Here is a 133,266-nt window from a genome sequence, read left to right as displayed (position 1 = left end):
AGACCCCTGATTCCTCCTTCCCCTCCACTTTCCAGGCTCCTGTTTCCATCAGCTTTTCCTCAGGCCTCTCCCTGGCCTCCTCCTCCTGGTGTCCTTTCTGACGGGCAACCTCCTCTGCTGACAGAAAGAAGAGGCCCCCCAATGTGCCCCATGCTTCCCAGGGGTCAGGAGGGGGCTGCTAAAAGATGATTTCATGACTTGACATCAGAAAGATGTGTTCCCTGTTTGAAAGAGCTCGGTGAGGGGAGCCTGGGTGGCATGGTCGGTTGTGCATTGGACTCTTGGCTCTGGCTCAGGTGGTGATCTTGGGGTCATGGAATCAAGCCCCGCATTGGGCTCTGTGTTCGGCTCGGAGTCTGCTTGGGATTCTCTCTCTCCCTCTCTTGCTCTCTGCCCCTCTCTCTGGTTCTCTCTCTCTCTCGTAAATGAAGAAAGAAAGACAAAGAGGAAGAAAGAAAGAAAGAAAGAAAGAACGAACTCAGTGAAAAAGCACATGGCTGAGCTAGAATAAAGATGTGTGACCAGGGAAAGCGACACTAAGCTCTATTGGCCTTTTGTCCACCCAGCGGACTGTGGCCTGATGACCCTCCCTCGGGACTTATCCCTGCAGACAGCACTATTTCCTCTGTCTTGGGCAACCTCCCTGTTGTCAGCCTGGAGAGTTTCTCCATTTTGTCTTCAAGGGCTCAGCTCCAGAATGTCTCTCCTCAGGAAGCCAAGGGGAGGAGTCCCCCACCACCCATCGCAGCTTGCAGGGCAATCACACAGTAGCCCTGTGACGTCACCTGGGTCGGTGGGCCCAGGTGGAGCAGCAGGGGCACAGGCAGGGCTGGCAGGTGAGTCAGCCAAGGTCCCTGGAGACTAGGACAGGTGGCTTCAGAGGTCCAGTCCTCAGGAAGGGTGGGAAGGGTCACTGAGCGCTGCGAGGCAAAGGCAAGAGATTGGAAGCACCTGGGTTCCAGCTATACCCGGGCCTGGTAGGGAGATGTGGTGAGAACAGGGAAATTAAAGCACCCAATGCAGACCACTGGCCTAAGGCTGGGTCCAAACCCCATCCTCTGACAAAGATGGGTCTGCCTTAGGGAACAGGACTGAGGCTCTGTGCTCTGTAACTGTCAGCAGCCCCCTGGGAATTCCGCCAGAGGCCCAGTCTCTCTGTTCCTTGTATGCGGGGCCCTCTTGTCCGAGCCTGACAGCGTGCCCTGTCCTGGATTCAGATTTCCTATTGCTGTCTTCTGCCGGCCACCCCCACCACCCCACAAGACACCCTGGAAACCCAGACCGAGAATGGCAGGACCATGCGTGGAAAGCCCACCTTTCCCTCTGAGCGTTCCCTGGCCGCCAAGGCTGTTGCCCTTTGCTCTTCCTCGCCACCCCACCATGTTGCCTCTGCCCGAGGAGACGACGTTACACCGCGCATGGACTCTTTTCTGCTCTGTTCATCCACATAGCACTGTTGTCTACAGAGTGCTTGAAAGCACTTACCTCATGCTAAACAGCCCTCATAACGTCTCAATGCTGTCTTCTTTCTTTACCCAACCAGAAATATCTACCGTGGGTAGCTTCACGTGTGTCACTGGGAGTGGGGGTCGGGGGGTGGGGGCAGGGGAGAATGTTGGCTTAACTTGGAGGAACCAGGGGCGCCCTTCCTGGGTATGCCCAGTGTCAGTCCCAGCCCTCGAAGCAAGCGGGGGCGAGATTGGATTTGTTCCTTTCTGTGCTTGTTAATTTTAATTTGTTAATTTTGTATTTCAGCCGGATACCCAGCTTCCCCTCAGGACTGGACATGTCATAAATGATCGAGGGAAATAAATAATGAATAAATGCTTCGCTCTTAGATTCCAATTTAAATCCAAGGAGCCCTGGTGAGATCTGAGGCCTGCTCCTGTCAATTATTTCTTCCAGACTGACCTCCGGATACTAATTGGCTCATTTAAATTCCTTCTTTTGAGGGCTTGTTGCAATGGAAGTGAAATAATTAAAGAGCAGCAAACTTGAGTTTGTGGCTGGATACGTTTGAAGCTATGTCATTACCATGAAGATGCCAGGAACCATATGAAACTGTGGTCCAGGGAAATGACAGTGGGTTTTAATTTTTCTCCTGCAAGTGATGTTGCTTAGGATAAAAATGTGAATATTAATGATGATTCTTGATCCTTGCTTGCTTGTATCTTGATGTGTGCCAAAAATACTGGCTTAAGCCAGTGCTTTTCACAAATGACATGGTTGTGGGTGGGGGGAGGAATGATTGCACATGTGTGGCATACTGGGTAAATGGCTAAGGTCACTCCATGCCTGGAAGTGAACAGCTTGGGGGCTCTGGCCACCCAAGACCCCGTCTCTCTGCCCAGAGGGTTGATGGCCCCCAGGTCCTTGCACACATATACCCCATTTGTGGTGGGACCTATCAATGGGGGAGAGACTAAACATCACTTAAACACATGTGTGATTTCAAAGCTTTAGGTAGGGAAAGACAATGATGAGAGATTATGCTGAAGAATGATTTGTGACAAAGGGATTGTCAGGAAAGGCATCATTGAGGAAATGATACATCATCAGTGATCCAAAGGATTTAGCCAAGTGAAGAGTGCATCAAAGAACTTTCTAGAGAGAAGTTGCTGAGACAGAAAAGGACTGGATATATCTGAGGATTTACAAGCAAAGCTAGATGGCTGGAAGTTTCTAAGGGACAGAAGAGTGCCTTGAGGCATGGAAGCAGGCAGGGAGGGAAGAGAGCAGAAAGAGCCTTCTGTGCCGCCATATGTGGTCTTATCCAAAGTGCAACCAGCAGCTATTAGAGGGACTTGAGTCCCACTGACAGGACCAGACTTGCATTTTTGAAAAGACCACTCGGGCTACTCAAATGGTATGATAAAAGAGACACATGCACTTTTGGGCAGGAAATAACCAGAGAGATGGTAGTTGAGGAATAAAGTAATTCAAGGTGTATTTTTGAAGTCGGAGTCCTCATAGACTACAAACTGTGATGTCGAATCTTCTTTTTCTTCTTAAGGTTACCATGTAACGTTACTAACAGCTTTCACCCACATTATCCTAATGAATGCTTCGAACCACTGAAGAGCTCCATGGAGCAGGTGAGAAAAAGCATCCTCAGGTACCAAGATTCAAACCCAGTTGACCCCAGAGACCCAGCTCTTAACACGCATGCTCGTCTGCAAAGGAGGATGACTTTACAAGGAATCAGTTCCTTTTTTTAAAAGATTTTATTTATTTATTTGACAGACAGAGATCACAAGTAGTCAGAGAGGCCGGCAAAGAGAGAGAGATGGGGAAGCAGGCTCCCTGCTGAGCAGAATGCAGGATTTGGGGCTCGACCCCAGGACCCCGAGATCATGACCTGAGCTGAAGGCAGAGGCTTTAACCCACAGAGCCACGCAGGTGCTACCAAGGAATCAGTTTCTAAAGACAGTTCTCAAGGCCAAGAAATCAACATGTGCGTGTCGCAATCCTAAGTATGCTCAGTGCTGCATTGCATCTAAGAACTGAAACCAACAAGCTTTCCTGGCCCAGAGCTGAACGATACAAGAACCAGTCAAAACAACTTGGCATCTTGTCCCAGGAAAGACTTGTTCCTGGAATACAAAACTTTGAACTGCCAGCAATAGCCTATATCTCCAGACTAACAGCTTGCTTGTCAAGACTCATTTCAAAGACACGGACCTCACTGTGCCTAGCCATTTTAAACTATGATGTCATAGATTGCCAATCCCAACAAGACTTCTTTAAAAAAATATATATATACGTATATATATATATATGTATATATATATTTTTTTTATTTATTGGAGAGTGAGAGAGCCAGAGAGAGGACATGAGCCTGGAGGAAAGGAAGAAGCCGGCTTCCTGCTAAGCAGGGAACCCGACGTGGGGCTTGATCCCAAGACTCCGGGATCATGACCTGAGCCCAAGGCAGACGCTTGATGGACTGAGCCACCCAGTTGTCCCTCCCAACCAGTCTTTCACCTTGCAAGATCAGCCTTAAGAATCACCCAGAAGCCTATAAACCCTGCCCTAATCTCTTCGCTTTGAGGACACTGCTAACACTGCTGATATGATGTCCTTCTTCACCGCAGCAAGTTTAATAAACTTAGCTTTGCTCGATCGGCACATTGCCTCGTCTTTTGGGAGGTGACAGGTTGACAGGCGCCTGGTAGGTTACTTTTACTTTGAGGTCCTACTACCTGAAAGGAGGACCATCAAGGTTTCTATAAGAGCCCAGTACTCAGTCATGTGACGAGTCTGAAGGAACTTGGCTTAGAAGAATTTCTCTTCTGTCGTTCATGGAAGGGGCAACACTGGGGCCTGGTTTTGTGCTTATCTGAGACAAATACCTTTGCTTCTGAGGATCACAGTTTCCAGCCTTTTTGTACCTAAAGGACAAAACCAAGATATGGCTCTCCTCAGATGTGTGTGTGGTGGAGTGGGGCAGGGGGGTGGGGGACGGCATTCGTGGAAGCAGGAGAGAGCTCATTTGTTTTTAAATCATTCAACATTCTACTTGCTACTCCAGATTTAGGCCCCCAAAAGAGCAGGAATCTGAGGACTGAGCAATGCTGGGATTTAATTCTTGGTTTTCAAGAGCATTATCGTCCATGCTGTAGACTGAACAATGACCCTAACAAAGACGTTCGTGTCCTACCCCCGGAACAAGGAATATATTACCTTCCATGGCAAAAGGGACCCTGCAGATATGATTAAGTTAAGGATTGTAAAATGGGGAGACTACCCAGGACCCAATTATTTATTTATTTGTTTGTTTGTTTTGTTTATTCATTAAATTTAAATTTTTTTTCAGTGTTCCAAGATTCACTGTTTATGCACCACACCCAGTGTTCCATGCAATACGTGCTCTCCTTAATACCCACCACCAGGCTCACCCAACCCCTTCCCCCCTCCCCTCCAGAACCCTCAGTTTGTTTCTCAGAGTCCAGAGTCTCTCATGGTTCCTCTCCCGCTCCAATTTCCCCCAACTCCCTTCTCCTCTCCATCTCCCAATGTCCTCCATGCTATTTGTTATGCTCCACAAATAAGTGAAACCATATGATAATTGACTCTCTCTGCTTGACTTATTTCACGCAGCATAATCTCTTCCAGTCCTGTCCATGTCGATACAAAAGTTGGGTAATCGTCCTTTCTGATGGAGGCAGAATATTCCATTGTATGTATGGACCATATCTTCTTTATCCGTTCGTCTGTTGAAGGGCATCTTGGCTCTTTCCACAGTTTGGTGATTGTGGCCACAGCTGCTGTGAACATTGGGGTACAGATGAAGTGTGCTCAATTATTAACACAAGTATCCTCCTTAAGAGGGAGTCGAGGGCGCCTGGATGGCTCAGTTGGTTGAGCGACTGCCTTCGGCTCCGGTCATGATCCCAGAGTCTCGGGATTGAGTCCCGCATCTGGCTTCCTGCTCAGTAGGGAGTCTGCTTGTCCCTCTGACCTTCTCCCCTCTCATGCTCTCTCTCTGTCTCTCTGTCAAATGAATAAGTGAAATCATAAAAAAAAGAAAGAGGGAGTCGGGAGGACGAAAGTTGAGGAGGAGGTGATGGGTCCGTGGTAGCAAGAGACCAGAGTGGTCTGGCACCAGCCAAACATGCCAGCAACCTCTAGATGCTGCAAGAGGCAAGGAATAGATTCTCCCCTAGAGCTTCCAGAAGGAAATCAGCTCTATTGACATTTTCATTTTAACCCTGTAAGACTCATTTCAGACTTTTGACCTCTGGAGCTGTAAGATCTTGAGTTCATGTTGTTTTAAGCCATTGAATTTGTGTTCATTTGGGATACGAAGGATAGGAAACTAATACAGCTGGCAGGATTAAAAGGGCAGGCATAACCAAGATGGTTGGTTTGTCAGAGAAGCTGATCCTGCCTTTAGCCTGTCTCCATGGACCCCACCCCTGCCACCTCCCAGTGATCTTGGCTTAAGGAGGCACACTCCAGCCTGCTCTGAAAAATATAAAGGCCATCTAACATTAGCCTCTTTGGGCCCACCTAAGGGCCTCACATCCACACCTCCCATGTTCCCTGGTTGATGCTGACACAATGGTCCGTGGTAGTCAGGTGAGGGCACAGGATGCATAAGCAGACCTCTCTTTCTCAATATAAATCGAATTCCCCGTGAGGCCTATTTAGTGTATATCCAGCCTGGGGTACACAGTTTACCAGCTTCGATGTGGTTTTCCCAGGGCACGGTTGCTGAGGTCCTTGTCTTCAGTTTGTCTGAGATCCCATGAACTAAAACCACAGCATTCAGGCACAGTTCAGGATGCCAGGCACTATTAGCCATATGTTCTCTGAATTTATATAGCCCCGAATAATATAGGCTGTTTGGAGGACTTCTAAGGTGGTCCCAGTACAATATAGTATCTGAAAGAAACACAGTTTAGCCCCCCAAAGTACTCACTGCACCACACGACTCTTAGCCAGACTTCCTAAAGACCCTCCTCACCTTCTGCATTCCTAGGTAGTCAAGGCAGCTTTTGCAAACCGTTTCTCTCCAGCTACACTCCAGAGCCCCAAGTTGACTTTCTAGAACTTTTTCTCTTCCACCCCCTCCCCCAAGCCGCTCTCTCCTGCTTTTCCTGGATGAGGTCCCTGCTCTAACTAAGGTAAAAGTAATTCCTTCCACCTCTTTCTTGGCTCCCACACATTTTCCTCACCCAGTACCCAGACAGACACAGTAGAAGCCAAGCAACCAACATAACAAAACAATCTTTCTGGGGCATTTGGGCAGAAGAAAGGCTGTGGATATTAAATACTAAATATTTCTGATCCAGGTAGCAACTGGGAAGTAAGAGAGCACAGACAAGTAAGTGTGTCTGGAGGTGACACTTAGTCCCCAAGAACGAAACTCTTGAATACTTTAGGCTTTCCGTTGAAACAGCAGTATTTGGCCAGAAGATGGCACTCTTTTAAAACAAATTTAGGCGGCCCCTGCGCACAGCGGGCTGGAAGAGAGTCCTAGTTAATACAGATCTCTGGGGGAGGGGGGTGGCAGAGAAGGGCTGGGTAGTGAACAGTGGTCCATGGGGCAAATGGGACTTAACATTCAGCATTTATCGAGGTTGCTGGTTGTGATTTTCTTTACCCTTTCGCCATGCTGTCTGCCAGGGACTGGATGCTTGTCCCCATAAAATTCTTGTTGAAATTCTAACCCTTATGTTGATGACATTAGGAGGCGGGGCCTTTGGGAGGTGCGTGGGTCAGGAGGGTGGAGCCCTCAGGAATGGGATTAGTATTCTTACAAAGGAAGCCTCAGAGACTCCCTCCTACCATAAAGGGACACAGTGAAAAGGCATCGTCTGTGTACCAGAAAGTGGGCTCTTACCGGACACCAAATCTGCTGGAGACTTGATCTTGGACTTCCAGCCTCCAGAACTGTGAGAAATAAATTTCTGCTGTAGACAAGCCACCCAGTTTACGGTGTTTTGTTGACAGCCCAAATGGACTAGGACTCCATCTTGTTATTTTGTACTTTCTTTCTCGGCCTGATGCAGTGTTCTCACTCAGTTGCCACACAGTGACGCTTATGGAGGCTTAAGGCAGATCCTAGAAACTTCCCCTTAAATCTCATGTCCCCCCAGAACACTTCCCCTGCAGTCATATATCTTCTTTTTCTGTCACAGCATAGACCAGATTCACAGTGAACAAGTTCCTTGGCTTCTACACTAGACTTTGTGCTCTACAAGGTGGGTTCTGTCTCATTCACTGCTGAATCCCAGCTCGGTGCCTACCAACACATAGTAGGTGCCCAGTAAGCGTGTGTTGAGTGACTGTCTGTTCCTCCGATGTCTCAGCCGGCCCCTTCAGGTTAACAGACATACTTGACACTTTCCCCACCACCTTGGTATAAAGCAGACAGCAGCTTCATAGTTTAAAAAATCCATCCAATGTTGATGTCCTGTTTACTAAAATTACACTGTAGTCAGCGCAGATGGAATGCTGACGGAAGAGCTGAGTTCTATCTCACTGCGAGGATGTGATTTTTCCAATAAAGTTTGGCACTGTTCTTGTCAATCACAGCATTGACAGGGCTGGAGATAAGCATTGCCCTGGGTGGGCTGAGGGAAGGGTTAGCTCTTGAGGGAGATTTTTGGTCTAAGAGGGACTCGGGAGGAGTTCTTTTCCCCCTTGTCTTTTTGCTCTTCCAAACCCAGCCTCTCTTCCCTGTTCTAAATAGTTTTAGAGAATGTTGCTGGTCTTGGTACCATTTCGCAGAAAATCAAAGGCATCCTAAAACAATCTGTCATTTCAGTGAAGTAAAACCGACCCTTGTCTTACTTATCAGAGACTTCAGAAAAATTTTGACAATTGTGAGCAAAGCCTCAACATGTTTTCATCAGTTAACAATCTTTTAAGGCACTTTGAATATAGATACTTCTGAGAGAGGCAGGTATTGCCCAGGTCAGCCACAATCCCCACTGTTCCCTAAGGCATCATACCTACTGCTGTTCATTTTCAGCTGCCTCACTCCTGAGAACATTCGATTTGGGACTCCTGCTCATAAGTTCACATCCCCCCACCTTGATCTGTTAGCAACATGTTGAAGGGGCTTCTTCATTGAGATAGAGATCGAAGCATTTCTGGAGTTTCTTCCAATTTTAGTTTTTTCTTCCACCTAACTAGTACAGAAGTACAACCTTCTAAAAGCAGTTCCCTTATCTAACAGGGATAGGCTCATGGAGATAGCTCCATTCTATCTATAAAACCAAAGCTCAAGTTCAAGTTTCATACATGACAAAGGGCAACTGTATTCTCCTGGGGAGTAAGTGGATACTGTGGGTGCCTCTCCCTGGATCCCGCTGCTACTGGGAATACAGGCTGATCTCAGTTCACTGCAGTTCCTCACTAGGAATGGTCCTTGGACCTGCCTCACTCAACCCAAGGCAACACCAGCTCTCAGAGGGCAGCTAAGGAAGGGATAGAGGCCCGATCCCTTGTTTCAGTGGGAATCAATTCTGAAGGGCCATCCCAGCTCCCCCCTTAGGATCTGCTGAGGCCTCAGCTGCAATTGCTTAGTAGGTCAACTCCTGCCCACTCTTGCCTTGCTCACCCCCCTGAGCTGTATTTCCTGAGAGCTGTCCCCAATAGTTTCTGCCCCTATTCTCCAATCTTGTTTGTTTCCAGGGAATCCAGTCTAAGAAAAGGAATGAACCAAGACAGAGGGTGACTTTGCCTCTGCCATACCAGTAGAGGCCGAAATGTTACCAGAGCGCTGGCGACAAATGTATAAATCCCATAATGATGCCCTGAAACAAATCTTAGAAGTCATCGGGTGCAACCCACCCTCTTCCAGATGGGGAGACTGAAACAGAGAGCCACAGTGATCGGCTCAAGGCATCAGAAGCTCCTTAGGTGAGAAAGCTGCTATTAGACTCCACACTGATTGTGACCCTGGCAGGAACACAGTATTCTAGCATTTGATCAGCTCCCAGGAAACCCTGACAGAACGTGAAAGTCAAAGGGAACTGTGAGAGTTTGGGAGTCAGTACGAGGTAGCCTCATAAGCCCATCCCTCGCTGACTAAAAAAAGGAGCCAGGTCTGTGTCAGGGATGGTAGTGCACTTTATTAACAAACAAAACAGTATCATATGGGCAAAACCATTACTTCAACGGCAAAACACACACATATGCATACTCCCACATGTAGCACTGGGGCACATTTCAGACAGAACATTAGGCACCAAGTTCACAATCAAACGAAATAGAGTTCACAATCCTTCTCTATTTTCTCTTCAGTGCGGTTCAAGAACTTCTTTAACAGTTGTCACAAAAAGGTTACCTTTTTAAGTTTAATTCTCGACCTTACTGTGGAGTGAGGCCCACGCAGCCTTCAGGACTTTGAAGCAGATGCCAGGCTCTATCACCTGCTTAATCTGCCTCTAGTTTCTTGGGGTGGGAAGAAAGACCTATAGGATCTTGGTGGTGGACAAATAAAATGGTAGGAGTTCTCAGCTCTGATTTCGCATCTCAGCACACCTGGAATCGCATTCATTTTTAAACTCGATCTACAGTTTAATCAACAGTTTAATGGGGCTGATCTCATTTGAAAGGAGGGTAAATTACGTACTCAGGAGTCCTTCAGCATTAAACACAGATAATGTTAACAACCTCCTTACTGTTAAAACTGCTACCAGTTAAGAAGTTGAAGTCAGCATTTCCCAAAAGGTGTGTCAGAACAAAGTTAATCAGTAAGTGAACAGAAACAACTACAAAGGATCAGGGCTGTGATTTCTCCGAGCAGTTTGATATAAGATGCACCAAATCCTTATGGACTGGAGCATATCCAAGATATTACCCAAAGTCCTAGTTAGCCAAAACACTTTTCAATTACAAAGTAGAGTGGCGGAAAAATCCTGCTCTTTGCTCTTAGGATAGGCAAAACTGGAAACCTTAAGCCCTCATTATCAGGGTCCAGAGACTTGTGAATTAATAAGGTTAATTATGTAATAAACTTGGGTTGATTTTCCCTGGCAATCTTTAATTCTCATTCAGTAGAAGATAGGAGATTAGGTTAAGAGGTATTAGGAGATAATAAGGGTAGGAAAATCCTGAAAATGGGAAGAGCAGTATGAGAGAAGAAGCAGTAGATTCATCAGCTATAAAACAATCATGTGACATTCAGTAGAGGAGCAAACACAATGGTATCACTCTCTTATAAAAGTATAAAATGATCAAGACACATAAGGATTGGCCTGATTAATTTAAAAAGGTAAACTGGAATGAAGCTTATTGAATAATGTGTGGAAGTATACCCAGCAACATTTTTATGTAAAATTTTTGGTCCACAAAAGAGTAAACTTTGGCTATCTAGAAACTTCTTCTAAAATGAAATGCCTCATTCATCAATGATATGGGATAAGGTGAACTCTGTATCCACCTGTGGACCCAAGTCCACTGAGCCTTGTCAACTGCTTTCTTTGATCACATTGGTGTTGACTTTTTCCCCTAGATGCTTATATGTAGAACAGTAGTCTTTTATGGCTGAAACCTCTGGAGGGGGCTTTAAGAAATCTGAGTTTTTTAAATGGTGAAGGCCAGAAAGAGGTGGGCACTGTTCTGGGTGCACATTACTCCTAAAATAGAGAACTCAGTCTTCATATTAAAACCACTCAATTTCATGTCTGTTATAAACTTAATAACTAAAGTCGGTGAGATTATAATGTAAAGCCCCAGTTTCCTTTCTCTATTTGATAGTCTCAACAAATAGCAATCAGAATTTATCATGTGTATTTCCGTTCCTGTTTGAGAGAGATCAGCATGTTAATATTTACTCAAAGGTAACTCCGTCATTCAAGTTAACGGATCTGCTTAATTCTACTGTGGTCCTAGGAAAAAAGAAAAAAAAATACACCACTAGGGGCCTTCAGACAGCCAGGGTCTACCTGAAAAAACGAAAATACTTTTTTGTAATCGGCAGAGGAGGTTATCGTGCTGTCTAGCCATCTTCCAAGAGGAAGAGAAAATGCCTACTGCAGTCAGTCTCCTGCAGCGCTCACCAGGAGGCCTCCTGGGGGACAGTCCCACCAGTAGTCTGCTCTGCTCTCCTGGGGAGCTACACACAAGTCACAGCAAGTCACCTGAAACATCAGACTAGATGTCTAGAAACTTCACAGGAAGAAGTGGCCAGGACAACCCATACGATGTCCCTCAATGGTCTACACCTCCATTGTTTTCATTTCTCTTTCACTGCCTCCTCCAAAGGGGGAGCTGCTCAACCCCAGGCTCAGCCCCACCTCTTGGCTCTGGACCCACGCTTCCCCATTTCCCAAGGAGTGAAAAGGATGGTCACAGGCTGGGTCGCCTCCTATTCAACCTCTACAAAGAGAAAGCGAACCGCTTCATTTCTGCAATTATTCAGCGTTTCATGTTATAAAAGAACAAAACAGGACACAGAAATTGTTTCTCATCAGCATTTCAATCACATATCTTGAAATTAGGGAGCTGGTCACAAGGTTTTATTCTACCAGCCAACACAAGTTAGTTGACACAAGGCAAAGAATGTGATGGAGCTCTGATCTTACTGAAATTAACGAGGTGATTCTTTGGGTGGTTTTTACGTTGACACCAACTGAGACTAAACTTATGGGTGAAAACCAGTGCATTTAAAGATGGTCCAATGATACGGCCTTTGCCAACATTTTGCTTTTGATGATGCTGGGAAAAGAGTAAGCAGAAAGTGTGAGGCCGAAACCTCAAGATCGTGTCAGCAGCCTGAATTTGTACGCCACAATCCATAGGGCGGTGACTGATGTGGAGAAGCCAATGATCTTCAGCAGGCCTGCCACGGAAGGGAGATTCCTCTCCCAGAAGGTGTGGGTGATCTCCATAGCTGGAACATCCTAGATGGATGAGTAGACAGCGTTAGCAGAGCGATTCTCGTTCGCCTGGACAAGGGCAGGCAGAACATATCCACCAGGCCAGCACGCGGACATACGCCCGACAGCGGCATCTACAATGACCTTAAGAGCTAGAAGATGAGAGTCAAGAGCTTTACATTCGATCACTGGCCCATGGAGAGGAAGCCGCGAAACTCACCTTTGATTCAGGTTCCTGGACTCTTATGTCTTTTTTGGCCACCTTCCCCAAAGCATTCAAGACCTACAAGAAAGTGACCATGGTGTTATGAAGTGAGCTTCTAAAGTCCCCACGGACTTGGCCGCACGCGCTATCAAGGAGCACCCCCAGGAGCGGAGGGAGTGGCAGAGAAGTGGATGTGCACACTTATCTGTGTCAAGAGCTGGAAAGGCCCGATGCCAAAACCACCACCGGCCTCAGGCAAGACAGTGACGTCCCCCCTGCCTTACCTCTCTAGCTGCCCGTTCACCGGCCTCTACTGCCCCTTCCATGTAACCGCTCCAGTGTGTGGCTGTCTCTGTGCCAGCAAAGTAAATCCTGCCAACCGGTTGGCGAATGACCCTATGAGAGAACAAAGAGGTCATGTACAGTTACCTGGGAAGGCACAGAAGGTCACTGAGCCCACTGCTGCCCTCATTTACCCCAGATAAGACCGCGCAACTCAGATCATTTCCAAAACTCCTGTGTGGCTCAGCCAAAGGTGAAAGGCCCCTCCCTGTTCCCTGGGCCTGTGCCCAGGGATGTGAACTTTCAAGCCAGAGAGAATCGGGCTGTCAGATCATTAGTCACTAACGGTGACACTGGCCTTTTCCTAGCCAGCTAGGATCAGAAGACAAGAACACACATGAAATCTATAATCAGATTTCTTGGCTGTAGGTTTCCTGTTCGCGGTCCATTCTACTCCCGACACCATCTTTCCAAAGGAGTGCAGTCTTCACGAGAGGGGATCTGGCAGCAGACCCGAGCCAAGCGGGCACTCCCAGGGTATCAGGAGGAACCACAGTGGTGAATGGGAAGACAGGGAGAGGAACTGATTTCCAGCAAAGGACAGACCCGAGGGATTAGATGTCTGTCTGTCTCAAAATAACCACGTCTATACAGTTAGCTTTTGTGAATTTATGTGGAGACTGGCTGAGGACAGGGAAATGGGCCCTCCCTTCCAAAGAGGTCTTGGAAAAGAAAGCCACAGAAGGACTGGGCTGAATGGGCAAGTGTCTACTCCTAGCTCATCAGCTTTGAAACCGACCACGTCCGCAACCATTCTCATCCACTCTCCCTAGTGGCACGCCCTGTACCCCGCAAGGCCTTCTCGCCTTTTTCCAATTCAGAAATCTCTGGTTTCATCTGTCCTTGATTCTAGTTTCCACTTCTGGGCTTCTACTCTGCCTTCCGAACTATTCCAGTTCATCAATCCCATTATCACTAACAAAAAGACTATTTGATTCAATATATTAAAAACAAAGAAAAATCTTAGTGAACAAGTCCCTCTTTCTCTGTGGATACACGTGAGCTGGAGGTAACGTTCTAGCTCAGCTCCCCTGGGAACCTGATGGAAGGTAGCCTGCCACGGACGTTACCCAGTGACACGCTTATGCCCAAACTACTCTCCCCCTGCCCCTTACTTGGATAATGGCATGGGGGCTGGGAAGGCTGTCAGGAGTTGCAGACATCCAGCAGGAAGCTCTCTCTTTGGGCTTCCCCGAATCCGTGCAGAGATCCCCTCCTCACAGGTTAGCTGTCCACGGAAGGGACAGCTCTGCCAATGACGAGTGGCTGCAGTGAGATGTCCGCAGCCAACGTCCGTAGGCGGAGATGGGCACCCAGAAGCCTAGGGCAGTCGCATGAAACTTGATGTCTCATCAGGCTCAAGAAAGCCAATGGGAGGACATGACAGCTTGCAGAGTGCTCATATGGAGCACTAACAGTGGGAGCACTGACATCTGAAAACCTCACCAGCGCTCTGCTATTGTTCTGTGTGCTGATGGCTAAGCTCCTACGTACCAGCATCTTGATTCTCCTATGGACACCCAGAAATCTACACACTAACTACAGAGCATTTGAAATTGGAATGCTGACTACTATTTCTATAATTCCCCCCAAACTTTGCTTATGAATTTAGTGTGGTGCCTGACGGGGCGCCTGGGTGGCTCAGATGGTTAAGCATCTGCCTTTGGCTTGGGTCATGATCCCGAGGTCCTGGGATCGAGTCCCACATTGGGCTCCCTGCTCAGGAGGGAGCCTCCTTCTCCCTCTGCCTGGCGTTCCCCCTACTTGTGCACATGCGCGCACTCTCTCTCGGTGACAAATAAGTCTTTAAAAGAAAAAAAGGTTGGTGCATGTCTTGGAACAATCGGGATGGTGTCTGGGTCATACCTGCCATAATGCGTCATGATCCCGGGGGGGAAGTAGGCAGTGTAGCAGCCCCCGGAGTACTGTTCCTCGCACCAGTTCTTCTCTTCGTAATGCACCGGCTGCATTTAGTAGGGAGAGAATTCCAAAGGAAAGACAAAACCGAAACATTACCGGTCAACCATGAAGGCTCTTGTGTGTTTTACTTTAACAAAAGTTTACGTTAAAAAAAAAGATGGCCCTGTTTTTCTTTTTAAGGGGAAACAGGACCATACCAAGTAAATGGCCTTCAAGGAGGTATCAAGTGACAAAACATGTATACTTTGACTTTTTTGACCTCTTGATGAGGGAAGGCATGGAATATTCCAGCATCTAGGAGAGAGGGCACTGGCACACAGACTCTGAAATCTTTAGTCTAAGTCTACGGGAAGCCCCAGCAACAATCCAATTCTGGAAAGGCCTGCTCAAATCTCTGGATTCTCTAAACTAACAGACTTTACTTCCCCATCTGGATTCTCTAAACTAACAGACTTTACTTCCCCATCTACTACAGCTGAAAAAAAAAAGGTGGAGGGGAGGAGGCATAAGATAAGCACAACGCAGGAGTGCCGGGGAGGCTCAGTCAGTTGGGGGTCTGACTCTTGATTTCGGCTCAGGTCATGATCTTGGAGTGCTGGGATGGAGCCCCGCATCTGGTGCTGCACACAGTGCAGAGTCTGCTTGTCCTTCTCCCAATACTCCATCTATCTGCACAAACCCCTCTCTCACTATCTCTAGAATAAATAAACAAAATCTTAAAAAAAAAAAGATAAGTATAGTGTCTAAGAAAGGCTTTTTTAGGAGCCATTTCTCTGAGCTGGGAAAGTGAATGATGGGAATCCTGGTAAAACGGGGACAATTAGAGATGAATAATGGTTTCTAAGAGACAGGAGAAAACCTTCTCTGAGTTCTTCCCTAATGGAGTCTGCAAGTTTATTATTTGAACAGTTCAGAGGTAATCCCCTGAAAGAGCCCCCAGCTAGCTAATAGCAACTTCAGATAGAATTTCATTCCCATCATCCCTTTCGGTGGTGGACTGAAAGCACTGGAATCCCTACGTGAGCTGTGAATGAACTGTACAGATGGAGAAATCCATTAGTGTGGCTTTGATGTGAGACAGTCTAGATTCCGCCCATCCTGTCGAGCATACGCTGGAGTGCGCTCACCAACAAACAAGGATATATATGGGATTTTGCTTCAGAGCAGTCAGTTGGTTTTGATGGGAGGGCCGGACGTCTGTTCTGGGAACTGATCTCACCCACCCCGGAGATACCTGTAACTCCAGGCCCTGATTGCAATTGGCTGCCAGTTATCCAGGGAACACAAAAACAGCCCAAGGAACTGCTGCATCAGAAATTGCATGCACCTGTGACTAAAGTTAATCCTCCAGTAAGCATATCCTTTCATAAGATTCTCTTTGTAAGACTGTCAGGAAACCAGACTCTGCTTTGCTTCACCACGTAGAGCAAACAGAGCAGAACCTTCCAAGGATTAAAGCTGAGGGTTTCTTACTTGTAAAGCTTCTTGGGATCCTAATACTTTGGCATAGAGCTCACAGATCTTCTTCTTCCTGTAAAGAAGAATTAAAAAAATGTTAAGGAAGTAATAACTGAGTAGAGAATAAACACTGTGAGTTTACTCATTATCATTGGCTCTCGCCCATGAACCAGGTGTATTAAGGAAAACCTAAAATCAGTGGTAACTACACAACATGAACAGTTCCATGAATCTCTGCACTCGGGTCAACCCTCTATGCCTCAATACGGTCATCCGATTTGAAGATGCAACAGAATTTTCCTTCTACAGTTTTGCCTCTTTTACTACCCAATATCCTATCTATTCAAGATTCAAATGGGGAAAATAAGATTCAATGAAGTACACTCTGTATAGGAAATGATGCAAAGTCACTTTTCTGGAACACAAAGAATTCTAGAATAATCCCTTTTAGGAGTCCACAGTCCACATGACAGTGTCTTTTAACTATCCTCTACTTATGTTTTACCTGAAGCTCATTTAATCTTTTAAGTATAACATAAAATATGCCACACCATGAGAGGCCTACAGTCATTCTACTCTAGTCTTCAGGCACGTGACAGAATGGTCTACAGTACTTCCAAGGAATGTGCTACACGATGTTACCTCAGTCAGTCTTTGACTACCCTCATAATTCATTATGTAAATGACTGTCACAGCTCATGACATGTGGTAGAGCTTAAAAAAAAACCAGTAGCTCACTGATCTAAACGCTCCTTGAAACAGGTATTTTTAAACTCACAACCACTCTTGGGGAAATTAAAAAGTGCTAATTTACTAAAATCACCCCCTTTTCAAAATAAATGGTTCAGTTTCGGGATTTGTTTGAACAGGTTCACAGTGGGCCAGTTATATGCTTTGGTATTTACCTACTTTAATCCTTATATAGTTTCAGCATTGAAACTGTTCCAAAGTATTTGTTATGAGCTAATGAGCAACTGGGGGGAAAATGTGCTAAAAAATGTGGTGCAGGGTTTACCTCGAATCTGAAAGGCAAGTTCTGAAAGGTGAGGAGACAAATGGCCAAAAATGAGAAGAGGGGGCAAAGGAGGGGTGCTAAGGTTATATTTACTAGTAATAAAAGAAACAGAGGTTTTTAAAAATGACGATTTTACACTGCTGATTACATTAGAAAACATTTTTAAAACACGTTCTCCATTTCTCTGAATGATGTGAGACAAAATCTAACCTTCTAAATTTGTCCAGATGCTCACATTTAGGCCATTTATATAATTCCCACAACTTTCATTTCATGGAGATGCAGTGTTAAATCAGGAACAGGAAGTGAAATCATAAACATGGTGGCAATTAGCTAATTACAACTGTGTTCCCACGGAAGGTTTTCAGAGACAAAAGGCTACTGGTGAGGTGATGTCCTAGAACATTTAGGTAGCTCTATAAGTTTCAGTACAAACAAGAAAAGTTGGGTTTCCTTAAAGGAGCTGTTCCTACTGCAGATGAATAACCATAAAGGAAAGGCAGAACTGGAAGAAGTTTCCAGACTACTGTCCGCCTCTGTCTCTCTCTGTCCAATCCAAGCCCCTTATGTCAAAAATAAGGAGGCTGTGGCTCAATAAAAATGTACTGAATCAAAATCCATCCTCAGGATAGTATGGTAGCCTCTTTTCTACTCTATGATGAGAGGACAGATTCTTACCTACTTCAAGTGGGTGTTACAAGGGAATTCCAATATTTGAGAGTCCATCAGAAAAAAATATATGGACGATCATTATTCTAAAGGTTTAATGATGCTTAGAGCTTATTTTCGGGACATGTGATAAAATCTTTATTAAAACAGAATGAAATCTAAAATCCAGTCAACTTATCTTGCAGCTAATTTTTCATGCATGGACAACAAGCCACTTACAATAGAAATGGAAGTCATTATTTACTGTATTTTATAGTATTTTATAGTAAGTCAGGTAAGTCAAGGATGAGTTCATACAAATCCATTAGGAAGTCATCTTCCCCCCATCCCTTTGTCCCATTAAAATGTAAAAATATTTGGAAAAGTTAGGTAAATCAAAAATGTTAAGAGTGATGAAGTGATTGGTTAGTTGGGCTCTAAAAATAATAAAACATAGTTTAAATGATGGCCAAAAGAGGTCACTGTGGAAATCTCTTGTAGTTGTGTTTACTCACTGGTTTCTACATCTGGCTGCTCATCATAACCATTTAAAAAGCTTGTTAAAAGATAAAAATACTGGGGCGCCTGGGTGGCTCAGCGGGTTAAAGCCTCTGCCTTCAGCTCAGGTCATGATCTCAGGGTCCTGGGATTGGGCCCCGCATGGGGCTCTCTGCTCAAGCAGGGAGCCTGCTTCCTCCTCTTTCTCTCTGCCTGCCTCTCTGCCTACTTGTGATCTCTGTCATATAAATAAATACAAATCTTAAAAAAAAATACAAAATACTGAAGCCCCACCCTTAACCTACCAAATCATAATCTACTGGCCTCAGAAAAAAACATATTTCCCAAACATTCTCTGGCAGATGTCAACGCAGCCCGTTCTGGGAATCTTGCTCCAAAGAGTTCTAAGGGTTTTGCCTTATAAAAACTTTTGAAAAGTTCAGCCACCATGTGGAATCATAACCAAATGTCTACATCCAGGCTGGTATTTATTTTACTATTAATAAAGAGGGAAAGCAGGAAATCCAAAAGAAAATGTCAAGCTTAGTGTGGCATAATGAAAAAAAAGTTTGCGTTGGATACTATTCCTGACTTGTCACAAGCTAGCTGTGGAGACCTGGACAAACCATTCCCTGCCACTGGACCCCAAATTCTTCCTCTTTTGAGTGAGTAGATGGACAAACAGTTCCCTTCCCCAAATCAGACCGCATGGTAGCTCAAACAAATAAATTCATGCGCAAATGTGGAAACTTCGGCAGCCTGAATTCCAAAGTGATCAAAGTAACTCTCTGCTGCTTAATTGTTTAATTAAATGCAGAGAGAAGTGTACATCTGTGTGTGTCCTGGTCCTCTTCAAAAGCTAACAAAGAATTTAGGGCTACCCTCTGGGGCACACCTCCCCCGCTCCAGAAACAGCCAAATGACTGTTTCCAGGTTAAGAGTTCCTGGTAAGATTTTATCTGAACAAAGGAAAGGATTCCAAGGCAAAACAAAACAAATGCAACAAGGCAGAAAGAGAAAGGCAGAAAGGAAGAAAAAAAGCCACTGTCCTACAATGATTGTTTTATACTAGGAAGCTATCAGGAGAAGGGAACGTCAGAGCTGTGTCCTAGATAATCAAAAGGGGATACTTCTATGTACACAAGCAGCAACAGGTTGAAACCCACACGTATGGCTTTGCTCTTCGGAAAAAGTACAGGTCAAAGAACCTTGGAAAAGGGATAATGGGTCTCACAAAGCGATCAGGACTCAGCCTCTAAAGCTTTCTGCACCACTAATGTTTCCTATCGGTTTTCTCCATCTACCCTACAAGGAAACCCTACCTCTCAACCACTGTACAATAAACACAAGTATATAAACCTAAATTAATTTATGCATACAGGCAAGCCCTGAGTCAAGGGGACTTGTAACACAGAGGTTGCCATGGTGACCAAAGGTTGATTTTTGGGGATTTTTTAGACTACTTGTGAGTCGTGGAGTTTTTCAAGATGCCATTATACTGTTGTTAGTGCGACCAGTACAAGGTGAAGCTAAGCTTTCACAGGCGTTTCAGATGTCACTTCTTACCTGATTTCCTTATGGAGCTTGGCGAGTCGGTCAGCTTTTCGGGCAAGTATGAAACTGCAGAGAGAGGTTACATTTGAACAATTAGGTGACAGAAAGAGCTGCCTCCTGTTTTTTGAAATGTTCCTGTCTCCGCCCACTCAGCATTGATGAACTCTCCCACGCACTCCCATTATTTCCCTCTATGAGAGCAAATGTCAGTCTGCCTTCCACCTGCCTGTGTCCAAAATCCCTCTCGGCTGCGGGCTCCTAAGTAACTGGTCACCTCCTACTCAGTGTTTTACCCCCAGAGTTCAGCACGGCTCTTGGCATATAGTTGGAAATCAAATGTTAGTTGAATTCATGTTGCGTTAAATGATAGCTTGGTAAGTGAACTTTGCCTTCGGCCAAAAATTTGATAAAAGCTGGAAAACCAAATTGAAGTATGTAGTTGTAGTGGATGCCATCATGGGCCCCCCAGAGTCCTCTATGGGACCAAGCACTCATTACTCTGAGCTCAGCGCTGGACCCTTCCCCAGCCACTGCCTTCTGTAGAAGACGGCTGCCTGGCTCCAGGTCCCACCTCTCCCCAGAATGACCAGCTCTGGGGTGCGGTGGGTACCAAAGTCCACTCCCTCACCTCAGGTCATGATACCTATCAAGGACCATCCCAGTTCTAGAGTTCCCTGTGGGGTGGAGACCTCCGCTGGGACAACACTTGGAGCCCAACCTCTTGCTCTGCCCAATCCTGATTCCTTCTCTTCCTCACAGGCAGTGACCAGGGCACACACCCCAATGAACCCCTTGCACCCAAATCTCCATGTCCAACTTGGCTTCTGGGAAACTGGCCTAGCATCTCTCTCAAATTTAGCAACTCAGTAAAACTTGGTTATAATTAATCTTCAAATACTGATTATTACTAATTGGATGTATGTTTTAAAGAACTGAGTCATGACAAGAAGTCCTTACATACACTATTATTAGAAAGCATTCACAAATCCCAATGAGCTAAAGGACACTGAAATTATTTCTCCATTTAGAGAAAGTTTTACACTTATATTTCTTTGTTCTAGGCCAAAAAGACAAGTAGATCAGGACTGAGAATGCAAGAGCCGAACACAGATATTTCATCCTCTCCCTCACACCCAAATTAAACTGTTCCTCAGTTTGACCGGCAATTCCTTTAGAGCCGTCTGTTACTTGAGATCATTCTGGAGAGCAAGGATTACACAATGAATTTGCGTTAACCCAGAGAACAGTATTTCGGAGGAATCTGTGGACAACCTAAGGAATTTGAACTAATCAACTCTATGGGATAGAGTCATAATTTTGTTTAAGACTATTACGTAATGATTCTGGTTAAATTTTAAGTTTATGCAAGAATCTGTCATTTTGAGTCTTACACAGGACTTCAGTGAAAATCACCAATATCGGATAAAACATTAAATGATTTCGATCTTGGGTGCTTCTTACAGCTCCTTCTCTAAAGGGCAGTTCGTGGTGCCCATTCCTGCCAAATCTCAAAATGTTTTGAGATAACAACAACCCCTTTGACCCACCTCTAACTACACACAACTATTCTTCAACTTGCTCTGGGGTTTTATTGAGGAAATGAAACCTGCTGCTTTGGGTTGGGGACATTTCGTGACTCTAAAGTACACGGTCCTCTGTAGTTGCCAGTCATCACAATCACAGCCTGGACGATTACCACCCCTGTCCTCAAGGCTTTCCTTGCCCAGAGCAAAGAGTAGGGTGGAGACCAGGCAGTGCGCAGGCAAGAGCAGGGCGTAGGCAACGGTCCAGATAAAACAGATTAGAATATCACTTTTTAGGAACTGCCTAGATAACCCCATTCCCATCTGGAAAACTTGTGCCAAGCGTATCCTGGCTAATAAAGTAGAAGAAAGCCCAGAAAGGCAGATGCTACAACATCTAACTTCTGGGGCAAGAAGACCATCAGTGCCCTTCCAGCCACAGCTGGGTTGGTCTTGATGGTCTCCTGAGACCCCTATGTCCACTTTCTGTTTTCCTCTAGCACACAGAAGGTGATAGCAAACGGCCCCCACAATCTCTATCCTTTTTTGCCCAGTGGGGTTAGAGATGGAGAGGACGTGCTGGTCCTCAGTTCATTGTGCTGTGAGCACCGCCCTTCCCAGGGAGGCTGGGGCTCGTTCTGATGGTCTGCAGACACAGACATGCTTACAGAACGACTCGTGGGCAGTCCGGTAGAGCGGCCTGCTAAGTCCCGGGTCATGGGTTGGCCTCTGGTTTTGTAATTTCCCCTCGATGATGCAATGTGCATGAGCTCGACTCTCCCCAGGGGGAAGGGGAAAACCGCCGTTGTCTGGAAGCCACTTGGCTCTTACAGAACCCTGCTGTTCTGCTGTCCTGTGGGAGAATAAACAGCTCTTTTCTTTGTGGAGCTTTGAGAAAAGGTCCAAGGCAGGGCACTTGGGAAGGCAGAGGCGCTCCTTAGCCACTCCTTTGTGAAAGCACTGTTTGTTGTCTGGACCTCTAGGCCCCCAACAGCAGAGGAGCTGCGGGCGGTGGGGGCTGGGAGGACAAGGGGAGAGCTCTCCTCTTCCGGACACAGAACCAAATCCTGGACCATCTCTAGCGAAGGACAGCTGGGCAGGACCTATCACAATGAGGGACATCCACTCGAGGCCTGGCTATACCTCCAACTGCACCTCCTCACTGGTCATCGGTCTCATATCCCTGGGTAACAATTAATGTATTCACACTAGTGGTGTAGTGATGTCTGGAATGGAGAAGAGCCGACGGTCCAGAAACCCTAACTCTGAAAGGCTTTACAGAATAAAACAGTCAATTCTCATTCTAGATGAGTGTGGACATTCTGGCCCTGGGCAGGGTTGTCTACCCTACTGCCTGTCTCGCTGCTTCCTTCACTCTGTCCTCAAGAGTTGCATGGGGGAAAGAAAGAAAGAGGCACAAGTTTAAATAGTGTCAGTTTTTGTAAAGTTTTCCAGAGTTCCGTGCCACATACCAAACATTAATATTTTAAAGTAGGGAAAAAGATATATTCCTATAGGGTTATTTATAATTGCTGGAGCTCGAGTCCATAAGCTCTGCCAGCATCCACACCAAGACGCCCACACAATTTAGGAAATGCGAAGCACCCAGCTCTAACCTACCCCATGATAGCGGGCAGCGATCCATCTGGTTTGGTGTCGTCCAGGGTTATTGAAATTGGAGCTTCCTCATCCTCAATGATCATACAACCACAGTAATCTTAATAAGGAAAAAATCAAGAGAAGATTGACATGGACCTCATCGAAGATTTAGGGAAAAAATTATAGATATATAGAGAGATATATACACACACAGATAGACACACACACATACACTGTATAAAACTCTTTTGCTAAGAGGAAGGCAAATCTCAAATAGTCTTTGCCCCAACCCTAGAAGATATTTCCTTATTAAATACATTAACTACACAAAGATGTCTGCTAACGCAGACATGTGGAAAATGACCTATCTTGATGACCTCTACATAAATGTCATGTAGGACCAATGCATGGCTCACACCGTACTGAGGGCCCGGAGCCTTGCAGCACATAAGGAAAGAAGCTTGTGTCGGAGGGAATCACCCAGAGGAGCCCACGGAAGAAGCGGGGGAAGGAATCCTTTGAGGACCAGGTTTACCAACAAGAGCCGCCATATCCACTCAGGCCCTGCCTCAGCTAGTTGGTGCACACATCCTGACAGTAGGTCTCACTATCACTACTTGAGGTAAGGAGACTGATGCTGAGTGGTGAAGTGTCACAGCCAAGGCCACTCAGCTAGTAAGCAAGTGAAGCCCAGGATGGTGGGACTTCAAAGCAGGACTCTTCCCCCAGCACTCCTTTGCGTCACTCTCTCATTTAGAGAAAGGGGCAGGACGTATGCCAGGAACCAGGGCCATGGTGCCCCTGCCGCTTGGTGGAATCTCTTCTTTCCCTTTCATTGACAGCAAGGGCTCTTGGGGTCCTTCTGTGTCGCACCAGGGGTTGTAAAGTGATGGACAGACTGAGATTTCTGATCCTTTCTCTACCAATTTAAAAATACTTATCTCTGTCATCTTTTTTCCTGGTCAGGGTCTACCAGAACGTCCCTAAAGAGAGTGTGGTCCCTTCACTTAACACAATTTAAACATGAGCAGGTGCAGCCTACCCTTCTTCTTCCAAAAGGCCTCCTTGTAATACATCATGCACTTAATGATGGCTCCCATCGGAAGACGTTGGATTAATTGGTTTCTCTCCGATGGAAGTTCAGGTCTAAAGTGGATCTTGGCAGTCAAAGTTGGCGGGATGGCACTAATTACGTATCCACACTAAAAGACACAGACACAGAATACCACCTCAAACGTGTGAGCCTCAGTCTTTACAGAGGGGAAGAAACACCATATTTATCATTTAGAATGACACCGAGCGGTAACCACATATAGAATGAGGCCCCTGTGAGGCAGCACAACAGAACAAGGCAGGTCAACTAAAAATGGTAATTTAGAAGACAGAGTTGGGGTCATACCAGCATTAATTACACCACTGCTTGGATGGTATTTAGTTGGAAGCTGTGGAAGACACAAGGCCTATTTAATATATATTCCTTGGGACTAGGCTGAATTACCTCGTAAGTTTCATGATTCAGCGTCTCGATGATGATGTTGTCACCTGACTGGTCCACATAGGTGACAGGGCACCTCAGCTTCACTCTGTCCCCGAGGCGTTCCATTATCCGTTCACTCACTTGACCTGATCCACCCACAAATTTCCGTTCCTATAGAAGGCAGGCAGGCAATGAGGACTATAAACATCAAAATATTGATCACAATAGCTTAGAAAGTAAAATACAGGTCAAAAGAAGAAATGTGGAATTTCTAAGTATAAAGCTAATTCAAAGATGCAACTGTCCTACATTTGCTAAAGATAAGGGTCAAATGGCTAATATCTCTTAGGGTCACAAGAACAACTTAGGGTGTTCCAAAGATCTTCTGAGGAGAGAAAATACTCACTTGGTGGAGAAAGATACTACACCTTGCACTATGGAATAGAGCCTGTCTGGAACATAGATGACTTTAAGTACCAGTTCTAGAAGTTTCTGAAAATCAGTTGATCGTAGTAACTCAGCTTCTCCCACAAAGCTAGACTAATTTTACCCACCTCCCCCGCCCCCAAAAGGATGGACCCGAATTCCCAAAAACAAATTAGTTCAAAACAAAACATTCTTAAGCTGTGAATGCATCTCCAGGAACGAGAAAAGGAAAGGAGAACTTTTGGTTTTGGGCACTTTCATTGAAATGTTTTCAAAAATTCGTGTCTCAGATCCACTCACGTTTCCAGACACGGGAGCGGCTATTAAGATGGCGCACTGGGTGAGGGCAGAACCACAAATGAATTTACAGGCTGAGAACAGACACTCCGTACCTGGCCCCCGTTGGTGACTGAGAATATCCGAGTAGTGCCTCCGCACTGCTTCACGTACCACAAGAACCACAGCGCAGACACCTCGTAGGGCTCAGAGGTCACATTGATGTTCACAAAGAGCGATGCAAACTGCCTAGCAGTCCTGGTCACATGACAAAGGTGACAGTCAGGTGTAAATACATACATGCTTCATGGGATAGGAGCTTTTTTTTTTTTTAACGACTTTATTTGAGAGAGAGAGAGAGAGGACCCTGGGATCATGACCTGAGACGAAGGCAGATGCTTAACCTCCTGAGCCACCCGGGTGCCCCAAGAGAAGAGCAGCTTTTCAAAACACAATTCAGTATGGTTCAAAAGCATTTGCACTGTTTTAGGGAAAACAAAACAAAACACTTCAGGGTCTCAACTTCTGAAGGAATGCATATTTTAACTCCTGGTGAAAAATAACCTTTTCCTTTGTTTTGAGGGAGTTATGGGTTTGCTCCAAATATATTAATTCTGGTACTGTCTAAAAGGGTCAAGATGCTGGTGAGAGATCGTTAAGGATACAGTTCTCATTTATTCGAACAACCGTCCTCTCTTCACCTGAGCGGCTCCCACCTTACTCCAGTCCACCCACATCCCTCACCTGGGTCACAACAGTGGTGGCTTCCTCCTGGCCATCTCTACCTGGTTTATGACTACAGCCCCTTTTGGCCCTTTGCCACATTGAAGCCAATGAAGTCTTTTGACAGTGCAAAACAAAATGAAAAAACCCCACTCGCAGAAAACCCTTCAATGGCATTCATGGCAAAAGGCAAAAATCCTGAATGTGGCCACTCTATCTTCCACCACAAGCCCCCTCTCTGACCTCTAATTACACTGCTTTCTCGTGGCATCCTTAGTGTCTAGGCATACTGTCACAGCATGACAAAAACATGTCAATCTCCCCACCTTGGGGCCTTTAAAAGCTGTTTCCTGTTTTCTCTACATGGAAAATGGCATCCCCCACACCATCCACCCTTCATATTTCGCAGCATTCACGGTGGCTCATTCCTGGAACATACCGTGCTGTAACACCATGCTTATTCCTGTCTCCTATCTACTGTCGCTGTAGCTCATTGCCAGAAAAGACCACCACTACACTATGTATCCTTCCTATAGCTCCCCCTACCACCACATACCTGAGGCACTGTGGTTCCTTCCTGGAAGATACCATCCCACCAAACCACATATCCTTACTGTCTCCCCCCAGACACTGTGGTTCATTCCTGGAAGATACTATTCTCCTACACTGTCTGCCCTCCCCCATCTATCCTCACCTATGTAGCTCATTTGTGGAAGCAACCTTCCCCACATACCAACCACACCTCTAGTCTCCTCCCATTCCACTATGGTTCATTCCTGGAACATACCATCTTCTCATACCATCCAAATTTCCTGCCTCCCCCATCCATAGTGGCTCATTTCTAGAAGAAACCATCTCACCACACTATCCACTCATCCTCTTCCCTGCCATCCATTATTGTTTATTTCTGAAACATATCATCCCTCAACACCATCCACCCTTCCTGTCTCTCCTACCCACTGACGCTCATTTCTGGAAGATACCATGCTCCCACATGATCTACCCTTCTTGTCAACCCCCCAACCACGGTCACTGTAGCTCATTCCTGGGTGATTCCATTTCCTCTTCCTCTTCCTCTCTCCTCTCAATCCACCAAGGCTCATTCCTGGTAGATACCATTCTCCCATACCATCCAGCTTTCCCATCTTCCCCATTTACTGTGGCTCATTCCTGGAAGATATCACTGCCCCCCGCCGCCTGCCCGCACACATACATACCCCTTTCCTATCTACCTCTGTGGATTACGGCTCATTCCTGGAAGGTAACATGCCTCACCACATCCATCTTTGCTGACTTCCCCTGTTCATGTGGTTCATTCCTGATGGATAACATCCACCCTCACTACCCAGTTTTCCGGTCTCCACCCATCTATATGGTTCATTCTTAGAAGATACCAATCCAACCTCCATGTCTCCCCTATAACCTGTGGGAAAATATCATCCCCTCAGCCACCATCAACCATCCTGCCCTCCCCCATACACTGTGGCTCATTCCTGGAAGATACCATCCCCCAACCTCCATCTTCCCTCAGGTCTCCCACATCCACTGTGTTGTTTCCAGGTTGTCACCACATCATCCAGTCTCCCAGTGTCCCTCTCCCACCTCCTCCATCACTACTGTTCCTTCCTGGAAGATAAATTTCCCTTCCAGCCATCCACCCTTCCTCTGTCCTCCTACAGTGGTTCATTCCTAGAAGATACCATCCCCTCAACCCTCAACTATTTCTATCCTTCCTATATCCCCCCCACCAACTGTTGCATCCCTGGAAGATACTATCTACCTCATCAACCATCCTTTCAGTCTCACCAGTCAACTGGCTCATTTCTGGAAGATATCATTCCTCCCACACTATATATCCTTCCTGTCTCTCCTATATACTGAGGCTCATTCCTGGAAGATAACTTGCTTCCACTTCATTTACCCTTTCTGACTCCCCCCACCCATAGTCATTGTAGCTCATTCCTCGATGATACCATCTTTTCATACCATCCTCTCTTCCCTACCTCTCCCAATCCACTATGGTTCATTCCTGGAAAATACCACCCCCTTAACACCATCCACTCTTCCTGTTTACCTCCATAGACAATGGCTATTCCTGGAAGATGCTGTCCCACCATCCATCCATCCATCCATCCATCCTGTCTTCTTCCCCCACCGACCATTTGCCATGGCCTATTCCTGGAAGAATACCATCCTCCCACACCATCCTCTCTTCTTCCCCCACACCATCTATCCTTCCTTTCTTCCCCATCCATGTGGCTCTTTCCTAGAAGTTACCATTGCCTCACACCATCCAGCCTTCCTATTTCCCCATCCACTATGGTTCATCCTTAGGAAAGCCCATCCTCCGACACCATCCTTTCTTCCTTTGTCCCTATCCATTTGGCTCCTACCTGGAAGATACCATCACCCCACATGATTCAGCTTTCCTATCTCCCACCCCCCAATCCAAGTGGCTCATTCCTGGAAGATACCATCCTCTCACACATTCCACTCTTTTTGTCTCCCCCACCAAATGGCTCATTCCTGGAAGATACTATTCCCCCACACCATCAACCTTTCCTGTCTCCCTCCATGGATTAAACTCACTCATGGAAGATACCATCCCACCAAACATCCATTCTTGTCTCCCCAAGTCCATCATGTTTCATACCTAGAAGATACCATCCCCTCACATATTTCATTCTTATTCTTTCCCCCATCAATTGGGTCATTCTTGGAAGATACCCACCATAGCCACTGCCACCACCACCACCACCACCACCACCACCACCACCACCACCCCGCTGCCAACACAAACACCATCCAGCCTTTTTATCTACTGGCATACACTATAACTCATTCATGGATGATACCATCTGCATACACCAACCAATTGTCACTTCTTCCCCTTCCACTGGGGCTTATTCTTTGAAGATACCATTTCCCCACACCATCCACCCTTTGTCTCTCCTCATCTGCTATGGCTCACTCCTGAAACATGTCATCTCCATACTATCTACCCATCTGGTCTCCCCCCATCCACTGTGGCACATTCCTTGTAGATTTCATATTCCCACATCATCCTCCCTTCCTGTCTATCCCTAAATACTGTGCCTCATTTCTGGAAGACACTCCCTTCCACACCATCCATCTTTCCTCTCTCTCTCCCTCAACCACTTTGTGGCATTCCTGGAAGATGCCTTGTCCCTCACACCATCCACCCTTTCCTATCTCCTCCCATCCTCTGTCACTGATTTTTAGTGGATGCACTTAGCACCTAGTTTATGTTTAAAGATGGCTGCATCCAGAAATCTCTTCCTTAACCTCAGATCAAGATCCTTGTTTGTCACTCTAGTAGCATTATGGAATTATGTGCATAATGTCAGTCTTTCCTGCTAGAAAAATACTAACTCCATGAGTTTAGGGGCCATGCCTAACACATTCACCACAATTCCTCACTGATAGCTACAGTGCCTTCACATAGCAGCCCCTGAATGCTGACTAAACAGTCTGTAAGTAACTCAACTCATTACACATGTTTTCATTGAAAACATTATAAAACTTAGATTTTTTATTAATAAAGACTAGCTTGCCTTCCGTTCCATGTTTTTCTATATCTGTAGGGAACGACTTTAATATCTTTCCAAATTGCTTCTGCAGCTGACTACTGTATAATTTGAATACACAATTACTTGTTTTATTGCAAAATTACACAGCCCTTTCATTAAACGAATTCTACTTCATTTGCCTCCTCTTTTCTTTGTTTTAGATTCATTTTATGTTCAAACCCATTCAGCAGTGTCTAAAGTTCCTTCAAAGATGCCACTGACCGAAAGATCATTAGGTTTCCTCTTAACTTTTTTCCTACAACCTATTAAGAAAAACACTGCAGGGGCCCTGGCTGGTTCAGTCGGTGAAGCATGCGACTCTTGATCCTGGGATTGTGGGTTCAAGCCCCATTAGGGTGTAGAGATTACTTTAAAAATAAAATCTTAAAAAAAAAGAAAAGGAAAACAGTACAGTTCAAGATAGGACAAAAAGGATCCAAAGGAAAGATGAAAGGTAAACTTTAAATAGTCAAGGTTATTTTATCCAAACCATAAGAGACTCTTAATCTCACAAAACAAAACGAGGGTTGCTGGGGGGTAGAGGGGTAGTGATAGCGTGGCTGGGTTATGGACATTGGGGAGGGTATGTGCTATGGTGAGTGCTATGAAATGTGTAAGCCTGATGATTCATAGAACTGTACCCCTGGGGCAAATAATACATTATATGTTAATAAAAATAATTTTTTAAAAAAGATTACTTTGTCCAGCAGATTTTATCGATGAGATCTTTCATGGTCATCTTGTCCCACTCTTCAGCATGTGGGGCCTCCCACGGTGCATCCGCTGGAATCTGCAGAGGAAGGAGGGCCCACATTCAGGGGTGATGGTTACTGCCCACTGCCCTGCCAACAGGCCTTCAGGAGAACCTCTGAAAACCAGTCTCTGGGTGTGTGTTGGGATGTGTGATTGGCACAGATAGTGGTGGGGTTGGGATGGACAGGTCTCTGCATTCTACGCCTTAATGCTGTTGCCATAATAATGATGATGGTGATGCAAAAAGGGGGGATTACATATAAATGTATATATAAAAATGAATATGTAATTATGATAATGATCCTTATTATTGAATGCCAACACCCATTTTAAGTGTGAGAGAGTGATCTTATGGAGCCTAGGCCTAAGTAAAAAAAACTCGGGGGGGATAAATCCCTTTTTCCTTTACTATCTAAAGTGGAATCACACATGGATAAGGAAACTATGAATAGGGTAACAGGCAAACACAAGTGACACAAATTCTCAGTGCCATAGAGTTGAAAACACACAGGCATTACAGTCAGAGAGATGTGGGTTTGAATCCTGGTTCCCTTGCGGTGTGGTGTTGGGGAAATTACCATAGTCCCTCAGCACTCATTTTCCTTCCAAGTGGAAATACTACCAACTTGGCAGAGCAGTTGGGCGTGTTGGAAATGACATATATGAATGTCCGGAGCAACGTTCCCTGCACCACTGGAAGGATCTTAAGGTCCTGTGTAAGCCGAACACACATTTTACCTCCTTTCCCATGTTATCCATTGTCCTCCACAAATTGTTGTAATCCAAATAGGCAATGGGATTCCATACCGGTGGAAAGGCCCCCCGAAATGGATAAGTTCTCCCCTACAACATAAAAGCAAAGGATAATACGTTAAATTAGGATGGCATTCTAAATAACAAAAGCCAGCCAACATAAGAGGCATTTTCAAACAGTATGCTCTCCTATTGCAAAAGCATCACCTTTGATGGGAAGTAAATACATTTTATCTATATACGCCCCAAATTTCAATTAGATTAGCAAAATGCCCCAGGTGTTGTGCTACCTGCTTTTAATTTACAGGAAATAATAGCTGTGAACTTACTTGTACTTATATAGAGAATATAAATATAGGTAGCTCATCCTAATATCTAACGCTGATGCCACAATATTCTCAACCCTTGAGCTCCTAGCTAGCTAATCTTTTTGCAGGGATGCTCCCACTCAGATGAGAGCAGGACGGTGACACGGAAGACTGTTCTTGGACCACACAGAAGACTGGAACAAAAAAGCAGAATATCTCGGACTGAGTTTTAGGGTTCACATGGGCTAAATAAAGACTGGCTAAACTACTGGCTATGCCTGAAGTCAAGAATCAAAATATGGGGGGACCCTGGGTAGCTCAGTGGGTTGGGCCTCTGCCTTCAACTCGGGTCATGATCTCTGGGTTCTGGATCGAGCCTGCTTTGGGCTCTCTGCTCAGCGAGGAGCCTGCTGCTCTGCCTACTTGTGATCTTTCTCTCTCTGTCACATGAATAAATAAAGTCTTTAAAAAAAAAAAGAATCAAAAGACAGGAAACAGAATAATGGGCATTTGACATTTTTTTCGCTGCCCAGCATCCATGTTCCTCCCCGAGTATTATCCTGGTTCCTTTTTGGGAAACTATCTCTCCTCTGTGGGTAGATGTGTAGGGAGGATGATCCTGGATATCATCTCCCATTACAGCACGTGATGGGCTAGATCTTTCTCCACCCCCTCTGGCTACTGGTGCAGCTGGGGTGTGAGCCTGTCAGCTAAGCTTGGCCAATCACACACACTCTCTGACCCTGGAATGAGTCACCCAACAACAGATGAAAGCTAACTCTGGGTTCTCCTTCCCCAAGGCAGCATGCTGCACACATGCTTCCTGCTCTAAGGGCAGGAACCACCTTTAACTTGCCAGAACTCCCCTGTACTCTGCCTATTCCTAAATGTGGCCCTCCAGCCTCTTGTTGGTTCTGTAGGCTCTCTGATATCCTTTCACTAGATCCCCCTCTTGTTAGCCGGAAATGGCTTCCTTAAACAAGGAAATGGCTTTCTATTGGCTGGTACCAGAACATAAAGACAGCTAATTATTTGCCACCATTGACTTCATTTCCATTGTGTGACAAGTCCTGTGCTATGCAAACATCGGGGTGAGGTGAGAGTGAACCCTGGGGAAGAGATACCAGGTCTGGGTATTTTCTAAGGTTTCACTCCTAATTCATTTCCTCTAAAAATAAAACATTCATAAGATTTAAATATTTTCTACTAATTCAATTTTGCTTGAGATTTGTATTTTTTAATCAAAGAAAAACATAATACTGTCAGAAAGCCTACTGTGCGTATTGCACAGTATTAAAAACTGTTTTGAATTAAGAAGGTGGGGGAGGGGAACTAAAGCAAAACTCCTAACCATCATGACAGGGACACAAGACCCAAGAGCATTTGCATTCATGTGCACACACACACGCATGCGTGCACACACGCACTCTTCAACTGAGTAACGGTACACGGCAGCCATTAAGTGACAAGTAATTTTGCCTGCCACGGTAGCAACTTCAAATAACCCTGGCAGATTATGTGATCTGATTTCTTATCTGAAAAAATGCCATGTTTGTAATGCTGCAACACAACTCTCCGAGACTCCAAACCTTTATCATCACCACCACTATCGCCACCATTATTACTAACATTTATTGCAATCTTTCTCCACGCCTGGCCCTGGCTAAGCTCTTCATATGCATTATCTCACCCCAACCCTGTGGAGGCAAGCACGATTAATATTTCCATCTTATAAATGAGGAAACTAAAGCCCAGGGATATTAGCTGGAAAACAGTAGAATAGAAATTTCCTGTTCCCAAAGCCTTTGCTCGTAAACATTAAGCTTTCTGGCCTTCCTATAGGGTTGACAGAATGTGGGGATAGGTCTGTTCTAGAGACATATTAACCCTCCCAAGTGGATGAAGGAGTGTTTGGAAATGTGAAAACTTAGAAATTTCCCACACCATCTTTTATGTTTCTAAGGAATAAAAATGGAGACAAAGAAGCTCTGGGGTATAAGCTGACTGTTGAGGAGACAGCATCAAACCTGGGAAATGAGGAAGCACGTCTGGAGAAAAACAGGCAGACATTTTACCCAGAATGCTATGCTAGCTACAGAGAGGAGGCTGACGGTTAACAGCTCATGGGCAGCCTTCAGAACAGCGAGTTGTCATTACAGTTCTTTCCTTAGTTGAAATCGGGGAAAATCTACATTTTCCTCTGTAAAATGTATTTATACTCAAGGAATAGTCTCATAAAAAACTGATCTTTGCTTTGAAAAGAAATACTTTTTTTTTATAAAAACAAACATGCTCAATCATCTGGGGACATTAAGAAAAGTATAAATATAATTCAACAAAATGTGTCCCACATTCCTAATAAAGTTCTTCTCAGGATGATGCCAACCAGAGTCTCATTTCACACACGGCCTAAAGGCCCCATGATCTGAGCCTTGATTAAAAAAAAAAAAAAAGAGGTGGCAGGAGAAGTAAAGAATCCAAGAAGAGAGGAGAGTCCAGTCTGGCAATCTTTTTAGAAATGGGAGCCATGGAAACACTAAAAGAAGATCATAAAGGCCGGCCAACTACAACATTAATTTCTATCCCGTTGACAGAGGCACCAAGTTGAAAAAGGGATTTGACTTATTAGTTTCACTCTTCATGCCTGGCTTCTCTGCTCTTATTCCATAGAAAACCTAACAGTGGGACATCTGGGTGGTGCAGTCGGTTAAGTGTCTGAGCTTGGTTTCGGCTCAGGTTGTGATCTCAGGATTGTGAGATCGAATCAAATCGAGCTCTGCACTTGGCATGGGGTCTGCTTGAGATTCTCTCTCCCTCTGCACCTTTCGCTCATGCTCTCTCTCTCTCTAAAATGAATAAATAAATCTTTAAAAAAAAAAAAAGAAAAGAAAACCTGTTTGCTAAAGAAATGCATATATGTGGGAATAGACTCCTACACGTTACCTCTTCCTTTCTCTGAAACCCCTGAAAGGCTTATTTCCTCCACGGCCTGCTTCTAAACTAGACAACTCAAGACAACTTTTTCTCTTTGGAATCCCTAAAGCGGTTCAGTGGTAGGGCCTGGAGCTGTCTCTTGATGGAGTAAGAACAGCCTGCCAACCGGACCTTCTCAAGCTCGTAAATGTGACCATACCGTTTTCTCCCAAAGGCGCTCGTACTTTCTCAGTATTTCCAAATACTTCCAAATATTTCTAAGTGGTTACTGCTCTTAGAAAATAAAAGGAAAAAAAAATCTTGAGTAAAGGTCAAGTTCGTTTTGTACCTATACTCTGGAGCCTTCCAACCCTTCCAAAGTGGCCTTTAATCTCTAAAGCACAGTGTCTCCGAGTTGAGGTCAAGCAGAACACAATGTCCCTGGAACTGTGCCCTAAATACTTAAACCCCTTTGAGAAACCACATCCTCAATGTACCGATTTTCCTAATAAGAAGAGACTATTGCTAGGAGATGGCGATTTACGATTCCCACATAATTCTTTATTGTTGGTCTTACAAAATAAACCAAGTTTAGAGTAAGCGAGTAACATTTAGTGATTGGCGTGTTGGAGAGTTTCGGCTCTTTGTACTTTTAGTTAAACAAAAGGAAGTGGGTGTTATTAAAGAACATCACAGCCCCCGAGGAAGGCTTCCAAGCAGTTTTTTTAATTATCTTGAAAATAAACAGCTATGGGCTAGACTGGTTGAGGAACAAGTCTGCCCAACTCAAATGAATTCCTTGGCATTCTCCTTGTCCCACTGTTTTGACAAGCCTATAAAAGACATCTTTGGATGGTTTCTTTTCTACAGTATTTAATAATGCTTTAACTAAAGAAATCATCTAAAAAGGCATTAAATAGGATGGCAGTACTGCATTGTACTCATAGTTTAAAAAAATCGTTTTCTTCCTCTTTCCAAATGCAGGTAGCCAAGATCTCTTCAAACCTACATCAATCTACTCGACCAAAAACAAGCCATCCTAATATGGAAACATCTATCCCATGGTACTGCGCTGCTTGTTTCAAGTCTCCAACTAGTGTCCATCCTTCTTTGCAAAACCCTCCCATCCTCCATCCACTGCCTCCCGACGGTCTGATCCTCAGCCTTTTCCGCCCCCCCTTTCCCCGCAGAACTCAGCCAACGTCTGGGTTTGTCCTTTGATTTGCACAGTGTTACAGTGTACATCTTTCGAGCCTCTGCTCCCTCGATGTTGAAGAGAACTTCCAAACCGTAACGTACAACTTCTCACACAACTTCCAAGGGCTGGCAGCACATTCCCGGGTGTTTGCTCATAACCTGATACTTCATCTTATTCTCAGTCTCTCTCTCGGGACTTGGAATGGCTACGAGGCCGTGTGGCAGCCCATGAGTTGTGCGGTCCCGTCTTGGGGAACAAGACAACTGAAAAGCTCAGGTACAAATGATGGCACAGAATTAAGAACAAAAGGTTTCAAATGAAGCTATGCTGCCTTTCCCAAGGAACTCCAGTTCTATACAGAAATTACAAACAAAGCAATTAAGGGATGCCCGGGTGGCTCAGCCGGCTAAGCGTCTGCCTTCAGCTCAGGTCATGATCCCACAGTCCTGGGATCGAGCCCCGCATCCTGCTCCCTGCTCAGTGGTGGAGTCTGCTTTTCCCTCTGCCTGCTGCTTCCCCTGTTTGTGTGAGCACTTGTTCTCACTTTTACTCTCTCACAAATAAATAAAATCTAAAAAACAAAAACAGAACAATTAAGATAGCAACAATATGACCTCTTCTGGAGGCTCTTGGGTAAGTAAAGATAATTGATAGAGCTTTTTCCTCTTTCACAAATGCCATTAACTCTGGAGAAATGGGCAGTTGGGAAAAAAAGATGAAAATGTTACAGTATGAGGATGAGTGGCTGCTTTTCCAGAACAGCTTTATTAAGACATAGTTCACATACTTGAGGGGCGCCTGGGTGGCTTGGGTCATGATCCCAGGGTCCTGGAACTAAGCCCCACATCAGGCTTTCTGCTCAGTGGGGAGCCTGCTTCTCCCTCCCCCTCTGCCTGCCCCCCCCCAGCTCGTGCTCGCTCTTGCTCAAATAAATAAATAAAATCTTTAAAAAAAAATTAACATCCGGGCGCCTGGGTGGCTCAGTGGGTTAAGCCGCTGCCTTCGGCTCAGGTCGTGATCTCAGAGTCTGGGATCGAGTCCCGCATCGGGCTCTCTGCTCAGCAGGGAGCCTGCTTCCCTCTCTCTCTCTCTCTGCCTGCCTCTCCATCTACTTGTGATCTCTCTCTGTCAAATAAATAAATAAATAATCTTTAAAAAAAAAAGAATTGGTGTAAACCAATCATGAAAATATAATTAAAAAAAATTAACATCCTCAATAATCCACCCATTCAAAGTGTATAATTCAATGGGGTTTTGGTATATTCGCAGAGCTGGGCATCCATTATGGCATCTAACTTTAGAACATTTTTGTCACCAGAATAAGGAACCCTTAGTCATTAAGTCACTCTCCACCCTCCCCCCACCCCATTTTGCTATCTTGCAAAGCAGCTGCACCATTTTACTTTCCCACCAGTGACGTATGAGGGTTCCAATGGCTCTGCTTCTTCACCAACACTTGTTACTGACTTTCTGATTCTAGCTAGCCTGGCAGGGCCAAAGCAGTACTTCACTGTAGTTCTGACTCACATTTCCCTAATCATGGGTGATGGCCAAAGTCACATCGGGCTCTGTCCTGATCTCTTTCTCTCTCAAATAAATAAATAAATAAATAGTCAATCTTTTTAGGAAAATTGTTTACTTGCTTTTTTCTTATTCCTTACATCTTCCATATCACTATGCCTGGATTTCATGTCTGATTTCTCTTGGTTTTCATTGCTTCTAATTAAAATCCTGTGATCATCAAAAGTGAGATACATCACAGGATAATAAATTTGATGAATTTAGCAAGCTCACTACATCTTTGAAGATATTCAGAGGTTCACATTTCGTATGTATTAGATTTTTAACATATATGTGGGTTTGTATATGTGTGTGTACATGTATAATTAATCCCAGCTGGTGCCTTGGCAGAGGCAGGAGAGTTCATGACTCCACGCTCTTGGCTTAGTCCCTCCTGTGCCCCCAACCCGGGCCTCAGTCTCCATGTCAGGACGATGGGACCCGCAGTGCCCCTGAGCTGGATCCTCCATTGGGAGTCTATTAGGATGTGCTTTCTATATCTGGAGGTTGTCAGCATGAGTAAATACAGCTCCGAAACAAACATGGTCCCAAAGATCCTACCTAGTAGCGGAAGGTGGAAATGACTTCTGCTTCCTCTGGCAGACTAAAGCACTTTGTTGCCCATGGCACCTCACTATTTTTTATGCCATTAAACTGATTTATGTAAGAACTTTCCCGACTAGTTTCAACACACCCAAGAAGGGCGATGTCTCACACTTGTTTATATCTCCTACACTGCCTTGTATATACCAAGGTTCCAAGAAATGCTCGTTAAATGGAAGAATTGAAGGGATAAATAAATACAGGGGCTCCTGGGTGGCTCAGTCGGTTAAGCGTCTGCCTTTTGCTGTCACGATCTCAGGGTCCTGGGATCAAGCCCCAAGTCGGGCTCCCTGCTCAGCAGGGGTCAGCTTCTCCCTCTCCTCCTGCCCCTGCCCCTGTTTGTGCTCTCTCTCACTCTTGCTTTCCCTCTCTCAAATGGATAACTAAAATCTTTTAAAAAGTGGGCAGAATACAATTCTTGCATGTATAGCCCATCTGATCTCACATCTAGCTCTACCAGGCTCCAGAAATAGTCCAGCCTCTTTCTACACAAAACAACTCCCTCTTTTCCCACCTCAGACAAGATCTTCTAATGAATGCCAATTTAGCACTGGTTTTTAATGATCAACTCCACAAACACACCTTTTCTAAAAGAGCTGTAGTCAATACTACCAACAGATTTACTAGAACTCCCTACGTGTAAGGTATTGAAGGGAAGAGAAAAAGATGAAAATCTCTAAAACCATTTCCTATGTGAACCTTTCTCACTCTGCTCTTTCTGGATGCTATGTAAAAATGGGTTCCATGGTGATGAATCTGGGAAATCCTGGCTTACAGTTAAACAGCTTTTCTTTTTAATTAAAAAAAAATTTCTGCTCATCCTCATAGGAACCCTAATTTGCTAACAAACATCTTGGCATTCAATGATAGGGACGGAACATGGAGCATTCCCACATGTATATGACTAAGAAACTCCCTCTCTAGCAAAGCATTGCAAACAACAATTAGAAAATACTCCCTTACTTTCTTCCTCTTCTGGCTGGCGCTCTCAGGGGTCCAAGGGGACACGGGAGAAGAGGGGCTAGAAAGTGGAGCCCTGATAACCAGAGAATTTATTTTCCAAATGCTCCTCATGGGAATACAGTCTCCTGCGGACATCTCCTGAACAAGAACGCACGTCATCCCACAACACTGAGTCAACAGGAAAAATAAAATGAAATCACTTGTGCATCTAGCTGAAATTGCAAGAGCTCTGTGCTGAGTCTTGAGCCTGGGACTCTCTGCCCCTGGGAACCGGGCAGGACAAAGAGAAAGTACGTCAGAGCAGGTAGAGAAGGTCAAGGGTAAAGCAGAGCTTCTTGCCAGACTGGCTGTTAACCGAGTGCATTCACCTTGCGTATCCCAGTGGACGGGGTTGGATCTGCATGGAGTTACTTCGGCGATGGCTCCTGTGATCATGATGGTGCAGACGTGGGAGGGAGAGGGGACTGGGAGCCATCAGATCCTTAGTACCATCTTCCCCACATGTGACCATCAGAGAGGATTTTTTTTTTTTAGTCTACCAACTAGGAAGAGTCACAGATACTCAGGACTTCTTTGGCCCATATAATTATGTAGATTAGCGACGGTGCCCACATCTGTGCCTTGGAGGCATCTTTTATGACCCCTGCTGGGCAGCAAATGTGGGCCAGTGGTGATTTCTTCCCATTGTCTCTGAAGCCTGAGGTTTTTTTCAAAGACATTTATCTGCTGGAGATGGCTGTGGAAACTAGGCCACTGGATACTTTGGCAAACACACAAAATTAAATCTCAGCCTGAGGTTCCCAGTGTATCACTTGAGTCTGACAAATTACAGATGCACTATGAGAATGAAAGGAGTTCAAGAATTGATCCCTCTGTTTGAAAAACCTGACAGGAGAAAAGTCCTTCAAATGGAAAGGACTCATTTCCACAGTTTTCGGGATCAAAGTGTTCACTGCATTTAACTACAATTAACATTCACATTTTCTGTCATTCCACCTAGAATTTTCTTCTTCTGGTTGCATGAGACCCCAACACAAAGCAAACAACAAAATGAAGTGTTATGAAGACAGTACTGGGCTGCTCAAATAGAAGGTCTCCACATTAGGATCATTATTTGTCTCTTCAGTTTCAAGGTCTGTGTTTGCTAAGGTTAGTTATCAACTACGCTTTCACATATGTCTGTCTTTCTCTCTCACTCACTTCTGTAGGACCTTGAACCAAACACTTGCATTCTTACAACTTTCTCCCATCTCGAAAGTAAGGAAAATTGCTTACTAAAACTCACTTACTAAAACTCTGTGGTCCACCCGGTTTTCAAAAGGTATTCGTTCAAATGAGCTTGACACAGAAGTGAAAAAGCTTAGAGTCCAGGCCTGAAATAGAGGGCTACCTATGGCAGCATCGATCCCATTAAATGGCAGGACAGGGCAATGACCACAAAGACCTTCTGGTTGGGTTAGCATGTGCTCAAGGGACACGGGAACTTCTCTTCTTCAGGAAGTACCCAGAATGCATCAGGTATGGGATTTATAAGGACATTCAATGGTGTTTCAGTTTCAGCTGTTAGAAGGCTACTTTACAAAAGTTAGAAATTTCAGGACCAATGATTAACTCTTTGGGCTACGATAGTGGGTGCGTGCTCTTGGGTAAAGCAGGGCCTGCAGAGGGGAAAGCAGGAAGGAAGCAAAAATAGGGATGAAGAAAGTAGGGGGAGGAAAAAAGGAGTTTTTGACCTGAAAGCTCAGAACCTCTAGCAGTTGGGTTATCATGGAGACGAGAGCAATTTCTGTTGAGAAAGCTGCTTATGTGACGCTTCATTCCACTGACAAGGTTCTTTTTGCCATTAACCACAATGCCAAGGCCCCACTTAAGGAGGTGACTGCAAAGTTCCACAGCCTTAGAGAAATCCTTCGTGTCTGACTGAATCCCCGTTCTGCGCTGCCACCGAAAGCCAGTTCACTGAGTCACAGAGGTCAACTCTAGACCACTTCTCAGTGAATGCTGAGATAAGGATTGCCATAATGAACTGGCCTTATTAAAAATGACTAACAAGAAGATGAAAAGAGTTTTGTGAATGGTTGATGGGTGCACAATCATGTGAATGAACCTGACGTCACTGAATTGTACACCTAATGGTTAAGAAGATAAACTTTTGTTATGTGTATTTTACCACAATTTTTTTTTTTGAGAGAGAGCGAGCGCGCGAGCGCACATCCACGTGGGGTGGGGAGGGGCAGAGGGAAAAGGAGAGAGAGAATCTTTAGCAGGCTCTATGCTCCGCGTGGTGCATGAGGCAGGGCTCAATCCCACGACCCCAAGATCATGACCTGAGCCAAAATTAAGAGTCAGACGTTTAACCAAATGAGCCACCAAGGCACTTCCACAATTTTTTTTTTTAAGAAAAAAAAAGGAAGGAAAAAATTTTAACAATTCACTTGACTTTTCTATTTATTGGGCTGTCATTTCAACCAAGTAGAAGTTTTGTGCTCTACAAACTAAATGGGAGATTTCTCCCTGAAAGTTTATAGGGAAAAGAAAGGAGGCTTTGAGAGAATATGGTTAATGCTGACCTAGTTTTCTAAACAGTACAAGGCTTTAAAAGTAATTTCTGTCATTACGCTTTCCTGTAAACATAAGAAATAAATGAAAAAAAAAAGAGAAAGAAATGAAGTCTTTTTAAAATGGAGGGTGGAAAAGAATGGAAGTTACTAAAAACTATTTTTAATAAGCGACGTCCATATATCTTTGTACTAAATACTTGATAGATGAACATATTTAGTCTCTCTGCTTTTAAAGACCCAGGTATAACTGTAATTTAGAGAAAAAATCAAATAATCCTTCTTATATTACTTCATTTCTATGATCAAACAGAATTTCTTATCATGAGCACCTGCCCATTTACCATGTGCCTCTTCTTACCCAATTTATCTCTACCCTAAATAATTACCCTGAAATAATATACATAATAAATAATAAAATAATATACAAATTATTTTAAATCTCTCTTTCTTTTCCTTTAAAGCCTCATTTATTTTTAGAGGGCGGAGAAGGACAGAGGGAGAAGGAAACAGAATATCTTCAAGCAGACTCCCCACTGAGTACAGAGCCCAAGGTGGGGCTCGATCCCATGACCTATGAGATCATGCCTTGAGCCGAAATCAAGAGTCAGATGCTCAACCAACTGGGCCACCCAGTCTTTTTTATTCTTTTTAATCTTTTTTTTTCTCTTTTTAAGCCAGGGAGGATACAATGGCATAAAATAAGGTACTCTTATCTAGATCATACTTTGACTAATGAGTTCACATAAATCCCTTAACAAAACAAATATATACCCAACAATTACAAAGCATGTCCTAGACCTCTAGACTTAGTAGTCTAACACTGTAATAGAAACTATCTGTAGTCTTCAGCCTGCTGAGCCTAACTGGGGTTCTCTGGGGGTTCCTTGGGAGTCAGGTGCTCACTGAAGGCCCCAGAGGCTCCAGATTTATGGCTCAGGATGCAAGAGAAGCAGCCACCCTGGTAAATGGAACCACATATGGCTCCCAGTACCTGTGTCCACAGGAAGCCAGGTCCACAGGAGCCCCTACTGTCTGAGTAGCATGTCAGGAGTTCAGAACCCTTTGGGGTAAGGTGATTTTTGTCATACCTCACAGCTGTCTTTTACAGAGATTTACAAGTTGACCTTCTGCCTGTGGAATAAGGAACGATGTGACATAACCCACAGAACCCTGGGCTCAAGACATGGAAAGCCTGACTGTGGTGCCTAAGCTATCTGAGCCTCAGTTTTCTCATCTGTAAGATGGAGGGGATTCTTATTACGGCATAGGATCACTAGGCAACTCACATGAGGCAACACAAGTATAGGCACATTACAGATGGAAGGCAACACCTGTGCATGGAGTGAGGCGGGATGGATATAAGTGATTAAAAGAAAGGAGACAAAGACACAACAAGCAATACCCCTACAAGAGCCTTTGGTTCCTTGCCTTTCCTACTGAGCAGACTTGAAAGTGAAAGCATAACTTTCTTTGAACACAAAAGATATACCTTCTGTGAATTGATACGGAAAGGTGTTGAAAGCAGTTTAAAAATATATGTCCCTAATCCTAGAGAAACACTCTATTATAAAGCAAGGGGTCAAAGATACAGTTATTTCTGGCAAGCATATAGACAAACTAAGAAAAAATAAATCCCCTGCTTTCAACATGGCCTTCTGGTTAAAACAGAGTTCACCTCTTTGCAACAACAAAAAAATTTTTACTTAGTATTCCAGAGCACACACATTCTGAAAAGCCTTTGATTTCAGTCGTTGGCATAGAAACCTCAAGTAAACAGCTGTGGGAAGAACAGAACCCATACTAGAAAACTTGCTTGGTGAGCTGTTACTATCAGGAAAGCCTACATTGTTTTAAATAAATTTTTATCACACCATTCTCTAAAAAGAAATGTGTGGTATATATTTAGAGTTTCCATTTTTATTTAGGGAGAAAGTGGGAATGCATAAATGTGTCAATTTCTCCTTCAGAGCGGCGCCTGCCAAATGCCTTGCTTCATCTCTCGAGGCAGCGTTCTCCCTCTCTACAGCGTACCTGCATTATGAATATCTGGAAGAACCCATTAAAAGGAAAGAAGAAAAAAAAAAAAAACAGGAGCGCCTGAGTGGCTCAGTCAAAGTTTCTGCCTTTGGCTGAGGTCATGATATCTGGGTCCTGGGATCAAGCCCCACATCAGGCTCCCTTGCTCAGCCGGGAGCCTGCTTCTCCCTCTCCCTCTGCCTACTTGTGCACACACACACTCTCTCTCTCTAATAAATAAATTAAAAGAAGAAAAAAGAAAAAAGAAATCAAGCATTTCTTCCTCCTTCTTTAAGACTCAGCACTGCAAAATTTAACAAAAAGTCTCCACAACTCCATGAAACTTACTCATAAAATAATCGTAATGATGGTGCATCTAATTTACTAATGCAAGTAACCGATCAATCAATCCAAGAAGCACTCAAGTCCATCTACTTGTCTTAACACCATCCAGAGGAAAAGAAGTGATAGAGTGTTTTAGACACACCTAGCTGATGCCACTTCAAATCCACCTTTTAGGGTAAAGACAGCATGGTTAATTTAATTTCACAAATGAGATATAATCGCCTAAACAGAACTGTATCAAATTCACCACATTCATAAAATCTGTTCAAAAACCTATTCTATAAGAATCAGGATCCCCTAGGTGGCCTGGCCGGCTCAGTGGGTAGAGCATGGGATGCTTGATCTTGGGGTTGTGAGTTCAAGCCCCAGGTCGGGTGTAGAGATTATTTTAAAAATAAATAAAGAAAGAAACTGAAGAGAAAAGAATCAGGATCTACTAAACCAGAATTAGGATAGGTATTCTATTCACAAGATCCATGAAGAATACAGGCAGAAATGTTAGCTAATGGTAAGCTCCATGAAAGCAGGAACTTTGATCATGTGTCTACCATTTCCAGCCTAGAACAGTATCTTGTACAGAGAAGACTCTACAGTAACTATTTATTGAACTAATGAATAAATTTGCCAATAATGACATGAACTCTCTGTGATTAGATGGAGTCTCCCTGGGAAGGGAAAGAGTGTTCAGCTCAGAGGCGCAGGCTTGGAACTCCACACTGCTGTGTGGAAATTTGCACTGCCAACGCGATCTACCAAAGGTTACGAAAAATTCTTTGATGAATAATAAAAATCATACTAGAACACGTTGAAACTTGATGCACTACAGTCTGCTGCCAGAAGAAATAACTGAGCCATTCTTTACGGCTGCACACTGGGAAAATTTAACAGCTAAGGCAACCTGGACCATAACTAATACGGCTTAGTTTTAACTAGACAATGGCAATCTTCTGCTGATTCATCCACTACCATTTTGGTGGTATTTACTGAAAAGAAAACACTGTGGGAGATTATAGAAGCTCGGGTTGTCACAAGAGCCAATGCAGAGAGTGCCATGAAGAAAATTTGCATTATTAACCCTATGCACTACGGTGATGGGAAAAGATCAATTTCTTCCCCCCAGAAGTGGACGGAACAGTGAGGGTTGATATATTTTTAAATAAGTGGAATTATTTTTTTGCCGTATGGTTTATTAATAATCTTACATGGAATATAAGAGTCCCCTAATCTGGCCTCCTCGCTTTACAACTTCCTGGTCATTATAAAAACATCAACCCCACTGAATATTTCTCATTGCAGAAATGATACGATTTACTAGAACCCTAGCAGAAAGGTATTCATTCAGGTAAAGTAACTTAACCTCTAACTGACCCACTATAGTTTTACCTTAACATTGCTGTCTAACTTGGGGGAAAACACATGTTCTTTGGCAGGTTACGGTATGTGAGGGGATGGTCTGTTTAATCGAACTTCTAGGATCCGTCTTTACTTTAGATGAGATTAGGTCTTAGATGAAAAGAATGGTGTTTAGTTTCATCCCTTAAAAAGGTGCATATTTGTTAAGTCAGTCCTAAAATTGATGAAGAGTAGGAGCTCAGGGGATAGGCAGACCATTAATAGTTCCATAGCCTTGTCAAGTTGCTTTCCTTTGCCGAACCTCAGCTTTCTCCCCTGTAAAATGGGGACGATTATACCTGCCTAACACAGTGGATGTAAGGAGTTTGTGCATAAAAAGAGCACTTTGTTATTTACTGTGAGCCTCCAGGGAAAATAAAAATCTCTCAGCTCCTGAATGTTCAACAGGCAGAAGTTAGAAGCACAAGTCTGCTCAGGTTCCAGGACAATCACCAGACTCATTTGCCTCCCAGTTGGACTGGGGAGTGAATGGACGTGACTCTTTGTGTAATTAGTAGTTGAGTGCGAATATGTTATGTAGGCTAACACACGCAAATGTGCTCATCAAATGTTAGTCGCTACCATTCTTAGTGTTATTGCCTAGTCCGGGGAAACACCGTCCCACGCAGAAAAGAGAAAGTGGGGAAGCAAAGGGGTGTTTTCCCTTTGTGATCATGAAGCCTCTGGGAACCTGCGTTCATCAACAATTTGCGTCATTTTTTATACTTTCATACTTTCTTCATTCCTCCCTGGATTTCTGAACCCCATTTTGCCAGACTCTTCCCCCAAGCATCCCGAACCATCCCAAACCAGCTATAGGAATTTCCCCAGAGTTCCCTGATTGTGCATCAGTGTGCATACCCTCACAGGTTCTCTCGATCCCAAGCTTCAGAAGTCCCCGCAGGTGTGGAGCCTGCTTGCCTGGGGAGCTGGGGGAAGTTGTTGAGAAGTGATGTGGTTACTTGTGCGGGAATCCGGGCATTAGAATGAGTAAATGAGGGGCTCCTGGGTGGTGCAGTGGGTTAAGCCTCCGACTCTTCGTTTTGGCTCAGGTGGTGATCTCAGGGTCATGGGATCGAGCCCCATGTAAGGCTCTGTGCTCAGCCCCAAGCCTGCTTAAGACTCTACCACTAATTATGTACTATACAGTGGCTAACTGAATACAAAAAAGAAAAAAAAGGATTCTCTCCCTCTCCCTCTGCCCCCTCCCCGCTGTGCTCTGTCACTCTTTCTCCAATAAATACATAAATGTATATATAAAAAAATAAAGAATGAGTAAACTGCAATGGCAGGTCAGAGAACTTGTGACCTCTCAAGGCACATCTCCAGACTCCAGCTGCTCGATGCTGGGCTTCAGTAAGAAAGAATAACACTGGCAACAGCTGTCGTTTCCTGCATGGATGTCAGCAGAGTTTAAATAATCTCATTTCAACAGTACGAAACTGCACAACCCAGCTAGACTTCCCAAGAGTCAAGGCGTGACACAGAGGAAATTATCAAGGTGTGCAAAGACATGTCAGGTAAGAATGAGAATGAATAACCTGTTCAGTCTTAAGAAATGGCCTCAGACTACTGTGTTCCTTGGGGCCTTAGAATTGCCTCATAGGTGCCCGGGGGGCTGCCCAGGGCACTGTGTGTGTGTGTGTGCTCCCACCACAGATGAGTCCCGCTCCCCTCATCTCCCCATCCCCCACTCTCCATAAAGGGTGAAGAGGAAAAAAATGCTGAGAGCCTCCTACCCCTACTCCAGTTGGACTGGGGTGAGGGTGGAGAATTCAAGGTGTACTACAGTGGATGATGTGGAGGAGAGCCAAGCTGATGCGGGCAGTGATTCCCAGAGTTCACAAGGATTTTTTAAAAAGAAAAAAGAAAAGAAAACACGGAATACTACTGTAGAGCTGACAGCCTACTGGTAGAATGGCTTTGAGAAAAAAAACAACTAAAAACAAAAACAAATACTTTCCCAAATACAGTGCTCTCCCACTGGTCAGTTGAGTAAAATGTCAGACTTACCTTGACATATTGTACAAGACGTTCATTTACGTTCACTTTGTAAGTCTCTAGACCCAGCTCCTTGGATAAACGTAAGATTCTGTTCTGGGTTGGTCCCACATAAGCCCCGCCAACATCTACGTAATTGACATGTTCATTCTGTAGAAAGAAAAAGTGGCCAGAAGACTTCAGTTAAAACTCGGGGGGAAAAATAAAAGCTTCGATGTCTTATTTAAAGACAAAAACAATTATTATTTACAACTCACATGTGCGTTGCTTTGCTCTTAGAGAGTGCAACTGGAAACAGCAACCCTTTCTCCTCTGCCCAAGGACCAGGAACAACCCGGTATGACACTCATCACAAAGCAATCCCATTTGTATAGTTACTGGGGAGGCCGATTCAACAATGACACGTATCACAAATAAAAATTGCTGTAGTACATTCTGCTGATCTAGATCCTTTTCAAAGCATTTAGGTTTTTCTGTATGTTTTTCTTTGGGGCTGCTGCTGTAGGCCTAATTCTCTGATTTTCAACAGAAGAAGTTTTAAATCAGCCCACACTGATGACTCTTGATCTTATTTTAAAATACTAGCAGGGGGCAGGGGGCACCTGGGTGGCTCAGTTGGTTAAGTGTCTGCCTTCAGCTAGGTCATGATGCCAGGGTTCTAGGATCGAGCCCCGCATCAGAGAGCCTTCCTTTGCCTTTCCCCTGTACCCCGTTCATGCACTCTCTCTCTCTGTCAAATAAATAAATCTTTAAAAAAAATAAAAAATAAAATAAAATACTAGCTGGGAAGAATATATCACAAGAAAAGGTACACAAAGCTATAAAAAGATTCATATTAGACCTAACAAATTATTTTATAAATATACAAACCTTCCTTCATAAACCGAAATTTACTTTCCCCTCTTTTGTGCAGTTCTACATTTTCTCCAACTTTTTTATGAACACATTTCCCGGTAATTTAATCAATAGACTGAAAATTGGTGACTTACATCTCCTCCGTATTTTTGTAATAACTTCTTTTGGGTCTGCTTCTATTTTGTTGTCTATATCCGTTCTCATCCATGTTGCCTTTCATCCTTGTTTGCCTGATTATTCTCTTCTGAGTGCCACTCATTGAATTTGAAAAAAATACAAACTAACTCGAATCCTAGGAGGATATCTTTCTCAGAGAGGATTTCTGTCTGCTTCTGCCCAGCATCTGGGGGCCCTTATAATATGAGATAACTTTATTGCATTTCCTGGGCCTGATACGATTTGAAGCCAGGCTGAAATGCACACACACTCCGGTCTTCTTACAGCTCATCCCAAGGACACAGGCCAACCCAAAGCATTAGAGCTGTACCAATGCCTCCCTTCATTTGCACACAGTCTGGTGGGCTCTGGACTTGACACTCAGTTGCTCTAGCTTTGGATGATTTTTGCAAGTCCTTCTCAGCCTCTCGCTTCTTCGGTGATCAGTAAACTCCCCCTCCCCCTCCCCACCTTCCAGGGGAAAAGTAGGCCAAACCTTCCTGATGACGGCCCAGTGATTCTTCACTACATTCTTAAGCCCTCTGATGCTTTGAAGATTTGTGTGTATACAATGCAATTTGTCCAGTCTCTTTGCATTTAGTAGGAGGGTTGGGGTAATTCGCCTAAGTGTTATTTCAGAAAAGTGACTGTCTAGTATCATTCAACTTGCCTTCCTGGCAAAACACAACCTGATATTATCTTTCTATCACAGGATATGCTTTGCTAACATTTTGTTTAGGATTTTTGTAGCCAAGTTCATGAGTGAAATTGAGATTCTTATACAACCCTAGTCTCCCCTTTGTGTTAGAGTATTGCTAATCTCATAAATTAGTGATCATACTTTCTTCTAGTCTTTGGAAGTGTTTGTATATACATAGAATTATTTATTCTTTAAACATTGGGTAGAATATAATTCTAGAGCTATCTAGGCTTGCTGTTTCCATTGTTGAAAAATCTTAAACTACGAGATGCGATTTACTTTGAGGCTAAACCACGACCCATATTTTCTATTTCTTTTTAAATCAGTTAATTTTGGTAAACATATTTTTCCTTATACATTTTGTGTGTGTTTCAAAACTATTGGTTTAAAGTTAATAACATCCTTTTTTCATTTCTTTACTGAATCACTGGTTATATCTACATTTTCATCCCTTTTATTGTTTGAGATGTCCCTTTTTCCTTTTTCTTGAAAAATCTTACCAGACACTTCTCTATTTTTAGTTTCTTCAAAGAATCAACCTTTGTCTCATTGATCCTCTTCACTGAATATTTATTTTCTCTATCATGGATTTATGCTATTTCCCCCTTTTAGTTTTTTTTTTAAAGATTTTATTTATTTGAGAGACAGAAATCACAAGTAGGCAGAGAAGCAGGCAGAGAGAGGAGGAAGCAAGCCTCCCGCTGAGCATAGAGCCCGATGAGAGGCTCGATCCCAGGACCTTGAGATCATGACTCGAGCTGAAGGCAGAGGCTTTAACCCACTGAGCCACCCAGGTGCCCCTCCCCCTTCTAGATTTATTATATTCTTAATTTTCTAACTCCTCACATGCTTTGTTCATTCATACTGAGCCTTTTTTTTCCCCCAATGGAAGAATTTAGGCTATAAATCGTCCTCTAAATATTGCCTTAACTAAATATTACCCTAACACAACTTTATTTTGAGTATTTCCATGTGCAGTCTTAAGTATTTTCATGTTTCCATTACAATTTCTCTTTAGACTTGTGTTTCTAAAAACTGTTGGATTTTAACTTCTACAGCTGGGATTTTTTTTTTTTTTTTTTTAGTTATCTTTTTGTCATAAGTGCACTGTGGTCAAAAAATGTGGTTTCTATGACAATTTTTGAGGCTCATGTTATGACCTAGCACATGACCAATTTTCAAAGATTTTTATATTTGCTTGAAAAAAATATAGTCCATAAAATGATATGCATGGCTTATACATGTCCATCAGAATGAGCTTAATTGTGCTCAGACTTTTTCTGTTTGAAAATTATGTAAAAAATCCCCTACGCCATTGGGCATTTATCTTTGATTCCTGTTAATTTTTGCTTTATATTTTGAGGCCACATTATTCACTGTATAAAAGTTCAGAACCGTTTGATTTTCTGTCTTTTATCATTAGGTACCGATACTTATTTCAATGACTTTTTTTTGTTCAAAGTTTACTTCGTCTGATATTAATATAGCTATAACAGCTTAGATTAGTATTTGTCTATCTCTTTTTCTATCTTTCAGTTAGAGTTTGTAGTCTGACGATTGTTTTCCTTTGACAAACCTAGCATTACATATATTATTATTCCTTTTTAAGTGCTTTAGCTTACTTCTTATTTTATTATGCCTATTCAAATAGTTTTTCCCCAGATTTCTTTCCTTCTTTTGGAATGAGGGGTTTCTTCTTTTTTCTTTTTAAATTTTTTTCTTGTACTTGTTTGGAAGTTAGGCCTATTTCAGACTTTTTCCTAGCAATATTAACATGCACACTTAATATAGTCTAAAGTTTATGAGTGGATTATCTTCCTACTGAAAACTACGAAAACCTTCATGCTACAACTGTGATCACCCTTTTTCCAATCTATAAGCTATAAAAGTACTTTGGTTCAGATTTGTATCGAAACAAATCTGACACTACTTTGCTTTATTGTTTTGATGTTGCCGAATTATATTTAAATATTTACCAATATCTTTGCTCACTGTCCCCTCTTGAATCTCAGACCTTTTATTTATAATCTTTTTCCTTCTGCTTGAAATACATTTTTCTTTATCATCTCCTCCAGTCTGGGTCCTAAAGTCTTTGTTTTTGTCAGTCTGGGAAAAAGATTTTTTCAAGCAGGTAATGAATTCAGTTTAGTTCCTCTTTCTCACTGTCTCAGAACATTAAAGATATCTTCTGGAAGGGTGCCTGGGTGGCTCAGTGGGTTAAGCCTCTGTCTTCAGCTCAGGGTATGATCTCAGGGTCCTGGGATCAAGCCCCGCATCAGGCTCTCTGCTCAGCAGGGAGCCTGCTTCCCTGCCTCCTTCTCTGCCTACTTGTGATCTCTGTCTGTCAAATAAATAAATAAAATCTTAAAAAAAAAAAAGATATCTTCTGGCATCTGTTTTTGTTGTCCAAGGGTCGCTCATAAATTTAATTGTTGATTTTTTTAAGAGTATGTATGATTTGCCTTTTTTGCTCTTTAGAAAATAATTGCTTGTGAGATGTCTTTTCTTTGGTATACTGCAGCTTCTCTGTCCCTGGGTGAGAATTTCTTTTCCTTTATCATGCATTGAAACTGACAGGTTTCGTCTTGTCTTCCAACAATGCTGGGAATATCAGCTAGTATTTTTTTATACCATCATAACTCTGTCTTTCTTGTCTTAGCTGCCCACCACCCCTGAAAACATATTTTCTAATCTTCGCTTCAGAATTGCATGCTAGGCAGTTTTTCTAGATCTAGCAGTTCATTCGCTGTCTTTAGCTGTGTCTAATATACTGTTAAATCTGCCTGCTGAATTTTTTCATTTTAATTAGTATATTTTCATTTCTAGAATTTTTTAAAAATTTACTTGATAATTTTTTAGTTTCTTTACCCTGATCCTAGTTTTAAAACCACTTATTTTCTTTCAAACATGCTGAACAGAAAAACCAAAGATTAAAAAATAAATAATTAAAAAATTTAAAAATAAAACAAAAACATGCTTAACTATAATTTTTTACTCTTTGCATTATATGACTGTTACAAAATCTTTCTGGATCTTTTTCTTTTATGCTTGTCCTTTTTTGGTGCCTCTTTTCCTAGTGCGCTTTTTCATTTTTAACTATGAGTTACTTATTTTCTTTGGAACATTTCCTGTGTAAATGATTTGAGGCCTGGGTGGAAAGGATTTGAGTCTATTTTTGCTTTGGGGATTCATTTGTTTATTCAACAAACAGATTGTGCTTTCCTACAAGATGCCAGGTACTCTTCAAGGAGCTTCTGTTACATCAGTAAACAAAGCAAAGATCCCTGCTCTAAAGGAACTTACATTCAATGGGAAGAGACCCATTGGGAATAAACCCCAAACATAATAACTAAGTATCTCAGAAGTTGATAAGAACAATGAAAAACAAAAAAATTACAGTAGGACAAGGGGTCTAAAACAGCAGAGGAGAAAAGGAAAGACTGCAATTCAACATATGATGGATATGTCGGCCTCCTTGAAGAGGTAATATCTACATAAAGACTCGAAGGAAATGAAGGGATTGTCCACATGCCAGGAGAAAAGCATTCCCGGCAGAAATTAACAAGACGGGAAAAACAAGTGTTGGTGAGGATGTGGAGAAAGGGGAACCCTCTTACACTGTTGGTGGGAATGCAAGATGTTGCAGCCACTCTGGGAAACAGTACAGAGGTTCCATAGAGCTACCCTATGACCCCGCACTTGCACTACCAGGTATTTACCCCAAAGATATAGATGTAGTGAAAAGAAGGGGCACATGCACCCCAATGCTCATAGCAGCAAAGTCCACAATAGCCAAACTGTGGAAGGAACCAAGATGTCCTTCAACCGATGGATGGATAAAGATGATGTGGTCCATATATATAATGGAATATTACACAGCCATCAGAAAGGATGAATACCCAACTTTTGCACTGACATAAGTGGAACTGGAGGGGATTATGCTAAGTGAAATAAGTAAAGCAGAGAAAGACAATTATCATATGGTTTCACTCAAATGTGGAACATAAGGAGTAGCATGGAGGACCACAGGGAAGGGAGAGAAAACTGAAGGGGGAGAAATCAGAGAGGGAGATGAACCATGAGAAACTATGGACTCTGGGAAACAAACTGAGAGTTTCAGAGGGGAAGGGGGTCTAGGGATGGGGTAACCGGGTGATAGGTATTAAGGAAGGCACATGTTGGGATAAGTAAGCACTGGGTGTTATATGCAACTAATGAATTGCTGAACACTACCACAAAAAAGTTATGATGTACTATATGCTAACTGAACATAATAATTAAATAAAACCTACAGACCAATCAAATAACATGCAAACGCTTATTAAATGTCTACTCTGAAACAAACAAAGAAAATACAGCCAGTGCAAACTCTAAGGCAGAGGGAGTCTACTGTGTTCAAGAAATAGGAGACCAGTATGGCTCAAACAGAGTGAGCAAGGAAAAGAGAACTGAAGGGGCACCTGGGTGGCTTATTTGGTTAAGTGTCTGACTCTTGATTTCCGCTCAGGTCATGATCTCCGGGTTGTGAGAGCAAACCCCACGCTAGGCTCTGTACTGATGTGGAGCCTTCTTGGGATTATCTTTCTCTCTCTCTCCCTCTGTCCCTCCCTCCCTTAAAAAAAAAAGGAAAAGAGAACTGGGGATGAGGTTACACAGGTTATTGGGGGCAGGTCACAGAAAGCTTCACAGGGCATTGTAAGGACACCGGCTTCGCCTCTGAGAAGGAAAGCCTCTGGAAGCTTTTGAGCAGAGACGTGCCAAGATCTGAAAGGCTCACTCTGGCTGCTGTACTAAGAGTAGGTTCTAGGAGGCGAGGGTAAAGCAGGGAAGTCAGTTTCAGGAAGCCATCGCAGCAATCTGGCCAGAGATGATGGTGGCTCCCCCCAGGCGGTAGCCATGGAAGTGGTACAGAGTGTTGAATTCTGGTGGTATTTTGAAGGCTGAGCCAACAGAATGAATGTAGGGTCTGAGAGTATTGAGCATGATGCTTGAGGTCTTTGGAGTTGCTATCCTTTGATACTGGGAAGGCTGCTGGAATGGCAGTCTTGACGGAGAACATCAGAAATTCAGGTCGGGTACATGAAATCTGAGATGTCTGTTCAACCTCCAGGAGATCTGCAAATTTCTGATTTCCACGTCAAGGCAGCAGTGTATATTTCATTCAGCACTGGGCTTATTGCCAAGGGGAGCGTTAATCAGGGCTTCCCATTCTGCCCTAATATCAGAAATGAGGTGTGCCTTTCACTTCTTTCACCTGTCCCTTACATAATCCTCACCTTCTCTTTTACTAAGCCTTGGTACTGTTCTCTAAACCTTTTCCAGCACCCTTTTAAAATAAAAAACAGAACTGGCGTCAGGACTCCAATAAATTTCTAGGCTTTGACAAAGACAGCAAGAGGACTCATGGGAATTTCCACACATGATATCTTTAGAATACTGACACTATCTTTAAAGCAAATAACCGTAAGTACTAAAAAGTGTAAGGCATTTTACAGAATATTTCTTATTTTTACCACACGAATTATTATAACATTACCGACTATACTCCCTAGGCTGTACTTTCCTCTTTTTTTTTTTTTAAGATTTATTTATTTATTTATTTGACAGGAGGGAACACAAGCAGGGGGAGTGGGAGAGGGAGAAGCAGGCTTCCTGCTGAGCAGGGAGCTGGATGCGGGGCCCTGACCTGAGCCGCAGGCAGACGCCTAACGACTGAGCCACCCAGGCACCCCTAAGGGTATACTTTTCAACCCTTTCAAGTGACTTTTTATTTTATAACTGGAAATTTGTACCTCTTAATCCCCTTTATGTAATTTGTCCACCGCCCCCCCCCCACAAGTATCTCCCTCTTGGCAACCACCAGTTAATTCTCTGTACTTAGTCTGCTTCTGGTTTAGTTTGTTTTCTTTGTGTTTGTTTTCTTTTACAGGCTGTTTCTTTACAAAGGTGAAAGATTCTAAAGCAGGTGCGTCAGGTTCAGCATGAACATAGTGGAACTCTAATACCATATTCTGCTATATGTGCCTCCATCTTGAAGGTCTTGATTTTGATCTTATTTCTCAGCCTCTCAAGAGGCCACAAACATGCAACTATATTAGGAAACAAATACACCAGCACTGCAATAGCCCCACAGGCATTTGGACTTTGTAAAGTTGGTCCTGAAGAATGATAAATGAACCATACTAAGAAAAAATTGGCAAGTTTTTTTTTATAATTTACTTTAGGTAGGCTCCACACCGAACATGGGGCTTGAACTCATGACCCTGCGATCAAGCATCACATGCTCTATCAACTGAGCCAGCCAGGTGCCCTTAAAGATTTTATTTTTAAGCAATCTCTACACCCAAGGGGCTCGAGCCCACAACCCCGAGATCAAGAGTTGCACCCTCTACCAACTGAGCCAGCCAGGTGCCCCCCAAAATTGGGAAGTTCTGAACTCATAGGAGATCTCTCTGAACAGCTACCAAGTGAAATACCAAATTTAACATTTCAGTGCTTTAAGATCCAGAGTAACTCTTAGTGCATCTCCACCCCAAATTATCCTAATTGACTATGCTCTCAGAAGCAATTCTAACAATATGCGATTCAGTTTCTTACAGCATTTCTGTCCCTTTTTTGCAAAGTTCTTTTTTCTCCTTTTACTCAACTGAAATCTTATAAATGTCAAGTCCTAGTCTGTAAGCACTGCAAAGTGCATTTCAAAGTACCTTCCTCATATACCTAAGGAGTTACAATATCATGGTCAATACATAAGAGTTCCTGTATGGGGATGACATGTATAAATGATGCCGTGTGAAAAATCAGCCTGGGGCAATAAAGCAGCTGGGGAGAGGCATGTTGGAATTCTCATTTCCCTTCTATCAAGAAACCTATCCTTAACTGAGAATCTGCAACATGACTGATGCTCCTATTTAATAACCAAAAGGTTTTAGAGATAAGAAACGTGGGGCTAAGGAACAACTTAATAACTATCACCAAAGTGAAGGAATAATTTTCAGAAAATGACACGAGAATTGTATCCAACAAGGTCAGACACGCAGGATACGCAATCCTTCTTTTGCACTCTAACACACGTCTTCAACTAGAACTTGAAGCTGCAAAGGAGCTTCGAGTACATTTCGATTTTATCTTCACTGCTCAGATGGGCAAACAGATGTAAACGCTAACAGCACTTACCCAAGCTAAGACAGTATGTCAGGCAGTGCAGGGGCCTGAATCCCAGGGTCCTGGCTTCCAGACCACCAGGCTCCCAGTGGACTACGTCCGAGGAAGCACTCAGAAATTCTCCCAATACAATTAATCCAGATTTACATTAATTTCAAGCCAGCAAGCAAACATGGAAACACTTCCGTAGCAGCCCCCGGGGACCCTGTTGAAACGTAGATTTGGATTCAGTGGGTCTGGGACAGGGCCTGAGACTCTGCATTTCTATCATGCTCCGGGGGGACTCTGAGGCTGCTGGGCCATGGACCACACTTTGAGTAGCAATGCTGGGGAGCACTCTCAGAGCTGAGCCGAGTGAAAACAGACTCATGGTACATCCTTGTACATCTAAAAAGGTAGGAAGCAAATGACAGGGGGAACATGGTGTGGTATGACTAGAAGAGCTGGTACAGTATGCTAGTTCAGATGTTGGTTGGCCCTTCCATATCCATTCATATGGCCTTGCCCACCACGCCTGCTTCTATGATGCAGCCTAGAAATGTTAAACACTTGCTTTCTCAGGCTCCCTAGTGGCTAAGGGTAGCTATGTGCCCCAACTCTGGCCAAGGGGACTGGAGAATGCCCGCCAGGTTCTTCTTGTAAAGGAAAAGTTTGGTTGCAGATAAAACTGGGGCTACCTCACCAAGAACCAGACTCTTAACTCTAGAGAACAAACAGATGGTCACCAGAGGGGAGGGTGTGGGGGGATGGGTGGAGCAGGGGCTGGGAATGCAGGAGGGCTCTTGCCCAGATGAGCACTGGGTGTCTTATGGAAGGGTAGAATCACTGCATTGTGCACCGGAAACGAAGAGTACATGGCTTGTTAACTAACTGGAGGTTAAATACAAACTTAAACGGAAAACTGGGACTGCCTCTTCATGCTCCTTCCTGTCTTAAACGAGGGCTCGATGCCTAGAGTCGCAGCAGCCATCTGGTTACCATCAGGCAATAAGCCAACATACAAAGAACGGCTGAGCAGGAAAGACAAGAAGAGCGGAAAGCCTTGACAATGAAGCCCCACGCCTGCAGCAGCCCGGACTCCCTGCCTCCAGACTTCTTCTCACGCAAAGTAACTGAATGTTTGTATTGCTCAAGCCGTTGTAATGAGCACCGCCTAAGCCATTTTGCTATAAGTCTGATACCTCTTCTAATTAGATAAATCCTTCATCTCTTGCCAGTCATTGCAACTGTCTGGTTTTGTCCTGTCGGTCTCCCACCTGTAAAACAGTCTATTTGTGTGCTCTAGAAAAGGTTCTCATTCATGACCTAAATGCCAAACACAAGGGCCTCTCTTTGCAGCCCTCATCCTATGTCAAATACCCTTGGTGTCTGGTTCAGTGCAGCCTCCCTTCCTCTTTCCTCCACGGATTTGCATGGCACTGCTCGGACCCTGCCGCTTCTCTCTGGCTCCTCGACCGTGGCCCCCGTTAAAGCTGTGTGCTCCCCAAACTTCCAAGTTTGGCCCTCTCTTCCCCACCCCATGTCGGCCCCCTGCGCACTTTCATCGGCTCCCACTGCCACTGTGTCCTTGAATAACAGCAAACCATAGTTAGCAGGCATTTTCCTAGAATGGTGACATTAGCCCAAGTATGGAAAGAACTGAGCTTCCTCGTCATGTCTAGTGGGCCTTACCCGAGCGAAGAGTGTCTCTGGCAGCCGCTGTCCTTTTAGGGAACAAGGACCAAGGACAAAGTTGCACAAAAACATGCTATATTTGCTGTTGCTTCCTGCGGCACACATCTTTTAAGTTGCGCATCCTTGGATAAACAAACAAGGACCCTATACTCTGTGTGTGTGTGTGTGCACTCATGTACACGTGTTGTGGGCATACAGTCACTTCAAGTCCAGCCAAACTGTAACCCCATCTGAGACACTACATACTCGATTTAGGTCTCCAGTGTGGAAATTATGACAGTGCACTGAAGTTATTTGTTCACATTTGTTTTCATCCCGAGACTATAAGCTACTGAAGGTCAGAGGCTGTCACTCTCAGCGAGTGCTTGTTGAAAAGCGTGGACCCGTATTTGCTGGAGCAGTTTAGGGCTCTGGAGGATAAATGGCTTCACGACATGAACCCCTGAGATCACCTCGAGCTCTGGGACTTCCAGTGCCCCCCCTCTAGTGTGAGTGAGATATTACATGTAAGTGTAATCACTTACCCTCACGGTGTATGTTCTCCCTCCAACTCTGTCCCGTGCTTCTAAAACCAAAACGTTAATGTCATGTTCAGCTAAGAGTTTGGCAGCAGACAATCCTAAAAGGAAAAACAAAAACGAAATCAAGGAACATATTAAGACCCAAACGTGAGATAGCCAGGAGTTAGGCAGAACTACACATAAAATGAAAGCAGGGCATCATACGTAACCCTTCATTTTGCTATCTTTCTAATAAAGTCTGACCATACTGTGATTGATTGAGCCACCAATTTGATAATCTAGCCTATATTACATTATCATAATTTTATCATCTCTCATAAGGTTGGTTGACAAAACATAATTATTTTTTAAATATATGTATTTTTGGTGATAATGAAATCCTATTTAAGAGAAGGTGCTGAACCCCTAAATCAACCCTTATTGTGCCCTTCTTCCAGAAAACCTGATTGCATAAACAGAAGAGTTTGTTTTCCTGGAAACTTCCCCTGGCTACACCAGCCCTCAGTATATCTGTGCTTTTCTCAACTTAAAAACCCCTTGTAGGGCCTCCTGGGTGGCTCAGTCAGGTAAGTGTCTGACCCTTGACTTCAGCTCAGGTCTTGACTTCAAGGTTGTGGGTTCGAGTCCCACGTTGGACTCCACATTGAGTGTGGAGCCTACTTAACAAAACACTTATAATCACATCTTATGATTTCTATCTGAATTATATGCTTGCTAGGGCGTGTTTTTCCCACCAGAGTCAAAGTTACCTAAGGTAGGAACCATGCATCACACTATTCGTTGGCTCAAAGCTGAGAATGGGTTTTTCACATCTAAATAAAAACTGTCATAAAAGATGGGTTTAAAAGCTAATACAGTAATACCAGAAAAGGGAAATGTTGCAGATTAACATTATTATTGTGACAAAAAGGGTCAGGAACCTACCTATAGAGACTCCCAACTGGCCAAAGATGGAACAATCTAAGTATCAAATCAAATTAACAACTGAAGGAGGGAAATAGAGCAGGGGAAAAATACAAAATAACTGCGGTGGCTGAAATCCATGAATTCCTAATAATACTAAACCAATTAAAACAAAACTCTCCCTGGTTCTTTGGAGAAGGTTAAGGAAACACCTTACCAGTTTAGAAATGCCTAAAGGTAAAGAAAAGCATCTGGCATTCATCCTACCTCTCCTACTTGCAGTGAACTGCAAAGCAACCAAATAGCTAACAAAGGGAGGTTCTGCGTCTAAAAGCATGCTAGCTAATCAGTGAAGACAAATAAAATTAGAACATCAGCACCCTGCCATGCCTAATCAACCGATGGACCTAGTGTAATAAGCATCAACATCTGCTAACATCACATAAAAAAAGAGAGATAACCAGATGTTATCTGCCTCCTGATGGAACAACACACCAGCATCTAGGAAGTCATTAGGAAGGAAAGAAGGGGAGGGAGACAAGGGGCAAATACTAAATTCTAATGTGATCAAGCTTCTAGATCTACTTTAGGGCCAGAGGAACATGTTTAAATAGTACTACCAGGATGCAATCAAGAAAAGCCAGATTGTAGGAAATCCTACAGGACTGCCCTGGTTTTTGTTTTTGTTTTGTTTGTTTTTTATCGACTTGCCCGCTCCTGTTCTCTCCCCCTCTTTATCCGTTGCAGGCTTTTCCCATAATCAATCTCATACATGGTTAGTTCTGTCTTGACGTCTGCTCTCAGAGGACCCAGAACGACACAGCATTTTGTCCATATACAGAATCAAGGATGAATCTGGGTTTAGAAGATCTAGAATGTGGGGAGGCTAAACCATAATATCGAGCACTGCTATCTGCTAATACTTGTATGTAGTTTTGAGCCCTTCAAGTACAATGTAACATTACACTGCTGACATTCATGAAAGATTTAGGTATGCAACGAATCTTTGGAATCTGCTCATAAAGAAAGCATCCATCCTGTGACATTTAAATAAATTCAAACCAATGTCTGCAAACCTTGGTGCAATGTGTTCTCGGGGACAGAGCCAAAGGCTTCTTCTGCTGAGGGTGATTTAAAAAAAGGATGAAGTTGATATTAAAAGCCTACTGATGCACAGATCTTCTAATGTCAAAGTAGCACTCTATATTTAAAACCAGAGAAACTCAGATACAAAAAGGTTCCTTTCTTCCCTGTTCGTCTTAATCAAACTATAAACAAATTAGAAAAATAAAGCCAAAGGTTTACTAGAGTTCATCAGTTGGTAGCTCCTCCTCTAAAGGAGGAGAAAGTCGCCCTCTGCATGCTGCCTACAAAGAAGCTGAGATGGCTTTGACCTCCAGCAGCCGTGGGTCCCACAGCGTCCAGCTCCTGGCTCCTAAGGCAGCCTAGCAGCTGGTTAGGGGCTACATATACAGATCAGGTTCATGTGCCTTGCCTGTTACCATCCCTGGGAGTTGATTTCATTGCCCCCATATACCAGATGAGAAAGCCAAGCACCCAAAATGACCACAACAAAGTCTCCACAAAAGTCAATGGTTTTACTTCTCACATCCTCACTCGGAGCCGGAGAAAAATCATATTTAATGTGTAACACTAAACGAGTTTGGCAAGTGGCGTTCAGTGCCAATAAAGAATAAGCACCACTGGGGAATCTAGAGGGGATTGGGGGGAGCAGAACGAGCTGAGTTGGGACAATGACCACACCAGGGAAAAAGTCATTTTTGGATATAAACAAAATTAAAAAGCTGACCACAAGGGTTGTTTCTGCATTCCAAGAAAATGATTGGGCCTATCTCAGCAAGGAAAGATTCAACTCTTAGTTAAGAAATAAAGAAAATATTTAAAACATTTTAAAAGGATTTCAGAAAAAAAATGCTTTTAAAAAGGTCTTGGGGGGTGGCTGGGTGGCTCAGTTCATTGGGCATCCGACTCTTGATTTCAGCTTGGGTCACGATCTTGGGGTTGTGAGATGGCACCCGTATAGGACTCCATGCTCAGTGTCTCATGCGCGCGCTCTCTCTCTCTCTCTCTCTCTCTCTAATAAATAAAATCTTTAAAAACATCTAGGAATTTGAAGAGGGAAGATGTAAGTTATCTAGAAAAAATATTTCTTCTACAACACTGAATAAATGGGGTTCCGATGTTTCAGTTTGTGTGTTTATTGTGAACAAGATAAGGAACTTCCACAATAATTGAAAGATTAGAAAATACCGAATATGGAAATAAAAGCTAGGGCCATTTTTAAAAAAAAGTTATTTAAAGATTTATTTATTTGAGAGAGAAAGAGTGTGCATAAACATGAGGAGTTGGAGCAGAGGGAGAAAGAGAGAAAATCTCTCAAAAGCCTGAGATCATGACCTGAGCCAAAATCAAGAGTTAGATGCTTAACCGACTGAGCCACCCAGAGGCCCAAAAACTTGTTTCTGAATAATAATTAATAATTAATTTTGAATAGATAATTCAGTAAGTCGAAAATAAGGCACAGGCAAATACTTACAGTCCAGGAAGGTATTTCTACTATTATAACTGTGGCTGTTGATTTGAATAAAACTGACGCCTGCTTCAAGGTGAAAGTCTTGGATACTCCTTAACTCCTATTTTGTTCTTACTCGGTGTATCACTATGTATCACCTCCCCCATCACCACAAAACTCAATAATCATTCACAGAAAAAAGTCATATCTCAATTGTCAACTCCACAGATTAGCTTAAAGGCTTCTGCGTTTAACTTTCAAAATATTTACTTAGCTTTTTTTTTTTTTGTAAGTGGGATAAAATTTTTAGAAAAGAAAAGGCTTTTAAGTCTGAAGGCAAGTCACCAAATACAATGTAGCCATTGCAAAATGGATTTTATTATTTTTTTAATTGAAATATAGGGCTCCCCACAAGGGTAGCTACCATTTGTCACCATACAACGCTATTACAATACCATAGACTATATTCCTCATGCTGGACCTTTCCTCTCCGTGACTGATTCCTTTCATAAAAAGATTTTATACTCAAATTCTTTAATTTTCATATTTGTTATGAACAGAACAATAAATCTCATATAGATTTAATATTCATCTTTTTCCAAAGAAAAATAGATTAGCCAAAGCTAAGAGCACTGAATGCCATAGCTCCTCATTTCATTCATTTTCCATCATTTCATTGCCACATGGAATCCTGAGTGATAGAAAAGACCTGCCCCCCACCCAACCCTCCTGGTAGGCACCATCCCCCCCTCCCCTGCCAAAATAAGGAAAGGGTTTGTTACAGTGGTATGCTGCTAAATGGTTAACAACCATCTCTGGGCTGTGGGGAGGGAGAGGGCACCTGATTTGTACCACTGGGGTTTCTGTGGTGTATAGACATTCCCATGATGTCTGATTTCAAACTACTTATTTCAAGCTACCCACGTGGTATCACCAAATGTGGAATTGGAAAAAGGCCTCCCCACCAGCCAGTAGAAGCCCCCACACACTGTTAGAGGTATAAACTCTCGGCCTCAGATCTGTGAGGAGAGGGATAAAGTCAGGGAGGGGAGAGTGTGTATTAAATCGGCAGGTGTACGAGATACAAGTGTCCTTGTGCCTAAAGTCTCTGGTTCTCCCACGGAGAACCTCCATTTTGAGGGAAGAGGTCTAAGTGGGCCCTGGTAGAATCTACCATTCATTGCACGTGCACCTAGAGCTGTTCCTCTCCCAAATCATGGCAAAGCAAACTCCTTAGAAGGGAAAGAGCCCAGGACTCTCAAACGTCCTGTGGTTTTCTATGAGGGTTAAGAGCCCGGAGAAGTCATGTTCACAAAGAGTTTGATCGAGACTTACTGTGTAAATCAGGATCTGATCACTTTTAAAATGCAAAAAAAAGTCTGAAAAACAGGAAAATCAGAGGAGCAGGGCACAAATCTTGAATCACTCTGCAATTAAGTAGCTTAAATAGGAACGAGAAGTTTAAAACAATACAGTTCCTCTCCCGATATTTCTTCTATCATTTGGGTTTCACATAAACCAGAATAAAACAGGTGAAAGGATGTATTAGATAGGTTTAAAAAAAAAAAAAAGCCAGGCTGCTTTTAAAAACACACGCCAGGGCGCTTGGGTGGCTCAGTGGGTTAAAGCCTCTGCCTTCGGCTTGGGTTATGATCTCAGGGTCCTGGGATGGAACCCCGCATCAGACTCTCTGCTCAGCAGGGAGCCTGCTTCCTCCTTTCTCTCTCTGGCTGCCTCTCTGCCTACTTGTGATCTCTGCCTGTCAAATAAATAAATAAAATCTTTAAAAAAAATAAAAACACACATCGTCTGAGAGTTCAGGCAACTGTTTTTTGTTTTATACAATACTGAAAAATCGTGCTCGATCTGAGATACTATAGAGCAAAAAGAAGCAAAATACTTTCCTTAGTTTCTTTCTTTTTTATCTAATTAATTAATTAATTAATTACTGCTGGTTATTGGGCCAGGAGGGCCTGGAGGAGATGGAGGCAGGCAGGCAGCAGCGGTGCTGCTATGGCAACCTCAGACCAAGCTCCAGCTTCTTAAAGCCACTGCCCTTGGAAATGACGTTCCAGCAGATTCTGCACTGCCTCTCAACGTCCGGCCGTGCCTATCCTCCCCATAGAAACGGTACAGGCAATGATCTCACCCATGCGGTGCACCTGGTGATGGAATTAATCATACCTGCAATGAAGCCTTGGAAGAAATGGTCCTCTGCTTCCTGGGATAGAAATCTGTTACTGTGGAACCCAGCCTCACACTTAGCCCCACCTCCTCTAGCTCTCTGAGGGCCCTTCCCTTCACTGTCCTTCCACAAGGACCTGCATATTACTTTATTTGACAGAAAAGAAGCAATTCGTCCATTTGACTCGTGCTACCCTTTCCAGTTCAATTTCTGGTTTTGCTTCCACAACAGATGATCTGGTGTCTTTTCCACTCCTTCACTAGAACAAACCTTGAAACAGAGCCCATTCCTCGTGACAAGTGTCCGGGGAACACACTTTCAATACAGGCAGGTGTTTTCATCTTCTGTCACACTCTGTCCCTGTCAGCCTGTTTTATTTTTCTTCTTCCCGCCCAGTGCCACCTGGCACCAGACACGGAGCGTTTATGGCACCTGCACTAGAATGAAGTCCCCAAGCAAGGTGGGTCACAGAGGCATCTCCAGCTCAATACGTCTCAAGCAGGACACTTACTATCTCCCCAGAACTCAGTCCTCCCCCCTTGCCCTCTGCAACTCAGTAAATCATTTACTAAGACGCTCGGGTCAAAACTCTCGAAGCTATTCCTGATTCTTCTCCTTTTGTCACTTACCTCATCCATTCGAGGGGCAGGTCCTCTTGGTTGTGGCCTCAGACTATGTTCTGAATCTGCCTGCTTCCCATTGCGACTACAGACACTCTGGTCCAAGCCACATTGGCCTTTTGCCCTCGCCCAAGGCACCGTGATCTCTTGCCCAGAGATCTGACTCATAACTAGTGTGTTACGACTTTTTTGAGAACAGAAATGTGTTATACATCTTTGCATCCCTAGAACAGACCCTGCCATGGTGCAGGTGCTTAAATGCTTGTTGCAATGAATAGAATAATCTCATACTGAGAAAATGAAACCATGCTCACCTGGATGAGGGCAACAGGGAAGTTTCTAATGCTTAGATTGTATTCATCTCGAGCAGCTAAGGAGACTGACAAGGACAGGGCGCCACATCATTTTAACCTTTGTGTCGAAGCCAGCCAGCGGAGTCTATACTACTAGTACATTTTCTGGTCTCTGATCCAGTATTGTACTTTTTAGCAAAAGGGAACAGAGAGTATCAGTGTATACACGAACTTGTCCTGGACACATATAACCATTCCAGTCTATGTATCCATCCCTACGTCCAACAGCAATGTGTCTTTCCTTTCAGAGAAATAATTCTCTGCTTTTGAAAATGCCAAATCTTCTAATCCCTTTGATAAGCTAAAAAGGCAGTGCTGTCTCAAATGATAAATAGATGAAAACTAACAATTAACTTCAATTTGCCCGTAATTCGACAGACTGGTTGTCTAGACAGTCCTAATTTATTTGATTATTGTTCAGCATTCATCTTCACTCTAGATAAATGGATTTCATCCGAGTTTGGGAATGCAATTACCCCTTAATTCATGATCCACTCCATTCTTTTACTGAAACTTTAAAAATATACCAAGGGGTGGGGGATGGGTGCGCCTGGGTGGCTCAGTGGGTGAAGCGTCTGCCTTCGGCTCAGGTCACGATCTTGGGGTCCTGAGATCGAGCCCCGCATCGGGCTCCCTGCTCAGTGGGGAGCCTGCTTTTCCCTCTCCATCTGCCCCCACTCCCCACTCATGTTCTCTCTCTCCGTTATATAAATAAATTTTTAAAAAAATACACCAAGGGCCCTCCACACTGCCGTCCCTGATTCTGCACACTAAGATGCACTGTGGTTTAAAGTGAAAGTTTCAAAAATATTTTATGGGAACACTAGTCCTCAAGATGCTCAGGGGAGAAGTATCAATGTTCATGGATGTTGCAACATACGTCATTTCTCCTTCTGGGAAATGTGTGGCACATGCTGGCATAATAAAGGGCCCTAATAAGTCCTGCAGTGAAGAGACCCGTTCAATTCAGTATTTCTCCACCTTCTGCCTTTTTATTTATTTTTTTTAAATTGATCTTTTTTTTTTTTTTGAAGATTTTTATTTATTTATTTGACAGACCAAGATCACAAGTAGGCAGAGAGGCAGGCAGAGAGAGAGAGAGGAGGAAGCAGGCTCCCCGCTGAGCAGAGAGCCCAATGCAGGGCTCGATCCCAGGACCATGAAATCATGACCTGAGCCGAAGGCAGAGGCTTTAACCCACTGAGCCACCCAGGTGCTCCAACCTTCTGCCTTTTTAAAAAACACTACTCCTCGAAACACACTTTGGGAAAGCTGTTTTCATCTCTTAAAAGAGTGTCCAAATATTGATAGTTATAAACTCCCCTGGACAGGGACCCAGGTAAACGATGCCTAGAGCACAAGCTAAGAGTTCTGAAGCAAAACTTGAGGACAGCTACCGCTTATGCTCTGCTGGCTCTGCTAGTTCTTCCTCTTAATTCTTAGAAGTGACATTTTTCTTCAACGTTCACATTCATCACCACCTAGGAATATGTAGATTGTGTATCACATATTAAGCTTTTAAAGTTAACTTTCTATTATTCAGCAACGTGATCTCTGGCCAACAGAATTCTTATATAACTGCACGTTTGGACTCTTGGACTCCACACTCTGAGGACAATAAAAAGTATAGTCAAACATCACCTCTTACCAAAGGTTTAGAAGCAATGTTCCCAAAGCAGGAAAACAGAAATTTTGCTCCCGGTGTGCAGTGAGCACGTGATCAACAGATATTTATCAAATGAATGGATGAATGAGCAAACACGGACACGCGTGCAAGAAAAATTCTGGAATTTAAGCCACGGCTCAAAGAAAACCCATTTAACCTGGAAATGGTCACCTTAAATGTCATCTTGATGTGTCAACTATACTTCAATTAAAAAAAATATTTCTAATTTTAAAAACAAAATAAATGACTTACCGGTAAGAAAAAAGAAGACAAGAAAAAAAAAAGAAAAGAAAAAGTTGTTTTTGTTGCATTTCAGAATTCACCCAAAACCCACAACACTTCTGTCAAGTCTTACTTCCTCCGAGAAATCCTATCCTTGTCTGTCATTTCCTGCTTCCCTTGTCTGTCCCACCACTGACCTCCTGAACCAACCTCAGACGCCAACAGCATTTCAGATTTCTAGTTGGAATGGCACAGAAAGTTCCTGGGCATCACCTGGTCAGTGGAGAGACAAGTGGAGTCTCAGATAAACTAGAGAATTCACTCTTCTACTTGGGTCTGAATTTTGTCAAATGCTTCCAATGACCAAGGAGCATAGGCTATCACAAATGCATGTTAAAGGGATGTCTGGGTGGCTTTAGTGGGTTAAAGCCTCTGCCTTCCGCTCAGGTCATGATCCCAAAGTCCTGGGATCGAGCCCCACATCAGGCTCTCTGCTCAGCAGGGAGGCTGCTTCCTCCTCTCTCTCTCTGCCTGTCTCTCCACCTACTTGTGATCTCTGTCAAATAAATAAATAAAATCTTTAAAAAAAAAACTGCATGTTAAATAACAAATATATATTTAATATTAGTGGCTTAATTTCAATACCTAAAATCTGTAAATACCAATCTTGGAAAACTATTTTTTAAAAAAAATCACATCAACCACCACAGCCTTCCATTTTCTTCACCTGTGTTGTCTCCCCACATTCATTTTTTCCAAAACATGTCAGGTTCACTGCTTAACTTATCATGGACTTAATATAGGAGACACATATGCCTTATTTTTCAGCCTAGATGTCTTGACTGTTTTTAATCATTGTCTATCTACACAGTCATTACTTGTAACTGTCTAATGACTTAGTCAATCCTTTGAATTCTCATTTTTCCACCACTTCTGCGAACTCTCAGTCTCAGCCCCAAATAGTTACACTACAGGGACAGTGATGCTGAAGACGTTTCCATAACAACTGATGTTGGCCTGGGGCAGGAGGAAAAAGTCTATGAGTAAAAACTCATATTTTTTGGTGTAAAGTTTCTTTTTTTTAATTTTATTTATTTATTTGACAGAGATCACAAGCAGGCAGAGGCAGGCAGAGAGAGGTCGGGGGGAAGCAAGCTCCTCACTGAACAGAGAGCCCGATTTGGGGCTCGATCCCAGGACCCTGAGACCATGACCGGAGCTGAAGGCAGAGGCTCAACGTACCAAGCCACTCAGGCACCCCATGGTGGAAAGTTTCAATAGCTTTCATCAGATATTCAAAGGGAGACAGGATCCAAAAGGTTAAGAACCACTGATGGAAACTAGTCAAACAACTGCTCCACATGATCCTAAACACACCAGGTATGGACCTTTCAAAAAGGAAATAAATTCTTCATATGAAAGTCATTTGACCTTAATAGGGTGTCCCATCTTTTTAAGTAAAAATGTTCGTGCAGCAGTAACAGGCTATGTAACATATTCTAAAACATAAATTACTGTGCAACAATAGTTATCACTGTGTTTTAGAGCATCAAGCATCAAAGTAAAGCAAAAATAAAGTTTACTGCAGTTCTAGGGACGGGCCTACGGGGCAAGCCCAGCGAGGCAGGGTAAAGAAGCGGCACTGCCCTGATGGTCAATGTTTTAGGGGTCCAAAGTCAAGAATTTTTTGGCATTTGGTAATTTACTTGATCCCTCGGAGCCTCTGTGTTGGTCCCTGTAAGGGCTTACAGGCTCTAATTCTGTGACCTTTGAACATGGTTAATATGTAATAAACTCAACTCTCAAAGCTTATCATCTGATGTTTACGTTCTTATTGACACTTTTACCGAATCAATTGATTAATTATTGCTATAAAGTGGGGTTTTGTTTACTTTGGCTTAGCAACAACTACAAAAGGGCTTTGAAACTAAGGCTGAGAGAAGTCATGGAGAAGGTGTGAATGAGCACGTGTAAGAGAGCCCCAGACTCGGATTTAATTAAGTTAGTGTAGGATGTCAGTGTGAGAGATCATGCAAACTGTTTCCAGAATACAACATGGAGGGAAAAATGTGTAGAGGAGGATATTCAAAAGAGAAAGCTGAAGAGACAGACAGTAGGACGACTACTAATTACTAAAAGAGATGCTGGAAGATACATCACATATAACATAGTCCAACTTAATCCAACCTCTAATTGTATAGATGACAAAACCCACAGCTTAAAGATTTTACACTGCCCTGGGGGCACCTAGCTGGCTTAGTCGGTAGAGTGTGCAACTCTTGATCTTGGGACCGTGAGTTCGAGCTCCACACTGGGTATAGAGATGACTTAAAAAATTGTTTTAAAATGTGGAAGAAAAAGATTTTAAGCTGCCCTAATTCATAATGCCAAATGGCAACATAATAAGGAACAGATCATCCAGAAGAAAATACAAATTCCTGGCAAAACTATAAAATATTTTTCGCCATAAAGGCAAAGAACAGTCCTAACCATCAACTTGTCTCAAAGCTTACAGTAGTAAAAAATGTAACTAAACTTCTTTTGGCTCATTTTGTGCAGTTCTGATCACTCAAACCTAACATGAGAAGTTGTTGTCATTATGAAATCTACCCATCTCGTACACGCAAGCACAGTCTTCAAACAAGTGCCGCCTGGATGTCTGTGCTCTTGCAAACCCTTGTATGTGATATAAAATGACAACAGGGGCTGCCTGGGTGGCTCAGTCGGTTAAGCGTCTGTCTTTGGCTCAGGTCAGGGTCCCAGGGTCCTGGATGGAGCCCTGCATTGGGATCCTTGCTCAGCAGGAAGTCTGCTTCTCCCTCTGCCCTTCCCCCTGCTTGTGTAAATAAATAAAAATCTTAAAAAAAATTTTTTTTTAAAAACTACAACAGGGGGCGTCTGGGTGGCTCAGTGCGTTAAAGCCTCTGCCTTCGGCTCAGGTTGTGATCTTGGGGTCCTGGGATCTAGGGCTCTCTGTTCAGGGCGGGGGGAGCCTGCTTCCCCTCTCTCTCTGCCTGCCTCTGCCTGCTTGTGATCTCTGTCCGTCAAATAAATAAATAAAATCTTAAAAAAAAAAAACTACAACAGAACCTCAGTCTTTCTGGGTACACTTGAATCCAAAAACTGGTAAGATTGGTTATATATAGATTAATATGTGTATGTCACACCTGCACAAAGATTGTATGACCCATAGTTGCCAATAACAAACTCCCACCTTTCAACTTCTCAATCATGGGTCTCTGTGACGTAATTATGCTACAGTTGTACGATACTTATATAATTACACTGTACTTAAATCTATTGTTAAATGCATTTTTCACATTAGCTGAGGATTATGTGTCGGGTCAAGCCAATTAGTATTGGCTACATGTGAAAACGGCCTATTAAATGTTAGCTAAACCCCACATCTCATTCAACCATGAAGATTTCAAAAAAATCAGAACCCAAATATTCTAGCATTCTTTGTTCAACATCAAAAAAGTTCCTAAAGTGAAAGGATGCTAGTTTAAGAAAAAAACACAAAATAGAGGCAAAGACGTGTCCTAAAAGGCAGAACATTAGTGCCCCATCTGCACTGAACCTCAGAGTATCTGAATAACTATGGTGCCCCAAAAAAGCAGCATTTGTAAATGTTTTTCGTAATCACTACCAAACCACAACTGTCTGTTGCCAAGTTCTGAGTTAAAATGCCAAAAATGCTCTCAGCAAAAAGGATTCTTCAGGGTGATGTATTTCAGCAAAAAGGGAAATTGCGGTATGTTGTGGACTCAGTTGTCGGAATTCAGAGGATTAGTCAACCTTCTTGCAAAACAGCTTTTCTGTCTCAGAGGATGAAAAGGATTCAATCCCCACTGATTTTATACAGTCCCGACTTCTGGGTGGCTAGTGTGCTCAATTCTTTAAGCAGAATTCGGCTCATGGATAAAAATATGGGGGAGGTCCTCTACTTAAACACTAGTTGGAAATAATCTCTTTCCATGTGACACTTCAAAATTTCCAAAACCATGGAAAAACTCTTCCACTACCCAGGACTGCCCGGCATTAGGACTGAAGTGCTTTCACTTAGAAACTTAACTTTCAAGGTCCCAGCACTTGTTCATACTCATGACAATAATGTTTCTTCCACTGTTCTAATGTCGATTATTCTCTTATTTGATTCCTTCTTGCACGAGGATGGGGCACCTTATGGGCAGGGAAACTACTTACTCATCATCAGACCTTTTCCCCCAAGATCTAGCCACTGCCTGGCATAAGGTAGAGGCTCCCAAAGGGCTTCAATGAGTCCAGGCAGCAGAGCCATCTCTGCTCATAATAAGTTGGTCTGAGGAGCAGAGCTTTCCCCCTCCCTAGATGTGTTCAAAGCTACAGCCAGATCATCACCAAGGACATGCCGTGGAGAGGACTGAAATCTTAGGTGACTGGACCGGACTGCCTGGCAAAAACCCCTTGGGCCCAAAGACTCTGAAGTATACATTGACCCTTGGAGGTGGGCTTTTTTCCCCCCTTTTCTTTTCTTCTCTTTTTTTTTTCCCTCCCCCTACAGACAGCCAATTCAGAAATTCTCCATTTGGGGCAGATCTTAAAATCGTATGCCGCTGGGTTTCTGTCATTTGTTGTATCTGTGTCAGCTCCTGAGTAAGAACTAGCATCAGTGGTCAATGACTGAATTGCTATAGTTAAAATAACATCAAGAAATAGACACAGAAAATAAGTGTGCATTGTTAGACACAGATGACAAACACTAACAGGGAAAAATCAAGGGCAGCCAGAGTGATTAAGGAAAGGGTCATTAGGGGCACCTGGGTGGCTCAGATGGTGAGGCGTCTGCCTTTGGCTCAGGTTATGGTCTCCAGGTCCTGGGATTGAGCCCTGTGTTGGGCTCCCTGCTCAGCAGGGAGTCTGCTTCTCCCTCTACTTTCCTTCTCCCCCCACCCCCCATCCCGGCTTCTGTGTGTACGCTTACTCTCTCTCTCAAATGAATAAATAAAATCTTTTTTTTTTTAAAAAGGGTCATTAATCAGGTGTTGAAGAATGAATAAAATGTAAACAGTCAGAGAGAAGCACTCCCATGTTAAGAAAGACAAAAACAAGGAAGCGGTGAAGGGACAAAATAAACATGGTGTAGCACCGTTGACAAGACAGCAGCGTGCCTCCATGCTGGGGACAGTGGGGAATGTTAGTTGTCTAACTAAGTGGGGTTGACAACTGAGCGTATGGAGGGAAGCTTGAAGGGCTGGTAATAGACCACTGAAGGAAAGTCTTGAGCAGAAGAGCAAGGTGATGAAAGAAGTGTTTAAAAATTCAAGTCTGGGGGGCACCTGGCTGGCTCAGTGGGTTAAAGCCTCTGCCTTTGGCTCAGGTCATGGTCCCGGTGTCCTAGGATCGAGCCCCACATTGGGCTCTCTGCTCTGCAGGGAGCCTGCTTCCACCTCTCTCTCTATCTGTCTGCCTCTCTGCCTACTTGTGATCTCTGTCTGTCAAATAAATAAATAAAATCTTAAAAAAAAATTCAAGTCTGGTTATGGAATGAGTTAAGTCACAGGGACGAAAGGTACGGCATATATGAAAGGGAATATAATCAATAGTACTGTACTACAGTGTAATGGTACACATGGTAACTACGCTTCTGGTGAGCCTAGAATAACATATAGACTTAGCCAATCACTATGTTGTATATCTGAAACGAATGTAACATTGTGTGTCAACTATGCCCAAAATGAAAAAAAAAAAAATCAACTCTGGGAGAACACTGCAGGATGGACATGAAGGGAGAGCCCAAAGTAAAGGGTAGCCACTGGAAAGATGGTCATAACCTGATGAGCCAAAGGGGTCCAGAGTCTATCCTGGGGATGGGGGAGTCACTGGGAATGGAGAAGAGGAAAAGCCCAAACAAGGAATTAGAAGGATCTGTTGGCTGGGTGTAAAGGATTATGGTGCCAAGAACAGAGCCAAGGCAGTGAGGAAGAAAAGCTGGGTTGGAGGTCAAGGAGGCTTTTGGACATGGTGAATATGAAGCAAGAACAGGACATTAAAGGGTGAAATACCCAGGAGCAGATAAGCTATAAACAGGATCTCAGAGAAAGAAATGGATCCAAACTAGAGACTTAAGAGCTTTCTATAGATAAGGGAAATCTCAAGTCCTAGAATGAGTAAGAAAGGGGAAAAGTGCATAAGAACACAACGGGGATCAACAGCTGAACCTCAAGCTGTTTCAAAACTGGAAGTTCACAAAAATATGGGCGCAATGAAAGGAACAGTAAAGGGGCGATCAGTGTGGAATAAAAAATTCAGGATCCAAGTGTCACAGAATGAAAGGAGTTTCAAGAAGGACTTGATGATAGATGATGGATGACAAGTAAGGGCCAGAGCATATTAAAGATACCATTATATTACTTACAAATGAGCAGGGGGTCTCCCTTCTCCACTACTGACACAGTATATACAATTATGTAATTGATTAGCAGACAGTAAAAGGGGGCTTGTGGCTATAAGACGTGCTCTGTTTTATTTTTTTTAAAGATTTATTTATTTTGGAGAGAGCATGCATGCACATACATGATTGGAAGAGGGGAAGACAGAGAGACACTTCAAGCAGACTCCCCACTGAGCATGGAGTCCCCCACAGAACCTGATCTCAGGACCCATGAGATCATGACCTGTGCCACCAAGAGTCGGATGCTTAACCCACTGGGCTACCCAGGCATCCCTGTTTTAAGGTTTTTTTTTTTTAATGATGAGAGAGCTATATTAAGATGCTTCCACTCTTGGGGTGCCTGGGTGGCTCAGTCAGTTAAGCACCTGCCTTCAGCTCAAGTCACGATCCCAGGGTCTTGGGATCGAGCGCCGCAACCCCTGCTTCTCCTTCTTCTGCTCCCCCCAACTTGTGTTCTTTGTCAAATAAATAAATAATCTTTAAAACTGATATTGAAAAAAAAGATGCTGCCATTCTTTATACAGCCAAGGTAGTTATCAAAAATGAAAGATAATTCTGTTACTATGGATTGATTCCGAGGAATGTCATTTGGAATTTGTATTCTTCTGGGAGCTACATTGTTATATAAAAGTAATAACACTGAAGATACTGAGAATTGGCCATATATTATAAGTGTGTGGGTAGCATATTAAAGTGTGCAAGTTGTGACAGAAGTTTTAAGAAATATCCCAAAGCATTTAAAACTGATACAGGGATTAAGTCGCTTACAGGACTCTGCCAAGCACAGGCAAAGATGACGTGTTTCTGAGATGGGGTTCTCAAGAACCCCTTGAGCAATAACGCCTCTCACCTGCTTATGAAATACCCAGTCCGTGTGCAGGGTTCAGCCTGAGACAGACTTGCATCTACTTTTAATTTTAGCTGTGAACCATCTTGGGAAAGCACCACAGCAAGAATGCAATGTTTCTGGTCAGTTTTGGTGTTAAAGCCACTCCAATTGAGTGACGAGAGATGATATTAGAGAAAGCTCCCTGGTTTTCCACTGTCACTAAGGGACTGGAAGCTGGTTGCTAGAATAGGTGTGTGAACTACTGTGCAATAAAGTCCCTCTGCTTTTCCCCACATGAAACAAATTAATAATGAATAATGATCAGAGACAGATCCAGGTTTTGAGGGGCCTGAAGCTTACATGATTTGGGTGCCCTCTTTAAGAAAAAAGAATTCAAGGTTACCAATACAAGACACAGTCTGAAGCTATTTATTCAGAATGAGGAGCAGAAGGCACCTGCAGTTGAAATGCCATAAAGCAGGATGGTCACCGGCTCCACGATAAATCCACCTTGGCTCATGACCAATTATTAGAAATAAGATGTGGAAAGGGAGACACAACAGGTCATTGGGCAGAGGGAAAAGACAAGACAAAAACGCTCCTTAAGGAATACGGGAGCACAGAACAAGAAAAGGACAAAGATAAAATTTCAGAAAGAACCCCAAATTGTGAAGTGTGGATAATGGAGATGGGGGAAGAGAAAGAACGAATCACTTCATAGACCACACAATCAGAACCTTTACTTCCCAGTGATCAACAATCACATTGCTTCTAGGAGGCATGCATGGGAGGACTAGGTTTTGGGGAAACACCAGTTCTCTTCACTGCATGCACTTGGCAAGTGTTTGTTGAATGAATGAATGGAAACAAGACAAATTTACTTCTTTTTCTTACTCTTCACCATGCTCTGCTTTCCTCTGATGTTCCAACATACATGCATGTTTTTGCGGGCACTGGCTAGAGTGTCAAAGCAACAGCTCAGGCCAACCTCTCCTCTGGCGATTCAGACTGTCGATCCTCAAGAGACCAAGTCAAGCTATCTCCACTCAAAATTGATTTTTAAGCATGCTCAGAGTCTCCCCCTCCTCAGATGATGCATACAAATGGCTACTGTGGGCCATTCTACTTAACTCCCTTCCACCTTCTTTCTGGCTCTTTCTAAATCAGATCCTGCAGGTATATTTCAGAAATTAGTGGGAATCGGGGCAGATTCATGCGGGACTCCAGCCAGGGCTGAACTGAAACACAATGCCTGAATTTCAAATTTTAGCAATTATGACAGCCTCAGTGACAACTGAATATATCAGCCATGATGAGGTTTCCAGGAAGATACAGGCAAGCCTCATGCACTTGGTCAGCTGCAAACCTAGGACAGGACCAGGGGAACCCAGGCTCACCAGCTCCACACAGGACAGGCTTCGGTCACTGGGAGCTGTTATGAAAGGACACAACAGGGCATTCCCTGACCAGCTATGGGCCTCTGCTTCACAAAGGGATTGATTCCCTTTGGGTAATACATGCCCCACACCTTCCTGCAAGTTCTAAAAAAACAGCCGGAGTAGGTTAAAACTAAGAGCCCACCCTCTCTCCTTTAAAACAAAACAAACAAACAAAAAAAAAACAATGAACACGTTTTACTAAACGATTCTTCCTACTTCACTTACCAAATTTTCTAAGGAAAAGAGCTTGGAGAAGAGCAGAACCAGAATAACACTCTTACTACTTCAATACTACAAAAATCCCAACACTGATGTTCTGTTTAGGGCAAAGGACATGAAATCAGTGAGGCAAAGCAGCCACCTCAGGGATTAGAAGGCCTTAAATGGAAAAAAAAATCATTCAGCCCTTTTCTGGCTAAGTGGTTCAACCGCTGGAAAAGTAACTGAAAGTCTCCAGACCTCAGTTACTTGGTTTTGTAAAATGGGGGCGAGTACACCTCTCACAGGACTGCTGAGGATTGAGGAAATGCTAGTCAAGTACCAAATATAACTGCACAGAGAGTGCTAATTAAATGCTAATATTTAATAGTAGCAGTAAAATTATTGTTCTGCCTCCCCCAGTTCACACCAACGGCAAATCTGGCCCAACCCCCACTCTCACCTCGCAAGATCCGGGCCCGGGCACTGTTGCACTCCAGCATGCAAGAGAGACCCCCCGCCCGCCCGCCCCATATGCTGCTGCGCTACTGGAAGCCCCCCACCCCGGGCCGGCCAGGGGCCCTCAGGTTACCGCTACGGTCCATACTAACCTGAGATGCCGGCTCCTATCACGACTACGTCGAACATGTGGCCCGCGTTACTCGACTTCTCCTCACTCTCCATGCCCTGGCTGAGACTCTCCCGGGGCGTAGGTATAGGAGTGGAACGGGCCAAGGGCGGGGCGGGCCCTTCTACCGACTCTCGGGGGGAGTCCGGGGGCGGAGCCGATTCTTCCACCGACACTCGTGCAGAGCCCGGCACTGAGGGCGGAGCAGCCCCTTGCACTGCTCCGTCAGTGGAGCCCGGGGGCGGAGCCGATCCTTCCGCGGATGTTCGGGGGGCACCTGGCACTGAGGGCCGGGTGGACCCTTGTGCCGACCCTCGGGAGGCGTTCCTGGGCGTAAGAAGTCCTTGTACCGAATCCCGGGGGGAGCCGGGCACGGAGGGCTGGGTGGACCCTTGTGCCGACCCTCCGGGGTTGTTTCTGGGTGGAAGAGGTCCTTGTACCGAATCCCGGGGGGAGCCGGGCACGGAGGGCTGGGTGGACCCTTGTGCCGACCCTCGGGAGGTGTTCCTGGGCGTAAGGGGTCCTTGTACTGAATCCCGGGGGGAGCCGGGCACGGAGGGCTGGGTGGACCCTTGTGCCGACCCTCGGGAGGTGTTCCTGGGCGTAAGACGTCCTCGTACCGAATCCCGGGGAGAGCCGGGCACGGAGGGCTGGGTGGACCCTTGTGCCGACCCTCGGGAGGTGTTCCTGGGCGTAAGAGGTCCTTGTACCGAATCCCGAGGGGAGCCGGGCACTGAGGGCGGGGTGGACTCGGAGAGCTGGGCGGATCCTTGCTGCGGAGTCGCGAGGGAGCTGAGCTTGGAGGGCGGGGCGGACCCTTGCAGCGACACTCGAGAGGAGTCCAAGAGCGGTCCAGATCCCGGCAGTGAACTCCGGGGGGTACTGAGCACTGAGGGCGGGGGCGACCCTTGCACCGACACTCGGGAGGACTCCGAGAGCACAACAGATGCGTCTACTGACAGTCGGGGAGAGCCGGGTCCTGAGAACTGATAGGATCCTTGCAATGACAGTAGCGGGGAGTTATTGGGTACGGGAGGCCCAGGCACCGAACTCCAAGAAGAGCCGATCACTGAGGGCGGGGCGAGCCCGAGTGCTGACACCTCGGGAGTGTTATTGGGTGTAAGAGGTTCTGGAATCGGTAACCTGAGGAAGCCGGGCGAGAAGGGCAGGACAAACCCTTGCCCTGATTCTTGGGTAGAGGTCGTGGATGTAGGACGTTCTGGTACTGATTCTCGGGAATAGACGAGCACTGCGGGCGGGGTGGACTCAGATACCGACGCTAGAGGGGGACCTGAGAGCGAGGCAGGTCTTTGTACCGGTACCCGGGGGTGGCCTGCGTCAGGGGTGGAAGCTGGCGCGGCCCCATCGGCGGTGCTCTGGCGGGTGGCAGACATGGGGATCTGGTGGTTCAGGCCGTGGGCGCCGAAGCCCCAGAGGCCAATCCTAGAGTCTGTGTTGGTCCTGGAGCCGGGAGTGGAGCGGAGTTGGGCGGGCGCGCCGGAGCTCTTCTCGTAACCGGGGTCCGGTATGGAAACGTTCGACAGGAAGCTGGAAAACGGACTGGAGAAGGTCCGCCACTCAGAACCGCTGCTTGACCCGGAGGCGGAGGATGTGACCGCGCCCAAGTTGGAGTCGGGGTCCGAGATGTGGGAAGCTGTTCCCCCGGCTCCAGGCGCAGGCTCCGCCTCGCAGCCCCTCCCGCTGCCACTGCCTCTGGAGGCGGCGGAGCTGTGTGAGCTCATGGTTCTGGAGCGCGTGGGGCGGGTGACGACGTTCTGCTCCCCGCCCCTCCCCCACGGGCGCGCGCCTCGCCAGCTCCTGGGTCCGGTACCCGCGCGCTCCCGAGGCCGCCCCAGCAGACCAGCCCACTGGGCGGCGGGGGAGCCTAGGGCTAGCGCAGCGCGGCTCCGTCTCTCTCGCCCACCCGGAAGGGCGGGCGACGCCACCCAAGGGCGCAGTGGCGGCCCCGTGGGGGTTTGAGCCTAGCACCTTTATTCTCACACCCTGACTAAAAGAAGATTGAGCCAGGTGGGGTAAGGGAAGCGGGTAATTAAAGAGCAGGGACGATGACTATGGGGTCCCGGCGCTGCACCGCACTTGGGTGGGCTCCTTTGTGACGTCACAAGGGGCTGGGTGAGGTCTGCGCAGCCGCGGGCGCCCTCTCCCTAGGGAGGGGGCGGGGTGAGGTGGGAAGCCGTTGGGGCCAACCGGCGATTACTAATTCTCTGTAGGGTTGTCCAAGTTGAGGTGCTTGACCCCAAACGAAGCAAGTAGGCAAGAAAATTAAGAACTCAACTATCAGGGGCGCCTGGGTGGCTCAGTCCGTTAAGCTTTTGCCTTTGGTTCAGGTCATGAGCCCAGAATCTTGGGCTGGAGCCCCCGATCAGTCTCCCTGCTCAGTGGGGAGCCAGCTTCTCCCTCATCCCTGCCTCCTCATCCCTTATGCGCGCGCTCTCTCTTAAATAAGTAAATGAAGTCTTTGAAAAAAAGGAAATAAACAAAAAAAAAATCCCTCAGTTATCTCAGATTAAGTGGGACCTGCACTTTAAAAGTGAAGATCAAGGGCTAGTTAAGGAGCACAAGCAAACAAAACACGTGTTTCCCCATCCTACCAAAAAGATAGTGAACGTATTTTACTGTACAACCAGCCTCATGCTAGTTTTATCCCTTCTTTAAATTTCCACTTTATCCGCCTAGAGCTGATTTTGTCATCACTAGAACCCTCAAAACAAATAAAACATCTAGAGTAAGTGACAAAAACTCCAGGAAGTTAACTAGAATCCATGCCCACCTGTAAATATTTCTCCTGCTTCTTGAGTTGTGTATCAATCTTGTTGAAGAAACTGTAAGGGAATATAGATATAGTCTTTTTATCCAGTTTTTTTAAAGTTTTTTTTTAATGCATTTATTTGAGAGCGAGAGAGAGAGACCATGTAGGGGGGCAGAGGGAGAGGAAGAAGCAGACTCCCCGCTGAGCAGGGAGCCTGATGCTGGACTGGATCCCAGGCCCCTGAGATCATGACTGGAGCTGAAGGTAGATGCTTAACTGACTGAATTACCCAGGTGCCCCTATTTACCCAGTTTTAATAGTTTTTACTTTCTAGAAAAGTAGTTGACGCATGACTAAATCATTTTTATCTTGTTAGATTCTGAAGTAAAAAAAGAGGAAATAATGGATATAAAGAATTCAGACCTTTCTAATATGATTCGTCCAGCTTTGTCTTTATCCCTGTTGCGTTTATTTCTTTTCATTCAAATACTGATTTCGTACTATGTGCTAGGCACAGGGCAAAGTACTGGATGGAGATGTGCAGGCGACACAAGACAGCCTACCGTCTACTAGAGGACCTGGTAAAGGAGAAGGCAACCACATGCTTGATGTGTTCACATAAGCTCTGATAAATGTAATGTTGGAAAGGCAGCTAGTGATAAGAAAGTGTTAGAGTGTCTTGATCACTCTGGAGGTTAACTTTGGGGAGGTATGTAAAAACGTCCCAGAAAGGGCCTAGGTGGCTCAGGTGGTTGAGCGTCTGCCTTCGGGGTCATTATCTCAGGGTCCTGGGATCGAGCTCCATAGGGCCCTGTGCTGAGCAGGGAGTCTGCTTCTCCCTCTCTCCCTCTGCCCCTGCCCCCACCCCCAGCTTGTGTTCATGCTCAAATAAAGAAAGAAAATCTTAAAAAAAAAAAAGTCCCAGGGGCACCTGGATGGCTCAGTTGTTAAGTACCTGCCTTGGGCTCAGGTCTTGATCCCAGGGCCCTTGGATGGAGCCCTGTGTCAGGCTCCCTGCTCAGCAGGAAGCCCTTTTCTCCCTCTTCCACTCCCCCTGCTTGTATTTCCTCTCTTGCTGTCTCCCTCTCTCTGTGTCAAATAAACAGATAAAATCTTAAAAAAAAAAAAAGAGCCAAAATGAGGGAGCAATGTGGGCAAAGGGCCTGTGGTAGGAAGAAGCATGGTTCCTTGATGAAGCTAAAAGCCAGACAGTAGAGCTAAGCAAGGGGAGGAAAGGAGCACAGGAGACAAAACTACGGAGGTTAGCTGGGCCAAAGGATACCCCTTGGTCTGTATTCTAAAGCAGTGGAAGCCATTGCAAGGTTTTAAGCAGGGGGTGTTATGACAAGATTGCATTTTGAAAAGGTCTATCTGCCTGCTGTGTGAATAATGGGCTGAAGGAGACAAGAGTAGATAGATACAGGGAGACCAAAACTTGGAATTCTTCAAAGAAAGAGGTGATAGTGTCTTGGACTAAGGTGGGTGGTGGCAGCTGGAGAGCTGTGGACATATTAGAAACATTTACATGTAAAATTGACAGGACTTGGTTGTGGCTAGAATTTGGAAGATCATGAGCTTATTTTGGACATGTTCAGTTTCAAGTGCCTTTGAGACATCCAGATGAAGATTATAGAGTAGACAATTGAACGTAGAGCCTGGGATGAGAAGCAGGAGTTTGCCTAGAGACAAAAGTGTGGGAATCTTATTAAATAAATAATGGATGGGTTGGGTGAGTGGAAATATGGGTATTTTCTTCTCTTCGTTTTATTTGTTTGTACTATATATTTTATATATCTTTTGTAATAAAAACAATAAAAGTTATTTTAAAATAGATAAAGGAAAAATTTTGACATATCCTACAATTATTATTTCCTCCCTTTTGTGACCTTGGGCATATTACTTAACTTCTCTGTGTCTATCTCCTCAGATATAAAGTCTCATAAGCCATTGTATCTGTCAGGGATCCGGTAGGAAACAGAAAACTCTAATTAAATCATTTGAAGAAACTGACAAATATATATATTTTTAAAGTTTTTATTTACTTATTTGACAGAAAGAGAGATAACGAGAGAGGGAACACAAGCCAGGGAAGAGGGAGAAGCAAGCTTCCTGCTAAGCAGGGAGCCCGACGTGGGGCTCCATGCAAGTCTCCATGTGGGGCTTGATGGGGTCCTGGGGTCATGACCTGAGCTGAAGGCAAATGCTAAACAACTGAGCCACCCAGGTACCCCATAAAGGAAATATTTTAAAAGAGATAAGTAAGATGAAGAGAAACCACAGGGAATCAGTCAGTATCCCCAGGCTGGTGAGAGCAAGAAGGCATCATTGTGAAGGGGTAAAGGGAGAGAACAGTTATCAGAACCTGGTGACGGTGGTGTTTGGTAGGGGCTGCCTACACGAGCTGTGGCCTTTAGTTCAGGGAGGTTTACAGCCCACAGGAAACTCACAGAGAGGGAACCAGGACAAATAATATCCAAAACTTCCTCGCCGGCCTTCCCCTGGTCCTTTCCATTGCCCTACCCCAACCAGAAAATAGAAGGCAAGAGATTCTGTTGATGCAGCTCTTACCAATCAGAAGAAACTGGAGAAGAGTGGTGGGTGCACCTGGAAGGGCCAAGGAATCTAACCAGTATCCTTGTAGTGAGGGGTCAATGAGCAAATACAAAATACTTAGACAATTACTCAATACATACTCACATTTTAATTTTTAAAAACTGCATTATATTCATATCATGTTATCCTCTAACATGAAGCATGAAATACTTTTTAATTTTTAAATATAATGCATAGCTTGGAGATGAATATTTTTGTGCAGAAAGTATCAAACATATTTTTTTAGAATTTCCTTGAGATGGAGTCCTAAAACTAAAATTATGGGGTAAGAGAGTAGGAGATTTTCTAAAACTCTTTGAAATTGCTTGCCCAAGAGATCATACAAATGTATACTTCATCAACAATGTCTAAGAATGACTATCTAGGGCCCTAGGATCTGAACAAAGCTCTCATTGCTCCTTCAAAAAAAAAAAAAGACTGTCCAAGTTCTTACTGCCCTCACTCTCACATTAAGCCATTAAGGAAGCTAACTTTTTAAACTTTCTTTTTTTTTTTAAGATTTTATTTATTTCTTTGACAGACAGAGATCACAAGTAGGCAGAGAGAGAGGAGGAAGCAGGCTCTCCGCTGAGCAGAGAGACGGATGCAGGGCTCCATCCCAGAACCCTGGGATCATGACCTGAGCCGAAGGCAGAGGCTTTAACCCACTGAGCAACCCAGGTGCCCCCTTTTTAAACTTCCTTAACTTGAAAGGTGAAAAAGCAGCATGACATTGCTATCTGCAACAGTGTTTCTTTGATTACTGATCAATTACTTTTTTCAGATATTTATTAACCATTTCAGTTTCTTCTGTTGTGAATGATCAGTTCATGCCTTCATGTAGTTGATTTCTGTAAGTGATTTGTACAGTAAGATATTACCCCCTCCTTGGTATTTTCACTGAAGATAGTTTATTCCAATTTATATTTTAGTATTGTTTATGGCATTGTAGATAAGCAGAAATTTAAAGTGTAGGTGCTTGTATCTGTCTTTTGGTAATTTCTCCCATTCCTTTTAAACTTACAGATATGAAGGATGAATTCTGTTTTCTTTTGTGTTTTGATGGTTGGTTATTTTAGAATTTATTAAATCCTAATCTACTGGGATGTATTTTGTTATGTTATAGAGTGAGGATCTAAATAGACACTCCATCTCAGGTTTCAGCACCAAATAAATAAATAGACACCCTCCACACGCCTAAACAGTTAACCGCTCATAACAAAAGTATCTATTGAAAAAATCCTTCCAGGGGCACCTGGGTGGCTCAGTTGGTTGAGCCTCTGCCTTTATCTGCCGGTAGGGAGTCTGCCGGTAAGGAGTCTGCTTCTCCTCCCTTTGCTCCTCCCCCGGCATGTGCTCTTTCACTCTCTCGTTCTTTGTCTCTCTTGCTCTTTCAAAAAGAATAAATAAAATCTTTTTAAGAAAAAAGAAGAAGAGAAGAAAAATCCTTCCATTTTCCATGGATTTGCTTACATAATATAACATAAATACTAAGATCTGGCTTTGGACCATCTCTTCTGTTATATTTACATGCGTTTTCTCTCCACATTGCTACCAATGCCACAGTGATTTACTTTTAGCAGCTTTATAGTAGATTTTACCAGATAGAGGGTTTAGTCCGTTCCCAATACTCTTCTTTATAAATTATTTATGATATTCCTATATATTCTTTCCATTATTGTATTCCTGTATGTTTAAATGAATTTTAGAATCATTTCATCAATTCAAACTCAAATTAGCCAAGAGGCTAATTTAATTGAGATGGTGATTATTCCTAAACATTAATCTAGGAAATTTAGATTTCGTAGATTTAACATTTTATTTTTATTTTTATTATTATTATTTTTTAAAGATTTTATTTATTTATTTGGCAGAGAAAGAGATCACAAGTAGGCAGAGAGGCAGGCAGGGGTGGGGGGGAAGCAGGCTCCCTGCTGAGCAGAAAGCCCTATGCGGGGCTCGATCCCAGGACCCTGAGATCACGACCCAAGCCAAAGACAGAGGCTTAACCCACTGAGCCACCCAGGTGCCCCATTACTTTTAGTATTATTTTATGTAAGTGCTACACCCAAGGTAGGGCTTGAACTCACAATCCCTAGATCAAGAGTCCTATGCTCTACCAACTGAGCCAGCTGGGGCTCCTAACATCTTTTTTAAAAGATGTCTTTATTTCCAGAATATTTATAGGACATGGTTTTATTTATCCCTGAAGTGAAATAACTTTGTGAGGATAATGTGGATCTGTGTGTGTATGGGTGTATGCATGTGGTATCATAACTCCTTTCAATCTGTGGATTTTTAATTTGGAGTTTTAATTAATCCCCATGCTAGGACATTTTCTTCTACTCTAATTTGGATTACTGCATTTGTTCTAAGTGGTTTTTTCCTGAGAAGCACTTATAATTATTTTATTGGAGCATCTTTCTATGTCCTTTATCATTGTCATGTCTCTGTTCTTTTCCTCTGAATTCTGAGACAGCTAATCATAATCTTTCGTATTAGTGATTTAATTTTCTGCAGTTCTAATTCTTTTCTAAGTGTGTCATTTTATTTTTTTAGTTTCTACCTATATTTTATTTTGTTTTTATTTTTTCTACATGCATTTTATTTTTTTAAATTTGCATTTCCTGATTAAAATTTTTTTATCATGTTAGTCAGCATACAGTACATCATTAGTTTTTGGTATAGTGTTCCAATATTCATTGTTTATGTAAAATACCCAGTGCGCCATGCAATACCTGCCCTCCTTAATACTCATCACCCGGCCAACCCATCCCCTCACTCCCCTCCCCTCTAAGACCCTTTGTTCCTTGGAGTCCACAGTCTCTCATGCTTCATCTCCCCTTCCGATTTCCCCCCCACTTCCTTTTCCCCTTCCTTCTCCCTGTGTCCTCCATGCTATTCCTTATACTCCACAAGTAAGTGAAACCATATGATAATTGACTCTTTCTGCTTGACTTATTTCACTCAGCATTATCTCCTCCAGTCCCATCCATGTTGATGCAAAATCTGGGTATTCTTCTTTCTGATGTCTGCATAATATTCCATTGTATATATGGACCACATCTTCTGTATCTATTCATCCATTGAAGGGCATCTCTGCTCTTTCCACAGTTTGGCTATTGTGGACATTGCTGCTGTGAATATTGGGCTGAACATTGGGGTGCACCAGAGTCCAATGCGGGATTCAATTCCAGGACCCTGGGATCATGACCCAAGCCGAAGGTAGATGCTTAACGACTGAGCCACCCAGGTGCCCCTAGTGTTTCAACTTATTGTCAAGTGATTTAGAAAAAAACAGACACTGAAATACTTCTTTTCACTACATCTGTATCTTTGGGGTAAATACCCGGTAATGCAATTGCAGGGTCAAAGGGTAGTTCTATTTTTAATTTTTTGAGGAATCTCCACATTGTTTTCCAAAGCGGCTGCACCAAGTTGCATTCCCACCAACAGTGTAAGAGGGTTCCCCTTTCTCCACATCCTCTCCAACATTTGTTGTTTCTTGCCTTGTCAATATTTGCCATTCTAACTAGTGTAAGGTGGTATCTCAATGTGGTTTTGATTTGAAGCATTTAATTTTTTTTTTAACTAGGCTCCCCTCCCCATGTGGAGTTTGAACTCACAACCCCGGGATCAAGAGTTGGGTGCTCTACTGATTGAGCCAGCCAGGGGCCCCTCCCCAATTCCAATTCTATTTTTCTCTGCCTCTACTGCAGATATTGACAATGCCATTTCAGTTTAGGATTTTTCTTGACCTTTAAATCTTTATTTCATCCTTTTCATTGATGCCACATATATCTCATAGTATCTTCTCCTTATGACTTCTGAATTTTGTTTCACAGCGACTTAGTTTTGTGCAATTTCTGAGGACATCAACCGAGTTTGAAATGCTCTTCATTGCAGACTGTAGCGCAGCCTCATTCACTGCTAACTCAAACACAAAATGCTACGACCCCTGTGGAGAGGAATTTGGTGACATCTCAGGAAATCGCATATGCATTCACCCTTGGACCGTGCACTCCTACTTCTAGGAATTTGTCCTAACCATATACCTCAACAAACAGGACTAACATATGCCTGAAGTTATTTACTGTAAACTTATTTTTAAGAGCAAAATAATTGAAGCAATTTACATGCCCATTGATGGAAAACTGCTTGCATAAATTTGATTACGTCTCCAGAGTGAAACATTATGCAGCCGTTAAAAAAAAAAAATGACAGGGCTCCTGAATGGTTCAGTCGGTTAAGCATCTGCCTTTGGCTTGGGTCATGGTCCCAGGGCCCTGGGATCGAGCCCTGCATTGGGCTCCCTGCTCAGCGGGGAGTCTGCTTCTCCCTCTCCCCCCTGCTTGTGTGCTCTCTCTCTCTCTCTCTCTCTCATTATCTTTCTCTCTCTCAAGTAAATAAATAAAATCTTAAAAAAAAAGAATGAGGATGTTCTTTATGAACTGATATGAGTGATTTTCAGTATATATACCTCTACATGTATGTGTGTGTATGTATGTGTGTGCGTGTGTTTCTGTCTTTGTGTAAGAAAAAAATATGTACCTTTATTTGCAAAGAGAAACATAAGTAAGATAAATCGTAAGTGAAGAAATGTGTGACCATGTAATGGTGGGGGTAGGGATGGGAATAAGTTTTTTGAGTATTCTGTTCTAAAAGAGCACAATTCCTCTTATGGATTTTCATGGGCTCAATGAAACCTTCACACTCACAAAACTATGATGGGCCCCTTCTGGCTTCAGTCTGCTCAGAGAGATACAGCTTGCCGGCAGGGCAGAATGTTCCATCACGGGATACCCTGAAGTAGCAGACAGATCATGGAGCTGTCCAAACAGCATCAGTCAGCTCTTCTCTTATCCCACGAGAGGTTGCTCAGGGACAAGGGGAAAAGTTTCCCATCAGGCAGGTATGGAACCTCACCTGGGGTGGCAGCCTCATGCCCATAGGCGCCAATAACTGATTCACAGGCATAATATCCAGGGTCCCTCATATGGGACACACCCAACTGCAACAGTCACCACACCCGGAGATCCCCAGCTTATGGCATTCGCATCAAGTATTTATAGTTCATTTATAGTTTCTACCAGTCCACATGCTCTTGACTGATCAGGAGGCACTTAGGTTGGCCATAAATCATGTTGCCTCATCAAACTGGAACAGTTAGAACATCCAAAAGATTATGATGATTGTTAATAAAAGATTAATAAAAAATGCGTCAGTCCATCGTGTTAGGAAAATATAAATTAATAAAATATTAGGAGAAAAGAGTCTTTAAAAGGAAACTTATTCTTTATAGAAACTATCAGGTTGTAAACAGAGGATTTCTTTTTAATAACATCATTTCAAGTCTTGTAATAACTGGTTTAAGCAAGGATCTCAGCAAATGCTAAAAACCTTGAGTGAAAGATCATTAGGAAACAGTTTATTTACACGGTCTCCAAGTAGGACTCCATACATTATTGTACTAATTATAAAGGAAAAAAAATTTTTTTTTTTGTTGCTGTTAAGAGATCCGGTAGTTATCCCCTTAACCAAATGATCAAACTTAAGATCACCAATTATCAATAATTTAATATAGGGGCACCTGGCTGGCTCAGTCAGTAGAACATGTGACTCTTGATCCTAGGATTGTGAGTTTGAGCCCCACACTGGATGTAGAGCTCACCCAGAAAAAAAAAAAATGTCCTTTGATATGATGTAGTAAGTACACAGTCTCACGTGTGCTATATTCTTACCAAAAATGTCTAACTTGAATCCAATCATAAGGAAATAACCACACAAATCCAGACAAAGGATATTTTACAGGACAACTGGCCTGGATCCTTTAAAAAACAAAACGAAACAGTCAGTGTTGAAAAGAAACCAAAAGACAAGAGCACTGTTGAAGATGAAGAGAATAAAAAGACATAAAGACCAAACACTGAGAAACCTGACTGGATTCTGGATTGGAAAATTAAAAACATCTATAGACATGGTGACAATTGAGAAGATTCTAATATGGGCTATATATCTGGTGATGTTATTCACTAGTGTTCATTATCCTGGATGTGATCATAGTACTGCGGTTTTGTAGGAGAACTTTCTTGCTCTTCGGAGATGCAGGCAGAAATTCTTTGAGGTGAATATCATGTGCGTTTCAACTTATTTTTTTTTAAGATTTTATTTATTTGACAAACAGAGATCACAAGTAGGCAGAGAGGCAGGAAGAGAGAGAGAGGGGGAAGCAGGCTCCCCGCTGAGCCCAGAGCCCCATTTGGGGCTCGATCCCAGGACCCTGGGACCATGACCTGAGCCGAAGGCAGAGGCTTTAACCCACTGAGCCACCCAGGCGCCCCTCAACTTATTTTGTTTTAAAGATTTTATTTACTTGACAGAGAGAAACACAGTGAGAGAGGGAACACAATCAAGGGGAGTGGGAGAGGGAGAAACAGGCTTCCCGTTGGGCTGGGAGCCCAATGCAGGGCTCCATCCCAGGACCCTGGGATCATGAGCTGAGCCAAAGGCAGATGCTTAACGACTGAGCCCCCCAGGTGCCCTGAGTGTTCCAACTTATTTTCAAATAATTTAGAAAAAAACAAACACTGAAAATGTGTTAATATGCACAATTGGTGGATCTAGTGTAGGGTGTATCAGTGTTGATGAAAGTATTCTTTTTTTTTAATTAGAGAGAGATAGAGAGAAAGCATGCGGGGGCATGCACACACATGTGCAGAGAGGAGGGCAGAGGGTGAGGGAGAGTCAGACTCTTAAGCAGGCTCCATGCTGAGTCACCGGGCTGGATCTTAGGACTTGGAGATCATGACCTGACCCTAAATTGAGTCTGATGCTTAACTGACTGAGCTACCCAGACACTCTGTTGATAAAAATATTCCTTTAAATTTTCTGCAGGTTTGAAATATTTTCCATATAAAGTGTTGGGAAGAAAACAGTTTGGAAGAAAAATTATTTCGAACCCCAAGTTCTTTACTAAGGGAAGTCAATCATTAGGAAGGCAAAAGAAATTCATCAAATATGCAAAGAAGAGATTTTACCTTTCTTTCTAAAAGTACCTTTTTTAATATTCACTCCAGAAAAATAAAGCCTGAAAAGTAAGAAAGAGGGTTGTCCCATGGCAAGGAACTAACTGGAAATCCAGTAAAATGTCAGTGGCCACAAGTTGGCAGTCTAGAAAGTAAATAGGCCAAATTAAAATTCAGTGGGTTCTAAGAAGACTATATTGGAAGGGGAGGTGAAGCATGAGAGACTATGGACTCTGAAAAACAATCTGAGGGTTTTGAAGGGGCAGGGGGTGGGAGATTGGGGGAACCAGGTGGTAGGTATTAGAGAGGGCACGGATTACATGGAGCACTGGGTGTGGTGCAAAAACAATGAATACTGTTACGCTGAAAAGAAATAAAAATTAAAAAAAAAAAGAAGACTATAGTGGATTCCAAAGGAGATATAGACTGAATGAATTGGAATACACAGGAGTAGAGTAATGAAAGCCCATTATTTGTTTTTGTTTTGTTTGTTAGTTTATTATCATTGCTTTTATTTTTTTTTAGCTTCAGTTAGCCTATTTATAGTACATCATTAGTTTCAGGTATAGTTTTCTATAATTTATCAGTTGCATATAACACCCAGTGCTCATCACAGTACGTGCCCTCCTCCTTAATGCCCATCATCCATGAAAGCCTATTATTATCCTCTCAATTAAACAAAGACAGAGAAACAAACAAAAAAGGAGGCATTGCTGAGCAATTTATTACATTTAAGAGAAGCAAATCCATTTGATCTTGACACTAGGCAAATTCTCCTTTGCTTGGCATGAGGATCATGACCATGGAACCAGAGAGAAGAAAATACTATATAATTATGCCATATAACTCAGCTCTACAATTAACTATGTTATTTGATAAAACTTCTATTAATTCTTCTACTTTTAGAATACTTAGTTATGGTTGCAGAAAATAATGTAAATGTTATCAGTCTTGACAATACAAAATAAAGGAATAGCTGACAGATGATGGGGAGGAAAAATGTAGAAGTGTCACAATACTTATCAAGTGTCAAAAGGTACCATAGAAAATTGGTAGAAACTGAAAGAAGGGTTTAAGTATATTATTGAAACATATAAAGGAGAAACTAAAATAATGAGCCAACAAGCAAAAATGGGAGTGAAGAGAGAATGTGGGAGTGGTGTAACTGAATTAGATCCTCACCTAAAATACAGGGAAGTCAGTAGACAGTGCCTAAAGTAGGCAAGTGAGGAAATAGTGCCATGACTTGGGACTGTGGGAAAAAAGTACCTCCATATATTGCTGATAGAATTGTGAATCTCAGTAGCCTATTTTAGGATAATATGTATTAAAAGCCTTATAAATATGGATACTCTATTATTTAGTAATTCTACTTGAGGGAATTAGCCTAAGGAAATAATTATAAGAGATTTACAGATAAGCAGGTTCATTGTTCATACAAGTGATACATTGAGAGGAACCCAAATAAAGGGGATTTGGTAAATACATTTTGGATTACCCAAAAAATGGACGATTATAACCATTAAAAATAACAATGTATATTTCATTCAGGAGTAATCATGGCTATGTTCCTTCACTGATTCATTAAGAAATATTTATTGGGGCACCTGGGTGGCTCACTTGGTTAAGTGTCTGACTCTTGATTTCGGCTTAGGTCATGATCTCAGGGTCCTGGGATCGAGCCCCATGTCGGGCTCCACATGCAGTAAGGAGTCTGCTTGGGATTCTCTCTCTCCCTCTGCCACTCCCCCAGCTCATGCTCTCTTTATCTCTCTCCAAAATAAATATTAGAAAAATATTTATCAGGGGCTCCTGGGTGACTCAGTGGGTTAAAGCCTCTGCTTTCAGCTCAGGTCATGATCCCGGGGTCCTGGGATCGAGTCCTGCATCAGGCTCTCTGCTTTGTTGGGGAGTCTGTTTCCCCCCACTCCGCCTGCCTCTCTGCCTACTTGTAAGCTCTGTGTGTCAAATAAATAAATAAAATCTTTAAAAATATATATATCAAGCACTCCTTATGTGCTAGGCACTGGTCTTGATGGTACGGATACATAAGGGGACAGAATAGATAATTTCTCTGCCCTCATAGAGCTTAGATTCTTTTTTTTTTTAAGATTTTACTTATTTACCTGAGAGAGAGACAGAGCAAGCATGAGCAGGGGAAGGGGCAGAGGGAGAAGGAGAGGGAAAAGCAGACTCCCCATGGAGCAGGGACTCAATCCCAGGACTCTGGGATCATGACCCGAGCTGAAGGTAGCCAATTAACTGACTCCGATTAAGCTCCCCAGGTGCCTCTATAACTTAGATTCTAATGGGGTTAGACAGAAAAGAAAAAGAAGAGGAAACAACAATTAAATAAATAAGTAGCTATATCGGATGTCAGGTTATAAAAGGGCTCTGAAGAAAAATCAAACACAGCAAGGGGAAAGAGAATAATAGGATAGGGTTTAATATTTTGTATAAGGTGGGCAGGGAAGGCTTCTTCCATCTGGTGACATTTGAGTAGCCATGACAACAAATTGAGGGTCAGAGCCCAGAAGATCACTGGGGAAGAGCATGCCAGGCAGAAAAACGGCAAGTACAAATTCCTAAATCAAGAAATATGCTTGACTTGTTTGAGGAACAGCAAGGAGACCAGCAATGTCAGAGTGGAGTGAGAAATGCAGGGAGTAGGGGCAGGTGAGTGTGGTGCAGGGGTGGTCAGATCTTACTGGACTTTGTAGACTATGGTAAGGAGATTTTTTAAAAAACATTTTATTTTTAAGTAATCTCTACACCCATCGTGGGGCTCGAATTTACAACCCTGAGATTACACCACTGACTGCGCCAGTCAGGTGCCCCTATGCTAAAGACTTTGGATGATTTTTTTCTGCGTGACGGGAAGCCATTCAAAATTTTGAGCAGAAGAGTAAAATAATCTGACTTCCATTTTAGAAAGATAATTCTAGCTACTTTGTGACAGATAGACAGGTAGGGCCCTTGTTCTTGCATCTGGGTGATCTTAAGACCAGTTCTAGCAATAGAATTTGGTGGAAATGATGATGTTTGACTTCTAAGGCTAGGTCATAAAATATCATGAAGTTTCCACTTGGTTCTCTTGGGATACTTGCCACAGTGGGAGTTCGCCCCCACCTGAGAGAGCCCTATGCCAGAGAGGCCATGTGTTAGGGGTCCCATTCAACAGCCCAAGGTGAGCTCACAGCCGGCAGCCATCATCAGCTGTTAGGCCCATGAGTGAGCCATCTTGGATAGCCAGCCCATTCGAGCCTTAAGATGACTATAGCCCCAGCTGACACTGGGCTACAACAGCATAAGGAACTCCAGGCAGGAATTGCTTGGCTGAGTCCTTCCCTGAAGTCCTGTCCTACAAAATCGTGAGCAGAATTAAGGGGTTGTCGTTTTATTCTCCTCCTTTTGGGGCAGTCATGTGTGATACATGACTGGTAAGAATACCATGTGTGAGGTGACAGTGACTTGAGCCTGGGTGGTAGATGCAGAGGGGCCCAGATGTAATCAAATTCTGGAAGTATTTGGAAAGTAGAGCCAAGTACAGGCTGTGAGGAGTCAAAGCAAAGTCCTTGCAGCTGGCCTGGCAAACTAAGGTGAGGAGAATGAGGCACTTTCCTCGGGTGCAAAGTTTAGGGGGCACCAAATACTGAGTAATCAAGAGAAATAATATTTTCATGCAGTTTTTTAAAAAAATCAAAACGAATGCCGAAGTTAACCCTGAACAAAATATCCAAATTATAAATAAAGACAGGATTCATAATTCTGAGTTTCCCTCTTGCTAGGCACAGCATTGTTTCTAGGTGTTCCCAATTGGCCCTTCCTTGGTTTTGCTCATCTCAGCAGGAAGGACATGCATACCGGCCACTCTTTTTAGGTCACTGGGGTACACGGGACATTCTTTTTTGATTTCCCCACTGCCCCTCCCCCTGTCATCTAGAGTGCTTCTGTGAGACATAAGAACCATTCGGGGGCCGATTGCCTGCCAACTCTCAGCGTCTTTGTGTCATTTCTGCAGAGGTTGTTTCCTGCCTCAAACACTGAACAGATGACACATGTCAGTTCAGCCTCAGAGACTTGCCCCTGCCCTCTGGTGCTCAGTCAGTCCTTGTCCCTCCCCACAGATGCACAGCACCTACAGTCGCAGGACCCACAACCTCTCTGAAAGTCAGAGGGTATGCCTACTCTCTCAGACCACCACAGCTAGTCACTCTTTCAAGGAGGGCCCCACCAGGGAAAAGAAGGCACACGGTAAATTAGGATAATTTGAAGAAGTGTTAGGATCCAGAATATTTACCAAAGTGTGGGCAAAGTACAGGGAGGCTACAAAGAACAGTGAGGTAACCCCTGAGGAAATAATAGTGGGGCTGTTATCACTACTGGGAAGGGCTAGAAAATCTGGAAAAATAAAGTCATACAGAGAGGACTCCCTCGAGAAGAGCAGTGAGCACTGGTTGAGGGACACAAGTAGCCCCTGAAGAGCTCACAGGGAAGGAGTGATGGGATCAGTACCCCACACTTACCCTTTCCCCTTTTATCTCCCCATTGGACAAACTCAACAAGAAGCTGGAGCATATGGAGCCTGTTACAGAACATAGAAGACAGACTTCTGCGGCAGAAAGAGGCGTGGAAGAGAGGAAAGTAGATCTAGAGGGGTAACTGGAACTGGAAGGTGTTCAGCATAGCTAGCCTCCCATAAAAGCAATGCATCAGTTACCTTGTTTATCACAACAAAAAAATCATCTTTGTCATTTGTCATTTGTCAGAATTTGTGGCTCTTAAAAAAAAAGTATTTATTTATTTATCAGAGACACAGTGAGAGAGGGAACACAAGCAGGGGGAGTGGGCGGGGGAGAAGCAGGCTCCCCACTGAGCGAGGAGCCCCATGTGGGGCTTGATCCCAGGACGCTGGGATCATGACATGAGCCGAAGGCAGATGCTTAATGACTGAGCCACCCAGGCACTCCTTTAATAAAATCATTTTAAGGATCAAATGACTTTTAAGATTTTATTTCTAAGTAATCTCTACACCCAGTGTGGGGCTTAAATTTCCAACCCCAAGATCAAAAGTCACATGCTCTACTGACCGAGCCAGTAGGTGCCCCTTATGGCTCTTTTAAGAAATACATTTTTTTTTAAAAAGATTTTATCTATTTATTTGACAGACAGAGATCACAAGTAGGCAGAAAGGCAGGCAGAGAGAGAGAGGGGAGGAAGCAGGCTTCCTGCTGAGCAGAGAGCCCGATGCAGGGCTGGATCCCAGGACCCCAAGACCAGGACCGGAGCCAAAGGCAGAGGCCCCAACCCACTGAGTCACCCAGACGCCCCTAAGAAATACATTTTAACTTGCAGTCCTCCCCAGTCTCTGGTTGTTTGCCATTCATCCGCCGTAAACAGTCTTGGTTGGCAAAACCAACATTTTGCGACATGACCCAGTGGTATCTTCTAGAACTGAAGGTTCGCAAAGACTCAGGAATCCCGTCTGAAGTGTTTCTCGATGTGTTCTTTCAGAAGTGGCAATGGGAGTGTGGAGAAAGTGTAACCAAATTAACATGAGTTTTCTCCTTGGTAAATCCCAGATAGAAACTATACCAGGGAGAGTTGTTGCACAAAGGAAACATAATTTGTGGCAAATAAGGACATCATGGGGAATAACTTCCGAAGTGGAGACTCCCCGAGCAAGGGTGGATGGGTTCCTTTTATTTAGGGTTAGGATTAATATTTAGAAAGGGGAGCTTTGTCATGGTCTGTAGAGGCTGGTATAAGGTCCCACATGCACCTTTAAAAAAAATTGCCTCTCTGTACATTGTCTGTGTTGTAAATGTGGCTTGTGCTTCTCCCCAGGGGAGACTTAGTACTCTGATGAGTTCAAGGTAACTGTCAGTCACTCCATGGGTCTCTCTGTGCAGGGGTGAGCTGAGGGTTTAGCTCCTACTAGTCAGGGTTGCCTGGCCAGGAGAGCTTCAAAAAGGTAGTTGTTATCATTTGACAGATAGTATCAATTTCCATCAGGGATGTTATGCCCCTCGGGGATTTTCCCTGAGTTAAGAGATTAAGTTGGAAAGAAGGGCTTAAGGAAAAATGTGGGATGAAGGTCTCTGGGGACAATCAGGTGAGCAGTAAAGGTCAGGTCTTGGGGTCTAGCTGGTGACAAAAGTTTCTTTCACACCTAACTCTTGGGAAAGTGGATTGGTACACACTTAGTAGAAAATCAATTTGGTGGGGCACCTGGGTGGCTCAGTGGGTTAAAGCCTCTGCCTTTGGCTCAGGTCATGATCCCAGGGTCCTGGGATAGAGCCGGGCATCGGGATCCCTGCTTGGGGGGAAGCCAGCTTTTCCCTCTTCCACTCCCCCTACTTGTGTTCCCTCTCTCACTGTGTCTCACTCTGTCAAATAAATAAATAAATAAATAAATAAATAAATAAAATCCTTAAAAATTTATCTTTACAAGGACTTTTAGCAGGAGAAAAATATGATGATATAAGATTGAGTGAAAAAGTATGATAAAAATTTAAGCGGCGTGTGGTTTCAATTATGTAAAGCAAATATAATCACTGAAACATTAATCCCAAAATTTAAGCTTTTATTTTGAAATAATTATGGGCTCATGGAAAGTTGCAAAAACGGTAGAGAAAGGTCCTATGTACCCTTCACCTAGCTTTCCCCAGCAGTAACTTACCACTAGCATCACTGAAGTTCGTTCATTCATTCGTTCTTTCTTTCTTTTAAATATTTTATTTATTTATTTATTTGACTGAGAGAGGGAACACAAGCAGGGGGAGTGGAAGAGGGAGAAGCAGACTTCCCACTGAGCAGGGAGCCCCGTGGGGGGCTGGATCCCAGGAAACTGGGATCATGACCCCAGCCCAAGGCAGATGCTAACAATGACTGAGCCACCCAGGCACCCCTGAAGTTATTTCTGAATAATAATAGTCCATATAAGCCACTAGCAATTATACTTCATGTGTATACATATCACTGTTGACATGCCAACACTTTGATTTATAAAATATTGTCATTTGGTCAAATCCAAGTAGGAGTTGTAATCTAGATAATTGCGTTGCCATTGTCAATTTCCTGGTTTAACTACCCATTTACACTCCACCTCCCCAACACACACACACACACACACACTCCATGCATGGGCAAGAGCCACATAGTGTTTCATAACTTTTTATACTGTGCTGCTTCTTGACCTAAATTCTCCCTCTGTATGAATTTTTGCTTGGATGGTCTTGATTCATTTACTAAAAAAAAAAAAAAAGAAGAAGCAGAAAATGGAGGTCATTTGCTCCCCAGGTAGGCAAAGCAAGACTTAATTACAATTTCGACTCTCCTAGGAATGTGACCTTGTAACAGTCCATCTGAAATTCTTTGATTCGCTCGGTAAGGTAAACTGCATTTGTAAAAAAAACCTGCGGTCCCTTCCCCCAAGAAAGATGTCCTGGCCTGAAACAACCGTTTGTTCTCTTTTGTTAATAACTTTTTTGCCCCACCCTCCCTCTCTCCTATAAGAGGCTTCCGTTTTGTATCATTTCTCTGCTTGCTAGAAGGAGTGCTGTCCTTTTCTCGAGACACTTCGGAAAGCCAATGACATCTTTAAGTTTACTTGGTTGAATGTTGTTTTCTAATGAATTTAGCATCAGCGAAGGGATTAGAAGAAGCCAACCACCACTGGCCTTTGGCGACAACTGAGAAACGGACGTGGGGGCCCGAGAACTCTTGAGTTTACCGTGTTTCTGGCCGTTCCTAAGGGCTGTGTTAAGTTCCTCTCGGTGGATCTTAGCTCCCCCCTTTTTTTTTTCTTTCTTTCATTCAAGCTCCCGAAATAACTGGGTTTCCTTGACAGGGCAGGTCAGCTTGATCTGGCAGGGTTCCGCCCTAGTTGGCTGATACGGGTGCGTCTGCGTGGAGCCAAGCCTTTGGCCTTTCAGACTTCAATTCCCCGGGCTGGAAAAACCCTATGCATTAGCTCCGTCTCGGGATTACAGGCTGGGAACGACTGATGGTTCAGTCTGCACTTCCCCATTGGTTTGGAATTGGTCTGCAGTCCCGTTCCTTGGAGTCTGCTGGTCCAGTCCCTTCCTCAGTGCAATACAGCATGGCGTTGCTGGTGGCGCGCAGAGCGTCTTCTGGTCACCCGGAGGCCGTGATCCCGATTAGTTACTGCTGGTACATTGAGGTGCCTGTGTTTGTCTTGCTTTGTGTGGATGCAGGTTATCGCTACCTGGGTATCTTGGAAGCTAGAAAGAAACCCCGCCTCTTTGGTTTGTCCCCTTGGCACAAAATCACAAACTTTTTGGAATTTCTTAAAAGTCAAGGGAGTCTGGTTGGAGTGTTGGTCGAGTCCAGCTGCCTGGGAAACACACTTTTCGCAAGGAAGGAGGTTCTGCAGAGAGCCAACAGTTACAGGCTGATACGCTTTTTTACATCTTGTAGAAGCTCGGGAGATTATAGATTGGCGTATAGGCAGGAATCAGGAGTTTAACACTAAGGAACGCGGAGAGTAGGAGCATTGATGGATATCTCAAGAACAAGATGGGTTTTCCTTTAGGCTACTCATTCACAAAGCAGGCAGGGGCACAACCTATGCGTCACGGGTCAGAAGACACGCTTTTGGTTTAGACGAAGTTTATCTACAGTCATGCTGACTTAGATGGAAATCTAAAATTTCCATTCTGTTTCAGGCCTTTTTTTTTTTTAAGATTTTATATCTTTGACAGAGCATAAGGAAGGGGAGAGGGAGAAGCAGGCTCCCTGCTGAGCAAGGAGCCCGGTGGGGGGGTCCCTTCCAGGACTCCAGGATCATGACCTGAGCCAAAAGCAGACTCTTAACCGACTGACCCACCCAGGCATCCCTACCTCAGGCCTTTAAAGAGTTGTTTTCTCACATCAGTTCCCAGATTCTCAGATTCCATGGTAGGAACTGTTGGTGGTAGCTGTCATCCTCATTCTTTGATTTCTTGCAGGCTCATTCAGCCCTTTCCTTAATCCTCAGATTAGTAGTGTGGCTCTCAGAAACCAAAAGACCTAGCTGCGGGAAATGGGATCCTTTATATCCAGAGAGGTGAGTGACTGTGTAAACTTCCAGCCTACCTGCCTATTTTATATATAAAATGTATAGTCCCAGGGACGCCTGGGTGGCTCAGTTGTTAAGCATCTGCCTTGGGCTTGGCTCCTGATCCCAGCATCTTGGATTGAGTCCCTCATCAGGTTCCCTGTTTGGCGGGAAGCCTGCTTCTCTCTCTCCCACTACCCCCTGCTTGTGTTCCCTCTCTCACTGTGTCTCTCTTGGTCAAATAAATAAACAAAATCTTAAAAAAAAAAAAAAGTATAGTCCCGAGGGATGCTAGGGTGGCTCAGTTGGTTGAGTTTCCGACTCTTGATCTGGGCTAGGCCTTGATTTCAGGCTCATGGGTTCAAGCCCTTGTGTTGGACTCCATGCTGGGTGTAGAGACTACTTAAAAAAAAAGCATAGTCGGGCGCCTGGGTGGCTCAGTGGTTAAAGCCTCTGCCTTTGGCTCAGGTCATGATCTCAGGGTCCTGGGATCGAGTCCCACATCGGGCTCTCTGCTCAGCAGGGGGCCTGCTTCCCTTCCTCTCTCTCTGCCTGCTTCTCTGCCTACTTGTGATCTCTGTCTGTCAAATAAATAAATAAAATCTTAAAAAAAAAGCATAGTCTTAAAAGTTTTGGAGATGTAACAAACAGACAAAACTTTACTAAAAATGACTTGGAATTACAATGGCCATTATGAGGAACATTCCAAATAAATAAGATCATTTTATTTTGTATGTATTTATTTTTTTTAAATTTTAAGTAATCTCTACACCTAATGTGGGGCTCAAACTCACAACCCCAAGATCAAGAGTGGCATGTTGGGAGCAAATGATTTAGGTGTATAGATGTAAGAGGAATAACAGTTTATAGACAAAATCTTTAGGAATAATTATATTTCATGGTATATGTCCTTAAAAATAGCTTCCTAATCTCTTCAGTAGCTTGAAGTTTCAGAGTTTTGCTAAGTTAAATTAAATGATGGAAATTTACTGAATATTTAGATCATTTCCTGTAAGGTATAAAATATGGAAATATTAATTACTGAACATAGGTTTATCCACTTATAGCTTATTTCAGAGAAGCTGAAGATTTTTGTGTTAGTAAACACGCTTTGTGCCATGCTGAGACATTTATTATAAGAAAGCATATGCTTCTAGAAATTATAAAACGTATTTATAAGTCTGTCAAGCAACAGACTGCTAATACCATTCATAATTGTTTACTTCTTAGTTTTCACTAAAAATAAGGTTTCTAAGGGTGAAGAATTCTCATTCATATATGTAATTGAAGCTACTAGAAATAGTAAGGGGAGGATCTTCATATGCAAAGAAAGTAAGATGTGTTTTCCATAAAAGAAGATACAGGGAATGGAGATGCATTTTTTTGAGGAAAAAGAAAGTTGAAAGTTTGTGAAAAAAGGAATAATTGGAAAGGTATTTTATGTGTGCTCAGGACTAAAGTTGAAATGAATATACCTTTATTTATTTATTTATTTGAATATATTTTAATATCAAAAGTGTAAGAAGACCTCAGCTACCTCCATTTTGACCTCAAACTTTCTAATTAAGTTCTTTCCAGCTTAATTAACTCAGGCAAAAGACCCTGTGTGCAAAATACCCCCTGATGGGAACCGAAATTACCCCGCACCCTGCCCCTGCCCATTAGCAATAAGGACTGTCTTGAGCCAGCAAGACCCCACCCATGGCAATGATGAGTTGACCTTTGCTGCCCACCTGCACCTAGCCCTGACCTTTGTTCCACTTTTCCCTTCTATAAACTGAGAAGTTTCAGCACTTTGAAGACAGTCTTTGAATCACTAGTCCATTGTCTGCCCAGTGGGAGCCTCACTGAACTAAATTCTTTTGTTTTACCTCCACTGGTTTTTCCACCTTCAGGTTTTGTCAGCAGCAAATGGCTGAACCTGGTCAGTTTGGGACCCATGCTGCTCTTGTACCCACCCCCTGAGCCCCGGTACAGAAGTGGGCTGTTGCAAATTTAGAATTTGGTTTTCTCTCTTAAAAGGATGGAGATTTATATATATATATGGCTTTTGATGTCCTTTTGATAATAGATTTTGAAAGTTCTTTTACTTTTAAAGTACTCTACCCAGAAAACAAAGATTCTGCATTTTATCACTGTAATTTCCTATGTTTGCTCTCCTTATCAGGTCTTTGAATAAGTAGGAAAACTGAGTCTTAAGAGAGTGAAGTTTTGTTAATGGTAATTAATAAGTTTTATAGTAATCTGTGATCCCATTCTGACAACTGCTTTAAAAGCTTTTTTTGATATTTTTAAAAAATGTTCACAAGGCAAATCCCCCCATCCCTTCTTTTTTTTTAAAGCAAGCTCCCCCCACCCCAAAAAACCAAGCTCCATGCCCAAGGTGGGGTTTGAACTTGAGACCCTGAGAAAGTCTCATGCTTTGCTAACTGAACCAACCTGGTGCTACCTTCCTAAGGCAAATTCTAAACGAAGTCTTTTTTTTTTATTAACATATAATGTATTATTTGCCCCTGGGGTACAGGTCTGTGAATCACCAGGTTTACACACTTCACAGCACTCACCATAGCACATACTCTCCCCAATGTCCATAACCCCACCACCCTCTTCCTGCCCCCCTCCCCCTGGAAATCCTGAGTTTGTTTTGTGAGATTAAGAGTCTCTTACGGTTTGTCTCCCTCCCAATCCCATCTTGTTTCATTTATTCTTTTCCTATATATATGATAGTTGACTTATTTTGCTAAGCATAATACCCTCTAGTTCCATCCATGTCATCACAAATGGCAAGATTTCATTTCTTTTGATGGCTGCATAATATCCCATTGTATATATATACTACATCTTTATCCATTCATCTGTTGATGGACATCTAGGTTCTTTCCATAGTTTGGCTATTGTGGACATTGCTGCTATAAACATTCGGGTGCATGTGCCCCTTTGGATCACTACATTTGTATCTTTAGCATAAATACCCAGTAGTGCAATTGCTGGGCCATAGGGTAGCTCTATTTTAAACTTTTTGAGGAACCTCCATGCTGTTTTCCAGAGTGGTTGCACCAGCTTGCATTCCCACCAACAGTGTAGGAGAGGGTTCTCCTTTCTCTGCATCCTCGCCAGCATCTTGTCATTTCCTGACTTGTTAATTTAAGCCCTGAATGAAGTCTTTTTTACCTGGAAGAAACTTTGGCATTTTTCCAGATAGTCCCAGCAACATTTCAATGGATTTGGTAATTAGGCTTATTTGATATGTTAAATTACATGGGAAGCGTTGTCAAAATAGAAGTAACACTAAGCCTTCTGTTGTGTTTGTATAGGTATATAAATGTTCTAGAAATTAGATGAAACTCCTGAAAATCTGATATGTCCTGGTAGATTGTCATCATCATAATTTGAGTTATTATTCTAAAATGTTGTACGTCCTCTGGGATCCCGGTCAAAAATGGGCAACAAGCAAACAATCTTCTTACTACTATTCTCTTACCTTCTAAAGTTGTTGTCATCAAAATTGAGGCTCACACTGAAAAGACTAAACCTGAGTATCAGGGAAATGCCCCAGCTGACTTTCATGTGTGTTCAAATCACCAAATTCAACTGAGTAAATTTGAAAATACTAATTGGCTTTATTAAATGACTCAAGACTCTCTATAAAGTAGAGAGGTGCTCTGAGGTGCTTTGCGACATGAAAGACTGGCATAGGCAGAAGGAAGCAGGAAGAAGGAAGTTGTACTAGGCAGAAAAGCTGATTGGTTGTTGCGGGATTACTTTCCTTTAGGGGATGGCAGGGGATATATCTGGACGACTTCCTTCCCTAGTGTTGATCGGGTAGTTCCTGACTGGCTTATGAATCCATTTCTGGGAGAGCTGAAACTATATTTAAATTTGATGCTGGTGGGGCTTAGTTTGTCACCCCATTTTGGTCTGTTGTCTTGTTTTTTTTTAATATTTTATTTATTTATGTGACAGACAGAGATCACAAGTAGGCAGAGAGGCAGGCAGAGAGAGAGAGAGAAGGAAGCGGACTCCCTGCTGAGCAGAGAGCCCGATACGGGGAGATACGGGGACTCGATCCCAGGACCCTGAGATCATGACCTGAACTGAAGGCAGAGGCTTTAATCCACTGAGCCACCCAGGCGCCCCCTGTTGTCTTGTCTTTAACACGATGAAAGAAGATCACTGTGATTATCTGGCGGAAGAGACAGTCACACCACCCCACCCAAACCTGTTTTTCCCTTTTCTCCTTAGAAATAGAACCCATAACTAAGCACAGAAAAAAATAAAAGAACTAAAACCCATAGTTTTTGCTGCTCAGAATAAAGACTGTAATTTCCAAGGCTCTGTTGTACTAAGTATGACTTAAGTTCTGGCTCATAGATGCAATTGGCAATGTCATGTGAAACTCCTGGGAAGTTTCCTTAAAGGGAGGGATTGTCTGCTCTTCTTCCTTCCTGCTGCTACCTGGAATGTAGACATGAAGGCTAGAAATCACGTTGCCATCTGGGATGGTGAGATAGAAGGAGGCTGGCAGAGTAATAAGAGGGAAGGAGTATACACACATTTCTAGACCTCTTCTGCATGAGAGGTACGTTCTTTTTGTTTAAACCATTATTATTTGGGGTTTTCAGCCATAAGCAGCTGAACTTAATCCTTCTGTATAGTTCTTTAAGTGAATGTGGTACAGAAAATACGTGCTTATTGTTGCCTTGCTCAAGGAAGATACTGCCAGTTGTTTCTCTTCTGTTCTACCTTACCCCAAGGGGTTGACGTTCTCCTTTCGTGCCTCCTATCTCCACTTTTTGTTCAAGAGTGGAGGGAGAGGGGGACTTAACAGATTTCTGGTATTGTGGGAAAGCTGGGTTGTCCACAGATTATGATGAGGCGGGGGAACTAGAGGAAAGCTGATCCCCTTATCCTCAGCTCCCTGGTTATTGTGACATAAAATTCATTCATCCCACTCTTCTGTCCTTCCTTTTCCATTTGAATGTCTCTTGTGCATCTCTTTCTACTTTGCCTAGGCTCTGTCTTATCTAATCTCTGGGAGAGGAAAAGCTGGCATCCACATTTCCCAAGAATCTTTTTTTGACACACAAGTTAAAACTTTCTTTGGTCATTCTTTATGTACTTAACTTCACCTTCAGTGTAGACTGGAAGAATGGAAGCAGCCGGTCAAAAATGGGCAACAAGCAAACAATCTTCTTACTACTATTCTCTTACCTTCTAAAGTTGTTGTCATCAAAATTGAGGCTCACACTGAAAAGACTAAACCTGAGTATCAGGGAAATGCCCCAGCTGACTTTCATGTGTGTTCAAAACACCAAATTCAACTGAGGGGGCAGGAAAAAACAGAATACCGCCAGAATAATATTTTGAAATACAACCCTGTCGAGAGAACCACACTGATGACCGTGCGGACACCGGTGATGGTATCCCTGGGACATGCTATCTGTGGACTGAATTAAAGTCCCCGAAGAGTCTCCTGGATACAAGAAGAAATAATAAAGGTATGTGGATGACAGGTGACTCCAGTTCTGAGTGAGGCATGGGATGGTAGAATGATGTGTTGGGAACTCCATCTTCCTAGCGGCTCAGTGGTTGACCTTGAAGTTTCCATACTCAGAGGGAGGAGTGCCTAGCTCCTTTAAAGGCTCTTATGTGCAATGATAGGACATTGGGGAAAGGTAAGGCTTTCCAAGCACATCAACATCAGTTCTTTGCCAGACTTCTGGTCAGCAGTGATATTGAATCAAGCCCTTTGGATAATTTTTTTAATGCTGGCTCTGGCTGTCTGCATCATTGCCCCTACAGGGGCCACGTCTGACATTTATAAACGTGTTTACTCTTTCTTTCGCCTAAATAGACAAGAATTGGAAGAACCGTCTGAATCATGTGGCTGTAGGCAATTTAAAGTCCAGGCTCTTCTTTAAATCATCCTTTTAACTTTGAATATTTCGAGTTTGAACGAGAATGATCAAAAAACCAAACCAAACCAAAACAAAAAACACACAAAAACCCCTACAATAAAACCCAACCACCCAGGCAGGGCTCTTTTAAGCAGATAAACAATTAAGCTCAAATCTGCCTCACTTAAGAAATGCAGCTTCAGGCATTCCCACTGACTGGGATCAGGGAGGCAAAGTAAAATGGCAGGATAAACAAGCAATTATCTACACAATTGGATCAATGTGGAACTGGAACACCAAGCAAACAAGACCTTCCTTAAAAGCGTGATCTTAAGAGGGACTTGAATTATAAACCAGATAACTGCCATCAATTTCCTCAAATTGTTTTTGTATAAACACTTGAAAAGGGCTGACGGCGTGTCCTGGCTCCACTGTGTTTCTCCCTCTTCCACACTGATTTTTCCATTTTTCTCTGCCCTGCTCTGACCCCCGTGGAGTGCACGGTCTGAACACCCTGGCCTTTTAGCTTTTGGTTGGGTTGGGCCAGAGGTGTAGGGGTATTAGCAAGAGACTGAAGGGCTGGAGGACAAGGTCAGGGTGTGTATTGCATCACCATCACCATCTCTCCCCATACCCCACTTAGATGAGGTTATGGTCATGATTGCCTCCTCTTCTGTGCTGCCATTTTCCAGCTCTCAGCCTGGATGCCTTTTTTTTTTTTTAAAGATTTTTAATTTATTTATTTGAGACAGAGAAATAGAATGAGGGGGTGGAGCAGAGAGAGGAGAAGCAGACTCCTGGCTGGGCAGGGAGCCCAAAGCGGGGCTTGATCCCTGGACCCTGGGATCATGACCTGAGCCAAAGGCAGACGTTTGACCAACTGAGCCACCCACCCTTCCCCTCCTCTCCAGCCAGGATCCCTTAACACCATTTCTTCCCTTTGCCCTGTCAGGCCAAGTAATGGCTTTCTACCCTGGTAGTCCCCTGAGTGCCTTGGCATCTCTTGTAGGTTCCCTTTACCCAGTCCACGCCTTTGTTAAGACTCTCCTTTGAAAAAGTTCATTCGAAAATCAACTGAGCTTCTCCTGTGGCTCTTATCAGGACCCTGATTAATGCTCAACTGCCTAGAGCAAGACCAACTGATAAGAAAGACTTTGTAGCTCTGTTTACTTACTATGGTCTGTTTTTATTTCTGAATCTTAATTTTTTTTAGAAGATTTTATTTTTAAAGACTCTGTACACCCAAGGTGGGGCTCAAACTTACAACCTGGAGTTCAAGAATCACATACTCTGTCGACTGAGCCAGCCAGGCTTCCCTCTATGTTCTACTTTTAAATGAGTCCCTTAAAAATATTTCAAAAAATGATGTGGTGCCTGGGTGGCTCAGTCAGTTAAGCATCCAACTCTTGATCTCAGCTCAGGTCTTGATCTCAGGATTGTGAGTTCAAGACCTGCATTGGGGTACATTTTCATTAAATAAAAATATTTCAAAAATGTGGGCAATCGCAGTGTATATGCACAGTAAATAAACCATTCTAAATCTGCTGAGCTGGAAAGAGAACGTGTAAAGAGGTGACCTGACCTCTGTTATCAGTCACCATGATCCTATGTGTGAGGGTGAAAGTTCTTTCGAACAGTTTCGATTGGTAGGTGTGAGCATGACTCAGCCTCATTATTTCCAACTGCTTCCTGTTCGCATAAAAAACTTGTAGTTAACAGCTCTTGCTACAAGTGTAGAGCACCTGTGTTGGCCTAAATCCTTCCGGTTTATCTCTGTGATATATTAAGGTTAATTAAATATTTCCCCGGAGGGGACTAAAATCTGAAATCATGAGTTTTTTTTTTTTTGAAATCATGAGTTTTTTAAGATTCTATTTATTTATTTGACAGAGAGACACACAGTGAGAGAGGGAACACAAGCTGGGGGAGTGGGAGAGGGAGAAGCAGGCTCCCTGCTGAACAGGGAGCCCGGGGCTCAATCCCAGGACCCCCTGGGATCACAACCCAGGCCAAAGGCAGACGCCCAGAGATTGAGCCACCCAGGTGCCCCCAAAATCATGATTATTGCAAAAAAAATTTTTTTAAAGATTTTATTTATTTATTTGACAGGGAGAGAGGCAGAGAGTCAGGCAGAGAGGGAGGGAAACAGGCTCTCTGCTGAGCAGAGAACCTGATGCGGGGCTGGATCCCAGGACTCCGAGATCATGACCTGAGCCGAAGGTAGAGGCTTAACCCACTGAGCCACCCAGGTATCCCTGCAAAAAAAAAATTTTTTTTAAGTAATCTTTATGCCCAATGTGGGGCTTGGACTCACTACCCCAAGATCAAGGGTCCCATCCTTGGGGTGCCTGTCTGGCTCAGTCGGTAGAGCATCCAACTCTTGATCTCTGGATGGGGAATTCAAGCCCTGAATTGGGGGCAGAGTGTTATGTCTGAGTTTTTGCATCTGAGAGACCACCAAGGAGCCAAGCACCAATGCAATCACACGAGGGTTTATTTGACAAGCTTAAGCCTGGGCCCAAGTATACCCGACACAGCCGAGTAGGGACTTGGACCCCAAGCCAGATTACAGTCAGAGTTTTTAAAAGCAGAGTAGGGGTGGACCCGGCGGTGGGTGAGGACAAAGGAGGTGTTCAGAAGGGCTATCAGGGTAAAGAAGACTGTCAGGATATTGAAGCCTGGTTATTATCACACCAAGGCCGTTTTTCCCTCTAATGGGGCACTAACATGAAGACAATTGGGATTTTCCTGGTGGAATGTCAACATTCCTGCTATCAAGCATCCTTGTTAGTGAGATTTGGGTTTAGAAGAAATTTAACTTTATATACTTTTCCTTCTACCTCAGCCTCCTTCAGTTTTGTTTATGGAGGGGAGGATGACATTAGGGCTTAAGGAACTGAGTTATTTGTCTCTGGAAATTGGGCTAGACTCGAGGTGGGTACAGCCTTGTTTTTCTTGGTCTCCGCACAGAGATTACTTAAAAAAAAGAGAGAGAGAGAGAGAGAGAGTTGCATGCTGTACCAACTAAGCTAGTCAGGTGTCCCTGCAATAAAGTTTTTTTAAAAAGATGAGAATAAGCTGAGAGCATCGGAAATGGGGCAAGCAAGCAGAGAGAGTTACAGATAAAAAGACATAAATGGACACTGTGCAAGTGACAAGGGTGCCAGGCATTGCATGGTCTTTTGACACTTCTCCATGATTTGAGGAAGGGAGGGGTCTAGAAAGACTGGCTATGTCTCTGAGCATGGAGTTTGCTGTATGATGGGGACTTTCTCAGGACTCACTAGCAGACCCAGTGTGTGTGTGTGTGTGTGTATGTGTGTGTACAATAAGACCACAGGCTTTTAGACTAGGGGTTCTTAACTTGGGGTCAACTTATAGAATTCAGGAGGATCGGTGATCTTGAAAAGGGAAAGAACTTACATTTGCATTTTTACTAACTTCTAGCTAAGATTGGCATTTCTTTCAATTATGCATGTAGGTAACAAACCACAGTAGCAGTAGTAGCACTACCTGTGACTTTGTCACCAATAAGCATCATAGGCGGGCATTGTTAACATCATACAATTCTTGAAGGAATCCCGAAAGTTCTTTACACTCATCACAGTAATTCAAAATTAGACCTAAAGCTCACTGCTAGATCTTGCTACTTCATATACTAATAAAGAATCTCAGAAAAAAAGAATCACACATATTATTGTATTACGAAATTTTAATACTTTGGTAACTGTGTTTCAATGGAATTGGTTTCCTCTGTAATCTTAGATCTTTTCCCTTATTAATTTAGAAACATTATTATCCAGACTATAGAAGGATCCATGGCACAAAGATCTCCCTTAGTTACCAGCTCTGACTTGTAAATCATTGCACGTTTTCTAGTCTATTGATTTTTTAGGTCTCAGTAACCACCTTGGTCATTACTTTTTGAAGATTTATTTATTTTAGAGAGGAGGGGCAGAGGGAGAAGGAGAGTCTCCAGCAGGCTCCCCGCTGAGCACAGAGCCCAAGGATGGGAGGTGTGTGTGGCTGGATCCGAATCTGAGCCAAAACCAAGAGTTGGACATTCAAGGGACCAAGCCACCCAGGCGCCCTGCAGTCATTAGGTTTTGAATGATCTGAAGAGATAATTCGGCTTCTGTTGAGTCCAGAAGAGAGTAACTTCCTTGGAAAGTGTTACTAGGAGCACTGTCCCCTGGGGATAGAGGAGTCCATTCTCTCTTACTTTTCCTGTTCGCACTGAGGGGTAGCAGAATATGCCATATCAAAATATGCCATATTGATTATAAGATTATTTTGAGCTGGAGGCAAATGAGAATCCACAGATGCAAAATGAAGCCTCCCTGGAGCTTTTCTTATCTGAGTAAAAGCAGAAACTTCTGAGAAATGAGGACTGCCATTAATTCCCTCCCTTAGGCAGGATTAATGGCCATGAAGATGGAGAGTCAGCACCGCAATGGACCTGCGCAGATAACCTTACCTTCCATAAATTTTCACCATCTACTGACCCTTTCACCGTTTGCTGTGCTTGGAAGCCTACAACCCTTTCCCCTCTTCTTTTCACGTTTCTATGAATGCAGTGTTCTTTTGGTAAGCTGCTGTATAAGCCCAAGTTCTAACAACTTTTTTGAGTTACGTGTCTCTGAGTTCTCCCAGGTGTATGCATGTTGCATATGTTAATGTACTTCTGGTTGTGTTTCACTTGTTGAGAACCCAAGATGGGTAGAGGAAAAAAAATCTTTCCTTCTCCTATGTCATTTTGGAAACCTCCCTTGCCCGCAATTGAGGAGCAAAGAACAAAACTGCCAAGTTTAATAGTCATGGTTTGCTTATAAATATCTGCTGTCCCAGCAAAAATGGCATAACTAGGCCTAACACTCAGGCTAAAATTTTCCTGCCCTCTTATTTTTGCACTACACGGAGTTAGTCTTGTAGGCAAGTTCCAGTTCTTCCAACCCAACTGTACTGCTTCCGCCTGGAACTTCCATTAACAACTTGGATTGTGTATTCATCTCTGTTTGCATTGTCCAGCTTCCCATCTGGATTGCCAACTTCTATGTGACAGGTGTTGTGTCTTATACCAGGAAATGTAGTTACATTATATGTTGGTACATACTCACCAGTGTCACTGTATTATTTCTCAGCCATGCTCTACAGAAGCTATTAGCAACCGTATTTGACTTGTATTCACATCACTCTTGAAATGCTGACACTGCAGGGGTGCCTGAGTGGGGGTGGCTCAGTCAATTGAGTGTCCAACTCTTGATTTCAGCACAGGTCATCATCTTGGAATTGTGGGATTGAGCCTCGAGTTGGGCTCTGTGCTCAGTGGGAACTCTGTTGCTCTTTCTCTGTGTGTCCTTCTCCCCCAACTGTCCTCTTTATAAAATCAACCAATCAGTCTTTAAAAAAAAGAAACATGCTAACACTTCAGTGTTAAGGCATAGCTATTTGGTAAAATCTGAGTAACAGAGCTGTAGTCTAGTTTAATTGTGTAGCCAATGTCAGTTTCCTGGCTTGGCCCTCTCTGCCTGCCCCACTGCTCACTGTCTGCCCACAGTCTGTGCATCCACAAGAGCAACACAATGTTCCACGATGTCACCCCTTTATTTGTGCTGCAGACTGGGCTTCATTCTCTATATGAATTTCTGCCTCGATGGTCTCTCTTCATCTAGGCTAAATTAAACATCATCTCCTTATGAAGTTGTATCATTCAGTAAATATGGGGTCCCAGTTAATTTAATGGTCTGCCGTTCTAGCAATCCAGGTTCCTTTACTTCCCCTACCCCAAAGGAAGGTCTTCTCTCATGTTTTTTTGTACTCTTCATCCTCCTCGCCTTTGTGTTACTTCCCACACTTACCACTGTCCACGTCAGAACTTTTAGATGTGAGCCTGTTCTTCGTGTGTATGTGAGAGTCATTTAAAATAAGACCCAAAGCTCATTTTCTTTTATTTTTAAGATTTTATTTATTTATTTGAGAGAAAGTGAGAGAGCACCAGTGGAGGGAGAGGGAGGGACAGACAGAGAAGAAGACTCCCCACGGAGCAGGGAGCCCGATGCCGGGCTTGATCCCAGGACCCCGGGATCGATCCCAGGACCCCAGGATCATGACCTGAGCCGAAGGCAGATGCTGATCCAGCTGAAGCACCCAGGCACCCCTAAAGCTCATTTTTATCATGTTTTCTCCAAGCCATTTGCCAAGAGGATCCAGAGAAGATGTGAACGAGCAGTTTCAGAGCAGCCTTGGTGGAAAAATACATTGAATACGATTAATCCTTTGCTTTGAGGAGAAGGGCAGATCCAATATTCCTAACTAGTTTAGGATATCCGCTTCTGTGGCTGGCATATTAAATCAGGGACAGCACACCCCCAGGCTCCTGACATTTCTTTGCTGTCTCTCTTTCCCTCTCTGTTTCTTGCTGTCCCTCCTTGGCTTGTACCAAAGTGAAATGTTAAAATCTTTCAATTGGGTTTAAGTTTTAAATATTAAAGGATGCTTGGGGAAATTGTCCATGGGCACAGTTTTATTAAAAGAAGAGTTTCCACAGGATGTTACAGGTCCTCACATGTACTCCCTGGCTATCTTTCCTTGCCCAGGTAATAGGCTATAATTTGGCAAGTGACTGCCCACTATATATTCTAGGAGCCTTTTAATTATTTTATATCCCTCTCTCTTAGACGGATGAACTTTAGATTATATTTGAAGCAGGATTATATTTGCTCAGTGTTCTACTTGGCTCTTCCCAAACCTTTGATTATTGTGTCCCTTGAATACTGTGTTTTTGTTGACATTTCAGTAGACTCTGTCTCTCCCTGGGGTATTAATGTAGCTGATGACCTAGTGAATAACAAGTCACTTAGTGACTGTCCCTTACAGAGGAGTCTTCTAGCTCTGCTGCAAGTCATTGTGTGCCTCCCATGCAGTTCTTGAACAATCAGGGTATAAAAATCCCTTTTTATAGCCCCTTTTTGAGAAACTCGATCACCACATCTTATTTTTTTAAGGTTTTTCTTTTTTTTAAGATTTTATTTTTTATTTCTTTGATACAGAGAGAGAGACAGACACAGAGATAGCACAGGCAGAGGGAGCAACGGAGGGAGAGGGGAAAGCAGGCTCCCTGCTGAGCAAGGAGCCCAGTGGGGGGCCTTGATCCCAGGACCCTGGGATCATGACCTGAGCCAAAGGTGGAAGCTTTAACTCAACTGAGCCACCCAGGTGCCCTGGGGACCCTACTTTTTTTAAAAGTTTTTATTTGAACTCCACTTAGTTAACATACAGTGTAATGTTAGTTTCAGGTATACAATACAGTGATTCAACACTTTCATGTAACACCCAGTGCTCATCACAAGTGTACGCCTTAATTCCCATCACCTTTTTCAGGCATTTTTTTTTTATTTTTCTTAAATATTTTTTTTTATTTTTTATTTTTCTTAAGATTTTTATTTTTCAGTAATCTACTTATTTTTTATTTTTTATTTTTTATATTTTGCAACAGAATATTGCAAAAATTTGCACCTACTTATTTTTTATTTTTCTTAAGATTTTTATTTTTCAGTAATCTCTACCCCCAATGTGGGGCTCAAACTTAAAACCCCAAGATCAAAAGTCACATGCTCCACTGACTGAGCCAGCCGGGTGCCCCAACCTCTTATTTTTTATAACCATGTTCTATTGAATATGATTTCTTCTATTTTATTTATGTTTTTTAATTTTAAGGGCTTTCTTGAAATATAATTGACACACAACAAACTGCACACATATGAGGAGTATAATTTGATATGTTTTAGCATATGTGTGCACACTGAAACCATCACCATGATTAAGAAAAGGAACATATCCACCACCTCCAAAAGTTTCCTTGGGGGTCTTCATCATCCCCTCACTAAACCTAACTCCCAGGCAGCCACTGATAATGCTTTCTCTTATTCTAGATTGGTTCGCATTTTCTATAACATTGTATATGCTGACTCAGACAGAATATATTCTTTTTTAAAAAATCTGGCTTCTTTCCTCAGGATATTATTTTGAAATTCATACATGTTGTCTTATGTATCTCAGCTTATGCTGTTTTATTTTTTTTTTAAAGATTTTGTTTATTTATTTTGAGAGAGAAAGGGAGGGAGAGCAAAAGCAGTGGGGAAGGGCAGAGGGAGAAGGAGAAGCAGACTCCCCGATGACCAGGGAGCCCCATGCGGGGCTCTATCCCAGGACCCTGGGGTCATGACTAGAGCCAAAGGCAGTTGCTTAACCGACTGAGACACCCAGGCGCCCCTCATTCTGCTTTATTGCGGATGCTGGGTGTTTGTGGATACTGGGCAATTGTAGATCAACCACATTTTTTTTATCCATTCGCCTCTTGAACATTGGGTTGATTCTAGTTTTGGTTATGACAGATGGAGCTGCTGCGAACGTTCACATACAAGTCCTTGTATGGACTTCTGCTTTCATTTCTCTTAGATAATACCTGCAAATGCAACGCCTGGTCACACAGTTGTTATGTTTCCCTGTAAGAAACTGCCAAACTGTTTTCCAATGGGTTGTGCTATTTTACATCCTAGCAGCAATGTACAGAATTTGCAGTGCCTCCAAATTTTTGCAATATTCTGTTGAATATTTAGAGTGTCACCTTGGGGATGCCTGGGTGGCTCAGTCGGTTAAACCGCTGCTTTCAGCTCAGGTCATGATCCCAGGGTTCTGGGATCAAGTCCCGCATTGGGCTCCTTGCTCAGCGGGGAGCCTGCTTCTCTCTCTCTCTGCCTCTGCCTGGCACTCTACCTGCTTGTGCTCTGTCTTTCTCTCTCTGACAAATAAATAAATAAAATATTAAAAAAAAAGTGTTACCGTGTCAAAATGGATTTGATGTGATTGCTATAATAAAGAGAAAGCTTTCTTTTTTCTTTTCTTCTTCTTCTTTTTTTTTTTTTATAGAAGTCTATTTCCATGTGTGGTTGGGACAACTAAGAGTATTGTTGTAACAAATGTTACCTGTTCTTAAAATCTAAATTCCTGTTTTCCTCTTAAGGAAAATCCTATCCCATTGAAAAGAAATGGGACAATAAAGTTCAATTATGGAAAATGAAACCATCAGGGCACCTGGTTGGCTCAGTTAATAGAGATGCAACTCTTAATCGTGGGGATGTGGGTTCGAACCCCATGTTGGGGGTAGAGATTACTTTAAAAAAAGAGGAAAATGAAACCACTGATTTTATATTTAAAGAGCTAAGACATTTTAACACATATTAGGAATAATTTTTGAAAAGTTGTATGACAAGAAGACAGATGATAAATTTATCACCACCTTTTTTTGGTTTGAAATGTAAAAATAAACAAACATTCAAAGTATTCAATGAACACATTTCTTAGTGACATAAAAGTGACCACCAGTCCTGCTCCAGTAAAGAAATAGACTTTTCTATGTGTCAAACTCATTTCGGGCAGCAGGGCTAAGGAAATAAGTCGTAGAACAAGCCATTTCATGAGCATTTCTTTGCTCAAGGATTATTGTTCAGAAAATGCAGAGAAATAAAGTAGAGTCATTTTTGTGTCTCTCGTACTTCACTGTGGATTTTACTTTGGAATGTTTGTACAAAACATAAAGGTAGCACCTTCACATCAGGTTATAGACTGCACAGATAACATGGGGTCTAACTGGTGCATGATGAACATTCTTGGGTCCTTGGGCTTCACTGTTGATGGCTTTCTGGGTTGAGTAACCTTGAGGCAAAATCCTTTTGGTAGGTCAGTAAATAAAGTGGTTTTACTGCATTTGCTGGAGCAAATAGAGCTAGGGCAATGATCCAGTGCTTTGGGATGTTTAAAAGACCTAAAAGTCTTGGAAGCCATTGCACAGTGGGATGATGTCTTACCCTGTATTGTATTCCAGTCAGTTTCAATGAACCCTTCAGTCTGGAGAACGTTTATGTGAATGGATCTTACCCAACATGATATGGAGCATCTTAAAATTATGGAAAACTGATACAGGTAAGATCTTTTCAGTATTTTAAATTGTTGTGAGAAAAAAAATATTTCTTTAAAGATTTTTATTTATTTATTTGAAAGAAAGACAGTGGGAGAGAGCATGAGAGGGGAGAAGGTCAGAGGGAGAAGCAGACACTCGCCCTGCCCCCGTGGAGCTGGGAGCCCGATGCAGGACTCAATCCCCGGACTCAGGGATCATGACCTGATATGAAGGCAGTCACTTAACCAACTGAACCACCCAGGCGCCCACGAAAAAATGTTTTTTAAGATTTTATTTATTTATTTGAGAGAGAGTGAGTTGGGAGAGGAGCAGAGGGAGAGGGACAAGCAGACTCCCTGCCGAGTGTGGAGCCTGATGCAGGGCTGAATTTCCCGACCTGGAGATCTTGACCTGAGCCAAAATCAAGAGTTGGCTGCATAACCCACTGAGCCACCCAGGTGCCCCAGAAAAAATATTTTTTAAAGATTTCTTTGTTTTGGGACTCCTGGGTGGCTCAGTCGGTTAAGCATCTGTCTTTAGCTCAGGTCATGATCCCACATCCTGGGATGGAGTCCTGCACTGGGCTCCCTGCTTGGTGGGGAGCCTGGTTCTCCCTCAGCCTGCTCTGCCTGCTGCTCCCCCTGCTTGTGCTCTGTCTCTGACAAATAAATAAATAAAATCTTGAAAAAAAAAAAAGATTTTTTTTGTATGTTTTTCCATCCTCTCTATACCCACAACCCTGAGATCAAGAGTTATATGCTCTGCCAACTGAGTCAGCCAGGTACCCCGTGAGAAAAAATATTTTAAATGCAGGATATAATTGTTTAAAAGTGATATTAGGTGGAAGAGATCTTTTGTACTTAACAGCAGAGAGGAAATACAGAATGTATGTATTTTTGTTCTTTTGCTCAGCATGAAGTTAGAGGAACGTTTTCATGTTTTATGAATTCTTTGTAATCACTTTGTGATGGCACAGCAGCCCATTGGATGCATATATTGACTTACTTTACACGTTTCACATTTATTTGTTTTCATGTCTTTGCAACTTGAATTAATACTGTAATGAAAAAAACGTGTAGACCAAAGCTTTTCTAGTATTTGGAATTGTTTCTTTAGGAGCGGTTCCAAGAAATGGAATTACCTTAACATAAAAAATATTAATCTTTTAGTTTTAATATGAAATGTTACAGTACTTCCCCAAAAAACTGTGCCAATTTGTACCATACTGATGGTAAGAATGCGTTGCATTGAGAACTCACCAGGGTTAGGCGTTTTGCAATTTTTTTCATGTATGCTAATTTAATAGAGAAAACATTGTTCTCTTTTAACTGCATTTTATATTACTGGAGGTGATTTGTTCATAATATTTGCTTTCTTTTGAGTTATCTACTCATGGCATTAAACATTTATAACTTTTGAAGTGTCCATGCTTTTATTTATTGATGTATATGAGCTTCTTAGACATTAAAAATATCAACCCTTGGTCTAGCCATGAAAAATTTACCACAAATGAACACTCAGCACATCTGCCTGGGACTCTAGTTCTAAAATAGCTGTAGGCTGAAACCTCCCTAAAACTGAAACTAAGTTGAAACTAAATTATTTTGTAAATTGCAGTGTCCTACCCACCTCTTTTCAAAGTTTCACATAGTACCACTCCTAAAACAACATTCTAAGGAAGATACTTTCTGTTGCATTCTTATTTTAGCAATTTATACCCACGGCCTTTCTGTTTCCCCAACTTAAAATATTTTCTATATTTTATAAGGAATTGTTTGAGGTCAGAGTCCCTAGTCCCAGAAAGTTGACCCTGAGCCAGAGCTTAGTGTAAAGCTTAGTGTATAGAAGTGTATTCGGGACCATTCCCAGGATCCACATCTGGGAACGTGAAGGAGCAAGGCCTGGTGGCGGCGAACTGTGCTGGAGACAGAGCAAAGTGCTCAGCTCATCTCCCAGGGAGCTCTGAAGCTGGGGTGACCCTTTGGAGTTGCTATTGACCCTGAGATAAGAGGACCAGTCTTTCCACTCTAACCTTGATCCATCAGTGGATGAGGTCTACTCCAAGAAAAAGAGCATGACCGTGAGGTAGTTGATTCTTTCTGGCTTTTGGTGACACCTGGACAGGCCTCAGCAGAGAGAAACCAGCCGCCAACATTCCCAGCAGTTGGGACAATGAGTGTCTCAGTCCTCAAAGTGGAATCTGGGATAATGGATCACAACAGGATTGAAAACCCTGGCAAGACTTAGAATTCTTTGGGGGTGAGGAATGATTTCTCTGCCATATCTGATCTTCCACAGGCCTGAGAGGTTGAGTGTGGCTTTGTTAAACCTAATCTGGTCTCAGGTCTTCTTCGCATTCTTGGTCATATCTAGTGCTTTACCTTAGAACTTCGGATGGAGTTCAGGTTCTTCCTGGGACATGATTGCCATTTCTGAGGCCTCCATGGGGGTTCCGTGGCTGTATGGGCTTTGTGTGAATTACACATAGTCATCTTATTGCCCCAGGAAGAGTTCTGCACCAAGCCCTCCAGATCTGATAGGATCCCGGTCCCAGGACTGCTGCTGTATACCAAGGTGGGCCTCACATCTTCTTTTTCCTCTGACCTCCCACATCTTCACTCATGCTGGACCTAATAGTCCTTGATCAGATCCTAAATCAATAAGTCTAGAACTTGGATGTTGAAGGAGTTGCTACTCAAGCATTAGCTCAAATGTTTCTATCAGCTTTGAGGTGAGATTTCTAGGCCCCAACAGAAGGTAGTCATTTTGCAGGGTCCTTTCTGTTTGTATTTATTACTGTCTACAACCAAGGAACAGATAAATGTACCAGAGGCCCCTAAAATAAAAGATGGTTCTTCTGAGAGCCTAGCTGTATCTGTGGTAAGGCTTAGTGAAACCTGTTGAAGAATAGTATTCATTCTTCCAAAGAATGCCAAGTGCCACACAGAGGAAGTAAGGGGGAGTCATGGGACATGTTAAGGCAAGTGTTGAATATGGGGACCACCTACAGAGCATCTTAACAGACCTTTCTCCCTCAGAGGGCCTAACCCAACCCCACTGCCTTTTCTCTTCCAGATTTTCATGTACTCAAACCAAGAGTGGTAAGAAGCACACTGCACTGCTCCTGGAGTCAGGGGAACTTGATCGCACTTTCTCCGTGTGCAGCTGTAAGGAAATCTGGTAACTTTCCTGAACCTCAGTGTTCTCTTCTGTAAAAATGGGAGCAGTATCCTATCTTGGTTCTTGTGGTTTTTCTAATGGCATCACTGAAGCACAAGGCATTCCACTTGAGTCAGTTTTTCAGGTAACAGACCCATCTAATAGGTGGCATAATGTTACCGATTTTGAGTGGAAATCTTTCAGAAAACTACATTATAGGGACGCCTGGGTCGCTCAGTCAGTTAAGTGTCTGCTTTTGGCTCAGGTCATGCTGTCAGGGTCCTGGGATCGAGTCCCCCCATTGGGCTCCCTGCTCAGCGGGGAGCCTGCTTCTCCCTCTGCCTCCTGCTCCCCCTGCTTGTGCACACGCTTGGTCTCTCTCTCTCTCTCTCACTCTCTGACAAATAAATAAAATCTTCTTAAAAAACTACATTATACATTATATACGTTATACATTATAAATTTTTTAGAAACTATACTATACATAATACATTGAAGTTTTTTGAAAGTGGTTCCCAAAAAACATAATCCTTTTTAAAAAGATTTTATTTATTTATTTGACAGAGAGATAGAAAGCACAAGTAGGCAGCAGCAGGCAGAGGGAGAGGGAGAAGCAGGCTCCCCGCTGAGCAGGGATCATGACGTGGGACTCGATCCCAGGACCCTGCAATCATGATCTGAGCTGAAGGCAGGCATTTACTCAACTGAGCCACAAAGCTGCCCCTAAACATAATCTTTTTGATGACTTGGGCCACCATTATGAATAGCAGCCATTGTACTTTGATATCATGTCCTCCATATACACTGTGTGGTTTTTTTCAAAGATTTTATTTATTTGACAGAGATTGCAAGCAGGCAGAGAGAGAGGGGGAAGCAGGCTCCCTGATGAGCAGAGAGCCCGATGTGCGGCTGGATCCCAGGACCCTGAGATCGTGACCTGAGCCAAAGGCAGAGGCTTTAACCCACTGAGCCACCCAGGCACCCCTACACTGTGTTTTTTCTCAATTTTAACTTTCTACTGAAATACACTGAATATCCAGAAAATCGCACAAACTGAACACAACCAGGTAGTTAGCAGCCAAATAAAGAAACAGAACATTACCAGCACCCCAGAAGCCTGACTCATGCTCCCTTGTAGTCACTTCATGTGCTCCTCCCAAGAGAAACCACCTTCCTGACTTCTAGGAGCACAGATTAGTTTTGCTTTAAGCGTTATCTCATTGTAATTACGTTTATTTAATGAGGAGAATGTATCATCTCTTCTTAGGCTCTCAGAAATTTCGTGTCGTTCAGTACACTTTGATTCTGCTTTATTGGTCTGCTGTTTTTCATCAGTTCGTTTATTCAAGCTACATTTTTTATACCTGCTGTATGCCAGGCACTACTCTAAGAACTGAGGACAAGACATACATAGTCCTTGCCCTCATAAAATTCAGGTTGGGACGACAGACAACAAAAGGAAACACATAAAAGTACTACAGATTGTCATAAGTGTTATAATGGGAATCATTAAAGTGCTGAGATAGGGAGTAAAGTGAGACAATTTTTTACAATTTATTTTTCACTTTTATATTTATTTTTTTGAAGATTTTATTTATATATTTATTTATTTCGGACTGAAAGAGAGAGCGCAAACGCTCCCAAGTTGGCGAGGAGCAGAGGGAGAGGGACAAATAGAGTCTATGCTGAGCGGGGAGCCCAGTGCGGGGCTTGATCCCAGGACCCTGAGAAATACGACCTGAGCCGAAGGCAGCTGCTTAAGCAGCTGAGCCACCCAGGTGCCTCATCATTTTTATTTATTTATTTAAATATTTATTTATTTATTTGACAGAGAGAAACACAGTGAGAGAGGGAACACAAGCAGGGGGAGTGGGAGAGGGAGAAGCAGGCTTCCTGCAGAGCAGGGAGCCCATCGTGGGGCTCGATCCCAGGACTCTGGGACCATGACCTGAGCGGAAGGCAGACACCCAATGACTGAGCCACCCAGGCGCCCCATTTTTATTTTTTAAAAACTAACTTATTTGAGTAATCTCTACACCCCACATGGGGCACAAACTCCCAGCCCCAAGATCAAGAGCCTCATGGTCTACCAACTGAGCCAGCCAGGCTTCCCTAGGGAGGAAAGTGAGACACTTTTCGTGGAATTGCCCAGACATGTGTTTTTCGAGAGTGAGACTGAAGTTGAGTAAGAGAAAGCCATGCAAAAAGCTAGGGGAAACATTCCCTGTGCAGAGAAACAGGAAGCTCAAAGGCTGGGAGTTGATAATAGAATGTAGCATATTCTAGGAACTTAGATGGGGCTCATGTGGAGGAGGTGTTTTGAACAAGGAAAAGGTAGTAAGGATGAATTTGGAAAGGTGAGAAGGAGAATATTCATGGTCTTACAGGGCATGGCGAGGATTTTGGATTTTATTTTCTGAGCAGCTGGACCCAGTTGGGAGATTGTACATAGGGACGTATAATGATGTGATCTATGTTTTAGCCCCTGTGTGGAAAGTGGGTGGAAAGAGATAGGAATGGATATGAAGAGAAGACAAGTTAGGGGGTGTTAAAAGACTACACAGCAGGAATGGAGTTGCTCATTGCTAAGCCGCATGTCACCAAACTGAGCCTCAAGAGTTCTGGCTGCCCCCGAGTTGGAATCTTAAACTAGCCAATCAGGAATTGCCTGAGTAACACAAGTTAGGTGATCGGCTTGATAAATCCCTACCACCCCCTGTGAGGAAAATAGTCTTGCAAAAACCAATCCGACTTTTACCTTCCTTCTTCCTACTCCCTTCGCTAATAAAATCTCTTGCCTGTATAGTTCTTTAGAACGCCTTTCTACTATCTAGACTGGATGCCGCCCAATTGAACGACTGAATAAAGCCAAATAATCCTTTAACCTTTACTCAGTTGATTTTTTAAAAAAATTCTTTAACAGAATAATGCATATGTAGTGCATATGAAAAGTACTGGTGGTGTGGACCAAGGTTGAGGTAATGGAGATGGAAATAGCAGTCACATTCCAGACCTGTTTTGAAATTAGAATTGACAGGGCTTCCCAGTGAGTTGTTTGTTGTGTGCGTGTGCATATGTGTGCATGTGTTTACATGAGCGCGTGCTTACCTGTACATGTGCTTGCGTGAGCACTTGCGTACGTGCGCATGCGCTTTATGTGCACAGTGCGTACGTGCGTACCTGCGTACTTTTGCACGTGCATGCAGAGGGGAGGAAGGTGGCAGAGAACAGCTGAGGGGAAGGCAGGAGTTCAGGCTGATTCCTGGGTTTCTTTTCAGAGCAACTAGATCAATGGTGGAATGGTGGAGCTGCCATTTACTGGGGGGGGGGGTGCTCTCCCCACCGCCCCCGTTCATAAAATTAAGGCATTATGTTTTTCATTGAAGTTTCCTCGTAATATCTACTCTAGTACTAGCTGAATGTTTGTCAAATAAAACAATATACTTTACGATCAGGTGGCACTTTGTAAAAAAAAGTTTGTTTATTTGTAAGTAATCTCTGCACCCAGGGTGGGGCTAGAACTCACAACCCCAAGATCGGGAGTTGTATACTCCACCATTGGAGCCAGCCAGGTGCCCCTCATTCCTTCCAGTTCTAGTAGAACCTGTGCTCTCTTTTAGTATTGTGAAACAACAAAACTCAACCAAGTAAATCTGAGATCTAATGGGCTTTATTAAGCGGTTCAGGAAATGGGCAGCGTCTCATCCAGCAGGCGGAGAGATGCTCTGAGGAGTTGTACAAAATGGAAGGTGTTTATAGGCAGGAGGGCAGAGAAAGGAAGTCACTGGCAAAATAAAAAGGATTGTTTCAGGCCCCGGGGGGGCTGCTTTTGGGGGTGGGGGTGGCGTAGGGAAGAAAACAACAGTGTTTTTAACCTGCAGATTATGCCTCCCTAGTGCTGATCAGGGAATTTCAGATCCACTGTCACGAGGTGACATTCCTGAGAGAGGTTGAAGCTGAAATAAAATTTGGTTTGCTGTCAAATGACTCCTTTATTACCATTTTTTGATCACTCCACCTTGGGCTTGTTTTTTCAATTCCTATCATTTCTGGCTATTTTTATTCTCTTCCTCTCCATCTCTGCATTTCCCGCCCCCCCCCCCCCCGCCATTATTTTTAACATTTTCTTTTTTATGCTCTCTTTCCATCAAAATGTAAACGTGCTTAAGTTTCTCCCATTAAAGAGTGATGCAAGAAAAAAACTCCCAAAAGCCTGAGATCGAAGGGAAGCCATTTTAGATTACCTTCTAAGTCAGCATAACTGTACATAAACTTTGTCTAAACCAAAAGCCCGTTTTATGGCCCGCGATGCATAGGTTGTGCACCAACTTTGTGAATGAGTGGCATAAAGGAAAACCCATCTTGTCCTTGAGATAGCCATCAGTGCTCCTACTCCCTGCTTTCCTAGATGTTAAAACTCCTGATTCCTCCCTGTATGCCAGTCTATAAACTTCCAAGTTTTTACAAGATGTAAAAAAGTATATAAGTTTGTAATAACTGTTCATTTTCTGGAGCACTTTCTTTCCTGTGAAGAGCGCGTTTCCCTGGCGGCTGTCCTCACCTAGGCTTATATGAAAAGGTTTCTTTTTGTCCCATCCTGTTTCACCTCTTGCTTCTTCAATTCCTTCTCATTTCCTTGTTATCTCATTCTCTAGCTCTCTCGACCCCCTTTCACAGCCAGACTTCTAGAGCAAGTTGCTTGTACTTGATGTTTTTCCAAGTTCAGCTCCCAATCCTTACCGATTTGTATTCTGGCTCTGTACTCGGCTCAATCTTGATTTTTCCATTTATCAATCAGCTGCTTATTGCTAATCGAGTGCACATTTCTTAGTTGTCATTTTCTTTGGCTTTCAACAGCGCTCCTTGTTCCCCGTTTCCATGAAGCGCTCTTCGATTTTGCTTCTAGAGGGAGCACCATGCTCTTGGGTTTCTACCTGCTTTTCTGGCAGCACTCTGACTCCTTTTCTTCTACTTGTTTCAGGGTGTTTTTTCAGTCTTTCATGACATTGCCCTCGGCAGTTTCTCTTCTTACTATGTGTTCTCTGAGCAGTTGAACTCACTTTGTCCTCTGGCTTCCTTTACCAAACACAGGGTGAGAACTCCCAAGTCAGATCTGTCATGTGAGCTCCAGACAAGATTCTTCCGACTGCCACCAAAATGTCATCACTTGAATGTAGGCACTAGAAGTTCACGCAGCAGGTCTTGAGTAAATTTGTTCATTTTCCTGACCATAACTGCTCCATTTCCTCTATTATCTCTCTTTTTAAAGAATTTATTCATTTATTTGACAGAGAGAGCGACATCGAGAGATGGAACACAAGCAGGGGGAATGGGAGAGGGAGAAGCAGGCTTCCCACTGATTGGGGAGCCTGATGCCTTGCTCAATCTGAGGACCCTGGGATCATGACCTGAGCTGAAGGCAGATGCTTAACCGACTGAGCCACCCAGGCACCCCCTCTGTTATCTTAATGATCTGCAGCATCCTCTATCTGGCTGAAAAATCACTTCCTACAAGAAACCTTTCTTGATTGCCTTCTCTAGTTTAAGTATTCCTGCCACATATTCCTTTAATTCTCCTCCAATAATGGCATGTACATGATTTTGTTAAAGCCATTTATTTAATTACCTATATCCTTCTATACGAAGTAAGGTTCATGATGCATGAACTTGTCAATCTGAGTTGTCAGGAGGCAATAATTTAGCGAGAACTTTCATTTGGGATTAAAGAATTGGAATTCGAGATACACAGATTTGGGTAGCAACCCAAAGAGTCACCCGCTAAGGGAGCAAAAGTCAGGATTTTTTTAAAGCAAAAAGGGAAAACTTCTAAACGTTGTTAAAAAAAAATTTCAATTGCGTTGGCGGCAGAAAACTAATCTTGGCTGAATATAACTGGTTGCTGAGGCCTCCACTAAGCAAAGTCTCTTACTGTAGCAACTTGCAGATATTTAGGCTTGAGTACCTAGAATATTTGCAGAGTGAAAGTAAATCATCTACTTGTTTCAGTGAGAAAACGTGCTGGTACCTGTCTATCATGGTTTTATTTGTTCATATTTTGCGTTAAAATTTTTTTAAAGATTTTATTTATTTATTTGACAGAGAGAGATCACAAGTAGGCAGAGAGAGAGGGAAGCAGGCTCCCTGCTGAGCAGAGAGCCTGATGCGGGACTCGATCCCAGGACCCTGAGATCATGACCTGAGCTGAAGGCAGCGGCTTAACCCACTGAGCCACCCAGGCGCCCCTAAATTTTTTTTTATTTGGGGGCCCCTGGGTGACTCGTCGGCTGAACATCCAACTCTTGGTTTCGGTCAGGTCATGATCTCACAGGTTGTGGGCTCGAGCCCTGAGTCAGGCTCCATGCTTATCGCAGAGCCTGCTTGAGATTCCCTCTCTCTCTCTGCCCCTTCCCCCGTCATGCTTGCACATGTGCATGTGCACGTGCTCTCTCTCAGACAAAATAAATAAATAAAATCTTTAAAAAAACTTTATCAAAAATAAATTTTGAGTAAAATTGACACAGTATTACACTGTAAAATGTTACATTGAGCAAAATTGACATACAATGTTACATTCATTTCAGGTGTATAGTACAGTGATTCAACTTCTCATCATGGTTTTACTGAACTGAGAAAGAGAGAGTGAATAAAAGATATTCAGATGCCGTATATATCCATGTGTTCAGATGGCATGAATGTCCTGGAAACATTCTGTTTACTCTTAGATTTAAAAGATAGTTCACAGAAACTACCTCAGGGAGCTATCTTATCTTCTGAGGAATCGGTTATCTTGCTCCTTGGTGTTTTGCCAGACCACCAGTCCCCTTGAGTCTGGTTTTCTTGAAATGGTCAAGACTCCTTCTAAAATATTATTAGTGCCTGAACATATTAATGGAGTTTTTTAGTTATGCTTATTATTTCTTAAAAAATACTTTATTTATTTGTCAGAGAGAGAGAGATCAATCACGAGCGGGGGGAGTGGCAGGCAGAGGGAGAGAGAGAAGCAGACTCCCCATGGAGCAAGGAGTTCAATGTGGGGTTTGATCACAGGACCCTGGGATCATGACCTGAGCCGAAGGCAGACCCTTAACCAACTGAGCCACCCAGATGTCCCTGTGCTCTCCATTTTATACCTCAACAATTTCAAGGTCTATAGATAAGCTAGGTGCCAATTTGTCTCCAAAATACAATTTAATGTCCTCTTTCCAGAAGCAGTTACTCAGTGTTGTTAGTATGCAGTTCCATGTCCGAGAATACTCAACCCAGACAAAAGTAAGAGCACCTGACCAGTGGGTTTGGGGGTTCACCAGGTTCTTGTGCAGAACCTGACAGCCAGTTGTTCTCATTGTGTCAGAGGCCACACTATGTGCTCACCAAATCCCCTTTCACCTTCTAGGATCCAGATACACAAGAAGATTCCAATCCCCAAATTCCATTGCGTTTAGGTTTCGTGTATGTGACTGGATTCCAGATCATGAGTCTCATGTGGAACTGAGTGGAAGATGTGTTTTCCGAATTGTAAAACAAGATGGTGGAGGTCTTATTACTTGAGGGGCTTACTCGTGTAGCACAGTCTCCCTCTGAGTGTTGCTGTCTTATTTGAATGGGAAATAATCTTTTGTTAAGTTCCTGAGAGTTTAGGGATTACTCCCTTCTGTGTCCTGACTAATCCACCCACTCTGGATAGGAACCTGTGGCTGAACTGAAAATTTAGAACATAGGTTAGACTTTTACTCTGGTAGGCGAACATTTCAGAAAAAGCTACTTTAGTCCACAATATGGGAAGTTTGTTAAGTAAACCAGGATTTCACTGGGGTCCCTCCCTTCCTTAAGAGGTATCATTTGCTTATTTGTAAATACACCCAGAAGAAGGCTTGGTATTATTTTTGGCATATGTTCTTTCCAAAACATTTTTTTAAGAGGCTTAGTGCGTCCTGTGGCATCTGGCTTAACTGTGGGAAGATTTCCAGGGCCTGAAATCCCCATTGTTTTTCTCTCTCAGAGATATGAGGGATATTCTCTGGCTACTGTGTCCCTAAAGGGATAAAGCATTTTTAGAAAAGAGGAATAGAGAGCAGAGATAGAAATCAAAGTTCTCGCTTCATTTGACTTGTCATTTCCTGAGAGATGTACAGAGACCTTGGTCTTCCCCTGGAAAAGGCCATGCTTCGCCAGCTTCCCCTCCCTGCCAGTTGGCTTTTCTACCCTTATTATGTTTGGCCTCTGCTTCAAATCTCTGTCTGAATCCTCTCTCCTCCTTGTCAAGAAAACCACATCCCATTTCACAGGGAATGTTCTACCTCTGTGTTCAACGCAGAGATGTGCTGCCTGGATCCTTCTCCAAGGAAAGATTTGCTACCCGGTGGTGAGGAGGGCAGTCAGCAGGCAGCTTCCAGCTCTCTGAGCACTTCCAGGGTTGACCTCATCTTTGAAGAGCAGCCTTGTGGAGGTCAGGCCCTTCCAGGACCGCCCACATCTGATGGCTGAGGGAGGCAGTGGTTGGTCTAAAGGCCCTGTGATTTTGGCTGGATGGGAGACAACACTGGTGTACAGTATTTTTTAAGATTTTATTTTTAGGTAATCACTCTACCCAGCATGGGGCTTGAACTTAAAACCCGAGATCAGGAGTCACATGCTCTACTGATGGAGCCAGACAGTCGCTCGCTCCTTGGCAGGCAATTCTGTCTTCAAAGATTCCCTTCGGATTGAATGAGGCTGTATCAGGCGTGTTCTGTACCTCAGCTTCTCCTTCTGCTCCCCCTTCCTTTCAAACATATTAATTGCTAGTAAGCATCTTGCACCGCAAACTCTGTCATGGCATCTGTTTCCAGAGAACTCACGTAAGAGGCTCTCTGGATCCTGTCTGGTTCCTGAATTCATCCGCTAAGTATCCTGCATTATTCTGGGTAGACCTTGGTGTTTTTCACTGGTTGGTCAATAGGCAGTAGCAGGGGGTAGGTGATGTGAATATGAATAGCAAGACCTACTGTTGTCCAGGAGAGCTGTCATCCAAGCAGCTCCATTGCTCAGTGACCTAAGCACCTCTCGTAAGTGTTCCCATTCATTTCTTTTAGAGATCATACAATGTGGGTGGCTCAGTGGGTTAAAGCCTCTGCCTTCCGCTCTGGTCATGATCCCAGGGTCCTGGGATCGACCCCCACATCGGGCTCTCTGCTCAGCGGGGAGCCTGCTTCCTCCTCTATCTGACTGCTTCTCTGTCTACTTGTAATCTCTGTTTGTCAAATAAATGAATAAAATCTTAAAAAAAAAGAAATTTAGAGATCATACAATCTGAATCCATATTGGGAGAAAACAGGGTACCCCAGTTAAGAACGGGCTGTCTGCTTTTAGGAATGGTGGAAAATGAGGAGCGTGGGTAATACTGGAGAATGAAACAACTGCTGTCATTCATATTTTTAGTCTAATTCAGTGGTTCAGTTCTGCTGTAGAAAAGAAAGTAAATGGGATAGATGAAAGTCATAACAAATGGTAAGCATAAATAGTAAGCTAGCAGCTCATAAAATAACAGGCAAAATTCTTTATTGGCCCACACAGATGCTGAATTATAAGGGGTTTTACATTTGGGTAGTAAGTTACTCATCTCAAAGATGGGTTATGGGAAGCCTGGGTGACTCAGTCGGTTAAGCGTCTGCCTTCGGCTCAGGTCATGATCCCGGTGTCCTGGGATATAGCCCTATATCAGGCTCCCTGCTCAGTGGGGAGCCTGCTTTTCCTTCTGCCTGCTGCTTCCCCTGCTTGTGCTCTCTCTCTCTCTCTCTGACAAATAAAATCTTTTAAAAAAGTTGTGTTAAAAGTTAAGATAAATGGAATATATAATCAAACAGGCAAGACTGTTCTTATGCATAGAGGGTGGTGATGGCAAGATGAAGACCCAGTCACGATCATGCTGCCTCTGGTTGACAGTTCTGTCACCCCAAATTGGCCACCCATTGGTAACAAACATCCTGTAGGGTACATTTATGGCCTCATATGTGTTCTTCCCAAGAAAAACAGATGAATCTCATTGGTGTCGAGTAGGCTTATTGACAAGCTCTGTGTCCTCACTTCTTTGTCCCTGCAGCTTTCCAACAAGTGCATACCATTGGTGTCAGGAATCTTCAGTCTGTGATTTATAACTACACCATCAGTGAGGGAAGGCTAATGTGGGTGGGGGGTTGGAGAGAGGGAGAGGTGGAGAGAAGAGAAAGAGGAGAACATTCTAAGGATTTAGATGGGTGGTCCTTCCACCCTGCTTGTATCTTATTCTAAGTCTATTGAACTATCCTATCTCTTCCCTCTGGTACCGATTAAATAAACTATGTATTTGTTATTTTTATCATAATTTGGTTTGTGACTCTTGTTGTTCTGTAACCTCTGGGATTCTGGGATAGCTTGCCTGATCGTGATGATGGCCACAATTGCATCAAAATGATGTCCCACATGATAGAGTAGGTCACCATTATTTTGTTTTCTTACTAAGCAACTCAACTACTGTTAACTGGCAACCACAGGACACTAGTAATATTTAATAGAAACTTCCTCTGCTGCGCAGAGAAAGGCACTTGTTTTTGTTGTGGGTGGTAATGGTGTTTGCAAAATAGGCCCATAAATTCTCCGGTGCTCCTCCTTTTAAGATGTGGAGTTGAATTTCTTCCTCGTTGAGTGTCAGCTGGACGTAGAGACTTATTTCTAATGAATAACATGGCAGGAGTGATGCTGTCTAACTTCCCAAGACTGCGTTGTAATTGCACTGTAGTTTCCTCTTTTCTTCTCTCTGTCATGGATCATTGCCTTTTGGGGAAAGCAGCTGCCGTGTTGTGAGGACACAACTAGCCCTATGGTATGACCCATGAGGTGTGCGCTAAGTCCTTTGTCCAATAGCCACATGAGCGAGCTTGGAGTTGGATCCTTTAGCCACAGGCTTTACTTCTCTTTCAGTATAGGCTGGCTTTAACCCTGGCCAGCACCTTGACTGTGACTTCAGGGCAGACCCTGAATCAGAACCACCCACTAGGCCCTTCTCAAATTTTTGACACAGAAACTTTTACATATTTGTTGTTTGACGCTATCAGGTTTTGGGATTAATTTTTATTCAGTGCTAGGTTAACTAATGCAACGATCCACTATGATAGGGAGTGGGGGTGAGAAAGGAGTCCTTGGGTCCTTCCAAAAGTCTGACTTGATCTTGTGAGACACAGAGAGCAAGGAGACGAGCAAGTCAGAGAGAATAAAGATTCAACATCTCCAGGTTTTGTGGAATTGCTAGAAACTCTGCATTTAAAATGTGTAATTTTCATAAGGTTGTGCCACCTTCATAATATTAAAAAAGCCAGAAATAATTTGCTTTGCCCTTTCTTTGTTTGAATGATAAATGATAACCCCTAGGGACTCCCTGCTTCACCAGAGGCAAAAAACTTCCTATGGATTTTAACACCTTATCACTGCTCCTGAAATTTGTACTTAGCTAAAATCATATTTAACATAGCAAGACCCAAACCTACCCCTCCTTTCCCATAGAAAAAATACGTTTACTTAATTTAGTATCGGGTTTATGTCGTGCTTTAGGGAACCTCAAAGATTCAGTACTTGCCAGCAAAACTGATTTGTAGTCCCACACAATTGAACATATGTGCTTCTTGTTACCATGGCCTGTCTATCTTGTGGTAATGCCAGAGTCCTGGTTTTTTTTTTTTTCCTGGTGGATGTGATGAAAGGTCCAAGGTGTTGGGGAGGAAGAGAGACTGACTTTCAATGACTCTTCCCTAGTCTTACCTTCCTATCAAGATTGGCTGAAAATTTTGAGGGATGACCATATGCCTTGATTTTTTAAAAAGATTTTATTTATTTATCTGACAGAGAGAGAGAGAGCACACACAAGCAGGGAGAGAGGGAGAAGCAGAGCAGACTCCCTGCTGAGCTGGGAGCCTGGCCTGGGGCTCGGTGCCAGGTCCCTGAGATCATGATGTGAGCTGAAGGCAGACGCTTAACTGAGCCGCCCTGCTGCCAAAGAGGGGGAGAGGGCCATTTTATAGTACTTCTAAACCTTGGTGGCATAAATATCTACATTTGTGCTAAGATTTGAATACCCTCAGTGGTTTGTAGGTTCCTTGTGGGCTGCGTGGAACAAAGGAGAGAGCACAGACCGGCTTTGGAACTAGACAGATGTGGGCTGACATTCTGGTTCTGCTGTTTTACTAGAAGCATGAATCAGGCGCAAGATGTGTTATCCTTAAGCTTTGGTCTTCATTACTAAAAAGAACACTGTGATTTTTTTTTAAGATTTTGTATTTATTTATTTGACAGGCAGAGATCACAAGTAGGCAGAGAGGCAGGCAGAGAGAGAAGAGGAAGCAGGCTCCCTGCTGAGCAGAGAGCCCGATGTGGGGCTCGATCCCAGGACCCTGGGATCATGACCTGAGCCAAAGGCAGAGGCTTTAACCCACTGAATACCATTTTTTAATATATATATATTTTTAAGATTTTATTTATTTATTTGACAGAGAGAGATCACAAGTAGATGGAGAGGCAGGCAGAGAGAGAGAGAGAGAGAGAGGGAAGCAGGCTCCCTGCTGAGCAGAGAGCCCGATGCGGGACTCGATCCCAGGACCCTGAGATCATGACCTGAGCCGAAGGCAGCGGCTTAACCCACTGAGCCACCCAGGTGCCCTGAATACCATTTTTTAAAAACGATTTTCTTTTCTGTTTTTTTTTTAAAGATTTTATTTATTTATTTGACAGAGAGAGATCACAAGTAGGCAGAGAGGCAGGCAGAGAGAGAGAGAGAGAGAGAGAGGGAAGCAGGCTCCCTGCCGAGCAGAGAGTCCGGTGCGGGACTCGATCCCAGGAACCTGAGATCATGACCTGAGCCGAAGGCAGTGGCTTAACCCACTGAGCCACCCAGGCACCGCTAACAAGATTTTCTTTATTTCTTTGAGAGAGGGAGAGAGAGAGGGAGCGCATGAGCGGGGGTGGGGTTGGGGGTGTGCAGGGGCAGAAGAAGAGAGGGAGAAGCAGATTCCCTGCTGAGTAGGGATTCCTGACTCGGGACTGTATCCCAGGACCCCAGAATCGTGACCTGAGGTGAAGGTAGATGCTTAACCAACTGAGCCACCCAAGTGGCCCAAAAGGAACCTTCTTGAAACAGATCATGTCACCCCTCTAGCTTGAAGCTCTTCCTTGGCTTCTGTTTGTACCTGGAACAGAAACATGTGCATCCCATGACCTGCAGGGCCCCACATCCCTTGTCCCTAATCCTACCTCTCCGCCAGTCGTGGGCCACTTACTCCTGCTTGGTGTGTTGTTGCCCTACTTGTTTTCACTTGCTCCATGTGCCCAGTGTTCCCTCCCCAGAGGTTTCTGTGAGCTGTGGCAGATTTCTGCCTTCCCTCTTGGCCGAGCTGCTGCTTTCTTTTCTGTAGGTCTCAGCTCAAATGCCATCTTCCCAGAGAAGCCTCTCCTTACAGTCCATTCCAAGGTAGATTTCTCCTGCCTTCTGCCTTACTCTAATGTGCAGCATCTATGACCACATCATTATTTTGATGTCCGTGTTGAACAGATTTTACCCTTTCTCCCCTACAAGTCTGTAAGCTCCATGAGGTCAGGGAGCTTGTCTCGTCCTTCATGATTATCCCAGCACCCCTTGCATCTTCTGGTGAATGATATAAAACATTAGCTTACCCTGTTTTTCCCCCTATTCATTGTGTCTTTATATGGTTGTCCTTCTATATATATCAGATGGATAAAGAATCAAGTTTTTAAGCGATTGGGAACAGTTGATTGACTTAGTCTGAGATATTTACCTTTCCACTAAAAAGCTGTCACTGAGTTACATGGACAGCTTATAACAGAGCTAGCCAATAAGCAAGACCTAACCAAGAGGTTTTAAAACTCCTTTAGGGGCCTAAGCCCTGGTGTCTCAGTTGGTTAAGCGTCTGAGTCTTGATTTTGGCTCAGGTCATGATCTTAGGGCCATGGAATTGAGCCCGTCATGGGGCTTCATGCTCAGCGTGGAGTCTGCCCCTCCTTCTCTCAAATAAATTTAAAAAATAAAAATTACTTTACATATTAAAAGCTACAGAATGTATTGAGGTTGTGTAGTAGAGAATGTTAGCTTTAATACTAATATAATACTAATATCCCAAACTTGAGGCAGAACCTTAAGACAAGGAGGGATAAGTAATCTACCATCTTAAGGAAGTAGTTAGCTAAAAGTCATCTAGCACAAAATACCTCCACTTAGTAAAATTCCCACTAAGGTCTTTAATAAGGATCTTGTCATTGGATTATCATTATGAATTCTTAGTAGGAGTGCTTCAATTCAAGGGTGTTAAGGATATTGCCAAGCGCCATGAGATCTGCTTAAGCAGGAAATCTAGCCATCAAGAGAGACTGCCAATGAGTGTCAGAGGAGAACTCTGCCTGTGAGTCACCCTGTTGGCATTTGTCCCAAATGAGCAGTGGAGTGGCAGATGGGCTTTCTTGAATGGAGCATTTGCAAGAGGAGAGTAGGGGCTAACAGTCTTTCCAGTAGCAGAGGTTTCTCCAGCAATCTTCTCATTCCTCCTGAGGCTCTCTAGATGGACTCTAGAATCCAGTTCACGCTGGACGGGTGGGAGTGAGAAAGGCAGAGACAAGTCTCTCAGAGCTCTTTGTTCCCTCCAATCGTGGACAGAGCCATGCACCTAGAAGTATTCCTCCTCATCAAGGAAGCCATTTTCCAGAGGTGTAGTCTGGATTGGATGCTGCTTCATAGTCCAGAATTGACCATGGAGGCAGTGCAGCTGACAAGGGAAAGCATACCCAGCTGTGGGAGGCCAACCCTTGCTTTGCAGAATACAGTGCCAGGGAACAGTTTGGTTGCTGTGTGTTTTTTTTTTTTTAATAAATTTAGAGAAAAATTGGGAAGATAATACAGAGTTCCTGTGTACTTTTTACCTTGCTACCTCCAATGTGAACATCTTACATAACTATGTACATATGTCAAAAATAAGAAGTCAACATTCATATAATCCTACTAACTAAACTATGGACTTGAGTAGGATTTCATCAGCTTTTCCCATAGTAGGCTATTGATGGCTAGGATTTGTTTTTCTTTAGATGGCTAGGATTTTCTAAGGAGTAGCTCTGAGCCAAAAATCAAAAAAGATGGGCCCCTGGGTGGCCCAGTCTGTTGAACGCTGAACTCCTGATTTGGCTCAGGTCTTGATCTCACCGTCATGAGTCTGAGCCCCACTTTGGGCTCTGCTCAGGGCGTGGAGCCTACTTTAAACAAAAAATTAAAGGGAACACCTGTTTAATGAGATAAAAACGTGTGCTAAGTGCTGGTATTAACCTGCAGCTCTGGAAGCCAGTCTATATAAAGAGTATAGCCATGCATCATTACAGTTTTCTGAATGTCCTCAAGGTAGGTACCTCTTCATTGTGTTGGTGTTTTGTTTAGGTAAGCTGGTTCTTTCTCTCTTTTCCTTTCTTCTGTTTATTCTTTTCTTCTCCTGTCAACCTTTGGTCTTTGGGAACTAGTGGTCCAGTCGAGTAAGAAAGTGGTTAACTGCGACTTAGAGCAGAGGGTCAGTTTTGCTTGATCCTAGATTAAGATGAAATGTGACATTTCCAAGTGTAGTCAGTGTGTGGGAAGTGTATAAAATTGCTGGGAGTTAAGTTGTAGTAGAATGATTTAACAGATACAACAGTGAATCCAGGCACTTTTGATTTTTATCTCTCTTGTTTTTTTTCTTTTATTCTTAAATGAATTTAAACTTCTACATCAAAATCTTTTGTCTGCCATTCAGTTTTATTTATTTTTTATTTTTTAAAAATATTTTGTTTATTCATTTAACAGAGAAAGACAAAGGGAGAGAGGGAACACAAACAAGGGGAGTGGGTAGGGGAGAAGAAGGCTTCCCGCCAAGCAGAGTGCCTGACACGGGGACTGATCCCAGGACTCTGGGATCATGACCCGAGCAGAAGGCAGATTCTTAATGACTGAGCCACCCAGGCATCCTGGTTTTATTTCTTTTCTTTTCTTCTTTTTTTTTTTTTTTAGAGAGAGAGAGAGAGAGAGCATGAGAGGGGAGAAGGTCAGGGATAAGCAGACTCCCCATGGAGCTGGGGGCCTGATGCAGGACTTGATCCCGGCACTCCGGGATCATGACCTGAGCCGAAGGCAGTCACTTAACCAACTGAGCCACCCAGGTGCCCTTATTTCTTTTTTTAAAAGTTTATTTATTTTTAGGTCATCTCTATGCCCAATGTGGGGCACAAACTCACGACCCTGAGACCCTGAGAGTCATGTGCTCTTGTGACTGAGCCAGCCAGGCACCCCTGCCATTCAGCTTTTAAACTAGAAAGCTCAAGCCTGATACTTAACTACTCGGGCCAGTGAGAAACCAGACATTAAAATTGGATCTGAGGAAACTTGTTTTGTAGAGGTGCTCACTGTATGGGACAACCATAGATCAGGGATTCAAGATACACTTTGGTTTCCTCACAGGTCATTTCTTTCCTGAGTACAATTAACTTTCAGTGCGGGACTATGAGTGTAATCAAGAGGATTGCTCAGAAACTGCTCTAACAACTTCTTTTGGTTTAAAAAAAAATATATATATATATATATATATATATGAGGGAGGGGGAAAGAGAGCGGGAGACAGAGTCTTAAGCTGACTCTACAGTAAGTGTGGAGACCGATGAGGGGCTGGATCCTCTGACTTTGAGATCACCACTTGAGCTGAAACTAAGAGTTGGATGCTCAACCCACTGTGCCACTGAGGC

At 43.4% G+C, this 133,266-nt stretch overlaps 1 protein-coding gene across 1 annotated transcript; it reads right to left on the bottom strand.

Moving 5' to 3' along the window:
• Window positions 1–11,919: 11,919 nt before the first annotated feature.
• On the bottom strand, window positions 11,920–77,915 carry LOC116857967. Its single transcript, XM_032842454.1, has 15 exons — window positions 76,021–77,915; window positions 58,032–58,126; window positions 46,971–47,108; window positions 31,084–31,188; window positions 30,291–30,382; window positions 25,396–25,537; window positions 24,599–24,748; window positions 24,143–24,302; window positions 23,122–23,218; window positions 19,991–20,044; window positions 16,279–16,336; window positions 14,752–14,849; window positions 12,828–12,939; window positions 12,559–12,621; window positions 11,920–12,362 (listed from the first exon to the last, which is right to left on the bottom strand). The coding sequence occupies exons 1-15, from the start codon at window positions 77,777–77,779 to the stop codon at window positions 12,216–12,218; spliced, it is 3,270 nt and encodes a 1,089-aa protein (XP_032698345.1). The 5' UTR covers window positions 77,780–77,915; the 3' UTR covers window positions 11,920–12,215.
• Window positions 77,916–133,266: the final 55,351 nt, after the last annotated feature.

The sequence above is a fragment of the Lontra canadensis genome, unplaced genomic scaffold (assembly GCF_010015895.1).
Source record: "Lontra canadensis isolate GAN:19392208 unplaced genomic scaffold, GSC_riverotter_1.0 scaffold131, whole genome shotgun sequence".
Lineage (NCBI taxonomy): Eukaryota > Metazoa > Chordata > Mammalia > Carnivora > Mustelidae > Lontra > Lontra canadensis.
Note: the sequence above shows the minus strand (reverse complement) of the source record. Positions and strands in the feature narration are given on the sequence as shown.

Excerpts from the sequence above, each read along its gene's own strand:
- LOC116857967 (XM_032842454.1), bottom strand. The coding sequence starts at position 77,779 with ATGAGCTCACACAGCTCCGCCGCCTCCAGAGGCAGTGGCAGCGGGAGG. Across the intron at positions 24,303-24,598 it reads TGAATCATGAAACTTACGAG|TGTGGATACGTAATTAGTGC; the intron begins GTAATTCAGCCT and ends TGTGTCTTTTAG. Across the intron at positions 12,940-14,751 it reads ATCATGACGCATTATGGCAG|GGTCATTCGCCAACCGGTTG; the intron begins GTATGACCCAGA and ends GTTCTCTCATAG.